Source organism: Salvelinus namaycush, unplaced genomic scaffold, assembly GCF_016432855.1.
Source record: "Salvelinus namaycush isolate Seneca unplaced genomic scaffold, SaNama_1.0 Scaffold77, whole genome shotgun sequence".
NCBI lineage: Eukaryota > Metazoa > Chordata > Actinopteri > Salmoniformes > Salmonidae > Salvelinus > Salvelinus namaycush.
In genome coordinates, this window is record NW_024061497.1 from 1 (window position 1) to 144,179 (window position 144,179).

A 144,179-nucleotide genomic window follows, 5' to 3' on the forward strand; every position below is an offset into this window, starting at 1 on the left:
CTCCTCCACCTTCTCTACCTCCACCTCCTCCTCCTCCTCCACCTCCTCTACCTCCCTTACCTCCACCTCCTCTACCTCCCTTACCTCCACCTCCTCTACCTCCCTTACCTCCACCTCCTCTACCTCCCTTACCTCCTCCACCTCCTCTACCTCCCTTACCTCCACCTCCTCCTCCACCTCCTCCTCCTCCACCTCCTCCTCCACCTCCTCCACCTCCTCTTCCTCCTCCTCCTCCTCCACCTCCTCTTCCTCCACCTCCTCTTCCTCCACCTCCTCCTCCTCCACCTCCTTCTCCCCCACTGTTGTCCTTTCTATTCTCTGTTTGTATTGTTTCATCTCTCTATCTCCCTAGGAACCCCAGACCACAGTGATCCACAACCCAATAGATGGGAACAAGGTATAGCACTGACAGAGTGTGTGTGTGTGTGTGTGTGTGTGTGTGTGTGTGGATTTCTTTTTGTGTATACATGTATATACTTTATATTAAATGTATGTATTTCTGTCCTTGAGCTGTTCTGGTCTATTGATGTTCTGTATTAATTCATGTTCTGTGTGGAAACAGATAATGGTCCTAATAAACCCCAGGAAGAGTAGCTGCTGCTTTAGAAACAGATAATGATCCTAATAAACCCCAGGAAGAGTAGCTGCTGCTATAGAAACAGATAATGATCCTAATAAACCCCAGGAAGAGTAGCTGCTGCTTTAGAAACAGATAATGGTCCTAATAAACACCAGGAGAGTAGCTGCTGCTTTAGAAACGGATAATGGGGATCCTAATAAACCCCAGGAAGAGTAGCTGCTGCTATACAAACAGATAATGATCCTAATAAACCCCAGGAAGAGTAGCTGCTGCTTTAGAAACAGATAATGATCCTAATAAACCCCAGGAAGAGTAGCTGCTGCTTTAGAAACAGATAATGGTCCTATTAAACCCCAGGAAGAGTAGCTGCTGCTATAGAAACAGATAATGATCCTAATAAACCCCAGGAAGAGTAGCTGCTGCTTTAGAAACAGATAATGATCCTAATAAACCCCAGGAAGAGTAGCTGCTGCTATAGAAACAGATAATGGTCCTAATAAACCCCAGGAAGAGTAGCTGCTGCTTTAGAAACAGATAATGGTCCTAATAAACCCCAGGAAGAGTAGCTGCTGCTATAGAAACAGATAATGATCCTAATAAACCCCAGGAAGAGTAGCTGCTGCTATAGAAACAGATAATGATCCTAATAAACCCCAGGGAGAGTAGCTTCTGCTGTAGAAACAGATAATGGTCCTAATAAACCCCAGGAAGAGTAGCTGCTGCTTTAGAAACAGATAATGATCCTAATAAACACCAGGGAGAGTAGCTGCTGCTGTAGAAACAGATAATGGTCCTAATAAACCCCAGGAAGAGTAGCTGCTGCTATAGAAACAGATAATGATCCTAATAAACCCCAGGAAGAGTAGCTGCTGCTTTAGAAACAGATAATGATCCTAATAAACCCCAGGAAGAGTAGCTGCTGCTTTAGAAACAGATAATGGTCCTATTAAACCCCAGGAAGAGTAGCTGCTGCTATAGAAACAGATAATGATCCTAATAAACCCCAGGAAGAGTAGCTGCTGCTTTAGAAACAGATAATGATCCTAATAAACCCCAGGAAGAGTAGCTGCTTCTTTAGAAACAGATACTGATCCTAATAAACCCCAGGAAGAGTAGCTGCTGCTATAGAAACAGATAATGATCCTAATAAACCCCAGGAAGAGTAGCTGCTGCTTTAGAAACAGATAATGGTCCTAATAAACACCAGGAGAGTAGCTGCTGCTTTAGAAACGGATAATGGGGATCCTAATAAACCCCAGGAAGAGTAGCTGCTGCTATACAAACAGATAATGATCCTAATAAACCCCAGGAAGAGTAGCTGCTGCTTTAGAAACAGATAATGATCCTAATAAACCCCAGGAAGAGTAGCTGCTGCTTTAGAAACAGATAATGGTCCTATTAAACCCCAGGAAGAGTAGCTGCTGCTATAGAAATAGATAATGATCGTAATAAACCCCAGGAAGAGTAGCTGCTGCTTTAGAAACAGATAATGATCCCAATAAACCCCAGGAAGAGTAGCTGTTGCTATAGAAACAGATAATGGTCCTAATAAACCCCAGGAAGAGTAGCTGCTGCTTTAGAAACAGATAATGGTCCTAATAAACCCCAGGAAGAGTAGCTGCTGCTATAGAAACAGATAATGGTCCTAATAAACCCCAGGAAGAGTAGCTGCTGCTTTAGAAACAGATAATGATCCTAATAAACCCCAGGGAGAGTAGCTTCTGCTGTAGAAACAGATAATGGTCCTAATAAACCCCAGGAAGAGTAGCTGCTGCTTTAGAAACAGATAATGATCCTAATAAACACCAGGGAGAGTAGCTGCTGCTGTAGAAACAGATAATGGTCCTAATAAACCCCAGGAAGAGTAGCTGCTGCTATAGAAACAGATAATGATCCTAATAAACCCCAGGAAGAGTAGCTGCTGCTTTAGAAACAGATAATGATCCTAATAAACCCCAGGAAGAGTAGCTGCTGCTTTAGAAACAGATAATGGTCCTAATAAACCCCAGGAAGAGTAGCTGCTGCTATAGAAACAGATAATGATCCTAATAAACCCCAGGAAGAGTAGCTGCTGCTTTAGAAACAGATAATGATCCTAATAAACCCCAGGAAGAGTAGCTGCTGCTATAGAAACAGATAATGGTCCTAATAAACCCCAGGAAGAGTAGCTGCTGCTTTAGAAACAGATAATGGTCCTAATAAACCCCAGGAAGAGTAGCTGCTGCTATAGAAACAGATAATGGTCCTAATAAACCCCAGGAAGAGTAGCTGCTGCTATAGCAACAGATAATGATCCTAATAAACCCCAGGAAGAGAAGCTGCTGCTGTAGAAACAGATAATGGTCCTAATAAACCCCAGGAAGAGTAGCTGCTGCTTTAGAAACAGATAATGATCCTAATAAACACCAGGGAGAGTAGCTGCTGCTGTAGAAACAGATAATGGTCCTAATAAACCCCAGGAAGAGTAGCTGCTTCTTTAGAAACAGATAATGGTCCTAATAAACCCCAGGGAGAGTAGCTGCTGCTGTAGAAACAGATAATGGTCCTAATAAACCCCAGGGAGAGTAGCTGCTGCTGTAGAAACAGATAATGGTCCTAATAAACCCCAGGAAGAGTAGCTGCTGCTTTAGAAACAGATAATGATCCTAATAAACCCCAGGAAGAGTAGCTGCTGCTTTAGAAACAGATAATGGTCCCAATAAACCCCAGGAAGAGTAGCTGCTGCTTTAGAAACAGATAATGGTCCTAATAAACCCCAGGGAGAGTAGCTGCTGCTATAGAAACAGATAATGATCCTAATAAACCCCAGGAAGAGTAGCTGCTGCTGTAGAAACAGATAATGGTCCTAATAAACTACCATTACACACTGAGTGTACAAAACATTAAGAACACCTGCTCTTTCCATGACATAGACTGACCTGGTGAATCCAGGTGAAAGCTATGATCCATTGAGGTTGTCACTTTTTAAATCCACTTCAATCAGTGTAGAGGAAGGGGAGGAGACAGGTTAAAGAAGGATTTTTAAGCCTTGAGACAATTGAGACATGGATTGTGTGTGTGCCATTGAGGATGAATGGGCAAGACAAATGGGGTATGGTAGTAGGTGCCAGGCGCACCGGTTTGTGTGTCAAGAACTGCAACGCTGCTGGGTTTTTCCACGCTCAACAGTTTCCCGTGTGTATCAAGAATGGTCCACCCCCCAAAGGATATCCAGCCAACTTGACACAACTGTGCATTTGAGTCAACATGGGCCAGCATCCCTGTGGAATGCTTTCGACACCTTGTAGAGTCCATTCCCCGACGAATTGAGGATGTTCTGAGGACAAAAGGGGGTGCAACTCAATATCAGGAAGGTGTTCCTAATGTTTTGTACACTCAGTGTATATCGTTCATTTAAAGGTTAAAAAAAAAAATATGTAGAAATTGCAGATTGCCCCTTTAAAAAGGTAGATAGTTGACAAAACACGATCTGATTTAAGTATTAGGCAGCGTTTACACAGGTAGCCCAAATCTGATCCTCAGTGTACACCAGGCTATATATCAAGATATATGTTCTTTCCCCCAGGAGTCTATAGAGAGCACCAACACCACCATCGAGGACGAGGATGTCAAAGGTAGAGACACTTGTCTGTCGCCCTCTCTCTCTCTTCGTCTTTCTGTCTCTATCTTTGTCTGTCTGTCGCCCTCTCTCTCTCTTCGTCTTTCTGTCTCTATCTTTGTCTGTCTGTCGCCTGTCTCTCTCTCTCTTCGTCTTTCTGTCTCTCTCTCTCTTTGTCTGTCTGTCGCCCTCTCTCTCTCTCTTTGTCTTTCTGTCTCTCTCTCCTTCCATCTGTCTCTCTCTCTCTTTATCTGTCTGTCGTCATCTCTCTCTCTTTGTCTTTCTGTCTCTCTCTCCTTCCATCTGTCTTTCCACCTCTCCTTTCACTCTGCCTTCAGCTACTTTCTCCTCTTCCTCCTCCTCCTCTTCTTCATCCCGATGATTGAGACTCCATATACGTGATGTATTGATGTATTTATTATTAAACACACTTATCTGTTATCTTCTCTTTATTATTTATTATTAAACACGTTATATTTTCTTTCTGTGAATGGAATTGTTTTCTACATTTGAAATTCATGTTGACCCCCCCCCCCCACACACACACCTGCCCTCTCTGCCAGTCCTCTGTTTGGGGAACTTGGTGGGTAGTGTGTGGATCTCTATGGGTCGTTCCACCCAGTCCTCTGAGCCCAGGCAGACTCCCTCCTCTTCAGGACAGAGTAAGTCCCCTGGCTATGTCCCCCTCTGTCCCCCAGTCAGTTTCCTCCTGGATCTCTCCTCAACGACTCTGGAGAAACCTGTCCCCCTGTCCACTGTCTCCTGTGTCTCCCCTAAACCAATCTGGAGAAACCTATCCCCTGTCCAGTGTCTCCTGGGTCTCCCCTCAACCACTCTGGAGAAACCGGTCCCCTGTCTCTTGGGTCTCTCCTCAACCACTCTGGGGAAGCCTGTCTCCGGGTCCACTGTCTCCTGGTTCTCCTCAACAACTCTGGAGAAACCTGTCCACTGTCTCCTCAGTCCCTCCTTAAACTCTGGAGAAACCTGTCCACTGTCTCCTGGGTCTCCCCTAAACCAATCTGGAGAAGCCTGTCCACTGTCTCCTGGGTCTCCCCTCAACCACTCTGGAGAAGCCTGTCCACTGTCTCCTGGGTCTTTCCTCAACCACTCTGGAGAAACCTGTCCACTGTCGCCTGGGTCTCTCCTCAACCACTCTGGAGAAACCTGTCCACTGTCTCCTGGGTCTCTCCTCAATCACTCTGGAGAAATCTGTGTCCTGTCCACTCTCTCCTGCGTCTCCCCTCAACCACTCTGGAGAAATCTGTGTCCTGTCCACTCTCTCCTGGGTCTCCCCTCAACCACTCTGGAGAAACCTGTCCACTGTCTCCTAGGTCTCTCCTCAACCACTCTGGAGAAACATGTCCATTATCTCCTGGGTCTCTCCTCAACCACTCTGGAGAAACCTGTCCACTGCCTCTCCTCAATCACTCTGGAGAAACGTTGTCCACTATCTCCTGTGTCTCTCCTCAACCACTCTGGAGAAACCTGTGTCCTGTCCACTGCCTCTCCTCAACCACTCTGGAGAAACCTGTCCCCTGTCCACTGCCTCTCCTCAACCACTCTGGAGAAACCTGTCCCCTATTTCTCCTCAACCACTCTGGAGAAATCTGTCCACTGTCTCCTGGGTCTCCCCTCAACCACGCTGGAGAAATCTGTCCCCTGTGTCTCTCCTCAACCACTCTGGAGAATTCTGTCCCCTGTCCACTGTCTACTGGGTGTCCCTTCTACTCCCTCCTCATCAGGCCAGAGTAAGTCTCCTCTTGTTGAGGTGGAGATCATGGCTATATCCCCACCCCTACCTCCTTGGGGGGAGAAACCATGCCTCTACCTCCCGTCCCTCTCTTCAGCCACTCTGGAGAAACCTGTCTCCTGTCCCTCTGTCTCCTGTCCCCCTGTCTCTGTCCCCCTGTCTCTGTCCCCCTGTCTCCTGTCCCCCTGTCTCTGTCCCCCTGTCTCTGTCCCCCTGTCTCTGTCCCCCTGTCTCCTGTCCCCCTGTCTCCTGTCCCCCTGTCTCTGTCCCCCTGTCTCTGTCCCCCTGTCTCTGTCCCCCTGTCTCCTGTCCCCCTGTCTCCTGTCCCCCTGTCTCTGTCCCCCTGTCTCTGTCCCCCTGTCTCTGTCCCCCTGTCTCTGTCCCCCTGTCTCCTGTCCCCCTGTCTGCTTGTACCCCTGTCTCTGTCCCTCTTTCTCCTTGTCCCTTGAGAAGATAAACCATAAACACACACAATATTTCTGGCTAAGTGATTGAGTCAAAGGCCACATTTCCAGGCTGAATACATTACAGACACCTGCCAGATCTCACCACACCTGGGTAGATATTTAACATATCAGCCACATCACATGATATAGTAATCTGATCTATTAACATATCAGCTAACCACATCACATGATCTAGTAATCTGATCTATTAACATATCAGCTAACCACATCACATGATCTAGTAATCTGATACCCAACTGCAGTGTTGATGACGTGGCCCGCAACCATTGGTTGATGCAATGCAACGTCTGCAATGTAGTCAGCCTGGAACACGACCATAGACATGTTTGTTAAGCAGATGACAAATGGTTTTGTTTCCACTAACCCCCATCCCAGCCTGCACTAGCACCAGTAAACAAGTGGTTTTGTTTTCACTAACCCCCATCCCAGCCTGCACTAGCACCAGTAAACAAGTGGTTTTGTTTTCACTAACCCCCATCCCAGCCTGCACTAACACCAGTAAACAAGTGGTTTTGTTTCCACTAACCCCCATCCCAGCCTGCACTAGCACCAGTAAACAAGTGGTTTTGTTTCCACTAACCCCCATCCCAGCCTGCACTAACACCAGTAAACAAGTGGTTTTGTTGTCAATAACCCCCATCCCAGCCTGCACTAACACCAGTAAACAAGTGGTTTTGTTGTCAATAACCCCCCCATCCCAGAATGCACTAACACCAGTAAACAAGTGGTTTTGTTTTCACTAACCCCCCCATCCCAGCCTGCACTAACACCAGTAAACAAGTGGTTTTGTTTTCACTAACCCCCAATCCCAGCCTGCACTAACACCAGTAAACAAGTGGTTTAGTTTCCACTAACCCCCATCCCAGCCTGCACTAGCACCAGTAAACAAGTGGTTTTGTTTCCACTAACCCCCATCCCAGCTTGCACTAGCACCAGTAAACAAGTGGTTTTGTTTCCACTAACCCCCATCCCAGCTTGCACTAGCACCAGTAAACAAGTGGTTTTGTTTCCACTAACCCCCAATCCCAGCCTGCACTAGCACCAGTAAACAAGTGGTTTTGTTGTCACTAACCCCCATCCCAGCCTGCACTAACACCAGTAAACAAGTGGTTTTGTTTCCACTAACCCCCATCCCAGCCTGCACTAGCACCAGTAAACAAGTGGTTTTGTTTCCACTAACCCCCATCCCAGCCTGCACTAGCACCAGTAAACAAGTGGTTTTGTTTCCACTAACCCCCATCCCAGCCTGCACTAGCACCAGTAAACAAATGGTTTTGTTTCCACTAACCCCCATCCCAGCCTGCACTAGCACCAGTAAACAAATGGTTTTGTTTCCACTAACCCCCATCCCAGCCTGCACTAGCACCAGTAAACAAATGGTTTTGTTGTCACTAACCCCCATCCCAGCCTGCACTAACACCAGTAAACAAGTGGTTTTGTTTCCACTAACCCCCATCCCAGCCTGCACTAGCACCAGTAAACAAGTGGTTTTGTTTCCACTAACCCCCATCCCAGCCTGCACTAGCACCAGTAAACAAGTGGTTTTGTTTCCACTAACCCCCATCCCAGCCTGCACTAGCACCAGTAAACAAATGGTTTTGTTTCCACTAACCCCCATCCCAGCCTGCACTAACACCAGTAAACAAGTGGTTTTGTTTCCACTAACCCCCATCCCAGCCTGCACTAGCACCAGTAAACAAATGGTTTTGTTTCCACTAACCCCCATCCCAGCCTGCACTAACACCAGTAAACAAATGGTTTTGTTTCCACTAACCCCCATCCCAGCCTGCACTAACACCAGTAAACAAATGGTTTTGTTTCCACTAACCCCCATCCCAGCCTGCACTAGCACCAGTAAACAAGTGGTTTTGTTTCCACTAACCCCCATCCCAGCCTGCACTAACACCAGTAAACAAGTGGTTTTGTTTTCACTAACCCCCATCCCAGCCTGCACTAACACCAGTAAACAAGTGGTTTTGTTTCCACTAACCCCCATCCCAGCCTGCACTAACACCAGTAAACAAGTGGTTTTGTTTTCACTAACCCCCCCATCCCAGAATGCACTAACACCAGTAAACAAGTGGTTTTGTTTTCACTAACCCCCCCATCCCAGCCTGCACTAGCACCAGTAAACAAGTGGTTTTGTTTTCACTAACCCCCATCCCAGCCTGCACTAGCACCAGTAAACAAGTGGTTTTGTTTTCACTAACCCCCATCCCAGCCTGCACTAGCACCAGTAAACAAGTGGTTTTGTTTTCACTAACCCCCATCCCAGCCTGCACTAACACCAGTAAACAAGTGGTTTTGTTTTCACTAACCCCCATCCCAGCCTGCACTAACACCAGTAAACAAGTGGTTTTGTTTTCACTAACCCCCATCCCAGCCTGCACTAGCACCAGTAAACAAATGGTTTTGTTTCCACTAACCCCCATCCCAGCCTGCACTAGCACCAGTAAACAAGTGGTTTTGTTTTCACTAACCCCCATCCCAGCTTGCACTAGCACCAGTAAACAAGTGGTTTTGTTTTCACTAACCCCCCCATCCCAGCCTGCACTTGCACCAGTAAACAAGTGGTTTTGTTTCCACTAACCCCCATCCCAGCTTGCACTAGCACCAGTAAACAAGTGGTTTTGTTTCCACTAACCCCCAATCCCAGCCTGCACTAGCACCAGTAAACAAGTGGTTTTGTTTTCACTAACCCCCATCCCAGCTTGCACTAGCACCAGTAAACAAGTGGTTTTGTTTTCACTAACCCCCCCATCCCAGCCTGCACTTGCACCAGTAAACAAGTGGTTTTGTTTCCACTAACCCCCATCCCAGCTTGCACTAGCACCAGTAAACAAGTGGTTTTGTTTCCACTAACCCCCAATCCCAGCCTGCACTAGCACCAGTAAACAAGTGGTTTTGTTGTCACTAACCCCCATCCCAGTCTGCACTAACACCAGTAAACAAGTGGTTTTGTTTTCACTAACCCCCAATCCCAGCCTGCACTAACACCAGTAAACAAGTGGTTTTGTTTTCACTAACCCCCAATCCCAGCCTGCACTAACACCAGTAAACAAGTGGTTTTGTTTTCACTAACCCCCATCCCAGCCTGCACTAACACCAGTAAACAAGTGGTTTTGTTGTCAATAACCCCCATCCCAGCCTGCACTAGCACCAGTAAAGGTAACTCAGTTCAAACCAGGGTTTGGGGTCAATTACATTTAAAATTCCAGTCAATTCAGAAAGTTAAACCAAATTCCACTTCCATATTTTCCTAATTGAATATAATTGGAATTTTAGGTCCTGAATGAACTTGAATGGAATTGACCCCAACCCCAGGTCAAATTCCCATACTAATACCTTTTCTCCCAAATGGCACCCTATTCCCTACTAGTAGTAGGGTACTATCACTAATAGGGTTCCAGCGCCCACTGGGTTCTGGTCTAAAGTAGCCCACTGTATAGGGTGCCAAGGCCCACTGGGTTCTGGTCTAAAGTAGCCCACTGTATAGGGAATAGGTTCCACTGGGTTCTGGTCTAAAGTAGTCCACTGAATAGGGAATAGGTTCCATTGGGTTCTGGTCTAAAGTAGCCCACTGAATAGGGAATAGGTTCCATTGGGTTCTGGTCTAAAGTAGTCCACTGAATAGGGAATAGGTTCCATTGGGTTCTGGTCTAAAGTAGTCCACTGAATAGGGAATAGGTTCCATTGGGTTCTGGTCTAAAGTAGTCCACTGAATAGGGAATAGGTTCCATTGGGTTCTGGTCTAAAGTAGCCCACTGAATAGGGAATAGGTTCCATTGGGTTCTGGTCTAAAGTAGTCCACTGAATAGGGAATAGGTTCCATTGGGTTCTGGTCTAAAGTAGCCCACTGAATAGGGTTCCAGGGCCCATTGGGTTCTGGTCTAAAGTAGTCCACTGTGTTGGAACAGAACCAGCAGCTATGATTTAATGTATGTACGATTGGGTTATGTTGGACTAATGTTGACCTGAGGTTGTGGTGATGTTGTGGTGATGTTGTGTTTGTTTGTTTCCAGCTCGGAAGCAGGAAATTATCAAAGTCACAGAGCAGCTGATCGAATCCATCAACAACGGAGACTTCGAGGCCTACGCGTGAGTCCTGCTCTGTCTGTGTGTGTTTAGGGCTAGGACGTGTGTGTGTGTGTGTGTGTGTGTGTTTAGGGCTAGGACGTGTGTGTGTGTGTGTGTGTGTGTGTGTGTGTGTGTGTGTGTGTGTGTGTGTGTGTGTGTGTGTGTGTGTGTGTGTGTGTGTGTGTGTGTGTGTGTGTGAGGTGTGTGTGTGTGTTTAGGGCTAGGACGTGTGTGTGTGTGTGTGTGTGTGTGTGTTACTCTAGTTCTTTGGGATTGTTGTGCCACCACAATGCAGCTGACTGAGCTACTACAAATCACCTTGATGATCATACAGCACAGGTGTCAAACTCATTCCACGGGGGGCCGAGTGTCTGCGGGTTTTCGCTCCTCCCTTGTACTTGATTGATGAATTAACATCACTAATTAGTTAGGAACTCCCCACACCTGGTTGTCTAGGGCTTTATTGAAAGGAAAAACCAAAAACCTGCAGACACTAGGCCCTCCGTGGAATGAGTTTGACACCCCTGTCATACAGTAACAATTTACCCACACCTCTATTATTGTGTTACTATGGTTACTAGTAGTTCACTATATAGGGAATAGGGCTCTGGTTTAAAGTAGTTCTGTCACGTTCCTGACCTGTTCTCTGTTAGTTTTTGTATGTGTTAGTTGGTCAGGACGTGAGTTTGGGTGGGCAGTCTATGTTTTCTGTTTCTATGTTGGTTTAATGGGTACCTGATATGGTTCTCAATTAGAGGCAGGTGGTTTTCATCTCCTCTGATTGAGAATCATATTAAGGTAGGTGGTGTCACATTGTTTGTTTGTGGGTGGTTGTCTCCTGTGTCTGTGTCTGTCTATGTTGCACCATACGGGACTGTTTTGGTTTGTTTGTTCATTTTGTTCGTTCGGTTTTTATGTAGTCATTTCCCTGTTCAGTTAATTCAAGTATAGTTCGTTTTTTGTCTTCGTTGTTTTGTCGTGTCTAAATAAATATAATGTCTAAGTATCACGCTGCGTCTTGGTTCAATCCATGCTCCTCCTCTTCGGATGAAGAGGAAGAGGAGAACCGTTACAAGTTCACTATGTAGGGAATAGGGTGCCATATGGGACTCAGTCTGTGTTTCCAACAGGAAGATCTGTGATCCTGGTCTGACGTCGTTTGAACCAGAAGCTCTGGGGAACCTGGTAGAGGGACATGACTTCCATCGCTTCTACTTCGACAACGGTAACACATTCATCAGTCAAATCATTTAGAAGACACAGTTATTGATTAGGTGAGGTATTGATTAGTAGAGGTATTGATCAACTATTCGTTCGTAGAGGTTTTGATTAGTATTGGTATGGGTTAGTAGAGGTATTGATTAGCTATTAATTAGTAGAGTTATTGATTAGTATAAGTATTGATTTGTAAAGGTATTGATTAGCTATTGATTAGTAGTTATTGATTAGTAGAGGTATTGATTAGTATATGTATTGATTAGCTATTGATTAGAGTTATTGATTCGTATAGGTTTTGATTAGTAGAGGTATTGATTAGTATAGGTATTGATTAGTATAGTTATTGATTAGTATAGGTATTGATCAGCTATGGATTAGTAGATGCATTAATTAGTATAATTTATGAAAAAGGTATTGATTAGTAGTTATTGATTAGCTATTGATGAATAGTTCTGTCTGTTTGTGTCTGTTACTGAGAACTACAACTCCCACTAGCTAACTAAGGCACGTCTCCCTCTCCCTCCTCTCCTTCCAGCCCTGTCTAAAGGTAACAAGTGTGTCTGTTACTGAGAACTACAACTCCCACTAGCTAACTAATGTCTCTCCCTCCTCTCCTTCCAGCCCTGTCTAAAGGTAACAGGTGTGTCTGTTACTGAGAACTACAACTCCCACTAGCTAACTAATGTCTCTCCCTCTCCTTCCAGCCCTGTCTAAAGGTAACAGGTGTGTCTGTTACTGAGAACTACAACTCCCACTAGCTAACTAATGTCTCTCCCTCCTCTCCTCCCAGCCCTGTCTAAAGGTAACAGGTGTGTCTGTTACTGAAAACTACAACTCCCACTAGCTAACTAATGTCTCTCCCTCCTCTCCTCCCAGCCCTGTCTAAAGGTAACAGGTGTGTCTGTTACTGAGAACTACAACTCCCACTAGCTAACTAATGTCTCTCCCTCCTCTCCTCCCAGCCCTGTCTAAAGATAACAGGTGTGTCTGTTACTGAGAACTACAACTCCCACTAGCTAACTAATGTCTCTCCCTCCTCTCCTCCCAGCCCTGTCTAAAGGTAACAGGCCGGTGCACACCATCCTCCTCAACCCTCACGTCCATCTGATAGGTAGGAAACCCGCCATTTCTAATTATTATGACAATAATATGATAATATATGCTATTTAGCTTTAATCAAAAGCAACATACAATAATGTGTGCATACATTTTCCATATGGGTGGCCCTGGGATTTGAACCCACTATCCTGGTATTGCAAGCACCATGCTTTACCAACTGAACATTATGTTGATTTTTCTGGGCTGTTATGTTTTATCTAATCTAGTTTCTGGTTGGTATTCAAATATCAATTCCAGTCAGAAAGTAGACCAGATTCAAATATACACTGTGTGTACATATCAATTCCAGTCAGAAAGTAAACCAGATTCAAATATACACTGTGTGTACATATCAATTCCAGTCAGGAAGTAGACCAGATTCAAATATACACTGTGTGTACATATCAATTCCAGTCAGGAAGTAGACCAGATTCAAATATACACTGTGTGTACATATCAATTCCAGTCAGGAAGTAGACCAGATTCAAATATACACTGTGTGTACATATCAATTCCAGTCAGGAAGTAAACCAGATTCAAATATACACTGTGTGTACATATCAATTCCAGTCAGGAAGTAAACCAGATTCAAATATACACTGTGTGTACATATCAATTCCAGTCAGGAAGTAGACCAGATTCAAATTTCCCATTCCAAATTCTCCTGAAGCATTGAAGTGAATATTGGAAAGGGAATTCCAGTGTACTTCCTGAATTGAACCAAGATGGACGCCAACCCCCCTGGTACTTATGTACAATGTGTCTATGATGTTGACGTGAAACAAGGAAAGGGTGAACTAATGAGAAGGTCTATCTAGCGGAGAACGCTGCGTGCATCGCCTACATCCGCCTGAGTCAGTACATGGACGCGGGGGGGATGCCTCGCACCATGCAGTCTGAGGAGACCCGCGTCTGGCATCGCAGAGACGGAAAGTGGCAGAACATTCACTTCCACCGCTCCGGCTCGCCCAGCGTACCATCCCAGTAAGAAACATACATTAATCAATGAATTAATGTATTAATTATAGTGATTATAAATAAACCAATTTCAGAACATTCACTCCAGTGTAGACTACCTTCTCACTCTGTAGTGTCCAGTGTAGACTACCTTCCACCACTCTGTAGTGTCCAGTGTAGACTACCTTCCACCAGTCTGTAGTGTCCAGTGTAGACTACCTTCCACCACTCTGTAGTGTCCAGTGTAGACTACCTTCCCAGTCTGTAGTGTCCACTACCTTCCCAGTCTGTAGTGTCCAGTGTAGACTGCCATCCCAATCTGTAGTGTCCAGTGTCGACTACCTTCCCACTCTGTAGTGTCCAGTGTAGACTACCTTCCACCAGTCTGTAGTGTCCAGTGTAGACTACCTTCCCAGTCTGTAGTGTCCAGTGTAGACTACCTTCCCAGTCTGTAGTGTCCAGTGTAGACTACCTTCCCAGTCTGTAGTGTCCAGTGTAGACTACCTTCCCAGTCTGTAGTGTCCAATGTAGACTACCTTCCCAGTCTGTAGTGCCCAGTGTAGACTACCTTCCCAGTCTGTAGTGTCCAGTGTAGACTACCTTCCCAGTCTGTAGTGTCCAGTGTAGACTACCTTCCCAGTCTGTAGTGTCCAGTGTAGACTGCCTTCCCAGAAAGTTGTCTAGTGGTGCAATAACTAATCTCCACCACAGGAGGGCGCCATGTACACGCTTACCATGCTACTGTAATGGTTAGTGTACTCTTTCCTCATCCTGGTACTGGGGACATTGTAGTTGTTGCCCTAGCATTAACACACCTGATTTAACTAATCAACTCATCAAGCCTTTGATTATTTGATCCAGGTGTGTAGTGTTACGGTAACAACTACAATGTTCACCTCTTGGGGTTCCCAGGACCAGGATGAAAGACACACTGGGTTAGAGTCAACTCTACCGGCGGACCCTGACTACACAGATATTGCTCTGTTTCTGGGTTGAATCTCATTTCCTTTTCCTGTGTCTCTGTGTGTGTGTGTCTGTGTCTCTGTCTGTGTGTGTATTTTTACAGTTAATGGAATATCAAGCTTCAGTCTAAACTCCCAAGACAGACAACAATCAACTAGCCAATCCATGGTCACCATCTAACCCCTGACACCTCTGTATGGACATGACATCACACAGGAAAAGGAAATCAACCCTAAAGGTCGTCAGTCATCCTAACCACCTACTGCGTCCCTAATGGCACCCTATTCCCTACATAGGGCCCAGGGGTCTCTGGTCTAAAGTAGTGCACTACATAGGGAATAGGGTTCCGTTTGGGACTCATCCCCCCCTAGAGCGACCTGCAGCAGACCGTGGCCGTTATCCACCGGTTGCATATTACCTGACATTTGGTTATCTGGTTTTTAAACTGTTTTTTGGGTGCATTTTAAATGTATAGAGATGCTTAAAAAATCTACTGCTGTCAACTCCTCCCATTTTAAACTTGTATTTGTACGTGTGTTTTACGTGTTGCAATACGAAATATTTAAAGATCAGAATGTTTAAAATCGAGCTTGCTTTTGTTCTGGTGAAATGTGTATATATATATATTATATCTTGTGATTGTTGATTAAATAAAATAAACATTAAATTGCTATTCTTGCTTTATCATAGGAGTTTTAAGAAAATTCGTAATAATTCTGGATGTAAGTTTATGTTTGCGTTGAGCTAGTTGCTTATGTTTTATTGAGCTAGGTGCTAATGTTTGGTTGATCTAGGTGCTAATGTTTGGTTGAGCTAGTTGCTAATGTTTTATTGAGCTAGGTGCTAATGTTTGGTTGAGCTAGGTGCTAATGTTTGGTTGAGCTAGGTGCTAATGTTTGGTTGAGCTAGGTGCTAATGTTTGGTTGAGCTAGGTGCTAATGTTTGGTTGAGCTAGGTGCTAATGTTTGGTTGAGCTAGGTGCTAATGTTTGGTTGAGCTAGGTGCTTGGTTGAGCTAGGTGCTAATGTTTGGTTGAGCTAGGTGCTAATGTTTGGTTGAGCTAGGTGCTAATGTTTGGTTGAGCTAGGTGCTAATGTTTGGTTGAGCTCGTTGCTAATGTTTGGTTGAGCTAGGTGCTAATGTTTGGTTGAGCTAGGTGCTAATGTTTGGTTGAGCTAGGTGCTAATGTTTGGTTGAGCTAGGTGCTAATGTTTGGTTGAGCTAGGTGCTAATGTTTGGTTGAGCTAGGTGCTAATGTTTGGTTGAGCTAGGTGCTAATGTTTGGTTGAGCTAGGTGCTTGGTTGAGCTAGGTGCTAATGTTTGGTTGAGCTAGGTGCTAATGTTTGGTTGAGCTAGGTGCTAATGTTTGGTTGAGCTAGGTGCTAATGTTTGGTTGAGCTAGGTGCTAATGTTTGGTTGAGCTAGGTGCTAATGTTTGGTTGAGCTAGGTGCTAATGTTTGGTTGAGCTAGGTGCTAATGTTTGGTTGAGCTAGGTGCTAATGTTTGGTTGAGCTAGGTGCTAATGTTTGGTTGAGCTAGGTGCTAATGTTTGGTTGAGCTAGGTGCTAACGTTTGGTTGAGCTAGGTGCTAACGTTTGGTTGAGATAGGTGCTAACGTTTTATTGAGCTAGGTGCTAATGTTTGGTTGAGCTAGGTGCTAATGTTTGGTTGAGCTAGGTGCTAATGTTTGGTTGAGCTAGGTGCTAATGTTTGGTTGAGCTAGGTGCTAATGTTTGGTTGAGCTAGGTGCTAATGTTTGGTTGAGCTAGGTGCTAATGTTTGGTTGAGCTAGGTGCTAATGTTTGGTTGAGCTAGGTGCTAATGTTTGGTTGAGCTAGGTGCTAATGTTTGGTTGAGCTAGGTGCTAATGTTTGGTTGAGCTAGGTGCTAATGTTTGGTTGAGCTAGGTGCTAATGTTTGGTTGAGCTAGGTGCTAATGTTTGGTTGAGCTAGGTGCTAATGTTTGGTTGAGCTAGGTGCTAATGTTTGGTTGAGCTAGGTGCTAATGTTTGGTTGAGCTAGGTGCTAATGTTTGGTTGAGCTAGGTGCTAATGTTTGGTTGAGCTAGGTGCTAATGTTTGGTTGAGCTAGGTGCTAATGTTTGGTTGAGCTAGGTGCTAATGTTTGGTTGAGCTAGGTGCTAATGTTTGGTTGAGCTAGGTGCTAATGTTGGTTGAGCTAGGTGCTAATGTTTGGTTGAGCTAGGTGCTAATGTTTGGTTGAGCTAGGTGCTAATGTTTGGTTGAGCTAGGTGCTAATGTTTGGTTGAGCTAGGTGCTAATGTTTGGTTGAGCTAGGTGCTAATGTTTGGTTGAGCTAGGTGCTAATGTTTGGTTGAGCTAGTTGCTAATGTTTTATTGAGCTAGGTGCTAATGTTTGGTTGAACTAGGTGCTAATGTTTGGTTGAGATAGGTGCTAACGTTTTATTGAGCTAGGTGCTAATGTTTTATTGAGCTAGGTGCTAATGTTTGGTTGAGCTAGGTGCTAATGTTTGGTTGAGCTAGGTGCTAATGTTTGGTTGAGCTAGGTGCTAATGTTTGGTTGAGCTAGGTGCTAATGTTTGGTTGAGCTAGGTGCTAATGTTTGGTTGAGCTAGGTGCTAATGTTTGGTTGAGATAGGTGCTAACGTTTTATTGAGCTAGGTGCTAATGTTTTATTGAGCTAGGTGCTAATGTTTGGTTGAGCTAGGTGCTAATGTTTGGTTGAGCTAGGTGCTAATGTTTGGTTGAGCTAGGTGCTAATGTTTGAGTAATTGGGTTTGGACATTATGTACTCCTTATTTAACTAATAGGATTGCAAAGGAAATCCAGAGTTCCAGAATCAGGAGGAAACAAGCAGGAGTTCCGGAACCCTCCAACCAGGATTCCTGGAAAACCTGGACATTTTGGGAACGTTACCAGAATTTTGCAACTCAACACCCAACCCTGGTCTAAAGTAGTAAACTATGAAGGGAATAGGGCCCTGGTCTAAAGTAGTACACTATGAAGGGAATAGGGCCCTGGTCTGAAGTAGTGCACTATATAGGGAATAGGGCTCTGGTCTAAAGTAGTTCACTATGAAGGTAATAGGGCCCTGGTCTAAAGTAGTTCACTATGAAGGGAATAGGGCTCTGGTCTAAAGTAGTGCACTATATAGGGAATAGGGCCCTGGTCTAAAGTAGTGCACTATGAAGGGAATAGGGCTCTGGTCTAAGGTAGTACACTATGAAGGGAATAGGACCCTGGTCTAAAGTAGTACACTATGAAGGGAATAGGGCTCTGGTCTAAAGTAATACACTATGAAGGGAATAGGGCCCTGGTCTATAGTAGTACACTATATAGGGAATAGGGCCCTGGTCTAAAGTAGTACACTATCAAGGGAATAGGGCTCTGGTCACTAGTAGTTCACTATATAGGGAATAGGGCTCTGGTCTAAAGTAGTGCACTATATAGGGAATAGGGCCCTGGTCTAAAATAGTTCACTATCAAGGGAAATAGGGCCCTGGTCTATAGTAGTACACTATCAAGGGAATAGGGCTCTGGTCTAAAGTAGTTCACTATATAGGGAATAGGGTGGCATAGGGCCCTGGTCTATAGTAGTACACTATATAGGGAATAGGGCCCTGATCTAAAGTAGTACACTATCAAGGGAATAGGGCCCTGGTCTATAGTAGTACACTATCAAGGGAATAGGGCTCTGGTCTAAAGTAGTACACTATCAAGGGAATAGGGCCCTGGTCTAAAGTAGTACACTATGAAGGGAATAGGGCCCTGGTCTATAGTAGTACACTATCAAGGGAATAGGGCTCTGGTCTATAGTAGTGCACTATATAGGGAATAGGGCTCTGGTCTAAAGTAGTGCACCATATAGGGAATAGGGCTCAGGTCACTAGTAGTTCACCATATAGGGAATAGGGCTCTGGTCTAAAGTAGTGCACTATATAGGGAGCTAGTTGGGATGCGACCAGTGAGATGTGTTTGTTTGCCTTAATAACAGAAGGCCTCATTGACCAGTCTCATTAACCCTAACCCTCATTATGCCATTATGAGAAATAAAGACAACATTGGTAGGTATGCATGGGGGGTGCGGGGTTATGATTATATAACAATAATGAGAATATCTTGTTTATGTTTGTTGATAATGTTATTGAACATCGGTCCTGTCTGTCCTTCCTGTTGTCTTCTACCAGTCCTCCTGTCTGTCCTTCCTGTTGTCTTCTACCAGTCCTCCTGGCTGTCCTTCCTGTTGTCTTCAACCAGTCCTCCTGGCTGTCCTTCCTGTTGTCTTCAACCAGTCCTCATGTCTGTCCTTCCTGTTCTCTTCAACCAGTTTCATTTGCCCCGTTTATAGTTGGTTCTAACATGCGTCCAACATTCTGATTGTGCCCACATTCAGACATGCAGGTCTACACATGGTATTAAAATGTGTATCTTATTCGTCCCCTGTGTTTGCATTGTGACCAGATGTTCCCTCCCCGTAGGCTATTTATTTGACAGATATTCTTTCAAAATAACATATTATTTATTATTTTTAAGGTGTACACAATAAAGACACATTGTCGTCAGACAGGCATTGTGATCAGATCTTCCTGGTAGTCAGACAGACATTGTGATCAGATAGCTGTAAGTATAGACAGATGTGGACAGAGAAACCATTTTTAATCATCATTATCCCTCTAAAGTCATTGACAGGTGGCACCATTGACATATGGCATCAATATGTGTCTTAATTAACACACACACACACACACACACTGACACACGGCACACACAGTTGGAGAGGCTGGAGACGCGATCTGTCGGTGATCACTAGACTACAGACAGGAGGAGGGAGGATCTGTCAGTAATCACTAGACTACAGACAGGAGGATCTGTCAGTAATCACTACTCCATTGACTTGTTGGAAAGGTGGCATCCTATGACGGTGCCAACGTTGAAAGTCACTGAGCTCTTCAGTAAGGCCATTCTACTGCCAATGTTTGTCTATGGAGATTGCATGGCTGTGTGCTCGACTTTATACACCTGTCAGCAACGGGTGTGGCTGCAGTAGCCGAATCCACTCATTTGAAGGGGTGTCCACATACTTTTTGTACATATAGTGTAGGTGACCCTTTCACCTTGAGAAACACAATGAGGTGTGCAGCGTTGTAGGATCCAAATGATGGCCTACGTCCTACCACACCGTCTCCAGAGATAGCTGCACACATGGAGATGTTCCCCCCCCTCGTTGTAATAGTAACAGTAATGCAGTATATAGTGCTGTACCTGAACATATTCAGCCTGCAGTTGTTTCACCCGGTCGTTGTTTAACTCAAAAGGCACCAGGTAAATGTGTTTCATAGAAACCTGGTGCCTATGTAATTTACTGTAAATTGACATTACAATATGTAATTTACTGTAAATGTAATGTAATGGTAAAGCATAGTTCATATCCTCTGCTAAGGCTCGGGAACCTGTCGATCCGGCTGAGGAGTGAGAGCCTGATGAGCCGGCTGAGACCTCCCCCGATTGCCTAGGGTGAGGCACGGGAACCTGTTCACCCAGCTTTCGGCATGGGAGCCTACAAACCGGCTGAGGCCTCCCAGGTAGCTCCGGCTCCAACACCCGGACCCGACATCACCCCCAACACAAAAACAAACAAAAAACCCTCCCTGATGCTTCCCTTTGTTCAGTGTGTTTCTGCTCCTGTTTCATGACGGTGCGATGTTGGTGTTTCTTGTTCATTTATTTATTAAAATGTATTCACTCCCTGAACTTACTTCCTGACTTTCAGCGTACATCCTTACAATCCTGCTCCATGGTGAAAGAAATTGCAAGTGTTCACACACCCCCTTTTATTTTGTATCTATTTTAGGGGGTAGATCAGCTTTAATATTGCAGATAGAATTGTAGCTTCCATCAATGTAATTGTCTGCATAATTTCCAATCTCCCATATATATATTTTTTTATTTTTTATGTAAAAATATATAAATTTTCCTTTATTATTGTCCCCTAACCCTACCACACCTCCCCTAATTGGAGTAAACTAATGGACAACAGTACCTAGGCCTCTACTTCCTGCTTATACATACTATATACATTTTACAGACATGTATTTTACATTAGTTATCTATTGTTTGTTTTTAGTACCATCCTTCAGCTCCCCTCAACCCCTCCCATCTATCTCTGAAGACCAGTCCCATCCTTCAGCTCCCCTCAACCCCTCCCATCTATCTCTGAAGACCAGTCCCATCCTTCAGCTCCCCTCAACCCCTCCCATCTATCTCTGAAGACCAGTCCCATCCTTCAGCTCCCCTCAACCCCTCCCATCTATCTCTGAAGACCCATCCCATCCTTCAGCTCCCCTCAACCCCTCCCATCTATCTCTGAAGACCAGTCCCATCCTTCAGCTCCCCTCAACCTCTCCAATCTATCTCTGAAGACCAGTCCCATCCTTCAGCTCCCATCAACCCCTCCCATCTATCTCTGAAGACCAGTCCCATCCTTCAGCTCCCCTCAACCCCTCCCATCTATCTCTGAAGACCAGTCCCATCCTTCAGCTCCCCTCAACCCCTCCCATCTATCTGAACTGTCATGGAATCGGTACATCGACAATCTCTTCCCAACTAGTTTGCAATCTACATGACACAGCTATAAGGTTTTTGGTCATTAAATGAAACTGGTATACTTTTTTAGTTATCACAATGTTCTTTAACCTATTTTGGTCTTTAATGCCGACAGACAAGTTCATAACTTTCCCCCCTTCTACTTGCCTCTTCTATTTTTCCAGAATTCTGCAATTAGTTGGTAGTAATTTTGGGTAGATCAGACATTTCCATATATTTATTTTAGCTGCATGTGTGACATAACTCCACCAGTGCTATTTATGATATATTTTACAAAGATTATACCGTTGTAAAAAAAAATTTTTTTTGATCAATTAGTATATTTGAGTTTAACCAAAATATTTATTGTAATATTGGTTCTGTCTTTTCTTGTGGATTAAAATGAAATTACAAACAACTTTCTATGGCTTTTTTTTTTTAAATAGCAGTTTTGGGGGGAGATTATTTAATTTTCAAATAACCAAAAGTGAGAGGTTGTAATCTGAATAAAGGGGAAAAGGCCATTCTTGAACATGGGGTGAGACATTCTTACTAATCTGCTAGAGAACCAGTTCGGATTTAAGAATTTTTTTTTTTGTATGACTGAAGCCTTTAATGAGAGGTCTAATGCTTTAATATTTAATAATTTCTGCCCTCTGAATTCATATTCATTATATGAATAGGCCCGTTTAATTTTGTCTGGCTTGCCATTCCAAATAAAATTGAATATTATTTGCTCATATGATTTAAAAAACAAGCAAATTGTGGTTCCCACTATGTGAAATCAGTTAGCAATAACAAGTAGTCATTCTGTATGGTTATCATGTATCATACATGTCATTTAGATGTTTATACTTTACAAACACACATTTTGTTTCTGTAGTTCTCAAAATCCATATATAGTAGACATAAATCTATAGGTTTACCAAACAGTTAAGTGGTTAACCATTAAGCGCAGTTGAATTAAGTGATGGTCAAATGTATTAAAACAGAATGAGAAGAGAATCATATGAAACGTGTTGTGAGCGTTGCTTTGTGAAAGACAATGACTTTATATGAAAGGTATTTCTAGATTAAACTGATTAGGTTTTGGTGAAAAAGTTACTGTGTGATTTTGTGTCTTGTACTTTAGTCAATTGAAAATGTGCTGAAAGTAATAAAAACAGCCTTTTGATGATCTGTTGAGTTTAGTACTAAAGAGTTGTGAAATGTTACCACATCTGTTGAGTTTCACCACATACTTGTGAAAATAGTACCAAAGCGGTAAGAAAACTAAATATACAAGGTTTTTAGGATGTGGTTTTATGGTATTTACTGTGTTTCAAATCATATTTAAAAAAGCTTTCTGAAATGTTACTGTTTCATCCACAAGTTACCAAGTTACCAAGTGGTGCCTGGAGAAGTAGGTATATTCTCTAATTTTACAAACGACCTGCGAAGGAAAGGAGCCCGGGGTGAAAAGTTCTGTTTTCCGATAGTTTTGTGTGGGTTTTCCTATAGTTCCTATAGTTTTGTGTGGGTTTTCATATAGTTCCTATAGTTTTGTGTGGGTTTTCATATAGTTCCTATAGTTTTGTGTGGGTTTTCATATAGTTCTTATAATTTTGTGTGGGTTTTCATATAGTTCCTATCATTTTGTGTGGGTTTTCCTATAGTTCCTATAATTTTGTGTGGGTTTTCCTATAGTTCCTATAGTTTTGTGTGGGTTTTCATATAGTTCCTATAGTTTTGTGTGGGTTTTCATATAGTTCCTATAGTTTTGTGTGGGTTTTCATATAGTTCCTATAGTTTTGTGTGGGTTTTCCTATAGTTCCTATAGTTTTGTGTGGGTTTTCATATAGTTCCTATAGTTTTGTGTGGGTTTTCCTATAGTTCCTATATTTTTGTATGGGTTTTCCAACATCTTTTGGGGGCGGTTTCACTCTCAAATTACACTTTGTTTTTATAAAAAAAAACTACCAAAATTGGATGATCTAAGTCCTTAACAATGCTTACACCACATCAGGAGAACGTTTTTTAGGGAAAAATCAACAACAAAAAATATTTTTGTGAGGGTGTAGTTGCCCTTCAATGAAATGAATCTCCTCGCAAGAGAGTTTTTGGATAGCAGTGTTTCTGTAGACTACAATGTGTGACGGCAGAGTTTGCTAAACAAATGCCCTCCCGATTGATACATCATCATATCATTCTGCCAGGTAGGCAAACTTTGCAGTCAACATTTAATTTAGAAGGTTTTTGGGGAAAGCCTTTTGGAAACGTTAATTCAACCAGTTGAGAGCTGCAGGCAGTAGGTGGTGGAATCAGTGGCGATTCTAGCATGGCAATCCTGGTGGTGCAAACAACCCATTTTTTTTTATGCCTGCTAGCGAAGCCACTACACAAGTCTAAACAATACATTAAATGCACTATAACGGTGACAAACGCTGCCCACAAACGTTTAGGGTCTAAATAAAGCTGTCCTGACAGTGGATCTTACGTCTGACTTGTTTAAATATATATGGGTTCTACTGACTCCTTGTGGATTTGTGTAAGTCGGTTAAGAACCGCATTCTCCTTCGATAATGATGAATGTCAACATGAGTTTTGATCTTTGAACCATACACAAACATTATTACATTTATATTCAGTAAATTCATAATGTTTGTTCTTATATAATTAAACACTTAGCTCTAAGTATGAGCAAGTGTAAACAAACGAGCTGCGACGAGGTAGGCCTATTCATTCAGCGCTTTCAAAATGGACAGCAACAGAAATTCAGATAGATATTACCAGAGAGACCCAGACTCAGCGGTTAGCCTACCATCTGAAGTATGTTATTATGTAATTTTATGTTGTCTAAAAAGGAAGGACAATACAATCACGAGGATCCACTTTTATAGACAATAAACACACGCACAGACAGCACATTGAGCAAACAAAACAGCCTTCACAATATGAACTGGAATTACATTGGTCTATTAATGAACTTTCTGTTGAAAACAAATATCTGAATGGGAAGAGACTGTCACTGGTAACCATGGTTACAAGGAGGGTATACTATAATATAATATTGGAGAAAATTGAGAAAATCACCTGAGATAATTATAACACACAAAGTGTGAGAAAAACAATTAAATGCATCATTCTTACATTGCCTAAAATGATGAATAAGACACTAATGAGATAGACCTCCACTATAACAATGTAGATGTACAGTTTATGGAATATATGACGATAAACGGTTGAGGAAAACCCTCATTAACTTTTCCCAACTTTACGTAAATCACCAGCGGTGACCGCTGGGCGATGACCAATCATATCGAGTGGTTCCCGTGACGATGACCAATCATATCGAGTGGTTCCCGTGACGATGACCAATCATATCGAGTGGTTCCCGTGACGATGACCAATCATATCGAGTGGTTCCCATGACGAATCTGACGCGATGGGACCTACGGCTGGAGACTTTCTCCAGCAAAGATGGCTGACAGAAATACTAGGACGGAAGCAAATGTAATTAATGATAAAGTCACAACGATTCATGCTAGAAATGTACAGTTGAGAGGAATGTGTTAGCTAGATAGTGTAGAGACAAACGATTAGGCATTTTTTTGTTGTCATAAAGTTACTTACGAAATTCGCTATTCAGCAAGATAGCTGACTAGCTAACATTAGCCAGCTAGCTGACTAGCTTTATTGGTGTTGTGACATGAGTATGAAATTGTAATTCTGGTTGTTTAATGTTTTAGGGACTCCTGAAACAACCAGCAAACCAGACTGACGTCTTGTGAAACAGTGGATGTAAATAATCTAGCTAGCTAAAGCATTTACTACAAATTGAATGTACAATTTTGTAAGCTTGCCTTGCTGATATTTGCAATGCAGATGAAGTAACGTAGCTAGCTATTTTCTTGCTTATTGTGCAGTGCAGTGGAAGATAGAAATACATGTTTGCCTATAAATTAGATCTGTGTATGGACCCTAAAACGTTGGTATACATATTAGTTCAGAACCTAGCTATGATCCTCCGCTATCATAGCCAGCTGTATCAACTTCAAAACAGTCTGAATGACATTAATGAAGCCTATGGATTGAGTAGAATATATAATAACTTTGTGCCAAGGATGCAAGTCGTATATACATGTAGTTATTGAGATCCCACATTGTAGCCTGTACATTTAGTATATTAACTGATCATGTACTCTACCCTGGTAAATAAAGGTGCAGTTCAGGTATGAATGTCTTTGAGGTTATTTTTCAGTCATATCCAACACCAGGAGTATCAAATTACAGTCTTTGAATGATGCCGTGTCTGCAGGTATTAGAATTATATACTTCAACAGTGTTTACCAATCTTGGTCCTGGGACATCAATGGTTACACATTGTAACTATGCAATAGACTAGAAACCTGATTTAACTAGTTAAAGATTGATTTGTAATTCATATATACAGAAATAGAATTTAAAAAAAACAGTACACTACAATTCCTATACATCATGTAAATACTCTAAAACCAGTTCATCTCAATATCTAATTTCCTTCATCGGCATTGATCTGATAAACACAGGATAGTATTTCATCAAATGAGGGACTTAATGTCAACCAGTAGAGAATGTGAAACGCTTTATTGAAATAAGTTCATTATACAAGTGTTATAAATATTGTAATATTATAAATACAAGTTCAATCTGTACTTCAATGCACATCTGGTGTGCATTATAACAACAAAGGAAGGAGGTGGCGAGAGAGAGGTGTAGAAGACAGACAGGTAAAGAGGTAAGAAAAGAGGAGCAGCGTATGATTAATGAATCACAGTGCTACCCTAATATTATCTCAGGTCATCACAATGACATAATTGTGTCTAATGGTGTCTCCTAACCAGCCTTGGGCTCCTAGTCGGCCTGACGGTTATCTTAAGAGCGGGTGAGGTGGCGATGACGGGACTGAGTGTTGGCATCCTCTCTCACATCAAAACATACCTGTTTATTCCATGAGTAACTCTGTGTTGTTGTTTGTGTCGCACTGCTTTGCTTTAACTTGGCCAGGACGCAGTTGTAAATGAGAGCGTGTTCTCAACTGGCCTACCTGGTTAAATAAAGGTGAAAAAAACTAATTAAATTCCTGCATATGGAGAGACTGAATAAAAATAAATTAAAAATAAACAAGGCTTAAACTAACAGTCTCAGTCATCATAATCATCAAGAGGTGAAATGCAAAACTGACCTGGGATCATTAACTCTGGGACTACTACATCTCTATTTCAATGTAAAGTATCTCTTGAATAATACTTCCTGTTGACCTGACCAAGTGACCTCTCACCTCTGATCATGCTGTGTCCTCCATGTAGCCAGTTCAGATGCAGGAGGGGTTCACCGACAGAGCTGATATAACCTAGAGGATTTAGGGAGAAGGGGAGAGAGGGATGAAGTGAAGGAGAGACTTATTGAGAAAATAAGGTAGTTAAAGAGACAGTGTTCAACAGGAATCTGTGTGTGTGTAACGGATGTGAAATGGCTAGCTAGTTAGCGGTGGTGCGCGCTAATAGCCTTTCAATCGGTGACGTCACTTGCTCTGAGACCTTGAAGTAGTGGTTTCCCCTTGCTCTGCAAGAGCCGGGGCTTTTGTGGAGCGATGGGTAACGATGCTTCGTGGGTGACTGTTGTTGATTTGTGCAGAGGGTCCCTGGTTCGCGGCGAGGGGACGGACTAAAGTTAAACTTTTACATGTGGCCTCACCTGGTGTCCACACCACACTAAGTGGCTGCAGAGTACTTTATGCTGAAAAACATGAACGGACACACAAGGACAAACAATATAGCGTAGTTATAGAAATAATACGTGTCTTACTATTCTCCATGTTTGGCCCTCTTGCCTATTCTTTGAAGGTGGAAGGAGCCAGTTATACACCGGAGCCTGCTTACTGCACAACACAATCCATCAATCAGATTGATACAATGTGTGACGGAAGAGTTTGCTAAACAAATGCCCTCCCGATTGATACATCATCATATCATTCTGCCAGGTAGGCAAACTTTGCAGTCAACATTTAATTTAGAAGGTTTTTGGGGAAAGCTTTTAAAAACGTTAATTCAACCAGTATAGGGTGGCTAATTGTTCTAATTTTTTTCAATATGGGTGATTTAAAATAGCCTGTTTTGTTTTTGCACAGACATCACACCCTTACCTAAACAGCACCCTCACCTGAGAAGTAGATATCAAAACGGAGAGAAACTGGGCATTTTATATTTTATTTTTATTTGCCAAGTCAGTTAACAAATTTTTATTCACAATGATGGCCTATCAAAAGGCAAAAGGCCTCCTGCGGGGGCGGGATTAAAATAAATTAAATAAAAATAGGACAAAACACACATCACGACAAGAGACAACAACACTACATAAAGAGACCTAAGACAACATGGCAGCAACACATGACAACACAGCATGGTAGCAACTCAACATGACAACACAGCATGGTAGCAACTCAACATGACAACATGGTAGTAACAATATGGCAGCAGCACAGGGTAAACATTATTGGACCCAGACAACAGACAACAGCACAAAAGTCAAGAAGGTAGAGACAACAATACATCACGCAAAGCAGCCACAACTGTCAGAATGAGTATCCATGATTGAGTCTTTGAATGAAGAGATAAAACTGATATAACTGCAGTTGACATAGCTAAGTAAATGGAAGAATACTCTTATTGCAATGTGAATGGCTCTTAAGAGCCTTTGGTTGTGCATAGTGTAGTCTATGGTGTTGCCAGGGAACAGCACCCTCAAAAAAGTATGTGGTGAAGAAATCCCGCACACAGATCCCCCTTCTGGTCCTCGTGTCCATCCTCATGACGTTATGCAGGACACAGGTAGCCTTCACTCACCTGAATTCCTCCAGGAGGCAGTCCCAGATGACCCTGGTCACCCAACCTTGCAGTGCCCTACATGTTAACTGCAGGCAATCGTTTTGAAGGAATCTTCAGTTATAAGGTATCCGTAGGAATTTGGAAGATAATGTCAATATCAAACTTTTACATCACCAGTTCATTGTAGATTACTAACGTATATAATATCCCTTAAAACAAATCATGATAACATTGGATTGATAGATGTGCATGTGTAGCATGTGACAATAACAGGATCACATCAAGGATAACATTACAAATTAATATATAAATACCACTTGAAGCCTGAGGAGTTGATCATTTGTGTCAGCTGTGCAGTGCTAAGGCAACAACGTGCACCCCTTTGAGTCCCCTTCCACAGCTCTCTGTATCTGAGGACAGAAAACCTCAAAAGAAACAGACTTCATTATAGTCCAATTACACCACACTGAATATTATGTTACTATTATCTCCGTCCTCACTTCTAGGGACTGGAACTACACAAGTACCTGCCCTATCCAGAATATCCTACTGTCTCACTTTGACAGTCCTTTCACCCTCCTCCATGACTGTTAGCTAGCTACCTACAAATGCATTTGGAGTTTGTTTTTTTACAGGGATAACTACATCAAGATAGCTAGCTAATATGATGTTAGGTAGCTGGTGACATTTAATTCACTTAGCTAGCCATCTATACAGTTGGCCAGATAGGTAACTAGCTAGCTCATTTCAGTTAGCCTGCACTGTAGCTAACGTTAGTTAGCTAATAATACATTTTTTCATAAAAATAAAAACATTTTTAGACATGTATTGACTTACTTGAATAGGTTCTCCGCCATGTGGACGATTGGAAACAGGGCAGCAAACTGTGTTGTCACAAGAGCGTTTTACTATTGTAATGACCTGACTAGATCACAAAGGAACAATTGTCCAGACAAAGGCCTGAGTTCCCGGTTTCCCAACTCCACAGGCTACTGTTTGGCTGTAGCCCACGACAAATAAATGAAAGATACTCGTATAAAACAACCCGTGACCTTCTCTTGTGAAAAGAGAGAGACCAATGTCAAAAACGTGTCCTTAAACTTGCAACGTAATGACACCGTAATGCATACATTTTAAATTACATTATGGGTGCTAAACATACAAATAAAAAAATATATACCAAAACATTTTCCTTAAAGTATAATTTTTTGAGATTACAAATGATACTGTCCCCATTACAACAACACAAATACTTAAATACATGCAATTTTGTCCTTGAAACATTTAATTGAAATACTGTAGAATTCTATTCATTCATATGAAGGACTGTTCCTACTGTGGAGTGACAATATGACCGATTGGTGGCTTCAAATCCTCTCAAAGGTCAATACATAGCATCAACTATCCAAGGTTTATAGCATTGGAGTTACCTAATAAGTTAAAAGTGAAAGTAAAAAGTACATATGTTGCTGCCATTTTGAAACAACTGCGCCATGAAGGTAACATTTTTGTTTTAATTTAAGATAGCAAATATTGTGGTTTATCACAGGTTTAGAGACCAATTGTTTTACATGAGCATTTTACATGAACAGGTTTACTTCTATGGACGTGTTTTAAGGACGTCGTAACGTTGGAAACAAAAGTCTGGGCGAGGCCGTGGGCTGCGGACTATATCGAATCAAGATAGTTATGTAAAGTTGTGTAAAGGCTATCATATTCTTAAAGTTATGACATTGAATATAGCTTGTAACTCACAACAGCAGCAGGCATCTAACAAGTCTACATTTCGGTAAACCGCTGTAGCCGAGTTTAGGCTACCATCTAATCTGCGGATGGGATGCCAGCGCATGGTTTTAGAAATAAACAGCTATAAACGATATAGATTTCATACAATGTTAATTATTAACTTCCCTTTGGTATGTGAAATAATGTCATGTTTGATCTTTGGTATCCTTTAGTCATGTATCCTATAGATTCTTTGTTTTTGTTTTTTGTCCCACTGAATTACATTTAGGAAGCCACATCCGAACGTCAGCAACATCGTAGGATTCCTGCTATTTTATATTATTTTATTTAAATCGCTGTTTTTCCACAATAGGTCAACAATCTGTCTTTCTGTGAAATATGCTGAGCAACAATAAACTGCCTTTGACTTTCATCCGCCGTCATTTCTGAGAAGGAGCGGATGGAAATCTCCTGACGGCTATGAGGAGAGTGAAGTAAATATGAACAAAGACAGGTAAATTACCCTGTCATTAGGTTTATCTGTATTTTATTGGTTTATTCATAATCTCAAAAGCAAATGTTGATGATATGTGTCCAATTCAAATGCAACTACGGGCTGTTGTTAATAATAAATAATAATTAGAAAAAAGCGCGAGGTGTGACACAGCTGGGGTGTATTCACTAGGAAGGAAACGGGAAGAGATTTACATGAATTTGTCCAGTGAGAAACTGTGGTTTTCGTTGCAAAACGTTTTTCTACGGTGTGTTCTAATTAATACACTCCTGGCAGGTGCCGTTTTAGCACACCTGCTGGTGATTACTAAAACACTGCCCCAATCAGTAGCCAAACGTTGCCTATAGAAATGCCACCAGTGGCATAGAGTCGACGCTATTCCACATGCTTATTGCGTTCCAAAACGTTGCGTCTTGCTGAACGCGCCCCAGTAATGTTTTTTTATACACGGAAGTATAAGTGAAATATATCTACACTCGAGCTAACGAGAGGGACCTACCTGTATTTTACCAATAGAAACTCTCGTTTTCGTTACAAAACGTTGTTCTGTTGCTACTGTGTGCACTTATGAATACACCCCTTTTCAGTGTCGTTGATGCGCAGCGAGCTCAGCCCGTGACTGGATGAGTTCAGACTAGAAAATTGCCTCAACTGTCGGGTCCTTTATTTTTGAAAAGTTAGCTAAGCTAGCCAACACATTTCATACATTTTGTCAACTTATTTTGTTCAGAAAAAAGATTCTGTATGTATACATCTACCTGGTTTAAGGGTTGTAGTAGGGTCAATATACTACCAGAGAGGTTGGTAATAGGTACAGTATATATGTACCTGGTTTATGGGTTGTAGTAGGGTCAATATACTATCAGACAGGTTGGTAGTAGGTACAGTATATATCTACCTGGTTTATGGGTTGTAGTAGGGTCAATATACTACCAGACAGGTTGGTAGTAGGTATATATCTACCTGGTTTATGGGTTGTAGTAGGGTCGATATACTGCCAGACAGGTTGGTAGTAGGTATATATCTACCTGGTTTATGGGTTGTAGTAGGGTCAATATACTGCCAGACAGGTTGGTAGTAGGTATATATCTACCTGGTTGACAGGTTGGTAATATGTCGAATGGCAATGGAAGAGTTGGTTAGATTATTCATTTAAGTTTATTTGAACAGGGACAATGTACAACAAAAACACAAGTCTCAATTCCACTTGAGAAATTATGGTTTGTAGCCTACCAGATTTAGCTAGCAGCTATTTCCATCTGCAGTCCCCAGGCAGGGGAACAACCAAGGCTGGTCCTACAGGGCTGGTCCTACAAGGCTGGTCCTACAGGGCTGTTCCTACAGGGCTGGTCCTATAGGGCTGGTCCTACAGGGCTGGTCCTACAGGGCTGGTCCTACAGGGCTGGTCCTACAAGGCTGGTCCTACAGGGCTGGTCCTACAGGGCTGGTCCTACAGGGCTGGTCCTACAGGGCTGGTCCTACAGGGCTGGTCCTACAAGGCTGGTCCTACAGGGCTGGTCCTACAGGGCTGGTCCTACAGGGCTGGTCCTACAGGGCTGGTCCTACAGGGCTGGTCCTACAGGGCTGGTCCTATAGGGCTGGTCCTACAGGGCTGGTCCTACAGGGCTGGTCCTACAGGGCTGTTCCTACAGGGCTGGTCCTACAGGGCTGGTCCTACAGGGCTGTTCCTACAGGGCTGGTCCTACAGGGCTGGTCATACAAGGCTGGTCCTACAGGGCTACATGCGCCGAATACAACAGTGAAATGCTTACTTACAAGCCCTTAACCAACAATGCCGGTTTAAGAAAATACCAACAACAAAAAAAGTAAGAGATAAGAAAAACAAATGATTAAAGAGCAGCAGTAAAAAACAATAGCGGGGAAAAATACAGGGGGTACTGAGTCAATGTGGAGGCTATATACAGGGTGTACCGGTACAGAGTCAATGTGGAGGCTATATACAGGGGGTACCGGTACAGAGTCAATGTGGAGGCTATATACAGGGGGTACCGGTACAGAGTCAATGTGGAGGCTATATACAGGGGGTACCGGTACAGAGTCAATGTGGAGGCTATATACAGGGGGTACCGGTACAGAGTCAATGTGGAGGCTATATACAGGGGGTACCGGTACAGAGTCAATGTGGAGGCTATATACAGGGGGTACCGGTACAGAGTCAATGTGGAGACTATATACAGGGGGTACCGGTACAGAGTCAATGTGGAGACTATATACAGGGGGTACCTGTACAGAGTCAATGTGGAGGCTATATACAGGGGGTACTGGTACAGAGTCAATGTGGAGACTATATACAGGGGGTACCGGTACAGAGTCAATGTGGAGACTATATACAGGGGGTACCTGTACAGAGTCACTGTGGAGGCTATATACAGGGGGTACCGGTACATTTACATTTAAGTCATTTAGCAGACGCTTTTATCCAGAGCGACTTACAAATTGGTGCATTCACCTTATGATATCCAGTGGAACAACCACTTTACAATTGTGCATCTAACTCTTTTAAGGGGGGGGGGGGGTTAGAAGAATTACTTTATCCTATCCTAGGTATTCCTTAAAGAGGTGGGGTTTCAGGTGTCTCCGGAAGGTGGTGATTGACTCCGCTGACCTGGCGTCGTGAGGGAGTTTGTTCCACCATTGGGGTGCCAGAGCAGCGAACAGTTTTGACTGGGCTGAGCGGGAACTGTACTTCCTCAGAGGTAGGGAGGCGAGCAGGCCAGAGGTGGATGAACGCAGTGCCCTTGTTTGGGTGTAGGGCCTGATCAGAGCCTGAAGGTACGGAGGTGCCGTTCCCCTCACAGCTCCGTAGGCAAGCACCATGGTCTTGTAGCGGATGCGAGCTTCAACTGGAAGCCAGTGGAGAGAGCGGAGGAGCGGGGTGACGTGAGAGAACTTGGGAAGGTTGAACACCAGACGGGCTGCGGCGTTCTGGATTAGTTGTAGGGGTTTAATGGCACAAGCAGGGAGCCCAGCCAACAGCGAGTTGCAGTAATCCAGACGGGAGATGACAAGTGCCTGGATTAGGACCTGCGCCGCTTCCTGTGTGAGGCAGGGTCGTACTCTGCGAATGTTGTAGAGCATGAACCTACAGGAACGGGTCACCGCCTTGATGTTAGTTGAGAACGACAGGGTGTTTTCCAGAATCACGCCAAGGTTCTTAGCCCTCTGGGAGGAGGACACAATGGAGTTGTCAACCGTGATGGCGAGATCATGGAACGGGCAGTCCTTCCCCGGGAGGAAGAGCAGCTCCGTCTTGCCGAGGTTCAGCTTGAGATGGTGATCCGTCATCCACACTGATATGTCTGCCAGACATGCAGAGATGCGATTCGCCACCTGGTTATCAGAAGGGGGAAAGGAGAAGATTAATTGTGTGTCGTCTGCATAGCAATGATAGGAGAGACCATGTGAGGATATGACAGAGCCAAGTGACTTGGTGTATAGCGAGAATAGGAGAGGGCCTAGAACAGAGCCCTGGGGGACACCAGTGGTGAGAGCACGTGGTGCGGAGACAGATTCTCGCCACGCCACCTGGTAGGAGCGACCTGTCAGGTAGGACGCAATCCAAGCGTGGGCCGCGCCGGAGATGCCCAACTCGGAGAGGGTGGAGAGGAGGATCTGATGGTTCACAGTATCAAAGGCAGCCGATAGGTCTAGAAGGATGAGAGCAGAGGAGAGAGAGTTAGCTTTAGCAGTGCGTAGCGCCTCCGTGACACAGAGAAGAGCAGTCTCAGTTGAATGACTAGTCTTGAAACCTGACTGATTTGGATCAAGAAGGTCATTCTGAGAGAGATAGCAGGAGAGCTGGCCAAGGACGGCACGTTCAAGAGTTTTGGAGAGAAAAGAAAGAAGGGATACTGGTCTGTAGTTGTTGACATCGGAGGGATCGAGTGTAGGTTTTTTCAGAAGGGGTGCAACTCTCGCTCTCTTGAAGACGGAAGGGACGTAGCCAGCGGTCAAGGATGAGTTGATGAGCGAGGTGAGGTAAGGGAGAAGGTCTCCGGAAATGGTCTGGAGAAGAGAGGAGGGGATAGGGTCAAGCGGGCAGGTTGTTGGGCGGCCGGCCGTCACAAGACGCGAGATTTCATCTGGAGAGAGAGGGGAGAAAGAGGTCAAAGCACAGGGTAGGGCAGTGTGAGCAGAACCAGCGGTGTCGTTTGACTTAGCAAACGAGGATCGGATGTCGTCGACCTTCTTTTCAAAATGGTTGACGAAGTCATCCGCAGAGAGGGAGGAGGGGGGGGAGGGGGAGGAGGATTCAGGAGGGAGGAGAAGGTGGCAAAGAGCTTCCTAGGGTTAGAGGCAGATGCTTGGAATTTAGAGTGGTAGAAAGTGGCTTTAGCAGCAGAGACAGAAGAGGAGAATGTAGAGAGGAGGGAGTGAAAGGATGCCAGGTCCGCAGGGAGGCGAGTTTTCCTCCATTTCCGCTCGGCTGCCCGGAGCCCTGTCCCGGTACAGAGTCAATGTGGAGACTATATACAGGGGGTACCGGTACAGAGTCAATGTGGAGACTATATACAGGGGGTACCTGTACAGAGTCAATGTGGAGGCTATATACAGGGGGTACTGGTACAGAGTCAATGTGGAGACTATATACAGGGGGTACCTGTACAGAGTCACTGTGGAGGCTATATACAGGGGGTACCGGTAAAGAGTCAATGTGGAGACTATATACAGTGGGTACCTGTACAGAGTCACTGTGGAGGCTATATACAGGGGGTACCGGTACAGAGTCAATGTGGAGACTATATACAGGGGGTACCGGTACATAGTCGGAATAGACCTATAATACTAGTGATGTGGACTGGAATAGGTCTATATTACTTGTGATATGTACTGGAATAGGAATATATTACTAGTGATGTGGACTGGAATAGGACTATATTACTAGTGATATGGACTGGTATAGGACCATATTACTAGTGATGTGGACTGGAATGGGACTATATTACTAGTGATATGGACTGGTATAGGACTATATTACTCTTGATATGTACTGGAATAGGACTATATTACTCGTGATGTGGACTGGAATGGGACTATATTACTATTGATGTGGATTGGAATAGGACTATATTACTAGTGATATGGACTTGAATAGTTCTATATTACTAGTGATATGGACTGGTATAGGACCATATTACTAGTGATGTGGACTGGAATAGGACTATATTACTCGTGATGTGGACTGGAATGGGACTATATTACTATTGATATGGACCGGAATCGGACTATATTACTAGTGATGTGGACTGGAATAGGACTATAAAACTAGTGATGTGGACTGGAATAGGACTATATTACTAGTGATGTGGACTGGAATAGGACTATAAAACTAGTGATGTGGACTGGAATAGACCTATTTTACTAGTGATATGGACTGGAAGAGGACTATAAGACTAGTGATGTGGACTGGAATAGGACTATATTACTCGTGATGTGGACTGGAATAGGACTATATTACTAGCGATGTGGACTGGAATAGGACTATATTACTAGTGATGTGGACTGGAATAGGACTATATTACTAGCGATGTGGACTGGAATAGGACTATATTACTAGTGATGTGGACTGGAATAGGCCCATATTACTAGTGATGTGGACTGGAATAGGACTATATTACTCGTGATGTGGACTGGAATAGGACTATATTACTAGTGATTTGGACTGGAAGAGGCCTATATTACTAGTGATGTGGACTGGAATAGGACTATATTACTAGTGATGTGGACTGGAATAGGCCCATATTACTAGTGATGTGGACTGGAATAGACCTATTTTACTAGTGATATGGACTGGAAGAGGACTATAAGACTAGTGATGTGGACTGGAAGAGGCTGATATTACTCGTGATGTGGACTGGAATAGGACTATATTACTCGTGATGTGGACTGGAATAGGACTATATTACTAGTGATATGGACTGGAATAGACCTATTTTACTAGTGATATGGACTGGAAGAGGACTATAAGACTAGTGATGTGGACTGGAATAGGCCTATATCATATCTAACTGTTATTGGTTGGTCTACAGACCTATCATATCTAACTGTTATTGGTTGGTCTACAGACCTATCATATCTAACTGTTATTGGTTGGTCTACAGACCTATCATATCTAACTGTTATTGGTTGGTCTACAGACCTATCATATCTAACTGTTATTGGTTGGTCTACAGACCTATCATATCTAACTGTTATTGGTCGGTCTACAGACCTATCATCTCTAACTGTTATTAGTAGGTCTACAGACCTATGTCCTACTGGTTATACTGTGTAAAGTTATTTACTAGAATGATTTTAATATTTACCTGAACACTCTTCTCTGTGTCTGAAAGGTCTTTGGGAGCAGTGTCTCCTGCTCCAAGCCAACTCTCCTTGAGAAGTGACCACTCCATGGATCGACCAATCACATCTACAAATGGAGATCTCAGGTTTGTACAGTGACCACTCCGTGGATATACATTGCCTTCGGAAAGTATTCAGATCCCTTGACTTTTTCGACATTTTGTTCTGTTACAGCCTTATTCTAAAATGCATTTAAAATAAAGAATCTCAGGAATCTACACATAATACCCCATAATGACAAAGCGAAAACAGGTTTTCAGAAATGTTAGCAAATTTACCTTATTTACGTAAGTATTCAGACCCTTTGCTATGAGACTCAAAATTGAGCATCCTGTTTCCATTGATCATCCGTGAGATGCTTCTACAACTTGATTGGAGTCCACCTTTGGTCAATTCAATTGATTGGACATGATTTGGAAAGGCACACACCTGTCTATATAAGGTCCCACAGTCGACAGTGCATGTGGCCTCCATCATTCTGAAATGGCAAAAGTTTGGAACCACCAATACTCTTCCAAGAGCTGGCTGCACGGCCAAACTGAGCAATCGGGAGAAAGGGGCTTTGTCAGGGAGGTGAGCAAGAACCCGATGGTCACTCTGACAAAGCTCTAGAGTTCCTCTGTGGAGATGGGAGAACCTTCCAGAAGGACAACCAACCATCTCTGCAGCACACCAAGGCCTTTATGGTAGTGGCCAGACAGAAGCCAATCCTCAGTAAAAGGACATGACAGCCAGCTTGGATTTTGCCAAAAGTCACCTAAAGAGAAACAAGATTCTCTGGTCTGATGAAACCAAGATTGAACTCTTTGGCCTGAATGCCAAGTGTCACATCTGGAGGAAACCTGGCACCATCCCTACTGTGAAGCATGGTGGTGGCAGCATCATGCTGTGGGGATGTTTTTCAGCGGCAGGGACTGGGAGACTAGTCAGGATCGAGGCAAACCTGAACAGAGAAAATAACAGTGAGATCCTTAATGAAAACCTGCTCCAGAGCGCTCAGGACCTCAGACTGGGGTGAAGGTTCACCTTCCAACAGGACAATGACCCTAAGCACACAGCCAAGACAACGTAGGATTGGCCTTGGGACAAGTCTCTGAATGTCCTTGAGTGGCCCAGCCAGAGCCTGGAGTTGAACCCGATCCAACATCTCTGGAGAGACCTGAAAATAGCTGTGCAGCAACGCTCCTCATCCAACGTGACAGAGCTTGAGAGGATCACCAGAGAAAAATGGGAGAAACTCCTCAAATACAGGTGTGCCAAGCTTGTAGCGTCATACCCAAGAAGACTCTGTAATGCTGTAGTCACTGCCAAAGGTGCTTCAACAAAGTACTGAGTAAAGGGTCTGAATACTTAAGTAAATGTGATATTTCAGTTTTATTACATTTTTTACAAATGAGCAAAAATGTCTAAACCGTTTTTGATTTGTCATTATGGGGTATTGTGTGTAGATTGATGAGGGGGAAAACTATGTCATCCATTTTAGAATAAGGCTGTAAGGTAACAAAATGTGGAAAAAGTCAAGGGGTCTGAATACTTTCCGAAGGCACTGTACCTATCACGTAATAAAATATAGATCTCAGGTACGTAGTGACCTCTCCATGGACCCACCTATCACATTTACAGATGGAGATCGCAGGTACGTAGTGACCTCTCCATGGACCCACCTATCACATTTACAGATGGAGATCGCAGGTACGTAGTGACCTCTCCATGGACCCACCTATCACATTTACAGATGGAGATCGCAGGTACGTAGTGACCTCTCCATGGACCCACCTATCACATTTACAAATGGAGATCGCAGGTTTGTGTGTGTTATTCTATCTGTTCAAATGTATTATTGATTGAGTTCAGTAAGTTGTGCTCTAGCGTTATGATAGAAAATACTGTTACTGTACAGTATTATAATTTTGGTTATACTGTACATTTTCCATAACTGACTGACTGAGAAATATACTTCAGTTATTGATTCAGATGTACATATAATTCTGTCTTTGTTTAAATCCTCCTTTCCACAGTGGTAATCAGGAGAGGGTGGTGTCTCCGTGTCTGTCCATGAAGAGTGATTCGTCCATGGACAGGCCCATTATGTTTGGAAAAGGTGCCAGGTAAGTGAAGAACCTGACATAGAAATAACAGCCAATCACCTGATAGAAGATGAGTGTTCTACAAACAATGATGAATAAGTAATTGTGGTTCAAAATGAAAGAAAGAACAGCATTTATCATTCATAAACAAAACCCTCCTTGATGTTTCCACAGTGGTAATCAGGAGAGGGTGGGGTCTCCGTGTCTGTCCATGAAGAGTGATTGGTCCATGGACAGGCCCATTATGTTTGGAAAAGGTGCCAGGTAAGTGAAGAACAGAAGCTTTCTCATGTAAACACTGGTATAGTGCTGGAGGTAATGAATGTGAGGTTTAAAGGGGCAATCTGTGATTGCTACATCGATTATTTTACTTTTAAGTTAATGATATACATAGCCATTGACTGTTGAAGAATATAACTTATAAATATCTCATGAGCTCAGTTCAACTGTCGTACTCCATCAGAACCCAAAATATAAGCTTGTTTTACTCCAATGTTTGTAAACAACTGAATCGTCAACAAACAATGTATAGCTTCATAACATGGTTAAAACTTTCATTGTGATGTCATAGATGGCCAGTCCTGGCATCCATAGCCCCATCCATGAATTTGAGTGGTCACTTTTCTCAAACCCCATCCCAAAATTGTTTGCCCAAAAATGTGGCGGGTGTCCGCTTTCTTGTTGTTTGAACTGCAGATTGTCCCTTTAAAAAGTGTTGGAATTCCCCTGATTTTAAAGAGGTGAGATCCTGTTGTCACGCACTGACCTTAGATATCTGTTTTCTTTGTATTTTGGTTAGGTCAGGGTGTGACGAGGGTGGGTATGCTAGTTTTTGTATGTCTAGGGGTTTTGTAGGTCTAGGTAATATGTATGTCTATGGTGGCATGAATTGGTTCCCAATCAGAGGCATCTGTTTATCGTTGTCTCTGATTGGGGATCATATTTAGGTTGCCATTTTCCCTTTTGTGTTTGTGGGTTCTTGTTCTATGTTTAGTTGCCTGTCTGCACTATTCATATTAGCTTCACGGTTCATTTTGTTAGTTTGTTCAGTGTTCATTCTTATAATAAAGAAGAATGTAACTACACCACGCTGCACCTTGGTCTCCTCCTTACAACGATCGTGACACCTGTGAGTCTATCAGTCCAGGGCCGTATCCACAAAGCATCTCAGAAAAGGTCCTAGGAATCCTGTTAAAATCTGTTTTAAGACAAGAAAAACTCCCAGCTGAGAGTAGGTTTTTAGAGGATGTTAAGACACAGCTCAGAATATGTTTTAGGATGTTAAGACACTGCTCAGAGTAGGTTTTAGGATGTTAAGACACTGCTCGGAGTAGGTTTTAGGATGTTAAGACACTGCTCCGAGTAGGTTTTAGGATGACGTTAAGACACAGCTCAGAATAGGTTTTAGGATGACGTTAAGACACTGCTCAGAGTAGTTTTTAGGATGATGTTATGACACAGCTCAGAGTAGGTTTTAGGATGTTAAGACACTGCTCAGAGTAGGTTTTAGGATGTTAAGACACTGCTCTGAGTAGGTTTTTGGATGACGTTAAGACACTGCTCTGAGTAGGTTTTAGGATGTTAAGACACTGCTCAGACAATCTCAGAGCCAGAAGTTAAATGAACTCCTAAAAGTTTCTCAGCTGATAATCAGGACAGTTTGAGGTACTGCAAAGGAAAGATTGTGATGACGCTCATTGACTGGTTATTCCCCATCATTTGCATCAATCACGATGAGGCATCGCCAACTGTGAACTCTACAGCTTCAGACAACCACAGTGAATGTGACTGGACATCAAATGTTGTTTGATTTCATTTTCACCTGACACGATCACTTTGCCTACTCTTAATTATTGTCTAATATGTTTCCATGCGTAACCTTTTTTTTAACCAATTCTGATAGTTGTTAAAAGCGGAATTTTGACAATATTACCGTTATGTCACTCCCGTTTAGCAACTCTCAATTGCTTTGGTACAGTAGGCATCAAGTCACTTGCCGATTTTAATATTGAGTACAACATTTGAAAGGTCTATCATTTTCATCAAACACAATCAAAGTTAACATAAATATGCCTTCATTTGCCTAATGTAGACATATTTGTTAACATTGCGATGTTGCACTCCAAATGGATAACTTGAAGTCACATGATGTAGGTAATTCAATAATCCAAGGAAAAAGGTGTTTATTTATCAGCCTAGTGGTTATGAGTATTTAGGCATATCATATGAAATATGCATCATGTGAAATCATTGTCAAATAGAAATAACAAAATATTTATGTTTCTGTCCATTTAGAAACATAAATATTTTGATATTTCTAAATGGACAGAAACACAAAACAAACATGAAAGATGGATAGTTATTAAATTCTACAAATTCACACACTGACAAAACATCCCTTGATGTTTCCACAGTGGTAATCAGGAGAGGGTGGGGTCTCCGTGTCTGTCCATGAAGAGTGATTCGTCCATGGACAGGCCCATTATGTTTGGAAAAGGTGCCAGGTAAGTGAAGAACCTGACATAGAAATAACAGCCAATCACCTGATAGAAGATGAGTGTTCTACAAACAATGATGAATAAGTAATTGTGGTTCAAAATGAAAGAAAGAACAGCATTTATCATTCATAAACAAAACCCTCCTTGATGTTTCCACAGTGGTAAACAGGAGAGGGTGGTGTCTCCGTGTCTGTCCATGAAGAGTGATTGGTCCATGGACAGGCCCATTATGTTTGGAAAAGGTGCCAGGTAAGTAAAGAACAGAAGCTTTCTCATGTAGACACTGATATGGTGCTGGAGGTAATGAATGTGAGGTTTAAAAGGGCAATCTGTGATTGCTACATCGATTATTTTACTTTTAAGTTAATGATATACATAGCCATTGACTATTGAAGAATATAACTTATAAATGTCTCATGAGCTCAGTTCAACTGTCGTACTCCATCAGAACCCAAATTATAAGCTTGTTTTACTCCAATGTTTGTAAACAACTGAATCGTCAACAAACAATGTATAGCTTCATGACATGGTTAAAACTTTCATTGGGATGTCATAGATGGCCAGTCCTGGCATCCATAGCCCCATCCATGAATTTGAGAGTGCTCACTTTTCTCCAACCCCATCCCAAAATTGTTTGCCCAAAAATGTGGTGGGTGTTCGCTTTCTTGTTGTTTCAACTGCAGATTGTCCCTTTAGTGTTGGAATTCCCCTGATTTTAAAGAGGTGAGATCCTGTTGTCACGCTCTGACCTTAGATATCTGTTTTCTTTGTATTTTGGTTAGGTCAGGGTGTGACGAGGGTGGGTATGCTAGTTTTTGTATTGTCTAGGGTTTTTGTAGGTCTAGGTAATATGTATGTCTATGGTGGCATGAATTGGTTCCCAATCAGAGGCAGCTGTTTATCGTTGTCTCTGATTGGGGATCATATTTAGGTTGCCATTTTCCCTTTTGTGTTTGTGGGTTCTTGTTCTATGTTTAGTTGCCTGTCTGCACTATTCATATTAGCTTCACGGTTCATTTTGTTAGTTTGTTCAGTGTTCATTCTTATAATAAAGAAGAATGTACGCATACCACGCTGCACCTTGGTCTCCTCCTTACAACGATCGTGACACCTGTGAGTCTATCAGTCCAGGGCCGTATCCACAAAGCATCTCAGAAAAGGTCCTAGGAATCCTGTTAAAACCTGTTCTAAGACAAGAAAATCTCCCAGCTGAGAGTAGGTTTTTGGATGACGTTAAGACACTGCTCTGAGTAGGTTTTTGGATGACGTTAAGACACTGCTCTGAGTAGGTTTTTGGATGACGTTAAGCTGTTGAGGATGGGGGCGCTGTTGTGGCTATTTATGCTAATCGTGTAATTTTTTGAAACGGCTTCCCACAAAGTTCTTGATCGTACAATATGCATATTATTATTATTATTGGATAGAAAACAGTCTATAGTTTCTATAGGAGTTGAAATTTTGTCTCTAAGTGGAACAGAGCCCATTCTACAGCAATTTCCCTGACATGGAGTCAGATTTCAAAAATTTTGGCCACTGTTCTGGAGTCAGTTAAAAGGGCACTGTTATTGCTATGACTATACGGACACTGCTTACGTCTTCCCCTGGATGTCTTTACGTGATGACGATTTGAATGGGGTCGATTGCGCGTTCACAGGCACTACAAATTAAAAAACCCTGAGGCTAGTCACTCTTTTGGAGCTGCGTCATGCGCCTAGAGGACACCGACCCGCACCTGTTCCAAGCATTAGTGGAGGGAGTAATATTACTCTGGTCATGTTTCTACTCGTTATGGGAGTTAAAAACATCATAAGGTAGTTAATTTAAAGCGTTTTATAGCAATTTATATCCGTTTAGTGCGATTTTGGGACATTTATTTCTGAAACGCTGTGAATTGCTGGGCACGCTTCCAGTTCATCCCGAACGCAGTTGGCATTTCCACATGGCAAGAGGACAGCTTTCCACCAAAAGACGATTGGACCCAAGAAAGGATCCTTTGCCCAAGATACCGATGGAAGAACAGCTCAAAGTAGGACATTTTTATTATGATAAATCGTGTTTCTGTCGAAAAATGTTAGTGGCTTCGGACGCCATGTTTTTTGACGTAGCTTCGCTTGGCGCAAGCTGTATTGAAAAGTAAGGATAATTAAAAAAATGTAATTCCGCGATTGTATTAAGAATTAAATTGTCTATCAATCCCTGTCCACCCTATATTTTTTAGTCACGTTTATGAGTATTTATGTATAAGAGTAGATCACTGTCTAAGTGGCGCACAGACTTTTTCTGACCAGCTGAGCTACATTTCACATTGTCTAACCATGATTTTGGTGGCTAAATATAAACATTTTCGATCAAACTCTATATGGATTGTGTAATATGATGTTACAGGAGTGTCATCTGAAGAATTCTGAGAAGGTTAGTGAAAAAATTTATATATTTTGGCGATGTTGACGTTATCGCTCACTTTGGCTAGAATCAATGCTGGGCTGCTATGTGCTATGTGCTATGCTAATATAACGATTTATTGTGTTTTCGCTGTAAGACACTTAGAAAATCTGAAATATTGTCTGTATTCACAGGATCTGTGTCTTTCGATTCGTGTATGCTGTGTATTTTTACGAAATGTTTGATGATTAGTAAGTAGGTAAACACGTTGCTCTAAGTAGTTTTTCTATTCCATTTGTGACGGTGGGTGCAATTGTAACCTATGCCATCTACCTGAAATATGCACTTTTTTCTAACAAAACCTATCCCATACCATAAATATGTTATCAGACTGTCATCTGATGAGTTTTTTTATTGGTTAGGGGCTATAAATATCTTAGTTTAGCCGAATTGGTGATAGCTACTGGTGTTGGTGGACAAATAAAAGATGGTGGATTATGCTAATGTATTTTTAGGTAATAGATGTACATCTTTACATATTGTGTCTTCCCTGTAAAACATTTTAAAAATCGGACATGTTGACTGGATTCACAAGATCTGTGTCTTTCATTAGCTGTATTGGACTTTAATGTGTGAAAGTTAAATATTTAAAAAAAATATTGTTTTTGAATTTCGCGGCACTGGTTTTTCAGTGGGGGTGGGGGGGGAGTGCCGCTAGCGCCACTCTCATCCTAGAGAGGTTAAGACACTGCTCTGAGTAGGTTTTTGGATGACGTTAAGACACTGCTCAGAGTAGGTTTTAGGATGTTAACCCGTCTAGCCCCGGGGTTCCGCTAGCGGAACTCCTCCCACATTCCACTGAAAAGGCAGAGTGCGAAATTCAAAAAATATTTTTTAGAAATATTTAACTTTCACACATTAACAGGTCCAATACAGCAAATGAAAGATAACCATCTTGTGAATCCAGTCAACATGTCCGATTTTTAAAATGTTTTACAGCGAAAACACCACGTATATTTATGTTAGCTCACCACCAAATACAAAAAAGCACAGACATTTCTTTCACAGCACAGGTAGCTTGCACAAAACCAACCAAACTAACCAAGAACCAACCAAACTAACCAAGAAACAACTTCATCAGATGACAGTCTTATAACATGTTACACAATAAATCTATGTTTTGTTCGGAAAATGTGCATATTTGAGGTATAAATCATAGTTTTACATTGCAGCTACCATCATAGCTACCATCCCAAATAGCACTGAAGCAGCCAGAGTAATTATAGAGACCAACGTGAAATACCTAAATACTCATCATAAAACATTTATGAAAAATACATGGTGTACAGCAAATGAAAGACAAACATCTTGTGAATCCAGCTAATATTTCAGATTTTTTAAGTGTTTTACAGCGAAAACACAATATAGCATTATATTAGCTTACTACAATAGCCAACCACACAACAGCATTGATTCAAGGCAACAGTAGCGATAGCGACAAAACCAGCAAAAGATATTAATTATTTCACTAACCTTCATAAACTTCATCAGATGACAGTCCTATAACATCATATTACACAATACATATATGGTTTGTTTGAAAATGTGCATATTTAGAGCTGAAATCTGTGGTTATACATTGAAAACGTAGCAACTATTTTCCAGAATCTCCGGATATATTTCTGACACTCACCTATTCTGACCAAATAACTAATCATAAACTTTACTAAAAAATACATGTTGTACAGGAAATGATAGATACACTAGTTCTTAATGCAATCGCCGTGTTAGAATTCTAAAAATAACTTTAGTACGACATACAGCTTACGTTATAGCGAGAGAGCGCCCAAAATCTGGGCGAAAACTAATAGTAAACATTTTCGACAGAAATACGAAATAACATCATAAATGGGTCCTACTTTTGGTGAGCTTCCATCAGAATCTTGTACAAGGGGTTCTTTGTCCAGAATAATCATTGTTTGGATTTAGAATGTCCTCTTCGTCTGTTGATTTAGCAACCAAAACTTGCCAAGTGGCGCGAAGCTGTCCATCGTCACCAAACGCAGAGAACGGAACACGCCAAAACTCCCGAAAAAATTTCAATAATCTGATAAAACTATATTGAAAAAACATACTTTACGATGATATTATCACATTTATCAAATAAAATCAAAGCCGTAGATATTAGCCGTCTATAAGGAAAGCTTTTCAGAAGCCAAAGCTGATGTCCTTCCCGCGTCTTCCTGAACAAAGGAAATTGGGGTCATGTCATTCCAAGACCTCTCTTTTGACCATAGATATAGCTAGACTCCCCATTTCACCTCTCACTGCCTATTGACATCTAGTGGAAGGTGTATGAAGTGCATGTATAGTCATAAATTTCAAGCAAATTGATAGGGAGGCCCTGGAACAGAGCCTCGATTTCAGATTTTTCACTTTCTGACAGGAAGTTTGCTGCAAAATGAGTTCTGTTTTACTCACAGATATAATTCAAACGGTTTTTGAAACTTGAGAGTGTTTTCTATCCAATAGTAATAATAATATGCATATTGTACGAGCAAGAATAGAGTACGAGGCCGTTTAAATTGGGCACGATTTTTGCCCAAAGTGAAAATAGCGCCCTCTATCCTCAACAGGTTTTAAGACACTGCTCCGAGTAGGTTTTAGGATGTTAAGACACTGCTCAGAGTAGGTTTTAGGATGTTAAGACACTGCTCAGAGTAGGTTTTAGGATGTTAAGACACTGCTCAGAGTAGGTTTTAGGATGTTAAGACACTGCTCAGAGTAGGTTTTAGGATGATGTTAAGACACTGCTCAGAGTAGGTTTTAGGATGTTAAGACACTGCTCAGAGTAGGTTTTTGGATGACGTTAAGACACTGCTCTGAGTAGGTTTTTGGATGACGTTAAGACACTGCTCTGAGTAGGTTTTTGGATGACGTTAAGACACTGCTCTGAGTAGGTTTTAGGATGTTAAGACACTGCTCAGAGTAAATTTTAGGATGTTAAGACACTGCTCAGACATTCTCAGAGCCAGGTGTAAAATGAACTCCTAAAAGTTTCTCAGCTGATAATCAGGATAGTTTGAGGTACTGCAAAGGAAAGATTGTGATGATGCTCATTGACTTTGGTTATTCCCCATCATTTGCATCAATCACGATGAGGCATCGCCAGCGGTGAACTCTACAGCTTCAGACAACCACAGTGAATGTGACTGGACATCAAATGTTGTTTGATTTCATTTTCACCTGACACGATCACTTTGCCTACTCTTAATTATTGTCTAATATGTTTCCATGCGTAACCTTTTTTTTAACCAATTCTGATAGTTGTTAAAAGCGGAATTTTGACAATATTACCGTTATGTCACTCCCGTTTAGCAACTCTCAATTGCTTTGGTACAGTAGGCATCAAGTCACTTGCCGATTTTAATATTGAGTACAACATTTGAAAGGTCTATCATTTTCATCAAACACAATCAAAGTTAACATAAATATGCCTTCATTTGCCTAATGCAGACATATTTTTTAACATTGCGATGTTGCACTCCAAATGGATAACTTGAAGTCACATGATGTAGGTAATTCAATAATCCAAGGAAAAAGGTGTTTATTTATCAGCCTAGTGGTTATGAGTATTTAGGCATATCATATGAAATAGGCATCATGTGAAATCATTGTCAAATAGAAATAACAAAATATTTATGTTTCTGTCCATTTAGAAACATAAATATTTTGATATTTCTAAATGGACAGAAACACAAAACAAACATGAAAGATGGATAGTTATTAAATTCTGCAAATTCACACACTGACAACACCCCCCTTGATGTTTCCACAGTGTAAAACAGGAGAGGGTGGGGTCTCCGTGTCTGTCCATGAAGAGTGATTGGTCCATGGACAGGCCCATTATGTTTGGAAAAGATGCCAGGTAAGTGAAAAACAGTTTCCACATTCCTGTAAATCTAGTAGGTTAGATCCTGTATAATAGTCTTTAAAACAGTTTCCACATTCCTGTACATCTTGTAGGTTAGCTCCTGTATAATAGTCTTTAAAACAGCTTCCCCATTCCTGTACATCGTGTAGGTTAGCTCCTGTATAATAGTCTTTAAAACAGTTTCCCCATTCCTGTACATCTTGTAGGTTAGCTCCTGTATAATAGTCTTTAAAACAGCTTCCACATTCCTGTACATCTTGTAGGTTAGCCCCTGTATAATAGTCTTTAAAACAGTTTCCCCATTCCTGTACATCTTGTAGGTTAGCTCCTGTATAATAGTCTTTAAAACAGCTTCCACATTCCTGTACATCGTGTAGGTTAGCTCCTGTATAATAGTCTTTAAAACAGCTTCCACATTCCTGTACATCTTGTAGGTTAGCCCCTGTATAATAGTCTTTAAAACAGTTTCCACATTCCTGTACATCTTGTAGGTTAGCCCCTGTATAATAGTCTTTAAAACAGCTTCCACATTCCTGTACATCTAGTAGGTTAGCTCCTGTATAATAGTCTTTAAAACAGCTTCCACATTCCTGTACATCTAGTAGGTTAGCTCCTGTATAATAGTCTTTAAAACAGCTTCCACATTCCTGTACATCTAGTAGGTTAGCTCCTGTATAATAGTCTTTAAAACAGTTTCCCCATTCCTGTACATCTTGTAGGTTAGCTCCTGTATAATAGTCTTTAAAACAGTTTCCCCATTCCTGTACATCGTGTAGGTTAGCTCCTGTATAATAGTCTTTAAAACAGCTTCCCCATTCCTGTACATCTTGTAGGTTAGCCCCTGTATAATAGTCTTTAAAACAGTTTCCACATTCCTGTAAATCTAGTAGGTTAGCTCCTGTATAATAGTCTTTAAAACAGCTTCCCCATTCCTGTACATCTTGTAGGTTAGCTCCTGTATAATAGTCTTTAAAACAGCTTCCCCATTCCTGTACATCTTGTAGGTTAGCTCCTGTATAATAGTCTTTAAAACAGCTTCCCCATTCCTGTACATCTTGTAGGTTAGCTCCTGTATAATAGTCTTTAAAACAGTTTCCCCATTCCTGTACATCTTGTAGGTTAGCTCCTGTATAATAGTCTTTAAAACAGTTTCCACATTCCTGTACATCTTGTAGGTTAGCCCCTGTATAATAGTCTTTAAAACAGTTTCCCCATTCCTGTACATCTTGTAGGTTAGCTCCTGTATAATAGTCTTTAAAACAGCTTCCCCATTCCTGTACATCTTGTAGGTTAGCTCCTGTATAATAGTCTTTAAAACAGTTTCCCCATTCCTGTACATCTTGTAGGTTAGCTCCTGTATAATAGTCTTTAAAACAGTTTCCACATTCCTGTACATCTTGTAGGTTAGCCCCTGTATAATAGTCTTTAAAACAGTTTCCCCATTCCTGTACATCTTGTAGGTTAGCTCCTGTATAATAGTCTTTAAAACAGTTTCCACATTCCTGTACATCTTGTAGGTTAGCCCCTGTATAATAGTCTTTAAAACAGTTTCTACATTCCTGTACATCTTGTAGGTTAGCCCCTGTATAATAGTCTTTAAAACAGTTTCCCCATTCCTGTAAATCTTGTAGGTTAGATCCTGTATTATAGTCTTTAAAACAGCTGCCACATTCCTGTAAATCTTGTAGGTTAGCCCCTGTATATTCAGTCCTTAAAACAGCTTCTACATTCCTGTACATCTTGTAGGTTAGCTCCTGTATAATAGTCTTTAAAACAGTTTCCACATTCCTGTACATCTTGTAGGTTAGCCCCTGTATAATAGTCTTTAAAACAGCTTCCCCATTCCTGTACATCTAGTAGGTTAGCTCCTGTATAATAGTCTTTAAAACAGCTTCCCCATTCCTGTACATCTAGTAGGTTAGCTCCTGTATAATAGTGAGTCCATAAAACAGCTTCTACATTCCTGTACATCTTGTAGGTTAGCTCCTGTATAATAGTCTTTAAAACAGCTTCTACATTCCTGTACATCTTGTAGGTTAGCTCCTGTATAATAGTCTTTAAAACAGCTTCCCCATTCCTGTACATCTTGTAGGTTAGCCCCTGTATAATAGTCTTTAAAACAGCTTCTACATTCCTGTACATCTTGTAGGTTAGCTCCTGTATTATAGTCTTTAAAACAGCTTCCCCATTCCTGTACATCTAGTAGGTTAGCTCCTGTATAATAGTCTTTAAAACAGCTTCCCCATTCCTGTACATCTTGTAGGTTAGCTCCTGTATAATAGTCTTTAAAACAGCTTCCCCATTCCTGTACATCTAGTAGGTTAGCTCCTGTATAATAGTCTTTAAAACAGCTTCTACATTCCTGTACATCTTGTAGGTTAGCTCCTGTATAATAGTCTTTAAAACAGCTTCTACATTCCTGTACATCTTGTAAGTTAGCTCCTGTATAATAGTCTTTAAAACAGCTTCTACATTCCTGTACATCTTGTAAGTTAGCTCCTGTATAATAGTCTTTAAAACAGCTTCTACATTCCTGTACATCTTGTAGGTTAGCTCCTGTATAATAGTCTTTAAAACAGCTTCCCCATTCCTGTACATCTAGTAGGTTAGCTCCTGTATAATAGTCTTTAAAACAGCTTCCCCATTCCTGTACATCTAGTAGGTTAGCTCCTGTATAATAGTGAGTCCATAAAACAGCTTCTACATTCCTGTACATCTTGTAGGTTAGCTCCTGTATAATAGTCTTTAAAACAGCTTCTACATTCCTGTACATCTTGTAGGTTAGCTCCTGTATAATAGTCTTTAAAACAGCTTCTACATTCCTGTACATCTTGTAAGTTAGCTCCTGTATAATAGTCTTTAAAACAGCTTCTACATTCCTGTACATCTTGTAAGTTAGCTCCTGTATAATAGTCTTTAAAACAGCTTCCCCATTCCTGTACATCTTGTAGGTTAGCTCCTGTATAATAGTCTTTAAAACAGCTTCCACATTCCTGTACATCTTGTAGGTTAGCTCCTGTATTATAGTCTTTAAAACAGTTTCCACATTCCTGTACATCTTGTAGGTTAGCTCCTGTATAATAGTCTTTAAAACAGCTTCCACATTCCTGTACATCTTGTAGGTTAGCTCCTGTATTATAGTCTTTAAAACAGTTTCCACATTCCTGTAAATCTAGTAGGTTAGATCCTGTATAATAGTCTTTAAAACAGTTTCCACATTCCTGTACATCTTGTAGGTTAGCTCCTGTATAATAGTCTTTAAAACAGTTTCCACATTCCTGTACATCTTGTAGGTTAGCTCCTGTATAATAGTCTTTAAAACAGCTTCTACATTCCTGTACATCTTGTAAGTTAGCTCCTGTATAATAGTCTTTAAAACAGCTTCTACATTCCTGTACATCTTGTAAGTTAGCTCCTGTATAATAGTCTTTAAAACAGCTTCTACATTCCTGTACATCTTGTAGGTTAGCTCCTGTATAATAGTCTTTAAAACAGCTTCTACATTCCTGTACATCTTGTAGGTTAGCTCCTGTATAATAGTCTTTAAAACAGCTTCTACATTCCTGTACATCTTGTAGGTTAGCTCCTGTATAATAGTCTTTAAAACAGTTTCCACATTCCTGTACATCTTGTAGGTTAGCCCCTGTATAATAGTCTTTAAAACAGCAACCACATTCCTGTAAATCTTGTAGGTTAGCTCCTGTATAATAGTCTTTAAAACAGCTTCCCCATTCCTGTACATCTTGTAGGTTAGCTCCTGTATAATAGTCTTTAAAACAGCTTCCACATTCCTGTACATCTTGTAGGTTAGCCCCTGTATAATAGTCTTTAAAACAGTTTCCACATTCCTGTACATCTTGTAGGTTAGCTCCTGTATAATAGTCTTTAAAACAGTTTCCACATTCCTGTACATCTTGTAGGTTAGCTCCTGTATAATAGCGAGTCCATAAAACAGCTTCCACATTCCTGTAAATCTTGTAGGTTAGCTCCTGTATAATGGTCTTTAAAACAGCTTCTACATTCCTGTACATCTTGTAGGTTAGCTCCTGTATAATAGTCTTTAAAACAGTTTCCACATTCCTGTACATCTTGTAGGTTAGCCCCTGTATAATAGTCTTTAAAACAGCAACCACATTTCTCTACCACTTTGTGTACAGTGAGCTGACAGCCAGTCTACTGACAGAGGACCACTTCAGATGTTCAGTGTGTACAGAGGTTCTCAAAGAGCCAGTCTCCATCCCCTGTGGACACAGTTACTGCAGACAGTGCATTGAGACCCACTGGAACCAGCCTGACCAGACAGGAGACTACGACTGCCCCCAGTGCAGAAAGAGATTCAGAACACGTCCTGACCTCCTCACTAACTCAGCCTTGGAGAAGGTGATTGAGAAACTCCACCAGGCAGGGTTCAAGGTCCCTGCTCTTCCCAAGCACTGCTACGCTGGACCTGGAGATGTGGCCTGTGATCTCTGCACTGAGAAACAGCTCAAAGCTGTGAAGTCCTGTCTGACCTGCACTGCCTCCTACTGTGAGAGTCATGTAAGACATCACTACACCGTAGCAGCTCTGCAGAGACACACCCTGGTGGAGGTGTCTGGAAACCTGGAGCAGAAACTGTGCCAGCTGCACCACAGAGCTCTGGAGGTCTTCTGTAAGACAGACCAGGTTTCTGTTTGTCTGCTGTGTGCCTTGCAGGACCACAGAAACCATGATGTCATAAAGAATGAGAGAGACACTGAAGAGGTGGGTGTGTCTATAGTCTGGACTAGTGTGTGGTAGATACTGTAGAGGTGGGTGTGTCTATAGTCTGGACTAGTGTGTGGTAGATACTGAAGAGGTGGGTGTGTCTATAGTCTGGACTAGTGTGTGGTAGATACTGTAGAGGTGGGTGTGTCTATAGTCTGGACTAGTGTGTGGTAGATAGTGTAGAGGTGGGTGTGTCTATAGTCTGGACTAGTGTGTGGTAGATAGTGTAGAGGTGGGTGTGTCTATAGTCTGGACTAGTGTGTGGTAGATACTGAAGAGGTGGGTGTGTCTATAGTCTGGACTAGTGTGTGGTAGATACTGAAGAGGTGGGTGTGACTATAGTCTGGACCAGTGTGTGGTAGATACTGAAGAGGTGGGTGTGTCTAGTTTCTTCTTGCCACCAGGTCATTGGTCAGTATATTAAACATTGTAAGGCAGTGGGTTAAGAAGTGGGATGTTTCAGTTGTACATTTGATTCCCTTTTAGTTAAATGTGCCTTTTTGCCTTTCAGTAAGTCTTAGTTTAATATAATACTTATGTGTTGGCTGTAATTGTCTATCAAGGAAAACACCACAACTCAGGAGGAACAGATTGCCTCCAGGCTGGAAGCTAGACTCCAGAGAGAGATCATGATTCTACAACATAATACAGAGGAGCTTCCTGCTGACAACTCTGAACAGGTACCATTTACTGTCAATACTTTACCTTCTGGAATACAGTACTGGTAGTTACTTTAACAATACTTTACCTTCTGGAATACAGTACTGGTAGCTACCTTAACAATACTTTACCTTCTAGACAGGCAGTACTGGTAGCTACCTTAACAATACTTTACCTTCTAGACAGTACTGGTAGCTACCTTAACAATACTTTACCTTCTAGACAGACAGTACTGGTAGCTACCTTAACAATACTTTACCTTCTAGACAGTACTGGTAGCTACCTTAACAATACTTTACCTTCTAGACAGACAGTACTGGTAGCTACCTTAACAATACTTTACCTTCTAGACAGTACTGGTAGCTACCTTAACAATACTTTACCTTCTAGACAGTACTGGTAGCTACCTTAACAATACTTTACCTTCTAGACAGACAGTACTGGTAGCTACCTTAACAATACTTTACCTTCTAGACCGTACTGGTAGCTACCTTAACAATACTTTACCTTCTAGACAGACAGTGCTGGTAGCTACCTTAACAATACTTTACCTTCTAGACAGACAGTACTGGTAGCTACCTTAACAATACTTTACTTTCTAGACAGACAGTACTGGTAGCTACCTTAACAATACTTTACCTTCTAGACAGTACTGGTAGCTACCTTAACAATACTTTACCTTCTAGACAGACAGTACTGGTAGCTACCTTAACAATACTTTACCTTCTAGACAGACAGTACTGGTAGCTACCTTAACAATACTACCTTAACAATACTTTACCTTCTAGACTGTACTGGTAGCTACCTTAACAATACTTTACCTTCTAGACAGACAGTACTGGTAGCTACCTTAACAATACTTTACCTTCTAGACAGACAGTTCTGGTAGCTACCTTAACAATACTTTACCTTCTAGACAGTACTGGTAGTTACCTTAACAATACTTTGCCTTCTAGACAGTACTGGTAGCTACCTTAACAGATGAAACTAATAACCAGGATAGATGTATATTTATATATATAAGCATCTTAAAAACTATTTTTTTGCCTGTTGTAACAGGTAGCACTGCTACTTTGATACACTTTCCTCCTAACTTTCCTGTCAACTCTCAACTATCTCCGTCTGTTCTTACCAGTTTAACAACACTTTTCTGTATTTTATTGAACTGGTATCTCCCACTATCCTTTGTTGAGTAACTTCAAGTGATGACATGTGTTCCTCAGAACGTCAAGAACGCTAACATTGAGCTGAACAATCCTGCCAAGCATTTCTGCAGAGGCCTGACTGAAGGTGAGTTATATTACTGCTGCTGACCTTTAATGACCTGTACTACAACATAAGGCTGTTCTTACCAAAGGTGAGTTATATTACTGCTGCTGAATGTCTACCTTTAATGACCTGTACTACAACATGTTATGATGTGTTTCCTGTGATTGTCAGACTGGACAGCAGACAGTGTTGTGGTGGCTGCCCTCGGTCGTCCTTTAGATCTCGGGATGCTGTATGACTGCCGCAATGACTCATTTTGTTCAGGTACCCATGTGCGTTTTCCAGTTTTAAAGACTTCAAAGTGTTGTGGATGTAGTTATTGTTTTGCTCAGGTATGTGTGTAGAGTGCATAGTTTAAAGACAGCTGTTTTATCTAATGTTTAAAAGCATGGCCTGCGTCAGCGCTGGGCTAGCAAAGGTATCCATTTTGTTGAGTGCTGGACTTTATAGTTTGTCTTGTGAGTAGTTCATATTGTGAAATATGTATTATCATATATTGGGAAGTTCTGCAGGGAATGTAATATCGTTTTATCTCCTTAGATGTCAGTCTTTGGGATAACAGTACAATAGCTTCCATGCAGCTGTCCCTCCCTCGGCCTCTCACAGAGGTGAAGTGTATTGAAGGAGACTCCTTACAGGACAGATTCAGGGCTCTGGATGTGACCACTCCTCTCAGAGCCAGTGTCCTGTCTGGACTGGTGGAGGTTGGTGGTGCTGCTGGATACCTGAAACATCCTGTTCAGTCCACACTGCAGGACCGGGTCACTCTACAGTACAGAACCACTACCAGACTGGACATGCTCAGTCACAACGTGCTTCAGGAGGAGACAGACAGAACACAGCTAAAGGCAACTCATGTGGTCATGGCTGTTCTCTATGGAGCTCAAGCATTCTTTATCTTTGACAGCAAACACATCAGCAGACAACACAGTGGTGCAGGAGAGGCAGATATGCACAGTGTTGTGAAGAAGATGATGCCCACCTTCAGTGCAGATCAGATCTTTTCCAGCTTGAGTGACACTGAGAAACTGAACAGTTCGTTGTATCAGTGTACTCTCTACAGTGATGTAGACCATATCAATGGCTCCATGACGTGTGACAGAGCTCTGCAAGTCTATGAAACTCTCCCGAAGCACCTTGGACAGCAAGGAGAGAAAGCAGTGCCTCTGTACGCATGGCTCTATCCTCTGAAGAATCTGGACAATTCAGTTGAAATCACGCTCCGATATTTCACAAAGGCAGAGGGTGTGCTGGACCATCTGAGGCAGGTCACCATGAGATGCCAGGAGATGACAGACGTCACCAATGGTTGTGTGATGAAATGGTTTCCTGATCTGAAGTATAAACTGTCTAGATTATCAGAGCTTCTGCAGAAGTACCAGTCTGAGTTTAAGAGAGAGCTGGCCATGGCAGTAAAGGCCATGAGAGAGAGTGAAGGGGTGGATGAAAACAGACTGAGAGACATTCTCCAGAACCATGACCAGTCTCCGTTCTGTCTTCAGTCTATACAGCTGTGGCTAAACAACAAGGCAGCAGAGGTGAAGGCTCTGAATGTCTGTAAAACAAGAAACATCCCCATAATGAAATCCCAGGAAGAGCTGGGCGGTGTCCTCAGATCCTCAAAGGACAGGCTGCTGTGTTTCACTCTGACCTCCCTGGAGGATGAAGATCCATTCCTCTCTACTTTGAAGCATTACATACACTCTGTCCAAGAGAACACCATGAACCAATCTGATCTCACTGGACAGCAGGAGACACAGCAACCATTCAAACCTCCAGATTTAACTCAGAAAATACAGTCTGCCCTTCGCTTGTTCATCAAATCCTATGAAGACAGCAGAGATGGAGAGAACATCAAGTTCATAGCAGCAGTTATACCAGATATCAGTGTTCCTGGATCCTCCATTCGTCTGTATCAACAAGGCAGTCTCATCACCACCAACTTCCAGCTGGGATTAAAACCTGATACATTCCAGGTAGCAGAGGTAAAACAGAGCTGTGTCCTCCTGAAGTTTCCAAGGTCAACCATCAGAAGACCTGAGAGGTACAGAGTAGAGTACAGAGTCATGACTACTGGTGTTAGCAAGGTTAGCAAACGGCCATGGAATGTAGTAGACACCCTGGCTCCTGCAGAAACCTGTCTGGTGCCACGTTTGAAACCGTTCGCACTGTACCAGATCAGGTACTCTGTTATAGAACACTCTGGTATGAGTGACTTCAGCAAGGTCATCGAGGTCATGACCCTGAGATCCCCACCTGAACAGCTGTTTGTGAGCCGGCTGCTGAACAAAACAAAGGAAACCGTCGAAGTGACTTGGCTCCAGCCTGAGTCTGAAGACGGTGCCTCTGTACTCCACTACAAAGTAGACTATAAAGAGGCAGGACTGGAGGGCTGGTCTACCATGGTAACAGAGGGACCTGAATGTAAATGCATCATAACTCCAAACCGCAGTACCTGCTACAGAGTCAGAGTGTCAGCTGTCTATGGAGAAGGAGACACCAGTGAAACCACCAGAGAGACAGATGTCCCAGTCAATGGTAAGCTACATCAAGTCAATCTAACTTGATATGCATGTTAATAACATTTTAATTCATAACTTTTGAACAAAAGTCTATCTATGATAAATATTTGGTCCAATTCTCACTACAACGTTTGGGAACCTCTGCCACATAGTCCAAACTAGAGGTCAACTGATTATGATTTTTCAACACCGATACCGATACCGATTATTGGAGGACCAAAAAAGCCGATACCGATTAATCGGACGATTTTTTATTTTATTTATTTGTAATAATGACAATTACAACAATACTGAATGAACACTTATTTTAACTTAATATAATACATCAATAAAATCAATTTAGCCTCAAATAAATAATGAAACATGTTCAATTTGGTTTAAATAATGGAAAAACAAAGTGTTGGAGAAGAAAGTAAAAGTGCAATATGTGCCATGTAAGAAAGCTAACGTTTAAGTTCCTTGCTCAGAACATATTAAAGCTGGTGGTTCCTTTTAACATGAGTCTTCAATATTCCCAGGTAAGAAGTTTTAGGTTGTAGTTATTATAGGAATTATAGGACTATTTCCCTCTATACCATTTGTATTTCATTAAACTTTGACTATTGGATGTTCTTATAGGCACTTTAGTATTGCCAGTGTAACAGTATAGCTTCCGTCCCTCTCCTCGCTCCTCCCTGGGCTCGAACCAGCAACACAACGACAACAGCCACCCTCGAAGCAGCGTTACCCATGCAGAGCAAGGGGAACAACCACTCCAAGGCTCAGAGCGAGTGACATTTGAAACGCTATTAGCGTGCACTAACTAGCTAGCCATTTCACTTCGGTTACACCAGCCTCATCTCGGGAGTTGATAGGCTTGAAGTCATAAACAGCGCAATGCTTGACGCACAACGAAGAGCTGCTGGCAAAACACACGAGAGTGCTGTTTGAATGAATGTGCGCGCCTGCTTCTGCCTACCACCGCTCAGTCAGATACTTAGATACTTGTATGCTTGTATGCTCAGTCAGATTATATGCAACGCAGGACACGCTAGATAATATCTAGTAATATCATCAACCATGTGTAGTTAACTAGTGATTATGATTGATTGATTGTTTTTTATAAGATAAGTTTAATGCTAGCTAGCAACTTACCTTGGCTTACTACTTTCGCGTAACAGGCAGTCTCCTTGTGGAGTGCAACGAGAGGCAGGTGGTTAGAGCGTTGAACTAGTTAACTGTAAGGTTGCAAGATTGAATCCCCCGAGCTGACAACGTGAAAATCTGTCGTTCCTGTCACGCCCTGGTCTTAGTATTATTTGTTTTATTTATTATTTTAGTTAGGTCAGGGTGTGACATGGGTTATGTGTGTATTTTGGGGTATTATATGGTAGAGCGGGGTGTTGGTTGTAGTGTATGGGTTTGTGTTGAGTGTATGTATCTAGCTGTGTCTATGGGTGTGTGTAGTTTTCTAGGAAAGTCTATGGTGGCCTGAATGGGTTCTCAATTAGAGACAGCTGGTTTCTGTTGTCTCTAATTGGGAACCATATTTAAGGCTGCCATAGGCTTTTAGCTGTTGTGGGTCATTGTATATGTATATGTCGACGTAAGTAGTTTGTGTGTGCACTTGCGTTTTAGGTTTCACGATCGTTTGTTGTTTGGTTAGTGTGTTAAGTGTTACGTGTTCATCTTCGTCGTTATAATTAAAGAAGATGTATTCAAGTCATGTTGCGCCTTGGTCCTCTCTTTCACGTCAACACGATCGTGACAGTTCCGCCCCTGAACAAGGCAGTTAACCCACCGCTCCTAGGCCGTCATTGAAAATAAGAATGTGTTCTTAACTGACTTGCCTAGTTAAATAAAGGTGTAAAAAAAAATATATATATAAGAAAATCGTCAAAATCAGTGTCCAAAAGTACCGATTTCCGATTGTCATGAAAACTTGAAATCGGCCCTAATTAGTCGGCCATTCCGATTAATCGGTCGACCTCTAGTCCAAACCCATTGTTAGTTTTTGTTGTAGAAGACATTTTGCAGTAGCCTAGGTTAAGAGCGTTGGACCAGTGAGCATTGGACCAGTAACCGAAAGGTTGCGAGTTCGAATCCCCGAGCTGATAAGGTGAAAAATGTGTCAATGTAATTAGCCCTTATTGCTCCTGTAAGTCGCTCTGGATAAGAGCGTCTGCTATGACTAAATGTATCTTTATACTGTATGCTTTATTATGTAAGCATTAACAATAGGACAAACTGTGCGTGGCCAGGGAAATACCGCACCTCAGTGGTGTGAAGTGTGATAATGCGCTTCTAAAATGGATCACACATTTCTGAGGGTGAAAATTCCCTCTGAAAACTAGTATTTTCCGCTAAAAAAACATTATTAATATATTAATATAACATCATTACTGGTGTTACATAGAGACATGTCTATCATTGAAACTTTCTACATACTGTAGTGATTTTTGTAACGACTCTCGTCGTTGGTTGAAGGAGAGGAGGACCAAATCGCAGCGTGGTATGTATCCATATTTATTTGAATACTTTTTTAAGACGAACAAAACAATAAACAAAACCCAACGACGCTACAGTCCTGAACTTGAGAATATATAAAACACAAATAACGCACGAAACAGGAACAATCACCCACAAACAAACAGTGAGAACAGCCTACCTTAATATGGTTCCCAATCAGAGACAACGTAAAACACCTGCCTCTGATTGAGAACCATATCAGGCCAATTAGACAACCCTAAACCAATGAAACACATAACATAGAATATACCCACCCAGCTCACGTCCTGACCAACTAAAAAAAGACTAAACAAAGGAAATAAGGTCAGGAACGTGACAATTTTATTCTACAATTTACTTTGCAGTCTGGTATTTAGACCTCTCAGAGAGAAAGGCCTCCCTCCTCCTAGAAGTGCTGAAACTCCAACCAGAGAAGAAACCAGTTGAGCTGAAGGGCTGGTCAAATGAAGAGAGTGAAGTGAGGAGTTTCCTTCAGTGTCTGTCCTACATCTCACAGCTGAGGTGAGTTGGATCAGTACATTTCAGGGATTGTAGTTGTCTGTCCCTGTATTTCCCTTTAGAGAGGATGCTTGTAGCTTTCTGCAGTCATTGTCTTTTTTAAGACATTGTCATATGAATCTTCAAATGTTATTGAATCTGGTAACATTTATACTCAGATTCCCTGAAATAACAAATGTTGCATTACCAAATGTTACCTAGATATTGTGAATTTTTCCATATACATTTATACGCAGAATATCTAATCTATAAAACCAAATGCATATTATGGAACTTTCTCTGTGACAGTGAGGTGTTAGGTTCTTATTTCTCAGAGTAAATAACTCACGGACACTAGAGAAGCTTTAACCAGGTTTAATTCTTCCATAATTCTTCTTCTATATTCATAGCACTGACGACATCAAGTTTGTGATTCTACAAACTAGTTGGATGCATTTTGCTGTTTGTTTTGGTTGTTTCAGATTATTTTGTGCCCAATAGAAAATGAATGGTAAATAATGTATTGTGTCATTTTGGAGTCACTTTTATAGTAAATAAGAATAGAATATGTTTCTGAACACTTCTACATGAATGTGGACGCTACCATGGTTACAGATAACCATGATCCTGAATGAATCCTGAATAATGATCGTGAATTTTTTTCAAAACATGTTTCTCAGGATATTAGTGTTTTATTTTTCATTAATCTTTAACTTTGACATTTTGATATTACAGTCAAAACATGTTTCTGTATTAGTGATATTAGTCTTTTTTTACTTTGACATTTCAGAGTATTTTGAATAGATTCAATCCATTTGAATTCCACACAATAACATGTCTAAAAGTCTCAGGGGATTGAATACTAATGGAGGACACTGTATGTACAAAAAGTGCTGTAATTTCTAAACAGTTCACCTGATTTGGATGAAAATACCTTCAGATTAAAGCTGACAGTCTGACCTTTAACCTCATAGTCATTGTATCATTTAGATACTTCTGGAGTACAGAGACAAAACAACAAGACATGTGTCTCTGTCCCAATACTTCTGGACTACAGTGTCTCCTAAATGTCTGATTTGATGTCCTCCATGTTTTGCTGTTTCAGCTGTGATGATGACAGGTTCTTCCAGACTGTGTGTGAATCCATCCCTGTGAGGTCCAGAGAAGAGGACCAGCAGTTGGCCTCTCTCCTCCAGGCCTTGGGCTCCACCCTGTCACTGGGAGGAGAGTTACCCAGGAAAACCTGCAGGTCTGTGGGGAGAGTCCTGGGTCTCTGTGCCTCCAGAGTGGACCTCACTCTCACCCCCAGCAAGATCTCTCTCAAAGGAGCCGCACTTCTTTTGAGACATGAGTCAAAGCTCCACAAGCTCAGGTATGTTCAGTAAGACAGCTTTTACAGGTCTATTGAATAGTTGATTTTCCTTACTGATCATTTTATCTGACAAGACTTCTCTGTTTCAAGTGACTTGAGTTTTGTCTTTTCATTCCAGGCTGAGTGTGGGTATGGCAGTGAAACTGTCCAGACTGGTTAGGAGGACAGGGAGAGGTTCTACTCCACTGACTGTCCCAGAACTCTCCCTGGTCCTAAAGAGCAGCCAGCCACCAGAGAGAGTGTTATCCAGGGCTCTGAGTAGTGTGGCGTCCCTGCTGAGACTCTGGAGGGTTCAGTGTCTGGACCTGACTGATTTCCAGATCCAGGGTCACTCTCTCATCACACTGCTGTGTCACCAGGGACCTCTCTCTCTCAGGTCAGTCTGAAGCTGATGTATTTTAAAAGTAGAAATAGTAACGTCATTCATGTGTTTTTCTTCATATTTCTGACTGCCTGTTTGTTCCTACCTCCTAGACTGAACTCAGACACTCTGCAGCATCTGACTGTAGTTTTGTATGAAGCTCAGGACAAGGACTTGACTCAGTGGTTCCTGGAGAAGGTTGGTGGAGACCTGACCTCCTGCAGGCTGGACTGGGAAGTGCTTCTCTCTCTGCTGCAGCATTCAACCCACAACATCACTGTGGACCTCAGGAAGAACAGGCTTCTAGAGAAGAACATCTCAGATCTTCTCCCCTTTCTGGGAAGGGTTACTCTCAAGAGGTGGGAGAACTTCTTTCTCTGATCAGACTTTCTAGAAATAATAAAATAACTATTTGTATCCAGTGACATGTTGTTCTGAGTTATCCTCTGTAATATCATTAGGTTTTTATTCAAGAGGTGGGAGATCTTTATTAAATATTTATAGACTTTAATTATTAATGTCCTATCCAGCCAGTTGTTGCTCTGTGAGTTATCCTTTATAAAACCTTGACATAACCACAACAATCCATTCTCCATGTTTGTTCAGGTCCAGTTCCAGCTTTGTAAAGTCCTCCATCAGACACATCTATGACAGTAGAGACAGTGACTGTGTGTCCAGTTTGTTGAGGTCTTCAGACCATTGGATCAACCTGAACAGCAGAGAGCTGGACAGAGTGGACTGTACTGCTCTGTGTTTTACCCTGCAGCACAGCCACCAAGTCAAAGTCAACCTGCTGTGGACCTCCATACCACCGGGGGAGATAGAGAGCATCCTGCCTCTTCTGGAGAGAGTCTCCCAACTCAGGTTTAGTTGGCACTCTTTGACCCTGCTAGAATGGATAGAACTATGAGGCTTTCCACTTCCTGACTGATGTAACCTCTAACCCTAACCTTAGTTTAATGTACTAACCTTAACCTCGGCTAGGGTTGGAATTGAAGGGGAACGCCTGGGAGTGGACCTGATAAACAGAGTTGTAGTGTGTTTATCAGTGTTTCAATGTGTGATGGTGTGTAAATAAGTCTCTCTCTCTCTCTGTCTCTCTCTCTCTCTCTTCTCTCTTTATCTCTCTTCTCTCTCTGTAGTGTTGACAGGATGTTACTGTTGAGTTTCCTCCAGTGCTGTGCTATCTCTCAGATCCAGCAGGGGGCACCATCATCACCACCAACAGCAGTATGGCTGCTCAGGTCTCTGCACAACATGCTGGACTTCTCCTGCTCCTCCTCTGTGGACCTGTCAGCTCAGGACCAGGAGAAGGCTCTGTGTCTGACCACTGACCACTGCAGGGCCATCAACTCTGTTCTGAAGCAGAACCAACACAGCACCCAGCTGGTCCAGAACCAGGTCCAACTCATCCTAAGAGACTGTGAGGTGGAGGACAGAGCACTGAGGGAGCTGCTTCCCATCCTGCATATCGTCAAGCTGAGGTTAGACACACAAAGACAAACATTTGACCAACTAGTTTATCAGTAGGAGTTAAACCTACTCTGTGTCATGATGTTGTCTCTGCTTCTTGTCCTCTCAGCCCCAGCAAAGCTCTGCTACTTCAGCTGCTGGACCTTGTGTGTGAGGGGATTGAAGAGGGGCTGCTGAGGCACGCAGAGTCCCTGTGCAGATCCCTGGATGGGGAGCTGGACCTCAGTGAGACCAGGCTGGACCGGAAAGCCTGTGGATCTCTGGCCCTGGTTCTGGAACACTCAGAGGGTCTGTCAGAACTGGACCTCAGCCACTGTCAACTCACAGACCACCACCTACAGCCCCTGATCACACACCTGCATAAAGTACAAGTCCTGGAGTGAGTGGCTTTCATTGTGTGTGTGTGTGTGTGTGTGTGTGTGTGTGTGTGTGTGTGTGTGTGTGTGTGTGTGTGTGTGTGTGTGTGTGTGTGACGTGTGTGTGTGACGTGTGTGTGTGACGTGTGTGTGTGACGTGTTTAACTATACTTTTGGGGACCAGAAGAGACAAACAAAAATTTGACCAACTGGGGACATTTTGTTGGTCCCCACAAGGTCAAATGCTATTTCAAGAGAGTTTAGGGTTAAGGTTAGAATTAGTGTTAGGTTTAGGGTTAGGAGCTAGGGTTAGGTTTAGGGTTAGGATCTAGGGTTAGGTTTAGGGTTAGGTTTAGGGTTAGGTTTAGGGTTAGGTTTTTATTTAAGGTACGGGTTAGGGTTTGAATTGTATGTCCCCACAAGGTTATGTGTACAAGACTGTGTATGTCACTACATGATAAATGTCTGATCTCTCTCTCTCTCTCTCTCTCTCTCTCTCTCTCTCTCTCTCTCTCTCTCTCTCTCTCTCTCTCTCTCTCTCTCTCTCTCTCTCTCTCTCTCTCTCTCTCTCTCTCTCTCTCTGTCTCTCTGTCTCTCTCTCGTAGCCTTAGTCACAATGACATCACTGATGCTCTGACTGACAAAATACTCCAACTGGTCTCTACCAACACTTCAATACACACCGTACGGTAAGGGTGTGTGTGACAGTGAGCAGAGCATGTGTGTGTGAGATCATATGGGTGTGTCTGTTGCTGGGGGCAACTGTTGGAGGATGGAGATGTGTTGTCTAATAATGTAATAATGTATCATGTTCTATAGACTCTTCAACAACAGAATCCAGGACAGAAGACCCTTCCTGACAGACAAGAGGTTTAACATCTGGTGAAACAACATCAGGTCTTAGTCCAGGAAGAGAAGGCTGAATCCAGGACAGAAGACCCTTCCTGACAGACAAGAGGTTTAACATCTGGTGAAACAACATCAGGTCTTAGTCCAGGAAGAGAAGGCTGAATCCAGGACAGAAGACCCTTCCTGACAGACAAGATAATGTTGTATAATAACACTATAATGTGGAACATAAACTGATGGAACATTTAATACAAAAGACACACAACAAACTGGTTGTTCCAGCTGGAACAGTCCGATCATTTATAAACTATAGTCAACAGACTCATTAAAGAGATTCTCTGCTACTTTTTGTTTACTTTTTAGCCAGTAGTGCTGATAGTAACACTCACAAGCCAAAAGTGGTCCCCGAAAATGTTGTACTACATCACATATGTTCACCACGTCATTGCTCTCTCTCTCTGCTGTGGCCCGCCCTGCAACCTCATTGGATAACCCTGGGCTGGCTTCTTGCTAGCTGTCACTCAAATACGAGGGGCTGAAGCTCATTAGATAGAACTCTAATTGCCCATGTGGAGGGAAATGGAGGGAAAATGGCGCGGCACAGTTTCAACAAATTGTCGTTTTCCATCTTGGGATTTTTGTGTCTTTTTGAGGTAAGACAGTGATTATGTATGAATTAGCTACATATTGAAACATCCAGCCCAAAGTGTGAGATTAAAAATAAAGAAAACATGTTCTTATTGGCTAAAGTACCGGAGCATGTCTTAAAGGTCCTTGTACCTCCATTTGTTGTAAATATTAGAGGTAAATATGTATTCCATTTGATCTAACTGTAGCCTATGACATTTGTTTTGTGCATATAATTGTGATAATGTAGCAATAATGTAGTGATTATGTCACTTTAATAACTCTAACTCATGTACATATTATCTCAATTACCTCAAATAACCTCCTCATTGACTCTGTACCGTAACACCCTGTATATAGCCTCCACATTGACTCTGTACCGTAATACCCTGTATATAGCCTCCACATTGACTCTGTACCGGTACCCCCTGTATATAGCCTCCACATTGACTCTGTACCGTAATACCCTGTATATAGCCTCCACATTGACTCTGTACCGTAATACCCTGTATATAGCCTCCACATTGACTCTGTACCGGTACCCCCTGTATATAGCCTCCACATTGACTCTGTACCGTAATACCCTGTATATAGCCTCCACATTGACTCTGTACCGTAATACCCTGTATATAGCCTCCACATTGACTCTGTACCGTAATACCCTGTATATAGCCTCCACATTGACTCTGTATCGGTAACCCCTGTATTTTGCCTCGCTATTGTTATTTACTGCTGCTCTTTAATCATTTGTTTTCTTATCTCTTACTTTTATGGGGGTGTTTTCTTAAAACTGCATTGTTGGTTAAGTGCTTGTAAGTTCTACACCTGTTGTGTTCAGCATTTCACTGTAAGGTCTACAACACCTGTTGTATTCAGCATTTCATTGTAAGGTCTACTACACCTGTTGTATTCATCATTTCATTGTAAGGTCTACTACACCTGTTGTATTCAGCATTTCACTGTAAGGTCTACTACACCTGTTGTATTCAGCATTTCACTGTAAGGTCTACTACACCTGTTGTATTCAGCATTTCACAGTAAGGTCTACTACACCTGTTGTATTCAGCATTTCACTGTAAGTTCTACACCTGTTGTATTCAGCATTTCACTGTAAGGTCTACACCTGTTGTATTCAGCATTTCACTGTAAGGTCTACTACACCTGTTGTATTCAGCATTTCACTGTGAGGTCTACACCTGTTGTATTCAGCATTTCACTGTAAGGTCTACACCTGTTATATTCAGCATTTCACTGTAAGGTCTACTACACCTGTTGTATTCAGCATTTCACTGTAAGGTCTACACCTGTTGTATTCAGCATTTCACTGTATGTTCTACACCTGTTGTGTTCAGCATTTCACTGTAAGTTCTACACCTGTTGTGTTCAGCATTTCACTGTATGTTCCTCACCTGTTGTGTTCATGTGACTAATAAAGTTTGATGTGATTATCAGTTGATGATGTCTTTCTTTCCTTTTGTTTCCATAACAACCATCTAGGGACAGGTGTTGGAAATGAGTTTAGGCTAGAAACACTATAGTGTATCTGAAGATTGTTTAATATGTTGATGTGTTGGTCCTTGTCTCTATCCAAATAAAACAAAACAAAAACGTTTTAAGTCTTTCTTTTCTGATATCAAAACAGATAAACCTCCCAAAAGTTTACTTTTTTTGACCGTGTAAATCATTTATGAATATTTAGTATTTGTGTTTTTAATAAATGAACCATGAGACACATGATTGATGTTTGTTACTGTGTTTTCTCTGAAGGTTGAAATCATTACTAGTAAAACATCACTTTCAGGTTATTGCTGGTATGAAAGCGATCCCACCCCAAGTGTGTATCTTTTCATGACGATGTAAAAGTTGTTAGTTGAAGACATCTCCCTCTGACAGGCCGATCTCGGGAAAGCCGGACCCGCCCATTTACCAGGATGCACCATATTAGGTCAATGACGTCGTACGGAATCTCCTTTTGGAACGTTCCATTTCTTGGAAACATAGAAGTTCTAACTTGTTGTCTTTACTGAAAAATACCAGTTAAATTACATATTCAAATAAATCAAACTTTATTTGCCACATGCGCCGAATACAACAAGTGTAGACTACCGTGAAATGCTTACTTACAATCCCTTAACCAACAGTGCAGTTCAAGAAGAAGAAAATATTTACCAAGTAGACTAAAATAAAAAGTAAAACGATAACAACAACGAGGCTATATACAGGGGGTACCGGTACCGAGTCAGTGTGGAGGTTATATACAGGGGGCACCGGTACAGAGTCAATGTGGAGGCTATATACAGGGGGGTACCGGTACAGAGTCAATGTGGAGGCTATATACAGGGGGTACCGCTACCAAGTCAGTGTAGAGGCTATATACAGAGGGTACCGGTACCGAGTCAGTGTGGAGGCTATATACAGGGGGTACCGGTACCGAGTCAGTGTAGAGGCTATATACAGGGGGTACCGCTACAGAGTCAGTGTAGAGGCTATATACAGGGGGTACCGGTACCAAGTCAGTGTAGAGGCTATATACAGAGGGTACCGGTACCGAGTCAGTGTGGAGGCTATATACAGGGGGTACCGGTACCGAGTCAGTGTAGAGGCTATATACAGGGGGTACCGGTACAGAGTCAGTGTAGAGGCTATATACAGGGGGTACCGGTACAGAGTCAGTGTAGAGGTTATATACAGGGGGCACCGCTACAGAGTCAGTGTAGAGGCTATATACAGGGGGTACCGGTACAGAGTCAGTGTAGAGGCTATATACAGGGGGTACCGGTACAGAGTCAGTGTTGAGGCTATATACAGGGTGTTACGGTACAGAGTCAATGTGGAGGCTATATACAGGGTGTTACGGTACAGAGTCAATGTGGAGGCTATATACAGGGGGTACCGGTACAGAGTCAGTGTCGAGGCTATATACAGGAGGTACCGGTACAGAGTCAGTGTAGAGGCTATATACAGGGGGTACCGGTACAGAGTCAGCGTGGAGGCTATATACAGGGGGTACCGCTACAGAGTCAGTGTAGAGGCTATATACAGGGGGTACCGGTACAGAGTCAGTGTAGAGGCTATATACAGGGGGTACCGGTACAGAGTCAGTGTTGAGGCTATATACAGGGTGTTACGGTACAGAGTCAATGTGGAGGCTATATACAGGGTGTTACGGTACAGAGTCAATGTGGAGGCTATATACAGGGGGTACCGGTACAGAGTCAGTGTCGAGGCTATATACAGGAGGTACCGGTACAGAGTCAGTGTCGAGGCTATATACAGGGGGTACCGGTACAGAGTCAGCGTGGAGGCTATATACAGGGGGTACCGGTACCAAGTCAGTGTAGAGGCTATATACAGGGGGTACCGCTACAGAGTCAGTGTAGAGGCTATATACAGGGGGTACCGGTACCAAGTCAGTGTAGAGGCTATATACAGAGGGTACCGGTACCGAGTCAGTGTGGAGGCTATATACAGGGGGTACCGGTACCGAGTCAGTGTAGAGGCTATATACAGGGGGTACCGGTACAGAGTCAGTGTAGAGGCTATATACAGGGGGTACCGGTACAGAGTCAGTGTAGAGGTTATATACAGGGGGCACCGCTACAGAGTCAGTGTAGAGGCTATATACAGGGGGTACCGGTACAGAGTCAATGTGGAGGCTATATACAGGGGGTACCGGTACAGAGTCAATGTGGAAGCTATATATAGGGGGTACCGCTACAGAGTCAGTGTAGAGGCTATTTACAGGGGGCACCGGTACAGAGTCAGTGTAGAGGCTATATACAGGGGGTACCGGTACAGAGTCAGTGTTGAGGCTATATACAGGGTGTTACGGTACAGAGTCAATGTGGAGGCTATATACAGGGTGTTACGGTACAGAGTCAATGTGGAGGCTATATAAAGGGGGTACCGGTACAGAGTCAGTGTAGAGGCTATATACAGGGGGTACCGGTACAGAGTCAGTGTAGAGGCTATATACAGGGGGTACCGCTACAGAGTCAGTGTAGAGGCTAAATACAGGGGGGTACCGGTACCGAGTCTGTGTAGAGGCTATATACAGGGGGCACCGGTACCGAGTCAGTGTGGAGGCTATATACAGGGAGCACCGGTACCGAGTCTGTGTAGAGGCTATATACAGGGGGTACCGGTACAGAGTCAGTGTAGAGGCTATATACAGGGGGTACCGGTACCGAGTCTGTGTAGAGGCTATATACAGGGGGCACCGGTACCGAGTCAGTGTGGAGACTATATACAGGGGGCACCGGTACTGAGTCAGTGTGGAGGCTGTATACAGGGGGTACTGGTACCGAGTCAGTGTGGAGGCTATATACAGGGGGCACCGCTACAGAGTCAGTGTAGAGGTTATATACAGGGGGTACCGGTACAGAGTCAGTGTAGAGGCTATATACAGGGGGTACCGGTACAAAGTCAGTGTAGAGGCTATATACAGGGGGTACCGGTACCGAGTCAGTGTAGAGGCTATATACAGGGGGTACCGGTAACGAGTCTGTGTAGAGGCTATATACAGGGGGTACCGGTACCGAGTCAGTGTGGAGGCTTTATACAGGGGGCACCGCTACAGAGTCAGTGTAGAGGCTATATACAGGGGGTACCGGTAACGAGTCTGTGTAGAGGCTTTATACAGGGGGTACCGGTACCGAGTCAGTGTAGAGGCTATATACAGGGGGTACCGGTAACGAGTCTGTGTAGAGGCTATATACAGGGGGTTCCGCTACAGAGTCAGTGTGGAGGCTATATACAGGGGGTACCGGTACAAAGTCAGTGTAGAGGCTATATACAGGGGGTACCGCTACAGAGTCAGTGTAGAGGCTATATACAGGGGGTACCGGTACAGAGTCAACGTGGAGGCTATATACAGGGGGTACCGGTACAGAGTCAATGTGGAGGCTATATACAGGGGGTACCACTACAGAGTCAGTGTAGAGGCTATATACAGGGGGTACCGGTACAGAGTCAATGTGGAGGCTATATACAGGGGGTATCGGTACAGAGTCAGTGTAGAGGTTATATACAGGGGGCACCGCTACAGAGTCAGTGTAGAGGCTATATACAGGGGCTACCGGTACAGAGTCAGTGTAGAGGCTATATACAGGGGGTACCGGTACAGAGTCAGCGTGGAGGCTATATACAGGGGGTACCGCTACAGAGTCAGTGTAGAGGCTATATACAGGGGGTACCGGTACCGAGTCAGTGTGGAGGCTATATACAGGGGGTACTGGTACTGAGTCAGTGTGGAGGCTATATACAGGGGGTACTGGTACTGAGTCAGTGTGGAGGCTATATACAGGGGGTACTGGTACTGAGTCAGTGTGGAGGCTATATACAGGGGGTACTGGTACTGAGTCAGTGTGGAGGCTATATACAAGTGGTACCGGTACAGAGTCAATGTGGAGGCTATATACAGGGGGCAACGGTACCGAGTCAGTGTGCAGGCGTACAGGCTAGTGGAGGTAACCATGTCTTAGCCTGGTAGTGTAATAACCATGTCTTAGCCTGGTAGTGTAATAACCATGTCTTAGCCTGGTAGTGTAATAACCATGTCTTAGCCTGGTAGTGTAATAACCATGTCTTAGCCTGGTAGTGTAATAACCATGTCGTAGCCTGATAGTGTAATAACCATGTCGTAACCTGATAGTGTAATAACCATGTCGTAGCCTGGTAGTGTAATAACCATGTCGTAACCTGGTAGTGTAATAACCATGTCGTAGCCTGATAGTGTAATAACCATGTCGTAGCCTGATAGTGTAATAACCATGTCGTAACCTGATAGTGTTATAACCATGTCGTAACCTGATAGTGTAATAACCATGTCGTAGCCTGATAGTGTAATAACCATGTCGTAACCTGATAGTGTAATAACCATGTCGTAACCTGATAGTGTAATAACCATGTCGTAACCTGATAGTGTAATAACCATGTCGTAGCCTGATAGTGTAATAACCGTGTCGTAGCCTGATAGTGTAATAACTGTGTCGTAGCCTTATAGTGTAATAACCGTGTCGTAGCCTGATAGTGTAATAACCATGTCGTAGCCTGATAGTGTAATAACCATGTCGTAGCCTGATAGTGTAATAACCATGTCGTAGCCTGATAGTGTAATAACCATGTCGTAGCCTGGTAGTGTAATAACCATGTCGTAGCCTGATAGTGTAATAACCATGTCGTAGCCTGATAGTGTAATAACCATGTCGTAGCCTGATAGTGTAATAACCATGTCGTAGCCTGATAGTGTAATAACCATGTCGTAGAATGATAGTGTAATAAACATGTCGTAGCCTGATAGTGTAATAACCATGTCGTAGTCTGATAGTGTAATAACCATGTCGTAGCCTGGTAGTGTAATAACCATGTCGTAGCCTGATAGTGTAATAACCATGTCGTAGCCTGATAGTGTAATAACCATGTCGTAGCCTGATAGTGTAATAACCATGTCGTAGCCTGATAGTGTAATAACCATGTCGTAGAATGATAGTGTAATAACCATGTCGTAACCTGATAGTGTAATAACCATGTTGTAGCCTGATAGTGTAATAACCATGTCGTAACCTGATAATGTAATAACCATGTCGTAACCTGATAGTGTAATAACCATGTCGTAACCTGATAGTGTAATAACCATGTCGTAGCCTGATAGTGTAGGGCAGGCTAACTGCAATAAAGAGAGACTGTATTCAGCTAAAACTGATCATTCAGACTTTATATACTAGAATGTGTTATAATAGTGCATGACGGGTCCTTCTAGAACAGACTTGATGTTAAACTGCTGAAGCTCCTAAGTTAAAGCATCAGACTCAGACTGCAACAGACCACTGACTGCTCACTGCTGTAGTTCATTCATTCAGCAAGCAGCCTGGAAACTCCAGAGACAAGTTCCGCATCATAGTTTACACGTCATTAAGATTATAACTCCTATAGCTTTTAATAGACCGACCAACCGGCTTCATTCATAATGCATGATTGAAATGATAATCATTGCCCGGGACTAAACTAGCTGGGGAATGTTCTCTGAGCAGGACCCAACGTTTTGGAACGTTCAGATGTCATGAACAAACATGCCTCTCTGACATTTAGAATAGTGATTCAGTTCGGGTCTATATCAGGTAATTATATCTGTAACATTCGACAACGTTTGAACGTTGCTCTGAGGTGTATTCATTAGGAACCAAACGAACAGAAACCGTCCGAAACAGGGAGGGACTAACCTGAACTTGTCCAGTGAGAAACACTCGTTTTTGTTGCAAAACGTTTTGCAACGATTTGCACGATTGAATACACCCCTGGAAAGTATGAGACAGCGTTCCAGCTGGTGGTTACTACAACAAACCACTTTCAGGAGCCAAACGCTGTCGAATGATGCCGATAGAAATGACAAGAATAGAGCGGGCGTGATTTCTTATTCTAAATGTCAGAGATATGTTTGTCCTACGTCGTGTATTTCTATCTGAACATTGAAAAATGTTGCGTCTTGCTGAACCGCCCCAATAATGTTTTTATACACGGAGATATAAGTGAAAGTAAAATAGGTATAGCTACACACAAGGCCACTGCAGCAGAGACAGATTTCAGAGACACGAGGTAAGGGTTTTCAAACAATTTATCATAATAACCGGTTAAATGAAGGTTAGGCCCTACTTGTTACATTTTAGCTGGTCTAGACTAAACTTCATAAAGAGGTTGAGAAATTGAGAGTCAGACGAATTGTTAAAGGATCTGCAGTCCATAAATCTGTCTAGTAGATTTAGTTGTCTATAGGACGTATACAAACTAGTTTTATTTGTTTCCTTATATCCTAAATAATATAATTTCAGGTTGTATTGTCATCCGCTGATCCACGTTAGGATGAATCCTGCTAGTCTCCACTCAGGCGGAGAGAGAAAGACGATTAAACGATAAGTTAGGCAACAATCTGCAATATAACTGTGGCCATTTCATTGAACGATTCTTGAAGAATAGAATTTAGAAATACCTCATCTGTGCGCAGTATAGCCCTATATAGGACGCAGCGCATTGGCGGCCTTGGTGGCTACAATGCGGGGCCGGAAAATAACAGGTGACATTCTTTAGTGGGGGTAGCCTACTTGTTTCCCGGAAACCCTGTTACTGAAGGCATTTGTATCTATAATCCGTTGTCCGTCGGACCGGATTGTGTGTGGATATCTTTAGAAAATACTGTATAGAAACCATCTGAACCGAACTTTTCTCCAAGCCGGCACCTATAACTTGGCTGTATTAGGCTACGAGGAAGCGCGTCTTGCGCGCTGTCTACCACAGCCAAGGTGCCGGTTTGGAGAAACGTTCGGTTCAGACTGTTTCTATAGGTCTACAGATATCCACACATGATTGAATCCTGACCGACGGACAAGGAGTTACGGATTATCGATATTCAATAACAGGATTTTCGGAAACAAGTAGCCTACCCGCCTACAAAATGTTGTCAGTAATTTTCGAGGCTCCGCATTTTAGCCACCGAGGACGCCAATGCGTGCATGCGCAGAATCCTATATAGGGGTAACCATAGAAACAAGAATGAATGGAAAATCTTCTCCATTCAAGTCAATGACGTCATAATGGGTGGAATGGCGGCCATTTTGAGTGTACCCATGGTTCAGAATGTACAGGTTAAGACAAGAGGATTATAATATCCCTTAACTCTTTGCGCTACTATATTTTTTTTATATAATCAATGCTTATCTTATAAAATTCCACATGGAAATATCACTCTGTCTGGCTCTTCCCATCTTCAATCTCATCAGCTAACTATTCAGCTGTGTATGAATAAGATGTATCTTATATGCTAACATTAGCTATTAGGGTAGATGGTTGTCTTCAACCTGTCCAGCTAGCGATGTCAGCTATGTATGAATAAGTTGTATCTTATATGCTAAAGTTAGCTAGCAGGCTAGATGGTTGTCTTCAACCCATCTTCAACCTGATCAGCTAGCTGTGTATGAATAAGTTGTATCTTATATGCTAACGTTAGCTAGCAGGCTAGATTGTTGACTTTTTCTGACATTCTCTTATGATCTGCTTCTGACCGCTTACCTTCTGCCAAAGCTGCTACGTAGCTACAACTCTTGAGCTGGTCCCATGGTTGAATCAGAGCGGTAGAACCTCCTTGGGTTCTGTTCTGTTTTTTTCTTGTCTGAGTATCCTCGTTTCACTGCCAAAATAAAATGAAAGCATCTAGTGTTCAGCAAAATAACACAATGTCAAATTGGGCTCCCGAGTGCCGCAGCGGTCTAAGGCACTGCATCTCAGTGCAAGAGGCGACACTGCAGGCCCTGGTTCGAATCCAGGCTGCATCACATCCGGCAGTGATTGTATCCGCCATAGGGCGGCGCACAATTGGCCCGAGTTTGGCCGGGGTAGGCTCTCATTGTAAATAAGAATTTGTTTTCCTAACTGACTTGCCTAGTTAAATAAAGGTAAAAAGAAAAAATACAGGTAGCCTTAACATCCAATCACAATAACTGTTACTTTCTAGAAACAAAGAACTTTCTTCTGACACTCGTCAGTCTATTCTTGTTATGAGAAATGAGAAATTGCCGAGAAACTGAAGATCTTGTACAACGCTGTATACTACTCCCTTATCAGAACAGCACAAACTGGTTCTAACCAGAATAGAAAGAGGAGTGGGAGGCCCCGGTGCACAACTTAGCAAGAGGACAAGCACATTAGAGTGTCTACTTTGAGAAACAGACGCCTCACAAGACCTCAACTGGCAGCTTCATTAAATAGTACCCGCAAAACACCAGTCTCAACGTCAACAGTCAAGAGGCGACTCCGGGATGCTGGCCTTCTAGGTAGAGTTGCAAAGAAAAAGCCATATCTCAGACTGGCCAATAAAAATAAAATATTAAGATGGGCAAAAGAACACAGACACTGGACAGAGGAAGATTGGAAAAAAGTGTTATGGACAGGCTAATCTATGTTTGAGGTGTTCGGATCATAAAGAAGAACATTCATGAGATGCAGAAAAAATGAAAAGATGCTGGAGGAGTGCTTGATGCCATCTGTCAAGCATGGTGGAGGCGATGTGATGGTCTGGGGGTGCGTTGGTGGTGGTAAAGGGGAGATTTGTACAGGGTTAAAGGGATCTTGAAAAAGGAAGGCTATCAACCCATTTTGCAACGCCATGCCATACCCTGTGGACGGTGCTGAATTGGAGCCAATTTCCTCCTACAACAGAACAATGACCAAAAGCACAGCTCCAAACCATGCAATAACTATTTAGGGAAGAAGCAGTCACCTGGTATTCTGTCTATAATGGAGTGGCCAGCACAGTCACCGGATCTCAACCCTATTGAGCTGTTGTGGGAGCAGCTTGACAGTATGGTACGTAAGAAGTAACCCTCAAGCCAATCCAACTTGTAGGAGGTGCTTCAGGAATCATGGGGTGAAATCTCTTCAGTTACCTCAACAAATTGACAGCTAGAATGCCAAAGGTCTGCATGGCTGTAATTGCTGCAAATGAGGATTATTTGACAAAAGCAAAGTTTGAAGGACACAATTATTATTTCAGTTGAAAATCATTTTTTATAACCTTGTCAACATCTTGACTATATTTCCTATTCATTTTTCAACTCATTTCATGTATGTTTTCATGGAAAACAAGTACATTTCTAAGTGACCCCAAACTTTTGAACGGTAGTGTATATTGGGAGTAATGCCTTTCCTCAGTGTGTTTATATGTGCAAAAGTAAAATAAAATCTTGGTCGAACAAGAGTCGTCTATTCTTTCCGAAATTTTCAAAAGTGTATTTTTCTATATAGTGTCTAACTCTTCTGTCTGTGTCAGCAGGAAGTGTCTAAACTCTTCTGTCTGTGTCAACAGGAAGTGTCTAAACTCTTCTGTCTGTGTCAGCAGGAAGTGTCTAAACTCTTCTGTCTGTGTCAGCAGGAAGTGTCTAAACTCTTCTGTCTGTGTCAACAGGAAGTGTCTAAACTCTTCTGTCTGTGTCAGCAGGAAGTGTCTAAACTCTTCTGTCTGTGTCAACAGGAAGTGTCTATCTCACAACTTGATGAAACCTTCTTGCGCAGACATTTAGAAACGAAACATGCCAATTAAAAAAATAAGCCACAGGAGTTTTTTGAGCGAGAATTACGCAGACTTTCGAGTAGTAAGACAGGTATAAAAGCATCAGATACCATTAATAAGAAGGGGCTAGAAGCGTCTTATGTGGTGAGCTACCGAGTGGCTAGGACAGGCAAGCCCCATACTATTGTGGAGGACTTAATTCTTCCTGCTAACGCGGATATGTCTGGGACAACGCTGGGGGAAAATGCCCAAAAACATATACAGACAATGCCTTCATCAAACAACACTGTTTCACGATGCATCAGTGACATGGCAGGAGATGTCTTGAAACTATTACTGCTTCGCGTACAAGCCAGTGAATTCTATGCATTACAGCTGGATGAGTCAACAGACATGGCGGGCCTGACACAGCTCCTGGTATATGTCTGTTATGTTCATGGGGAGGGGGGGGGGGGGGGTCAATTAAGGAAGACATCGTCTTCCCAAAACCAGGACAACAGGAGAAGATATTTTAAAAGTACTGGACAGCTTTGTGACATCAAATGGACTTTGGTGGTCAAGATGTGTTGGTGTCTATACTGATGCCGCTAAAGCCATGACAGGGAGACATAGTGGAGTGGTAACGCGTGTGCAAGCAGTTGTTTCCGAATACACTTGGGTACACTGCAGCATCCACCCAGAGGCTCTTGCTGCCAAAGGAATGCTTGACAGATTGAAAGATGTTTTGGACTCTAGAGTGAAAATAGTTAACTTTGTTAAAGCAAGGCCCCTGAACTCTTGTGTATTTTTTGCATTAATATCAGGAATCAAGGTAAGACCCAAGTGCAGACTGTGTTGAAGTAACAATGTTTATTGTACAACAGGGGCAGGCAAACGACAGGTCAAGGCAGGCAGTGGGTGGATAATCCAGAGGTGGGGCAACGGTACAGGACGGCAGGCAGGCTCAGGGTCAGGCAGAGTGGTCAGGCGGGTGGGTACAGGGTCAGGACAGGCAAGAGTCAAAAACCAGGAGGAGGAGAAAAAGAGAGACTGGGGAAAACCAGGAGCTGGTTGGCTTGAACAAACAAGACGAACTGCCACAGACAGACAGAAAACACAGGTATAAATACCAGGGGATAATGGGGAAGATGGGCGACACCTGGAGGGGGTGGAGACAAGTACAAGGACAGGTGAAACAGATCAGGGTGTGACAATTATAAAATGATATGGGGAGCGACCATGTAATGCTTTTACAACATACATACTGTAAGTGCGCTGGTAATCGAGAGGCAAAGTATCGACACGTTTTTTTTATTGAGAGACGAGCTTAAAGTTTTCTTTACTGACCATAATTTTCACTTGTCTGACCACTTGTATGATGACGAGTTTCTCACACGACTGGTCTATCTGGGTGATGTTTTTTCTCGCCTGAATGATCTGAATCTAGGATTACGGGGGCTCTCGGCAACTATATTCAATGTTCGAGACAAAATTGAGGCTATGATTAAGAAGTTGGAGATCTTCTCTGTCTGCATTAACAAGGACAACACACAGGTCTTTCCATCATTGTATGATTTTTTGTGTGCAAATGAACTCAAGCTTACTGACGTTGTCAAATGTGATATAGCGAAGCACCTGAGTGAGCTGGGTGCGCAATTACACAGGTACTTTCCCGAAACGGACGACACAAACAACTGATTCATTTTCTCTTTCATTCCCTGCCTCCAGTCAACTTACTGACTTCGGCCTCTTAAAATAATCAATCTACAATCAATGTCCACTGTAGATGCACTATCCTCAACCTGGATGAGTAATTAGTATCAATTAGTATATTAGCATAATATTATAACATTAAATAAAAAGTATAATGTTAATATAACACAGTAATGTATTATATTAATTATGTAATGTTAGTATATTCATATAATTTAATATAATAGCATACTATGTAAAACTAGTATAATATTAATATATTAATTATATAATGTTAGTATATTCATATCATTTAATATAATAGTATACTATATAAAACGAGTATAATATTAATATATTAATTATATAATGCTAGTATATTAATATAATTTAATATAATAGTATACTATATAAAACTAGTATAATATTAATTCCAATTGGACAATACAGCAGTTCAAGAAATACACAACCAACATTTATCATTTTTGTTTTGTTTTGTTTTCATTAAATCCTTGTGCAAGAAAAATGGTCTCCATTGGTGGTTAGTCTCCAGTTTGTTAAAACCTCTACCGCTTCTCCCTCCCGGATCCGGGATCCTCCTCACCAAAAAAGCCGACTAGCATAGCCTAGCCTAGCGCCACAGGGATATCATATAATATAATTTCATGAAATCACAAGTCCAATACAGCAAATGAAAGATAAACATCTTGTGAATCCAGCCATCATTTCCGATTTTTTAAATGTTTTACAGCGAAAACACTATGTATTTATATTAGCTAACCACAATAGCCAAACACACAACTGCATGTTTTCACCATGTTTCCACCGCATAGGTAGCTTTCACAAAACCCAGAAATAGAGATAAAATTAATCACTAACCTTGAACAACTTCATCAGATGACAGTCTTATAACATCATGTTATACAATACATTTATGTTTTGTACGAAAATGTCGCTTATTTGAGGTATAAATCATAGTTTTACATTGCGCCACCATCACAAATAGCACCAAAGCAGCCAGAATAATTACAGAGAGCAACGTGAAATACATAAATACTCATCATAAAACATTTATGAAATATACACGGTGTACAGAAAGAGAAACATCTTGTGAATCCAGCCAATATTTCCGATTTTTTAAGTGTTTTACAGCGAAAACACAATATAGAATTATATTAGCTTACCACAATAGCCAAACACACAAAAACATTTATTCACCGCCAACATTGCTTTCGCAAAAACCAGCAATAGATATAAAATGAATCACTAACCTTTGGACAACTTCATCAGATGACAGTCTTATAATATCATGTTATACAATACATTTATGTTTTGTTCGAAAATGTGCATATTTAGAGCTGCAAATCGTGGTTATACATTGTGAATACATAGCAACAATTCAGCAGAATGTCTGGAGATATTTTGGACACTCACCTAATCTAACCAAAGAACTCATCATAAACTTTACTAAAAAATACTTGTTGTACAGCAAATGAAAGATACACTGGTTCTTAATGCAACCGCTGTGTTAGATTTTTAAAAATAACTTTAGTAGAACATACAGCATGCAATATTGTGAGACAGCGCTCACATATTCTCCGCCTTGTTGGAGCCAACATTTACCACAAAAATACGAAATAACATCATAAATATTCTCCTACTTTTGCTGATCTTCCATCAGAATGTTGTGCAAGGAGTCCTAGGTCCAGAATAAATCGTTGTTTGGTTTTAGAATGTCCATTTCTTCTGTCGAATTAGCAACCTTGGCTAGCCATGTCGAGCTCACGTGTCCTTCATCTCTTGGCGCATTGAACGAAAAATTCCAAAATTCCCAATAAACGTCGACTAAACTGGTCAAACTGGGTTGAAAATCCATCTTTATGATGTTATTATCATATGTATCAAATAAAATCAGAGCCGGAGCAATTCGCCGTGTATACCGAACGCTTTTCAGAAGACAATGTGAGGTTTCCCCTGCGCACCGTCGAAAACTGACAAAATACCGGACCTGCCACTCCAAAAGCTCTTATTCGGCCTCACATCAAGCTAGACACCCCATTCAACCTTCTACTGCCTGTTGACATCTAGTGGAAGGCGTATGAAGTGCATACAGATCCATAAATAAAAGCCAGTTGAATAGGCAGGCCCTGACACAGAGCCTCGTTTTCAGATGTTTCACTTCCTGTATGGAAGTTTGCTGCCAAATGAGTCCTGCTTTACTCACAGATATAATTCAAACAGTTTTAGAAACTTCAGAGTGTTTTCTATCCAATAGTAATAATAATATGCATTTTGTATGATCTAGAACAGAGTACGAGGCCGTTTAATTTGGGCACGATTTTTTCCAAAGTGAAAACAGCGCCCCCCTATTAAGAAGAAGGTAATGCTAAGTACTAACTTGTCAGTAATCAGAACCATTCATGCAGAATGATGAGTTCAACGTTTCTAAAGTTGCTGTATCACGTCAACCTTTTTGTAATGTCCCGACCCATCCAGGCTGTGATTGGTCGGTTCACGAAAAGTGACATTGATGAGCGCTTGTTTCAACAAAATGCACCCGATATAACTAAATAGCCAGACCCAAACATTGCTTATCTTATCCCTATTGTCTTCTGTCTTACCGCTTCAGCTGCATAACCCTTGACTAACAGTTGAACTGGTATCGCTGCTCTCTCTGCTCTCTCTCCTCTCTGCTGCCAGTGCCTTCAGGCTCCCTATGCTGAGATGATTGACTGGTAACTGCGCCAAATTAATCATTTGTTATTTTAAAACATTTGGCTGCATCAGCCTCAAGGGACTTCAACCTCTTCTCTCTCCTCTGCTCCACTTCACTCTTTATCCAAATGTCACCACTTAACAGAGATGGGAAAGGGGCGGGGCCAGGTAAAGTTAGAATGGACTAGACCCAAAGTAATTGGCTGGGAGAGAGAGGCTGACAGATGTAATACCCAACCACAGTGGCAGTGGGCCGGCAGCCCACTCGCCTGGGCCAGTCAGACATAGAGCACTTGGTTGTTTTTATTTATGTGGGGGCTGGGGTTATTTATATATTTTGCGTTGCATCGGCCCCAATTGTCAAGCGGCCCACTGGGAACACCCGGTGCTCCAGATGGCCAGTCCGTCATTGGCTCAGAGTATCCTGCCTTGGCAAATTGCGCTGTTAAGACACTGATGCCCTTTGCAACCACGTACCTATGTGAGAGTGGATTATTGGCCCTCACTAGCATGAAAACTAAATACAGGCACAGACTGTGTGTGGAAAATAATTTAAGACTGAGACTCTCTCCAATACAACCCAACATTGTAGAGTTATGTGCATCCTTTCAAGCACACCCTTCTCATTAACCTGTGGTGAGTTATTCACCAATTTTTTTATATGTAAGTTGGTTAAATAAAGAGCAAAATTATTGATTATTATTATATTATTATTTGTGCCCTGGTCCAATAAGAGCTCTTTGTCACTTCCCACGAGCCAGGTTGTGACAAAAACATTAATTCTTATGTTTTAGTAAATGTATCGTATAGTGTGTGTGTGGCAGGCTTACAATGATGGCAAAAAAACACAGTTTGAGAGTGCGCTGACCCTGGTGCTAGAGGGGGTACAGCTGGAGGTTGAATGTTTGAAGGGGTACAGGATTAACTTCTTGTCAATAGGGGGAGCTGTTAGCACTATGTTTTCTTGATGTTCCCAAATTAAACTGCCTCGTACTCAATTCTTGCTCGTACAATATGCATATTATTATTACTATTGGATAGAAAACACTCTCTAGTTTCTAAAACCGTTTGAATTATGTCTGTGCGTGAAACAGAACTGGACTTAGAGCAATTTCCCTATGTGGAGTTGAGAATGCAGATTTTTCCAACCTGTTCTCAGACCTGTGTATAACTCTGCCTGTCTTCTATTGGTTGAGATGCACTGCATACGCCTTCAGCGAATAGAGGGCCTTGAAATGGAGTCTCTAGGCAGATCCGAAAGTCTATAAATTGATTGGAATCGAAGTGTCCTCCTTTGATTCTTCGCGCTGACGCAGTGAGGACCTTGGCATGTCGTTTTAGAAGCTCCTGTTTTAGCTCCTAGGTATATCCGGCTCTGTTTTTATTCGATATAGGCTTTAAAGACATCATCATCTTGTTATTTTAAACCGAGTTATATCAGTTTATGTCAGTATATTGCGATTTTCGGGTATTTCATTTTCTGGCGTTGTAGGAAGTTGGGTATCTCTCTCTCGCATGCTATTGTTTACTGCTAATTGCAACGTGGAAGATGACTTTCTCCAACCCAGCAACGATTATTTTGGACAAAGGACACCTATCCCAAGATTCTGATGGGAGGTCATCAAAAAGTAAGAACTATTTATGCTGATAATTCATTGTTCTGTTGAAAAAAGTCAAATGCATAAGACGCCATTACTTGCAGTGTAGCCTTGCTTTATCGCACCCTGTATTGCGCAGTAACATTAATTTTAAAAATGTAATTCAGCGATTGCATTAAGAACTAATTTGTCTTTCAATTGCTGTCCAACCTGTATTTTTTTAGTCAAGTTTATGAATAGTTTTCGATAAGAATAGGTGCCTTTCCAAGATGGCGCCGGACAGATTGCTTGAGGATTTGGACACTATTCTCATTGTATAAGCACGATTTGTGCTGCTAAATATGCACATTTTCGAACAAACTCTATATGCATTGTGTAATATGATGTTACAGGACTGTCATCTGAAGAATTCTGAGAAGGTTAGTGAAAAAATTAATATATTTTGGTGGTTTATACGTTATCGCTATTTTTGCCTTGAATCACTGCTGGGGTGATGTTTGCTATTGTGGTAAGCTAATATAACGCTATATTGTGTTTTCGCTGTAAAACACTTAGAAAATCTGAAATATTGGCTGGATTCACACGATCTGTGTCTTTCATCTGCTGTACGCTGTGTATTTTTAAGAAATGTTTTATGATGAGTAATTAGCTAATACACAATGGTCTCTGTAGTTATTCTAGTCGCTTTGGTGAGAGTTGTGATGGTGGCTGCAATGGTAAACTCTGATTTATACCTGAAATATGCACATTTTTCTAACAAAACATATGCTATACAATAAATATTTTATCAGACTGTCATCTGATGAGGTTGTTTCTTGGTTAGTGGCTATTTATATCTTTATTTGGTCGAATTTGTGATAGCTACTGATGGAATAAAAAAAATGGTGGAGTAAAGAAGTGGTGTCTTTTGCTAACGTGGTTAGCTAATAGATTTACATATTGTGTCTTCCCTGTAAAACATTTAAAAAATCAGAAATGATGGCTTGATTCACAAGATGTGTATCTTTCATTTGGTGTCTTGGACTTGTGATTTCATGAACATTTTATTATATGATATCCCTGTGGCTTTAGGCTAGGCTATGCTAGTCAGCTTTTTTGATGGGGGGGCTCCCGGATCCGGGTTTGTGAGGCGTTAGAGGTTAATAACAAGTTTTGGAACCACTGATCTATCTAATCAGGTCTTTATGACCTCACAGAGAGACACATGGAATGGTAACCACTGTCACAGAGGAACTCATCAGAGAAAACAGTGAACAGACTGATGGTGTTAATCTCAGTGCACTGCTGAGGGAGGTGATTCATGTAAAATAAAAAAGCTGTTGAAACCATGGTCTCTGCCATTAAAGTGGTGGCCCATGAAGAAATGTCACTGAGCTGTTTGGTAAAAGTGGGAAAGGAAGGACTTACCATTCCTATAGGTCAAATAGCTGAGGTGAAATGTAGAATCAGAGCCTGGCCGGAGGGAGGAACAATGATGGATCAAGAAATCCACATCTCCATATTCATCCCCGGTGGTCTGAGTGCGCAAGAAGGACAGCAGCCTGCGGTTATGTAGAGAGCTGAATCGCGAGACCATCCCTGACCGTCATCTGTTTCCACGGATATCAGACCTGCTGGAGGATACACATGGTTCTTGAAACTCACCTAAGGCAGTGCTTACCATCAAGGATTCGTGGATGAAAGCCAAGCCACCGCATTCAGCACCCCCTGGGGGCTATATGAGTGGATCCGTATCCCATTTGGATTGACCAACGCCCCATCCGCTTTCCAGAGGTGTATGGAAGGAGTTCTAGAGGGCATATCTGGACGATGTTCTCTGTTATTCCAAGACGTTCAGTGATGTGGAAGACCAGAGAAGAAGAAGCCGGATGAGGAAGCACGGTATCAAACTGCGGCCGGAAAGGTGTGAAGTCCTCAGACGACAAGTGAGGAAGCAGAAAAAATAGGATGTTCCATGGGTGGCTGCGCTGCAAGTCAACTCTAGAGAGGGTGGTGTGTCACCTGAAAGCCATCACACCAGGGAGATCAAGGCTGCACAGCACATGCAATAAAATGCTAATTAATTACTTAAAAATCATACAATGTGATTTTCTGGATTTTTGTTTTAGATTCCGTCTCTCACAGTTGAAGAGTACCTATGATAAAAAGTACAGACCTCTACATGCTTTGTAAGTAGGAAAACCTGCAAAATCGTCAGTGTTTCAAATACTTGTTCTCCCCCCTGTATATCATATGTGTGATATGAGTAGTATTTTAATATCCTACTCAAGGAGAGGTACTGTTACTGATATGCATGGAAGAGATCATGTACAACAACATTCAGGTAACCTTAGTGCAGTTAACTTAACAGAATCAGTTCAACTGTCATCCATCTTTGATCTGACCCCATCAGAACCCATAATATACTCTTGTTTTACTCCATTGTCATAGATACAGTCACATGTAGTTGGTGTATGTTCATTTACATGGGATAAAACGTTTCATTTAATAAATAAACCTAATCATTACTTGACTGTTCTACTGTTGACTGACTATGTACTGTCTTCTTCCAGAGATCCTACGTGTTGAAACATACCAGTGATGCTGCAGAAATAACCTGAGACATGGCTTCTACAAGACAATCTGCTTTAGAGTACATTACAAATGGAAGGTTACGTCTCGTTGGAAGGCTCCAGAATCTGCCCCTCATTGTGGAAAACCTGTTCCAGCGCAAGGTTCTTCACGAGGAGGAAGTCAGTAAAATTCAAGCTGAAGTTGACCGTTTTGACCAAACCAGAAAAATACTGGACTGGGTCTCAGCCAAAGGAGAGGCTGCATGCTACGAGTTACTGATGATTCTCGACATCACAAGGAAGAGGACCTTAGGCGACGCTGACTTACAGCAATGGATCAGCTGCTTCCCCTTCGAGGAAGACCCAGAGATGACAGACTACCTTGTTGGTAAGTGATTGTATAGTATCCTATTAGTATACACTATATACAGTTGAAGTCGGATGTTTACTTACACCTTAGCCAAATACATTTAAACTGAGTTTTTCACAATTCCTGACATTTAATCCTAGTAAAAATTCCCTGTCTTAGGTCAGTTAGGATCACCACTTTATTTTAAGAATGTGAAATGTCAGAATAATAGTAGAGAGAATGATTTATTTCAGCTTTTATTTCTTTCATCACATTCCCAGTGGGTCAGAAGTTTACATACACTGAATTAGTATTTGGTAGCATTGCCTTTAAATTGTTTAACTTGGGTCAAACGTTTCGGGTAGCCTTCCACAATCTTCCCACAATAAGTTGGATGAATTATGGCCCATTCCTCCTGACAGAGCTGGTGTAACTGAGTCAGGTTTATAGGCCTCCTTGCTCACACAGAGGTTTTCAGTTCTGCCCACAAATGTTCTATAGGATTGAGGTCAGGGCTTTGTGATGGCCACTCCAATACCTTGACTTTGTTGCCCTTAAGCCATATTACCACAACTTTGGAAGTATTCTTGGGGTCATTGTCAATTTGGAAGACATTTTGCGACCAAGCTTTAACTTCCTGACTGATGCCTTGAGATGTTGCTTCAATATATCCACATAATTGTCCTTCCTCAGGTAGCCATATATTTTGTGATGTGCACCAGTCCCTCCTGCAGCAAAGCACCCCCATAACATGACGCTGCCACCCCCGTGCTTCACGGTTGGGATGGTGTCTTCGGCTTGCAAGCCTCCCTATTTTTCCTCCAAACATAACGATGGTCATTATGGTCAAACAGTTCTATTTTTGTTTAATCAGACCAGAGGACATTTCTCCAAAAAGTTTGATCTTTATCCCCATATGCAGTTGCAAACCGTAGTCTGGCTTTTTATGGCGGTTTTTGGAGCAGTGGCTTCTTCCTTGCTGAGCGGCCTTTCAGGTTACGTCGATATAGGACTCATTTTACTGTGGATATAGATACTTTTGTACCTGTTTCCTCCAGCATCTTCACAAGGTCCTTTGCTGTTGTTCTGGGATTGATTTGCACTTTTCCGCGACAAAGTTTGTTAATCTCTAGGAGACAGAATGCGTCTCCTTCCTGAGCAATATGACGGCTGCGTGGTCCCATGGTGTTTATACTTGCGTACTGTTGTTTGTACAGATGAACGTGGTACCTTCAGACGTTTGGAAATTGCTCCCAAGGATGAAGCAGACTTGTGGAGGTCTACAATTTCTTTTCTGAGGTCTTGGCTGATTTCTTTTGATTTTCCCATGATATCAAGCAATGAGTTTGAAGGTAGGCCTTGAAATACATTCACAGGTACACCTCCAATTGACTCAAATGATGTCAATTAGCCTATCAGAAGCTTCTAAAGCCATGTCATCATATTCTGAAAATTTCCAAGCTGTTTAAAGGCACAGTGTCACGTTCCTGACCTGTTTTATGTTATTTTTGTATGTGTTTAGTTGGTCAGGGCGTGAGTTGGGGTGGGCATTCTATGTTTTGTGTTTCTATGTTTAGGTGGTTGGTAATTAGCCTTATATGGTTCTCAATCAGGTGTTTGACTTTTCCTCTGATTGAGAATCATATATAGGTTGGCTGTTCACAGTGTTTGTTTGTGGGTGATTGTCTTCCGTGTGTGTGTCTGCGCACCACACGGGACTGTTTCGGTTTGTTTGTTTGTTCGTTCGTTTTGTTGTAGTCTGTACCTGTTCATGCGTTCTTTGTGTTTCATGTAAGTTCTCAGAGTTCAGGTCTGTCTACATTTTCGTTTTGTTATTTTGTAATCATTTCAAGTGTTCTTCGTGTTTCGTCTTCATCTGTAAATAAAGCATTATGTATTCACAACCCGCTGCATTTTTGGTCCTCCGATCCTTCTCTCCTCTCCTCGTCCGAGGAGGAGGAAGATCCAGACACCCGTTACACACAGTCAACTTAGTGTATGTAAACTTCTGACCCACTGGAATTGTGATACAATTAATTATAAGTGAAATAATATGTCTGTAAACAATTTTAGGAAACATGACTTGCGTCATGCACAAAGTAGATGTCCTAACCGACTTGCCAAAAATATAGTTTGTTAACAAGAAATTTGTGGAGTGGTTGAAAAACGAGTTTTAATGACTCCAACCTAAGTGTATGTAAACTTCCGACTTCAACTGTAGTATACAATTGGCTGGGCTGAAAATAGCAGACATGTTGAAATTTGTCTTTCAAATATTATTTTAGGTCTGGTTAATTTAGCTTACTGTGCGACTCAGTGAACAGGGTTTGTACTTTTGGCACTATTCATTTGGTTCCATGCTGCTGGGGAAGCTATTTTAAGTGCACATTGAAGGGGGTTAATGTACCTTTTTAGATTGTTCATCAAAAACAAGGACGACCAATGTCCATTTCATGAAGTAAAAAACCTTTAATATGATGGCATGTTCAATAGAGATTGTGTTATTGTCCTCCTTGATGAAGGCTATGCTGAAACGTGTCAGAGTCTTTATAGATATTGTTCTATTGAACATGCCCATCATAATAAAGGCATTTTAACTTTGTTTTTACTGCCCCTCGGTCCTTCTTGTTTTTGATGACCATTTATCCCCAAAAGATCCCCTTCAATCTATGAAGATCTACCAGTGTATCCTTGTAGCTTTCTATCCTGATTTTCTCTCGTCCTTTAGATTGGCTTTTATTTGTTGGCACAGTGCATTTACTCTCTCTTCCCTTAATACCCTTATTTAGGTTCAAAACCCTGTCACCGATATCAGACACAGCTGAAATGTGAAGCACGGAGGATTACAGAAGCACGGAGGATCACAGAGGGTGCATGGAAACAAAGCTGTAGTCTCCCACCAGAGAGATGTAGAAATGAGGGGACTTTCTCTTACACCCCTCTTGTGTTAGATACACATGTGGATTCATCTGACTCTAAAATTAAAATGAAGAATAAAAGATGCAAGAAAGTTCGCCCTAAAAAGCTAAAGAGCTTCATCCCCATGGCCAAACAGGAAACATCCCCAGCTGACCTGCTAAAAACACATGAGAAAAAAATCCTCCTGGTTGGAAAACCTGGAATTGGAAAAACAACAGTCGCCCATCAAATGTTGAACATCTGGGCAGAGAAAGATCACAGAGAACTAGATTACCTGTTTTATTTTGACGTGAGAGACATTTCACACAGAAAACCAATGAACCTGGAGGACCTTCTCTTTAACATGTACAGTGAGCCAAAAGAAAGCAAAGAAGAAGTGTTACAGGATATTAAGAAGAACTCTGAAAACGTTGTCATCATATTTGATGGAATCACAGACCTCTCCTATCTATCGGTAGTAAAGAACCTTGTGGAGAAACTCCTCCCGGATGCAAAGATTGTGACCACATGCAGACCAGATCAATCTGAAGACTTCCTGACAGACTGGCCCGTAGACTGGTTCAGAGTGGAGGTCAAAGGGTTCAGTGATGAATCCATCAGGACTTACTTAACACAGATGCTGAGTGCTGAGCCTGACTCCTTGAGCAGTGTGTTAAACAACCTAGAGTTGTTCAGTCTGTGCCATGTCCCAATGTACGCACTGATGGTGGTTGCCTGCATTTATTTCCCTACCTCAGAGGCTCCTAAACAGACATGCACTATAACTGAAATGTACAGCAACATCCTCCGTCACTGCATCCAAAAACACAGTGCCAAACGATGTAAGGATACCGACAAGTGTCTCAAAGAAAACAAAGAGAAAATATTGTCTTTGGCAGAAATTGCTTTTGATGCAACAAATGAAAAAAACATGAACTTGACAACACTGAGTTGTGAAGAAAGCAGTGTCCATTTTGCGTTCTTGGGGGCACTTATGGTTAAGGTTGCACCCACAGCGTCAGACACCTACTCTGCATTTCTCCACTACACAATGCAGGAGTTCTTTGGTGCCCTTTGGCTCTTACAGAATCCAGACAAAATCAGAGAGGTTCTAGAGAAGTGCCAGACTGAAGAATGGAAACACACAAAACACTTGATTCCTTTCCTGTGTGGCCTTCTGAATGAGAGGAATATTAGATTGGTTAACAGTCTAGTTCCAGCTCAACAGATCAAGAAGACGTCAGAATGGTTCTTCAAGGAAGTGGTGAACACATTTCTTCCATCTCAAACAAACCAAGATCATGCAGAAGGTGGTGCTCCTGAGTTTGAGATAGATCTTCTGTTTTTGTGTCAGTGCTTGTATGAATATCAGTCTACTGATGCCTGTCAGCTTCTCCTGGACAAACTGGACTATCATCTAGACCTGAGTGGAGAACATCTTGATCCTCACCAGTGCTGTGCAGTCTCTTATGTGACCAGTCAGTCTGCAGAGAGAAATGTTGGCTTGGACCTGAATGGCTGCACTGTGTCAGACCAAGGAGTAAGGCTGATACTGGGCTCTCTGAAGAACGTCAGACATCTTGGGTAATATTTGTGTTATCTAATTCACCAGTTTATTTCAAATTAATCAGCCAAAGAAAGAGAAATGGGGATGAAGCAACCCATCTTTAAAAAAATATATCTTATATTCTCTTCCATTCAGATACTGAGTTATAAACACTTCTGTGTCATGCTACTTTTAAATAATTAGTATAATCTAATTTATAATCTATTATTTAAAGTGATTCATCTGACCCCTCAATGCTGTGTCAACTCTGGACAACTTTGCTGAGCAGTGAGACAGAGATGGACTTCACCACTTTACTTGGTCTCTGTGGAAATGAGTTGCACCTTCCAGTCCAGGGTGAAAGACGAGTGTTTGAGAGAGCAGAAGAAGTGATGAAGCAGAGTCTAGAGAGGGTTTGTCTCTGTCTACACTGGGATCAGAGAACTGTTCTCAGTGAAGCTCTCAGCAAAACCATTTTAAAGTGTCTAACAAATATCAACAAGCTCAGGTGAGTGTTTCCACAGCCAATGTATATTTACTCAATGTCTTTGTGACTATTAATTTATTTAAGTCAATTGAGAACGTATTGTTCTTATTTCCAATGACAACCTATCAAAAGGCTAAGACGGACAAACAAGACATTACAGCAACACAACAAGATGGACACACATGACAACAGTATTCAGTCTGTAAAAGAGGCAGCAGTCACATTCTCCCTGCTTCTATCTGAACATAGACATTCTTGTGTTTTATGGGTCACAGGTTTACCCCTCTACAGCATCAGAGAGGATCCCCTGAAAGACTGGAGACAGAAGAGAAAGCAGTCCTACTAGATTTGTGTCTACAAGCAGCACTAGATCACAGAGAAACGGTCCAGAGAACTGTGAACACACTGCTGTCACTGTTCTCTGTGTATCAAACTGAGAGATATGACATCCTGCTGGATCTGTACTCTCATGTGAAGTACAATAGGAATCAAACAGCCAGGAGTATCCTTCCATCATTGAACCCGCTTTACCAGTCAGCTCCTACAGTCTGGTCAATAGACCTCTCAGAGAGAAAGGCCTCCCTCCTCCTAGAAGTGCTGAAACTCCAACCAGAGAAGAAACCAGTAGAGCTGAAGGACTGGTCAGATGAAGAGAGTGAAGTGAGGAGTTTCCTTCAGTGTCTGTCCTACATCTCACAGCTGAGGTGAGTTGGATCAGTACAGTTCAGGGATTGTAGTTGTCTGTCCCTGTAGTTCCCTTTAGAGAAGAAGTTTGTAGCTTCCTGCAGTAACTTAATAAACTAAACATAGACATACTGTTTAAAAAGATGGAATCTTACTTTGTGGTTAGGATTTTAAGGAACAATTGAAGTGGATGATGAGTTTAGAAAGATAGTCATTGTATTTTACCCACCATAATGTGACCACCAGAAATGCATATCATATCTCTCACATATTAATATATTCGTTGTTAAACTGTTCTTGCAGTTTTACTCCTCCACAGGATCAGAGAAGATCCCCTGAAGAGAGGAGAAAGAGAGAGAAGACATTCCTACTGAATCTGTGTCTTCAAGCAGCTCTCCATGAGAGAGGAACCATACAAACAACTGTAGAGAAAGTGTTGTCACTGTCTGAAGTATATCGCTTTCAGAAATGTGATTTCCTGCTGGATCTGTACTCACATGTGAAGGACTATGAGACTCAAACAGGCAGGAGTGTCCTTCCAGCATTACAGCCAGTTTACCAGTCAGCTCCTGCAGTCTGGTCCATAGACCTCTCAGAGAGAAAGGCCTCCCTCCTCCTAGAAGTGCTGAAACTCCAACCAGAGAAGAAACCAGTAGAGCTGAAGGGCTGGTCAGATGAAGAGAGTGAAGTGAGGAGTTTCCTTCAGTGTCTGCCCTACATCTCACAGCTGAGGTGAGTGAGTTTATCCAACAAGAGTCCATATGTCATTGAACTGGTGTAGATAGTATTTATGTTTTAAACTGTCTTTATCTCTTTAAAACATGCACATATGAAGATGCTGTAGAAACTCTAATTCAGTAGGTTTTGAAAATGAACAATATTCCAATTCATAGTTGTTTTGTTTTAAAAGATGGAGTCATATGGTGCTATTAGTTTTCAGTTCCCCAACCCTGTTACTCATATCAGTCCTCATCACTCACCTGCATATCATCTGTGTTTTAAACGCTTTGTTCAGATGTCTTCCACTGAAGGATAATATAGAGAGGAGAAAGAGAGAGAAGACATTCCTACTGAATCTGTGTCTTCAAGCAGCTCTCCATGAGAAAGGATCCATACAAACAACTGTAGAGAAAGTGTTGTCACTGTCTAAAGTATATCGCTTTCAGAAATGTGATTTCCTGCTGGATCTGTACTCACATGTGAAGGACTATGAGACTCAAACAGGCAGGAGTGTCTTTCCAGCATTACAGCCAGTTTACCAGTCAGCCAGTCCTGCAGTCTGGTCCATAGACCTCTCAGAGAGAAAGGCCTCCCTCCTCCTAGAAGTGCTGAAACTCCAACCAGAGAAGAAACCAGTAGAGCTGAAGGGCTGGTCAGATGAAGAGAGTGAAGTGAGGAGTTTCCTTCAGTGTCTGTCCTACATCTCACAGCTGAGGTGAGTCTGAACATGTGTGGTGGTTAGTGATCATGTGATGCTAGTGGTTATTATCTTGTAGAAACATTTGACATATAAAACTTCAAGTGTTGGTAAATCTTGTAGCTGTATTGTTAGAGAGGGGTAAAGGTAAAGATTTTGTTGGGGCACCAGGCAGGTATTAACCCTGCAGAAAGGAAAAGACTAGGATAGAGAGAGACCCACTACCACACACACACACACATCAGCAGAAGAGCCTGTCTAGAGTGTAGCCTGTTAGCCAGATAGCCAGTGGAGAGAAAAGATAAGACACACCATATAAAACACCCATCACAGCACAGGGGTAACCCCACCAATAATACCTCATACAATAATGATGGCAGAGCAATTTAACGGCAACTTCATAGAAACTATTTACGAGAAAGAACCCAGTCATCAACATTAGAGGATTTGCAGTAATCTGTATTTCCTCCCAGTGGAGGAGTGCAGAGGGTATGAATGGTGGGGGGTCATAGACAAACAAAGGCCTTAAAATGTACAAAATCTTCTGTCCCACAAGTCATTAGAACACATCAGTACAGTGTAACGGCTGTCTAATGCCTCCTCCTCGAATGAGGAGAAGGAGTAAGGGTTGGACCAAAACGCAGCGTTGTAAGATGACATACTGATTTATTTAAATAAAGACGAAACACGAAGAACACTTGAATTGATTACAAAATAACAAACGACGTAGACTGACCTGAACATAAGAACTTACATAAACACGAAGAACGCATGAAACAGGAACAGACTAGCCAAACGAACGAACAAACGAAACAGTCCCGTGTGGTGCGACATACACAGACACAGGAACAATCACCCACAAACAAACAGTGAAACCAGCCTACCTTAATCAATCAAGTTTATTTTATATAGCCCTTCGTACATCAGCTAATATCTCGAAGTGCTGTACAGAGACCCAGCCTAAAACCCCAAACAGCTAGAATGCAGGTGTAGAAGCACGGTGGCTAGGAAAAACTCCCTAGAAAGGCCAAAACCTAGGAAGAAACCTAGAGAGGAACCAGGCTATGAGGGGTGGCCAGTCCTCTTCTGGCTGTGCCGGGTGGAGATTATAACAGAACTATGCCAAGATGTTCAAAAATGTTCATAAGTGACAAGCATGGTCAAATAGTAATCATGAATAATTTTCAGTTGGCTTTTCATAGCCGATAATTAAGAGTTGAAAACAGCAGGTCTGGGACAGGTAGGGGTTCCGTAACCGCAGGCAGAACAGTTGAAACTGGAATAGCAGCAAGGCCAGGCGGACTGGGGACAGCAAGGAGTCATCATGCCCGGTAGTCCTGACGTATGGTCCTAGGGCTCAGGTTCTCAGAGAGAGAGAAAGAAAGAGAGAACGAGAGAATTAGAGAAAGCATACTTAAATTCACACAGGACACTGGATAAGACAGGAGAAGTACTCCAGGTATAACCAACTGACCCTAGCCCCCCGACACAAACTACTGCAGCATAAATACTGGAGGCTGAGACAGGAGCGGTCAGGAGACACTGTAATATGGTTCTCAATCAGAGGAAACGTCAAACACCTGCCTCTAATTGAGAACCATATCAGGCAACACATTTAACCCAACATAGAAACACATAACATAGAATGCCCACCCCAACTCACGCCCTGACCAACTAAACACATACAAAAACAATGGAAAACAGGTCAGGAACGTGACATACAGTTCAAATAACAAGACACAATAAACTGGCAAGAAACCTCCCTTTAACTAAAATGTCAACCCAAATACGTCTGACAGGACAATAATAGTCCACCGATGCTGAACCTCAAAGAGAAGAGCATTGAAACCAATAATAAAGTCTGCTGCAGTGTAAAGCACTGGAGAGATACGGGGGGAGAGAGAGAGAGAGAGAGAGACAGAGAGGGACGAGAGAGAGGAGGGAGAGAGAGAGAGGGAGAGGGAATATAAACCAAAGTTGTTTAGCATCACCACTATCAAACTGCCCCCCAGAGAGTCTCCTTTCTGACTGCTGATGCAAAGTGGCAGCACACGGTGAAGGCTCCGTATAAAACTACACATGTTGGTGAATCTGGGAACATTTATCAGCCCATTTCCTGACATAACTAATGTTGCATTACTAAATGTCACAGATAAATCATGTGAATGTCTCTAAAATTAAACACTTTAACATATAACCAAAGCACATTATGTAAATGTATAACTACTTCATATATCTTTAACTATGACTGGTTTCATGTGTTCATCCATGTCTGAATCAGCTGTTACTGTCCTTGTTGCAGTTTCTGTCCACGGAGGTCTGATCCCTCAAAGCGGATCAAGTTCCTGGTGGATCTCCTGTCTCAAGCAGCAGAGTGGGAGGAGCAGACAGGAGAGAAGACACTGAAGCTGGTATCATCAGTGTGGACTTACAGCACCTTTCCTTTTCCAAATGGAGACAATTCTGAACAGAGTGATTTCCTGCTGGATCTGTACTCACATGTGAAGGACTATGAGACTCAAACAGGCAGGAGTGTCCTTCCAGCATTACAGCCAGTTTACCAGTCAGCCAGTCCTGCAGTCTGGTCCATAGACCTCTCAGAGAGAAAGGCCTCCCTCCTCCTAGAAGTGCTGAAACTCCAACCAGAGAAGAAACCAGTAGAGCTGAAGGGCTGGTCAGATGAAGAGAGTGAAGTGAGGAGTTTCCTTCAGTGTCTGCCCTACATCTCACAGCTGAGGTGAGTGAGTTTATCCAACAAGAGTCCATATGTCATTGAACTGGTGTAGATAGTATTTATGTTTTAAACTGTCTTTATCTTTTTAATACATGCACATGTGAAGATGCTGTAGAAACTCTAATTTAGAAGGAATTGAAATTGAACAATATTCCAATTCATAGTTGTATTGTTTTAAAAGATGGAGTCATGTGGTGCTATTAGTTTTCAGTTCCCCAACCCTGTTACTCATATCAGTCCTCATCACTCACCTGTATATCATCTGTGTTTTAAACTGTTTGTTCAGATTTCCTCTACTGAAGGATAATATAGAGAGGAGAAAGAGAGAGAAGACATTCCTACTGAATCTGTGTCTTCAAGCAGCTCTCCATGAGAGAGGAACCATACAAACAACTGTAGAGAAAATGTTGTCACTGTCTAAAGTATATCGCTTTCAGAAATGTGATTTCCTGCTGGATCTGTACTCACATGTGAAGGACTATGAGACTCAAACAGGCAGGAGTGTCCTTCCAGCATCACAGCCAGTTTACCTGTCATCTCCTGCAGTCTGGTCCATATACCTCTCAGAGAGAAAGGCCTCCCTCCTCCTAGAAGTGCTGAAACTCCAACCAGAGAAGAAACCAGTAGAGCTGAAGGGCTGTTCAGATGAAGAGAGTGAAGTGAGGAGTTTCCTTCAGTGTCTGTCCTACATCTCACAGCTGAGGTGAGTCTGAACATGTGTGGTGGTTAGTGATCATGTGATGCTAGTGGTTATTATCTTGTAGAAACATTTGACATTTTAAACTTCAATTGTTGGTAAATCTTGTAGCGAGAGAGAGAGAGAGAGAGAGAGAGAGAGAGAGAGAGAGAGAGAGAGAGAGAGAGAGAGAGAGAGAGAGAGAGAGAGAGAGAGAGAGAGAGAGAGAGAGAGAGAGAGAGAGAGAGAGAGAGAGAGAGAGAGAGAGAGAGAGAGAGAGACGCTACCACCCTGCTACCACGGAACGACTTCCATACAGCGGGTAAACGCAAGTATTTCCCGTGACTGTGCCTCAAAACCAAATGTTTTCCTGGCCCACCACTTCACCCTGGACTTGAACAGCCTCTATGACCAGGTCCACCTCTACAAGGCAGAAGTGCCCACCTTTGCCCGGACTCTAAAGGACATCGCTCTCAAACGTATCCCCAACACTTCACACAGGAGCAACAGATCAATAGACACCCCTCCCAGACCAGCGAGACACCCTCCCAGACCTGCAGGCCCGCCCCCCCCCCCCCCTGGACCTACACATAGAGGACCCACGCCAAGAGGACTTACATCCAGACCACAGCACCACCAGCCACATCCACACCCTCACCCCAACCAATCAACACCCTCCCAAGTCAACCATGCCCACACCCCATTGAGGCCCCCTCAGATCAGACCTATGCCCCTCCTGCCCACCCCATGCACCCCACCCCTGCAAAGAGGGCCTCAACATGGAAGTCACACATACGCCCAGGCAGTGAGCGGGCAAACAGGCCCAACCCCCACTCGTATACTAGCCCAAGCCAATGGCATGTACCAGATGCTCAGCGGGCTCTGCTCACTGAGCATCATTTGTGGCCTGCTGAAGGTCATTTTGCAGGGCTCTGGCAGTGCACCTCCTTGCACAAAGGCGGAGGTAGCGGTCCTGCTGCTGGGTTGTTGCCCTCCTACGGCCTCCTCCACGTCTCCTGATGTACTGGCCTGTCTCCTGGTAGCGCCTCCTTGCTCTGGACACTACGCTGACAGATACAGCAAACCTTTTTGCCACAGCTCGCATTGATGTGCCATCCTGGATGAACTGCACTACCTGAGCCACTTGTGTGGGTTGTAGACTCCGTCTCATGCTACCACTAGAGTGAGAGCACCGCCAGCATTCAAAAGTGACCAAAACATCAGCCAGGAAGCATAGGAACTGAGAAGTGGTCTGTGGTCACCACCTGCAGAATCACTCCTTTTTTGGGGGTGTCTTGCTAATTGCCTATAATTTCCACCTTTTGTCTATGCCATTTGCACAACAGCATGTGAAATTTATTGTCAATCAGTGTTGCTTCCTAAGTGGACAGTTTGATTTCACAGAAGTGTGATTGACTTGGAGTTACATTGTGTTGTTTAAGTGTTCCCTTTATTTTTTGGAGCAGTGTATATCAACAAATTGGCGAGGGCACTAGAACAGTCTGCAGGACCCGGCCTCGCCCTACTAGAATCTGAAGTCAAACGTCTACTGTTTGCTGATGATCTGGTGCTTCTGTCACCAACCAAGGACGGCCTACAGCAGCACCTAGATATTCTGCATAGATTCTGACAGACCTGGGTCCTGACAGACCTGGGCCCTGACAGTAAATCTCAGTAAGACCAAAATAATGATGTTCCAAAAAAGGTCCAGTCGCCAGGACCACAAATACAAATTCCATCTAGACACCGTTGCCCTAGAGCACACAAAAAAACTATACATACCTCGTCCTAAACATCAGCGCCACAGGTAACTTCCACAAAGCTGTGAACGATCTGAAAGACAAGGCTTGCAAGAATGGCATTCTATACCATCAAAAGGAACATAAAATTTAACATACCAATTAGGATCTGGCTAAAAATACTTTAATCAGTTATAGAACCCATTGCCCTTTATGGTTGTGAGATCTGGGGTCCGCTCACCAACCAATAATTCACAAAATAGGACAAATACCATATTGAGACACTGCATGCAGAATTCTGCAAAATATCCTCCCTGTACAACGTAAAACACCAAATAATACATGCAGAACAGAATTAGGCCGATTCCCGCTAATTATCAAAATCCAGAAAAGAGACGTTAAAATCTACAACCACCTAAAAGGAAGCGATTCCCAAACCTTCCACAACGAAGCCATAACCGGCAGAGAGATTAACCTGGAGAAGAGTCCCCTAAGCAAGCTGGTCCTGGGGCTCTGTTCACAAACACACTCCACAGAGCCCCAGGACAGCAACACAATTAGACCCAACCAAATCATGAGAAAACAAAAAGATAATTATTTGACACATTGGAACGAATTAACCAAAAACTGAGCAAACTAGAATGCTATTTGACCCTAAACAGAGAGTACACAGTGGCAGAATGCCTGACCACTGTGACTGACCCAAACTTAAGGAAAGCTTTGACTATTGTTGTGTCTTTGGCATCATTAAAACTGAAGACTTTTAGTTTTTATCAAAGATTCTCTGTAATTAGCATTTCGTGATTAACTAATCAGGCAAATGTAATTAACTAGGATGTCGGGGCACCAAGGAAAATATTCAGATTTACAAAGTTATAATTTTCCTAATATAACTTAACAGATATTTTCATATCTGATAAATAGTCTTCTGAATTAATTATTTATTCATTTTACCTCACGTTAGTCTCATTCCAAACGTCGTAAATTGTTGGTTATCTGCACGAACCCAGTCTTCACTATGAGTCATCCATACATCAATTTTCTTAAATAATTTATTTATTAACTAACTAAACCATCACAGAAGTGCACACACAAACAAACAAAGTAAATATGGTTACAAGAAATGATAGGGGAATGTGCCCTAGTGGGCAAAACCGGCATGGCGGCTTGATGTACAAAAGGGAAGTGGGGGTCGACTGAGATAAGACAACACACAGTTGATAATTATAACAATTAATCCTTTGCACATGAACGCTCAATCATTCGGGAATAATTGCAATCATTCAATATATATATTTACACTCAGTGTGTCGTCGGGATCTCTGCTGAAAAGTTTGTTTCTTTTGTAGAATTGTCCGTCTCTCTCTCTGTTGTGGTGAGAATGGATAATTCAGAGTGACATTCATTCATGTCGCTATGGATAGATGTTTCGGCGGTAGTCGTTCTTCGCGTTCAATGAATTTCTAGTTGCAGACTAGTAATTAATATCAAAGACTTGTTCTTATTCTGTTGGTATCAATAGTCTAAGAGTTTAACCACGTGGTATGGTTAAAAGATTCAGCAGTCTGGTCTCAAACCTTGGCCCTCTCGTTATCGAGGTAAGCTGGTCTGCAACCTTTGTCGTAATGGAGAGAAACATGGTCTGTTAAGGAATTCTCAAGGTGGGGTTTTATTCAGAATTGCAGAAAAGGGCCTGTCCCAGGATGCCCGACCCTAACTGGGCTCATGGGCGGTCCTCTGATTTAGTTAAACTCAAAAGGGAATTGGAGTTCCCTTCATTAAAAAGTCCAAAATCACATTACACAATTTTACAAACAGTATCATCCTCACTCATTCATCTTATACAACAATTAGATGTAAACCTCATATCTGAGGCTATTATATAAACAGTGTTATGGTAATGTAGCCGCACCGTCTCCCATGAGCTTCACCAAGTTGTACCAACCGGACCAGTTCGCAGCTGGATTCTTCACCGATCTTTTATACCTTCTCCGGAACATAACTGTTGTTCGGACCTCAAGTTCTGTGAGGTGGAAGAAATTCCTTTGTTCTCTATGAAAATTCACTCTGTCTCTATACTGTGGCCATGAGGAGATCATCTCCAGGAATCTACGACCTCTCTGACCACAGCAGCCTAGTTGTAGGAGACAGAGAGAGGGGGATGATACTCGCTGTACCCAAAGAGGGCAAAGTCATGACACTATGTACAGACTCTTTGAGCATAGCCTTGCTATTGAGAAAGGCCACCGTAGGCAGACCTGGCTCTCAAGAGAAGACAGGCTATGTGCACACTGCCCACGAAATGAGGTGGAAACTGAGCTGCACTTCCTATCCTCCTGCCCAATGTATGACCATATTAGAGACACATATTTCCCTCAGATTACAGAGATCCACAAAGATTTCGAAAACAAACCCGATTTTGATAAACTCCCACATCTACTGGGTGAAATACCACAGTCTGCCATCACTGCAGCAAGATTTGTGACCTGTTGCCACGAGAAAAGGGCAACCAGTGAAGAACAAACACCATTCTAAACACAACCCATATTTATGCTTATTTATTTTCTCTTTTGTACTTCTTAAGTCTAGGGGGCACTATTTTCACGTCCGGATGAAAAGTGTGCCCAAAGTAAACTGCCTGCTACTCAGGCCCAGAAGCTAGTATATGCGTATAATTGGTAGATTTGGATAGAAAACACTCGAAAGTTTCTAAAACTGTTAACATTATGTCTGTGAGTATAACATAAATTAATTGGCAGGCGAAGCCCCGAGGACAAACCACCCAGGCAAAAAAAATGTTTAGGTCACTCTCTTTTCAATTTCTATGTGGATCTAGATTTCTAAGGCACTTGCTTGCAGTTCCTAAGAGGTTAACTATTTGTACATTGTTACAACACTGCATATATACATAATATGACATTTGTAATGTCTTAATTCTGTGTAATGTAATGAGTGTAATGTAATGTTTACTGTTAATTTTTGTTTATTTCACTTTTGTATATTGTCTACCTCACTTGCTTTGGCAATGTGAGGTAGACAATGCAATCTGTTTCCCATGACAATAACGCCCCTTGAATTGAATTGAATTGAGAGAGAGAGAGAGAGGGAATAAAAAGAGAGGGAATAAAAATAATGAATAGAGAGGGAAGAGAGGAGAGAGGAGAGCGAGAGGGAAGAGGGAAAAGTAACAAGAGATCTGCAGCATCACCACTATCAAACTGCCCCCCAGAGAGTCTCCTTTCTGACTGCTGATGCAAAGTGGCAGCACACGGTGAAGGCTCCGTATAAAACTACACATGTTGGTGAATCTGGGATCATTTATCAGCCCATTTCCTGACATAACTAATGTTACATTACTAAATGTCACAGATAAATCATGTGAATGTCTCTACAATTAAATACTTTTACATATAACCAAAGCACATTATGTAAATGTATAACTACTTCATATATCTTTAACTATGACTGGTTTCATGTGTTCATCCATGTCTGAATCAGCTGTTACTGTCCTTGTTGCAGTTTCTGTCCACGGAGGTCTGATCCCTCAAAGCAGATCAAGTTCCTGGTGGATCTCCTGTCTCAAGCAGCAGAGTGGGAGGAGCAGACAGGAGAGAAGACACTGAAGCTGGTATCATCAGTGTGTACTTACAGCACCTTTCCTTTTCCCAATGGAGACAATTCTAAACAGAGTGATTTCCTGCTGGATCTGTACTCACATGTGAAGGACTATGAGATTCAAACAGGCAGGAGTTTCCTTCCAGCATTACAGACAGTTTACCAGTCAGCTCCTGCAGTCTGGTCCATAGACCTCTCAGAGAGAAAGGCCTCCCTCCTCCTAGAAGTGCTGAAACTCCAACCAGAGAAGAAACCAGTAGAGCTGAAGGGCTGGTATGATGAAGAGAGAGAAGTGAGGAGTTTCCTTCAGTGTCTGTCCTACATCTCACAGCTGAGGTGAGTTGGATCAGTACAGTTCAGGGATTGTAGTTGTCTGTCCCTGTATTTCCCTTTAGAGAGGAAGTTTGTAGCTTTCTGCAGTAACTTAATAAACTAAACATGAACCTACTGTTTAAAAAGATGCAATCTTACTTTGTGGTCAGGATTATACGGAACAATTTAAGTGGATGATGAGTTTAGAAAGATAGTCATTGTATTTTACCCACCATAATGTCACCATCAGAAATGCATATCATATCTCTCACATATTCATCTATTTGTTGTTAAATTGTCCTTGCAGTTTTACTCCTCCACAGGATCAGACAAGATCCCCTGAAGAGAGGAGAAAGAGAGAGAAGACATTCCTACTGAATCTGTGTCTTCAAGCAGCTCTCCATGAGAGAATAACCATACAAACAACTGTAGAGAAACTGTCACTGTCTGAAGTATATTGCTATCAGAAATGTGATTTCCTGCTGGATCTTTACTCACATGTGAAGGACTATGAGACTCAAAAAGGCAGGAGTGTCCTTCCAGCATTACAGCCAGTTTACCAGTCAGCTCCTGCAGTCTGGTCCATAGACCTCAGAAAGAGAAAGGCCTCCCTCCTTCTAGAAGTGCTGAATCTCCAACCAGAGAAGAAACCAGTAGAGCTGAAGGGCTGGTCAGATGAAGAGAGTGAAGTGAGGAGTTTCCTTCAGTGTCTGTCCTACATCTCACAGCTGAGGTGAGTCTGAACATGTGTGGTGGTTAGTGATTATGTGATGCTAGTGGTTATTATCTTGTAGAAACATTTGACATTTAAAACTACACATGTTGGTGAATCTGGTAACACTTATCAGCCCATCTCCTGACGTAACAAATGTTGCATCACTAAATGTCACACATAGATAATGTGAACGTCTCTATAAAAAATACTTTAACATATAAGCAAAGCACATTATGTAAATGTATAACTACTTCCTATATATAGTTATTACTGGTTTCATGTGTTCATCCATGTCTGAATCAGCTGTTACTGTCCTTGTTGCAGTTTCTGTCCACGGAGGTCTGATCCCTCAAAGCAGATCAAGTTCCTGGTGGATCTCCTGTCTCAAGCAGCAGAGTGGGAGGAGCAGACAGGAGAGAAGACACTGAAGCTGGTATCATCAGTGTGTACTTACAGCACCTTTCCTTTTCCCAATGGAGACACTTCTAAACAGAGTGATTTCCTGCTGGATCTGTGCTCACATGTGAAGGACTATGAGACTCAAACAGGCAGGAGTGTCCTTCCAGCATTACAGACAGTTTACCAGTCAGCTCCTGCAGTCTGGTCCATAGACCTCTCAGAGAGAAAGGCCTCCCTCCTCCTAGAAATGCTGAAACTCCAACCAGAGAAGAAACCAGTAGAGCTGAAGGGCTGGTCAGATGAAGAGAGTGAAGTGAGGAGTTTCCTTCAGTGTCTGCCCTACATCTCACAGCTGAGGTGAGTCTGAACATGTGTGGTGGTTAGTGATCATGTGATGCTAGTGGTTATTATCTTGTAGAAACATTTGACATATGAAACTTCAAGTGTTGGTAAATCTTGTAGCGGTATTGTTAGAGAGGGGTAAGGTAAAGATTTTGTTGGGGCAGCCAGGCAGGTAATAACCCTGCAGAAAGGAAAAGAGTAGGATAGAGAGAGACCCACTACCAGACACACACACATCAGCAGAAGAGACTGTCTAGAGTGTAGCCTGTTAGCCAGATAGCCAGTGGAGAGAAAAGATAAGACACACCATATAAAACACCCATCACAGCACAGTGGTAACCCCACCAATAATACCTCATACAATAATGATGGCAGAGCAATTTAACGGCAACTTCATAGAAACAATTTACAAGAAAGAACCCAGTCATCAACATGAGAGGATTTGCAGTAATCTGTATTACCTCCCAGTGGAGGAGTGCAGAGGGTATGAATGGTGGGGGGTCATAGACAAACAAAGGCCTTAAAATGTCCACAATCTTCTGGGCCACATGTCATTAGTACCACATCAATACAGTTCAAATAACAAGACACAATAAACTGGCAAGAAACCTCCCTTTAACTAAAATGTCAACCCAAATACGTCTGACAGGACAATAATAGTCCACCGATGCTGAACCTCAAAGGGAAGAGCATTGAAAACAATAATAAAGTCTGCTGCAGTGTAAAGCACTGGAGAGATACGGGGGGAGAGAGAGAGAGGGACGAGAGAGAGAGATAGAGGAGGGAGAGAGAGAGAGAGAGAGGGAAGAGAAAAGTGAAAGAGCGATAGGGAAGAGACAGAGGGAAGAGACAGAGGGAAGAGAGAGAGTGAGTGGGAAGAGAAAGAGAGAGAGGGGAGAGAAAGAGAGAGAGAAGAAAGAGGGAATAGAGAGAGTAAGAGTGGAGAGAGGGAAGATAAACCAGAGTTGTTTAGCATCACCACTATCAATCTTCCCCCCAGAGAGTCTCCTTTCTGACTGCTGATACAAAGTGGCAGCACACGGTGAAGGCTCCGTATAAATCTACACATGTTGGTGAATCTGGGAACATTTATCAGCCCATTTCCTGGCATAACTAATGTTACATTACTAAATGTCACAGATAAATCATGTGAATGTCTCTAAAATTAAATACTTTAACATATAACCAAATCACATTATGTAAATGTATAACTACTTCATATATGTTTAACTATGACTGGTTTCATGTGTTCATCCATGTCTGAATCAGCTGTTACTGTCCTTGTTGCAGTTTCTGTCCACGGAGGTCTGATCCCTCAAAGCAGATCAAGTTCCTGGTGGATCTCCTGTCTCAAGCAGCAGAGTGGGAGGAGCAGACAGGAGAGAAGACACTGAAGCTGGTATCATCAGTGTGGACTTACAGCACCTTTCCTTTTCCCAATGGAGACACTTCTAAACAGAGTGATTTCCTGCTGGATCTGTACTCACATTTGAAGGACTATGAGACTCGAACAGGCAGGAGTGTCCTTCCAGCATTACAGCCAGTTTACCAGTCAGCCAGTCCTGCAGTCTGGTCCATCGGCCTCTCAGAGAGAAAGGCCTCCCTCCTCCTAGAGGTGCTGAAACTCCAAACAGAGAAGAAACCAGTACAGCTGAAGGGCTGGTCAGATGAAGAGAGTGAAGTGAGGAGTTTCCTTCAGTGTCTGCCCTATATCTCACAGCTGAGGTGAGTCTGAACATGTGTGATGCTAGTGATTACTGTCTTGTTGTCACGTTCGTCGTAACATTTAAGAGAGGAGGACCAAGGCACAGCGTGAAATGAATACATATTTAATAAACGAAGACGAAGAACACTTGACAAACTATGCAAAACAACAAACGAACGTGAAGCTATATAACAAATAGTGCTGACACTAAACACTACACATAGACAATCACCCACGAACTACCTAATGAATATGGCTGCCTAAATATGGTTCCCAATCAGAGACAATGATAGACAGCTGTCTCTAATTGAGAACCAATCTAGGCAACCATAGACATACATACACCTAGACTGAACACTGCCCCGTAAACATACAAAAAACCCTAGACAATACAAAACACATACATCCCCCATGTCACACCCTGACCTAACTAAAATAATTAAGAAAACAAAGATAACTAAGGCCAGGGTGTGACACTTGTAGAAACATGGTAACATTTATATTCAGATTTTCTGACATAACAGATGTTGACATACCAAATGTTACCCAGATATTGTGAAAGTGTTTGAGGTTAAAGACTTATACAAAACAAAAGCATATAATGTAAATGTATAACTGCTTCATACAGTCAGGTCTATAAATATTTAGACGTTGACCAAGTTAGTATTATTTTAGCTGTCTACCATATTGGAGTTGAGGGACCAAAAGGGACCAAAAGTAATTGGACAATTGGCTGCTCAGCTGTTCCTTGGCCAGGTGTTTGTTATTCCCTCATTAGTTAATTTACAAGGAAGCAGATAAAAGGTCTGGAGTTGATTTCAAGTGTGGCATTTGCATTTGTGTTGCTGTTAACCCTCAATATGAAGTCCAGAGAGCTGTCACTGCCAGTGAAGCAAGCCATCATTAGGCTGAAAAATCAAAACCAACCAGTAAATCAGAGAGCTAAGAAAAGCATTAGGTGTGGCCAAATCAACTATTTGGTACATTCTTAAAAATAAATAACACACCGGTGAGCTCAGGAACATCAGGAACACCAAAAGGCCTAGAAGACCACGGAAAACAACTGTGGTGGATGACAGAAGAATTCCTTCCCTGGTGAAGAAAACCCTTTTTCACAACAGTAGGCCAGATCAAGAACACCCTCCAGGGGGTAGGCATATCTATGTCAAAGTCAACAATCAAGAGAAGACTTCACCAGAGTAAATACAGAGGGTTTACCACAAGATGTAAACCATTGGTAAGCCTCAAAAACAGGAAGACCAGATTAGAGTTTGCCAAAAAAACAGTTCTGGAACAACATCCTGTGGACAGATGAGACAAAGATCAACTTGTACCAGAATGATGGGAAGAGAAGAGTATGGAGAAAGGAAGGAACTGCTGCTCATGATCCGAAGCACCTCATCTGTGAAGCATGGTGGAGGTAGTATATGGCTACCAATGGAACTGGTATTTATTGGGCTATGTTATCTGCTCAGATTCAGCCAAATGCTTCAAAACTCATTGGACGGCGCTTCACAGCGCCGACAATGACCCGAAGCATACTGCCAAAGCAACCCAATACTTTTTAAAGGCAAAGAAGTGGAATGTTCTGCAATGGCCAAGTTAATCACCTGACCTGAATCCAATTGAGCATCTGTTTTACTTGCTGAAGGCAAAACTGACGGCAAAACGCACCAAGAACAAGCAAGAACTGAAGACAGCTGCAGTAAAGGCCTGGCAGAGCATCACCAGGGATGAAACCCAGCATCTGGTGATGTCTATTGGTTACAGACTTTAAAAGTCCTTCTGCTCAGGATTCACAAACCTGTCACCTATTTTTGTTCTTAAAAACATGACAATACATTTGAATGCTTTTACTGTGAATTTAGTTTCCCATCTATTCATAATACATGATTTCCTTGCTTTACTTGGTCCACTTGAATGAGTCTGGTTGCTGAGAAAGTGGGAACGAACCTCTTCTCCACAGTTTTAACCACCAAACTCCACTTCTCTCCCACCTAAGCTCCCTTCAAGTTTAACCAACTGTTACAACTCACAATTTAATTTAGGATTATGTTAGTTTGTCCAATTACTCTTGATCCCCTAAAATTGCGGGGCCTATGTATAAAAATAGGTAGGTATGAAAATGGTTGTAATTCCTACATGGTTCATACAATAATTTTGACAAAACCCTCAAATTAAAGATGAAAGTCTACACTTGAAAGCACATCTAGATTTGCTTCCTTTCCGATCCATTGTGGCAGAGACAGAATGATGCACATTCTGTCAGTGTCCAAATGCTTATGGACCTAACGGTGTACAGGTGTACAGGGATGTAAACTGGTGAGGCCCAAAAAGGTGACACTTTTTGTTGCACTGAAACATGTAATAAATCCCTGCTAGGGGGAAATGCAGGTTTTAACTAATTAAGTAACACAGAACATGATCTACACGATCAGTCTCTGTGTGTCCAATATAAAGTGGTTCAATCAAACTCACAGCTAAAAAATTTAAAGAAAGCAATCCAATGTTATTTGTTGCCTAGATTTTATTGCAAATGACACTCAAGTCTTGAGAAAAAAACTATCACTAATATTGCAGTTACCATGACAGCCTTTATAATAGAACGCTTGTTACCATGACAGCCTTTATAATAGAACGCTTGTTACCATGACAGCCTTTATAATAGAACGCTTGTTACCCTGACAGCCTTTATAATAGAACGCTTGTTACCATGACAGCCGTGTTACCATGGCAGCATTTATAATAGAACGCTTGTTACCTTGACAGCCTTTATAATAGAACACGTGTTACCATGACAGCCTTTATAATAGATTGCTTGTTACCATGACAGCCTTTATAATAGACTGCTTGTTACCATGACAGCCTTCTTACCATGACAGCCTTTATAATAGAACGCTTGTTACCTTGACAGCCTTTATAATAGAACACTTGTTGCCATGACAGTGTTTATAATAGAACGCTTGTTACCATGACAGCCTTTATAAAAGAATGCTTGTTACCATGACAGCCTTCTTACCATGACAGCCTTTATAATATAACGCATGTTACCACACACATATATATATTGCACTTGTGGAAAAAATACATCTTAAAGTAGAATATAATGAAACAAACAGGCATTCTATTTTTGCTCTATTATCGTGGCCACTATAGTAGACATCGATCAGGTGCACAAGGCTACATGTCTGCAAAAATAATGTTCACTGAGTAAAAAATGTAATAATCCCCCCTCACTCACAAGTGTAACTGTCAAGTTCAACACTACAAAAGCTATACTGCATATTATTACATTGTACACTTTCTACCTGTGGACATCTGTTCTACAATGTGCCAGCAGAGCAGGATACCCTTTGTTGGCATAATTGATCTCTTTCAAGCAGAGAACTCATCTGGCATATACCCCTTTTAATCCACTGTATTGAAAGAGGGAAAGTGGGTGGTGTTCCTTTCACCTCTATAGTGGCATCCAGCTCCAGCTACACTTGATCCCTGAACCCACTTGTTTAATAACAAGCAACGCCTTATTTTCACCTAATTCTCTCATTCTGAAAATTAACCACATACTGTAGAAGGAAAACATTAGTTCACAGATAGTTAGTTTGTTAACTAGTTAACATTTCACACAGATTCCCAGGGTCCAGTAAGCAACTAACTTAACGCGCTATAACTTGAGGAACGGCAAGGAGTCGAATACCAGTTAATACTATAACGAATTGGTTAGGTTACTGACGTTAGCTCATCTGACGTTGTAACGTTAGCTAGCTAGCTATCTGACTTTGTTAGCCAGCTAATTTTCAAACAATAAACTCAATTATCTGATCAGTTAAGTTGGCTAACAGAGACATTTGAGCCAGCTACTATAGCAATATACTTAGCAACGCTAACAATAACGTTACTTTTTCCATCACACTTTCTCTCTCACCTCAAACTTTCCAAATGCCAGTTGTTTTTAGGTTACAGGTACTCTCCTCACCCCGGTCTCCGTGGCAAATGCCAGTTGTTTTTCGGTTACAGGTACTCTCCTCACCCCGGTCTCTGTGGTCAGGCTTATCACCTACCTCTCCGTTACCGTTCAGGGCGACGCGCTGCTGTAAATTAACCGCCCAAATGCCTTTCCACTCTCCCGCTCTTTCCAGAGCACGCGCTGATGCTGTAACTAGCACATTGGCTCTTCTCTCTTCAGTCTCGTGCTGCGTTCTGTTGTTATGGGAACGATTGGCTGAGCCTTGGATACAGACAGTATTGTGCTGCGTTCTGTTGTTATGGGAACGATTGGCTGAGCCTTGGATACAGACGGTATTGTGCTGCGTTCTGTTGTTATGGGAACGATTGGCTGAGCCTTGGATACAGACGGTATTGTGCTGCGTTCTGTTGTTATGGGAACGATTTGCTGAGCCTTGGATACAGTCAGTATTGTGCTGCGTTCTGTTGTTATGGGAACGATTGGCTGAGCCTTGGATACAGACAATATTGTGCTGCGTTCTGTTGTTATGGGAACGATTGGCTGAGCCTTGGATACAGACAGTATTGTGCTGCGTTCTGTTGTTATGGGAACGATTGGCTGAGCCTTGGATACAGACAGTATTGTGCTGCGTTCTGTTGTTATGGGAACGATTGACTGAGCCTTGGATACAGACAGTATTGTGCTGCGTTCTGTTGTCATGTGAACGATTGGCTGAGCCTTGGATACAGACAGTATTGTGCTGCGTTCTGTTGTTATGGGAACGATTGGCTGAGCCTTGGATACAGTCAGTATTGTGCTGCGTTCTGTTGTTATGGGAACGATTGGCTGAGCCTTGGATACAGACCAATATTGTGCTGCGTTCTGTTGTTATGGGAACGATTGGCTGAGCCTTGGATACAGACAGTATTGTGCTGCGTTCTGTTGTTATGGGAACGATTGGCTGAGCCTTGGATACAGACAGTATTGTGCTGCGTTCTGTTGTTATGGGAACGATTGGCTGAGCCTTGGATACAGACAGTATTGTGCTGCGTTCTGTTGTTATGGGAACGATTGGCTGAGCCTTGGATACAGACAGTATTGTGCTGCGTTCTGTTGTTATGGGAACGATTGGCTGAGCCTTGGATACAGACAGTATTGTGCTGCGTTCTGTTGTTATGGGAACGATTGGCTGAGCCTTGGATACGGACAGTATTGCTCCAAACGCACATCACTCGTTCGCTTACAGCCAGTAGTGATCCAAACCCCTCCCCCACCAAATTTCGCCGAAAGGCGACTAGTTTGCATCCCTGTGTATCTTTAACTATGACTGGTTTCATGTGTTCATCCATGTCTGAATCAGCTGTTACTGTCCTTGTTGCAGTTTCTATCCACAGAGGTCTGATCCCTCAAAGCAGATCAAGTTCCTGGTGGATCTCCTGTCTCAAGCAGCAGAGTGGGAGGAGCAGACAGGAGAGAAGACACTGAAGCTGGTATCATCAGTGTGTACTTACAGCACCTTTCCTTTTCTCAACGGAGACAAATCTAAACAGAGTGATTTCCTGCTGGATCTGTACTCACATGTGAAGGACTATGAGACTCAAACAGGCAGGAGTGTCCTTCCAGCATTACAGACAGTTTACCAGTCAGCTCCTGCAGTCTGGTCCATAGACCTCTCAGAGAGAAAGGCCTCCCTCCTCCTAGAAGTGCTGAAACTCCAACCAGAGAAGAAACCAGTAGAACTGAAGGGCTGGTCAGATGAAGAGAGTGAAGTGAGGAGTTTCCTTCAGTGTCTGCCCTACATCTCACAGCTGAGGTGAGTGAGTTTATCCAACAAGAGTCCATATGTCATTGAACTGGTGTAGATAGTATTTATGTTTTAAACTGTCTTTATCTTTTTAATACATGCACATGTGAAGATGCTGTAGAAACTCTAATTTAGAAGGAATTGAAATTGAACAATATTCCAATTGATAGTTGTATTGTTTTAAAAGATGGAGTCATATGGTGCTATTAGTTTTCAGTTCCCCAACCCTGTTACTCATATCAGTCCTCATCACTCACCTGTATATCATCTGTGTTTTAAACTGTTTGTTCAGATTTCCTCTACTGAAGGATAATATAGAGAGGAGAAAGAGAGAGAAGACATTCCTACTGAATCTGTGTCTTCAAGCAGCTCTCCATGAGAGAGGAACCATACAAACAACTGTAGAGAAAGTGTTGTCACTGTCTGAAGTATATCGCTTTCAGAAATGTGATTTCCTGCTGGATCTGTGCTCACATGTGAAGGACTATGAGACTCAAACAGGCAGGAGTGTCCTTCCAGCATTACAGCCAGTTTACCAGTCAGCTCCTGCAGTCTGGTCCATAGACCTCTCAGAGAGAAAGGCCTCCCTCCTCCTAGAAATGCTGAAACTCCAACCAGAGAAGAAACCAGTAGAGCTGAAGGGCTGGTCAGATGAAGAGAGTGAAGTGAGGAGTTTCCTTCAGTGTCTGTCCTACATCTCACAGCTGAGGTGAGTCTGAACATGTGTGGTGGTTAGTGATTATGTGATGCTAGTGGTTATTATCTTGTAGAAACATTTGACATATGAAACTTCAAGTGTTGGTAAATCTTGTAGCGGTATTGTTAGAGAGGGGTGAAGGTAAAGATTTTGTTGGGGCGCCAGGCAGGTATTAACCCTGCAGAAAGGAAAAGAGTAGGATAGAGAGAGACCCACTACCAGACACACACACATCAGCAGAAGAGACTGTCTAGAGTGTAGCCTGTTAGCCAGATAGCCAGTGGAGAGAATAGATAAGACACACCATATAAAACACCCATCACAGCACAGGGGTAACCCCACCAATAATACCTCATACAATAATGATGGCAGAGCAATTTAACGGCAACTTCATAGAAACAATTTACAAGAAAGAACCCAGTCATCAACATGAGAGGATTTGCAGTAATCTGTATTACCTCCCAGTGGAGGAGTGCAGAGGGTATGAATGGTGGGGGGTCATAGACAAACAAAGGCCTTAAAATGTCCAAAATCTTCTGTCCCACATGGCATTAGTACCACATCAATACAGTTCAAATAACAAGACACAATAAACTGGCAAGAAACCTCCCTTTAACTAAAATGTCAACCCAAATACGTCTGGCAGGACAATAATAGTCCACCGATGCTGAACCTCAAAGGGAAGAGCATTGAAAACAATAATAAAGTCTGCTGCAGTGTAAAGCACTGGAGAGATACGGGGGGAGAGAGTGGGACGAGAGAGAGAGAGAGGGGCATGAGAGAGGGACGAGAGGGACGAGAGAGAGAGAGAGGGACGAGAGAGAGAGAGGGGCATGAGAGAGGGACGAGAGGGACGAGAGAGAGAGAGAGGGACGAGAGAGAGAGAGAGAGAGAGGGACGAGAGAGAGGGAGAGGGGCATGAGAGAGGGACGAGAGAGAGAGAGAGGGACGAGAGAGAGAGGGACGTGAGAGAGAGGGAAGAGAGAGAGAGTGAAGAGAGAGAGAGAGAGGGAAGAGAGAGAGAGGGAAGAGAGAGAGAGAGCGAGGGAAGAGAGAGAGAGAGGGACGAGAGAGAGAGAGGGACGAGAGAGAGAGAGAGGGAAGAGAGAGAGAGAGAGGGACGAGAGAGAGGGACGAGAGAGAGGGACGAGAGAGAGAGACGAGAGGGACAAGAAAGAGAGGGAGAGGGACGAGAGAGAGAGAGAGGGACGAGAGAGAGAGGGACGCGAGAGAGGGGGACGAGAGAGAGAGGGAAGAGAGAGAGAGAAGGAAGAGAGAGAGAGAGGGAAGAGAGAGAGAGAGGGAAGAGAGAGAGAGAGAGGGACGAGAGAGAGAGGGACCAGAGAGAGAGGGACGAGAGGGACGAGAGAGAGAGGGACGAGAGAGAAGGACGAGAGAGAGAGGGATGAGAGAGAGGGATAGAGAGAGAGGGACGAGAGAGAGAGGGATTAGAGAGAGTGATAGAGAGAGAGGGACGAGAGAGAGAGAGGTGGATGAGAGAGGGACGAGAGAGAGAGAGAGAGAGAGAGAGAGGGAAGAGAGAGAGAGAGGGAAGAGAGAGAGAGGAAGAGAGAGAGAGGGAAGAGAGAGAGAGAGGGAAGAGAGAGAGAGAAGGAACAGAAACAAGAGGGAGGGAAGAGAAAGAAGAGGGAGGGAGGAGAGGGAAGAGAGGAGAGAAAGAGAGAGAGGGGGGAAGAGAAATAGAGATGGGGAAGAGAGGATGAGAAAGGGAAGAGAGAAAGAGAGAGTGGTAAGAGGGAGAGAGGGAAGAGAAAGAGAGAGTGGTAAGAGAGGGAGAGGGAAGAGAAAGAGAGAGTGGTAAGAGAGAGAGAGAGAGAGGGAAGAACAAGAGAGAGTAGTAAGAGAGAGAAAGGGAAGAGAGAAAGAGAGAGTGGTGAGAGAGGGAGAGGGAAGAGAAAGAGAGAGTGGTAAGAGAGAGAGAGGGAAGAGGGAAATTAACCAGAGCTGTTCAGCATCACCACTATCAAACTGCCCCGCAGAGAGTCTCCTTTCTGACTGCTGATGCAAAGTGGCAGCACACGGTGAAGGCTCCGTATAAAACTACACATGTTGGTGAATCTGGGAACATTTATCAGCCCATTTCCTGACATAACTAATGTTGCATTACTAAATGTCACACAAAAAAATGTGAATGTCCCTAAAATGAAATACTTTAACATATAACCAAAGCACATTTTGTAAATGTATAACTACTTCATATATCTTTAACTATGACTGGTTTCATGTGTTCATCCATGTCTGAATCAGCTGTAACTGTCCTTGTTGCAGTTTCTGTCCATGGTGGCCTGATCCCTCAAAGCGGATCAAGTTCCTGGTGGATCTCCTGTCTCAAGCAGCAGAGTGGGAGGAGCAGACAGGAGAGAAGACACTGAAGCTGGTATCATCAGTGTGTACTTACAGCACCTTTCCCTTCTGTGATGATGATGATGATGATGATGATGATGGTGACATTAATAAGAAATATCAATGTAATTTCCTGCTGGATCTGTACTCACATGTGAAGGACTATGAGACTCAAACAGGCAGGAGTGTCCTTCCAGCATTACAGCCAGTTTACCAGTCAGCCAGTCCTGCAGTCTGGCCCATAGACCTCTCAGAGAGAAATGCCTCCCTCCTCCTAGAAGTGCTGAAACTCCAACCAGAGAAGAAACCAGTAAAGCTGAAGGGCTGGTCAGATGAAGAGAGTGAAGTGAGGAGTTTCCTTCAGTGTCTGTCCTACATCTCACAGCTGAGGTGAGTCTGAACATGTGTGGTGGTTAGTGATTATATGATGCTAGTGGTTATTATCTTGTAGAAACATTTGACATATAAAACTTCAAGTGTTGGTAAATCTTGTAGCGGTATTGTTAGAGAGGGGTGAAGGTAAAGATTTTGTTGGGGCGCCAGGCAGGTATTAACCCTGCAGAAAGGAAAAGAGTAGGATACAGAGAGACCCACTACCAGACACACACACATCAGCAGAAGAGACTGTCTAGAGTGTAGCCTGTTAGCCAGATAGCCAGTGGAGAGAAAAGATAAGACACACCATATAAAACACCCATCACAGCACAGGGGTAACCCCACCAATAATACCTCATACAATAATGATGGCAGAGCAATTTAACGGCAACTTCATAGAAACAATTTACAAGAAAGAACCCAGTCATCAACATGAGAGGATTTGCAGTAATCTGTATTACCTCCCAGTGGAGGAGTGCAGAGGGTATGAATGGTGGGGGGTCATAGACAAACAAAGGCCTTAAAATGTCCACAATCTTCTGGGCCACATGTCATTAGTACCACATCAACACAGTTCAAATAACAAGACACAATAAACTGGCAAGCAACCTCCCTTTAACTAAAATGTCAACCCAAATACGTCTGGCAGGACAATAATAGTCCAGCCACGCTGAACCTCAAAGGGAAGAGCATTGAAAACAATAATAAAGTCTGCTGCAGTATAAAGCACTGGAGAGAGAGAGGGGGGAGAGAGGGGAGAGAGAGGAGGTAGAAGGGGAGAGGGAGATGGGGGAGAGAGAGGTAGAGGGAGGGGAGAGGGGGGAAGAGAGAGGGGAGAGGAGGGAGAGAGAGAGAGGGACGAGAGAGAGAGGAGGGAGAGGAGGGACGAGAGAGAGAGGAGGGAGAGGAGGGAGAGAGAGAGAGGGACGAGAGAGAGAGGAGGGAGAGAGAGAGAGGGACGAGAGAGAGAGGAGGGAGAGGAGGGAGAGAGAGAGAGGGACGAGAGAGAGAGTGAGAGGGGAGAGAGGGACGAGAGAGAGAGGAGGGAGAGAGAGGAGGGAGAGAGAGAGAGAGAGAGAGGAGGGAGAGAAGAGAGGGATGAGAGAGGGACGGGAGAGAGAGAGAGAGAGGGACGAGAGACAGAGGGACGAGAGAGACAGAGGGACGAGAGAGACAGAGGGACGAGAGAGAGAGAGGGACGAGAGAGAGAGAGGGACGAGAGAGAGAGAGGGACGAGAGAGAGAGAGGGACGAGAGAGAGAGAGGGAGAGAGAGAGAGAGGGGAGAGAGAGAGAGAGAGAGAGGGACGAGAGAGAGAGAAGAGAGAGAAGAGAGGGATGAGAGAGGGACGGGAGAGAGAGAGAGGGACGGGAGAGAGAGAGAGAGAGGGACGAGAGAGAGAGAGAGGGACGAGAGAGAGAGAGAAGAGAGGGATGAGAGAGGGACGGGAGAGAGAGAGAGAGAGGGACGAGAGACAGAGGGACGAGAGAGACAGAGGGACGAGAGAGAGAGAGGGACGAGAGAGAGAGAGGGACGAGAGAGAGAGAGGGACGAGAGAGAGAGAGAGGGGAGAGAGAGAGAGAGAGGGGAGAGAGAGAGAGAGAGGGGAGAGAGAGAGAGAGAGGGACGAGAGAGAGAGGGACGAGAGAGAGAGAGGGACGAGAGAGAGAGAGGGACGAGAGAGACAGAGGGACGAGAGAGAGAGAGGGACGAGAGAGAGAGAGGGACGAGAGAGACAGAGGGACGAGAGAGACAGAGGGACGAGAGAGACAGAGGGACGAGAGAGACAGAGGGACGAGAGAGAGAGAAGAGAAAAGTGAAAGAGCGATAGGGAAGAGAAAGAGAGAGGAGAGAAAAGGAAGAGATTAGGGGAGAGAGGGAAGAGAGAGAGAGAGGGATGAGGGAAAATTAATTAGATTTCCTGACATAACTAATGTTGCATCACTAAATGTCACACATAAATCATGTGAATGTCTCTAAAATTAAATACTTTAACATATAACCAAATCACATTATGTAAATGTATAACTACTTCATATATCTTTAACTATGACTGGTTTCATGTGTTCATCCATGTCTGAATCAGCTGTTACTGTCCTTGTTGCAGTTTCTGTCCACGGAGGTCTGATCCCTCAAAGCAGATCAAGTTCCTGGTGGATCTCCTGTCTCAAGCAGCAGAGTGGGAGGAGCAGACAGGAGAGAAGACACTGAAGCTGGTATCATCAGTGTGTACTTACAGCACCTTCCCCTTCTGTGATGATGATGATGATGATGGTGACAATAATACGGAATATCAATGTAATTTCCTGCTGGATCTGTACTCACATTTGAAGGACTATGAGACTCAAACAGGCAGGAGTTTCCTTCCAGCATTACAGCCAGTTTACCAGTCAACTCCTGTAGTCTGGTCCATAGACCTCTCAGAGAGAAAGGCCTCCCTCCTCCTAGAAGTGCTGAAACTCCAACCAGAGAAGAAACCAGTAGAGCTGTGGGGCTGGTCAGATGAAGAGAGTGAAGTGAGGAGTTTCCTTCAGTGTCTGCCCTACATCTCACAGCTGAGGTGAGTTGGATCAGTACATTTCAGGGATTGTAGTTGTCTGTCCCTGTATTTCCCTTTAGAGAGGATGCTTGTAGCTTTCTGCAGTCATTGTCTTTTTAAGACATTGTCATATGAATCTTCAAATGTTATTGAATCTGGTAACATTTATACTCAGATTCCCTGAAATAACAAATGTTGCCCAGAATTGTGAATCCATATACACATATACTCAGAATACCTCATCTAGAGAGGTCTTGTAACAATAAACCTGAATGTTTATATTCAGAATAGCTAATCTACAAAACCAAATGTCATGTATATTTTGTAACTTTCTCTGTTACATGGTGTTATATGTCCAGGCAGATATTCATCTACAGTGAGGTAGAAGTATTGGGACAGTGATGCATTTTGTTTTGTTTCTCTATTCCAGCACTTTGGATTTGAAATGATACAATCACTAGGAGGTTAAAGTGCCAGTTTAATTTTTTATTCACTTATGTGTATTAACTTCTTATGGCTGCAAGGGGCAGTATTGAGTAGCCTGATAAAATGTGTCCATTTCAAAAGGCCTCGTACTCAATTCTTGCTCGTACAATATGCATATTATTATTACTATTGGATAGAAAACACTCTCTAGTTTCTAAAACCGTTTGAATTATTTCTCTGAGTGAAACAGAACTCATTCTGCAGCACTTTTCCTGACCCGGAAGTTCAAAGTCTGAAATCGATGCTCTCTTCCTCTTCCTGCCTATAAATGGGCACAAAAGCTATTAATAAACATGCACGTCATACACCTTCCTCTGGGTGTCAAGAAGGCTGTGAGAGAAGAAATGAGGTGATTATCTCGATCTGGGATGGAATAAATCCTCTTGGAATGACGTGTACCCCATTTCCGGTACTCTGAAGAACGCGATTTGGACAGTGGGGTTGCCTTTTGTTTTGCTGACGTTATAGGCGACTATTATTTCCGGCTTCGATTTTATTTGATACATGTCACCATATCATCGTAAAGTATGTTTTTTCAATATAGTTTCATCAGATTATTGAATTTTTTTCGGGAGTTTTGCCGTGTTCCGTTCTCTTCCGTTTGTTTACATGGAGAGATCCGTGCAACCCGGCTAGCGCGCTTGCTAAATGGAGAGAGAAAGTTGCCATTCTGAATCCAAACAACGACTCATCTGGACAAAGGACACCTTGTTCAACATTCTGATGAAAGATCAGCAAAAGTAAGACCCATTTTAAGATGTTGTTTCATATATCTGTCGTAGTCGCCGGCGCCCAATTGTTTCTGGCTATTGTGCTAAGCTAATATAATGCTACATTTTGTTTTCGCTGTAAAACACTTAATAAATCGGAAATATTGTCTGGCATCACAAGATGCCTGTCTTTCATTTGCTGTACACTTTGTATTTTTCAGAAATGTTTTATGATGAGTAATTAGGTATTTGACGTTGGTGTCTGTAAATATTATGGCTGCTTTCGGTGCAATTTCTGAATGTAGCTGCAATGTAAACTATGATTTATACCTGAAATATGCACATTTTTCGAAAAAACATATGCTATACAATAAATATGTTATCAGACTGTCATCTGATGAGGTTGTTTCTTGGTTAGTGGCTATTTATATCTTTATTTGGACGAATTTGTGATAGCTACTGATGGAGTCAAAAACTGATGGAGTAATAAAAGTGGAGTCGTTTGCTAACGTGGTTAGCTAATAGATTTACATATTTTGTCTTCCCTGTAAAACATTTTAAAAATCGGACATGTTGGCTGGATTCACGAGATGTGTACCTTTCATATGCTGTATTGGACTTGTTAATGTGTGAAAGTTAAATATTTAAAAAAAATATCTTTTGAATTTCGCGCCCTGCACTTGAAGTGGCTGTTGTCATAAATGTACCGACGTCGGGCTTGCACGCCAAACAGGTTATTGTAGTCAAAAGTTTAGTATTTGGTCCCATATTTCTAGAATGCAATGACTACATCAAGCTTGTGATTCTACAAACTTTTTGCTGTTTGTTTTGGTTGTTTCAGATTATTTTGTGCCCAATAGAAATGAAAAAATAATAATAATAAATAATGTATTGTTTCATTTTGGAGTCACTTTTATTTTAAATAATAATATAATATGTTTCTAAACATTTCTACATGAATGTGGACGCTACCATGGTTACAAATAATCCTGAATAATGATCGTGAATTTTTTTCAAAATATGTTTCTCAGGATATTAATGTTTCATACTTCAAATGTTAGAATGTTTATTTCACTTTGAGGCAGGTGTTTCTGTATTTAGTGGTGAAGAGTTATGAAATCAATATGTTTTATTTTCTTTAACTTTAATGTTATTAAAATAATGTCTGTGAGTATAACAGAACTGATTTGGCAGGCGAAAACCTGAGGAAAAATCCATCCATGAAATGCTTTTATTTTGAAATGGCTGTTTTTCCATTGAAAGCCTATCCACCATACAAAGACTTATGACCCAGTTCACGGTCTCTATGGCTTCCACTACATGTGGCCAGTCTTTAGGCATTGTTTCAGGCTTTTACTCTGAAAAATGAGGGAGAAAACATCACTTTCAATGAGAGGACAGTGGAAATTTCCAGACATGAGTCCTGATCGTGAGAGCCTTTCTTGTTTTTCCTATTGATATTATGTATATTTATACAAAAACTACCTGAGGATTGATTATAAAAAGCGTTTGACATGTTTCTACAAACTTTTATGGTACTTCTTTGATTTTTCGTCTGCCTGCTGTGACCGCGCTTTGTTCCAATGGATTACTGAACAAATTGCGCTAACAAACAGAGGTTTTTGGATATAAAGAGTGACTTTATCGAACAAAACAAACATTTATTGCGTAACTGGGAGTCTTGTGAGTGCAACCATATGAAGATCATCAAAGGTAAGTGATACATTTTAACGCTATTTATGACTTTTGTTACTCCTCTTCTTGGCTGGTTACTATTTGTAATGATTTGTCTGCTGGGCACTGTTCTCAGATAATCGCATGGTATGCTTTCGCCGTAAAGCCTTTTTTGAATTCCTGTATGTATTAAAAAGTCCTATAATAACTGGATAGTTCACCTGATATGGATGAAAATACCCTCGGATTAAAGCTGACCTTTAACCTCATAGTCATTGTATAATTTCAAAATGCTGGATTACAAAGCCAAAACAACAAACCATGTGTCCCTGTCCCAATACTTCTTGACGTCACTGTCTCCTAAATGTCTGATTTGATGTCCCCCATCTTTTGTTGTTTCAGCTGTGATGATGACAGGTTCTTCCAGACTGTGTGTGAATCCATCCCTGTGAGGTCCAGAGAAGAGGACCAGCAGTTGGCCTCTCTTCTCCAGGCCTTGGGCTCCACCCTGTCACTGGGAGGAGAGTTACCCAGGAAAACCTGCAGGTCTGTGGGGAGAGTCCTGGGTCTCTGTGCCTCCAGAGTGGACCTTACTCTCACCCCCAGCAAGATCTCTCTCAAAGGAGCCTTACTTCTTTTGAGACATGAGTCAAAGCTCCACAAGCTCAGGTATGTTCAGTAAGACAGCTTTTACAGGTCTATTGAATAGTTGATTTTCCTACTAGAGCATTTATCTGACAAGACTTCTCTGTTGATTTCTCTAGTGACTTGAGTTTTGTCTTTTCATTCCAGGCTGAGTGTGGGTATGGCAGTGAAACTGTCCAGACTGGTTAGGAGGACAGGGAGAGGTGCTACTCCACTGACTGTCCCAGAACTCTCCCTGGTCCTAAAGAGCAGCCATCTACCAGAGAGAGTGTTATCCAGGGCTCTGAGTAGTGTGGCGTCCCTGCTGAGACTCTGGAGGGTTCAGTGTCTGGACCTGACTGACTTCTGGATCCAGGGTCACTCTCTCATCACACTGCTGTGTCACCAGGGACCTCTCTCTCTCAGGTCAGTCTGAAGCTGATGTATTTTAAAAGTAGAAATAGTAACTTCATTCATGTGTTTTTCATATTTCTGACTGCCTGTATGTTCCAACCTCCTAGACTGAACTCAGACACTCTGCAGCAGCTGACTGTAGTTGTGTATGAAGCTCAGGACAAGGACTTGACTCAGTTGTTCCTGGAGAAGGTTGGTGGAGACCTGACCTCCTGCAGGCTGGACTGGGAAGTGCTTCTCTCTCTGCTGCAGCTTTCAACCCACAACATCACTGTGGACCTCAGGAAGAACCGGCTTCTAGAGAAGAACATCTCAGATCTTCTCCCCTTTCTGGGAAGGGTTACTCTCAAGAGGTGGGAGAACTTCTTTCTCTGTTCAGACTTTCTAGAAATAATAAAATAACTATTTGTATCCAGTGACTAGTTGTTCTGAGTTTTCCTCTGTATTATCATTAGGGTTTTATTCAATAGGTGGGAGATCTTTATTCAATATTTATAGACTTTAATTATTCATGTCCTATCCAGACGGTTGTTGCTATGTGAGTTATCCTTTATAAAACCTTGACATAACCACAACAATCCATTCTCCATGTTTGTTCAGATCCAGTTCCAGCTTTGTAAAGTCCTCCATCAGACACATCTATGACAGTAGAGACAGTGACTGTGTGTCCAGTTTGTTGAGGTCTTCAGACCATTGGATCAACCTGAACAGCAGAGAGCTGGACAGAGTGGACTGTACTGCTCTGTGTTTTACCCTGCAGCACAGCCACCAAGTCAAAGTCAACCTGCTGTGGACCTCCATACCACCGGGGGAGATAGAGAGCATCCTGCCTCTTCTGGACAGAGTCTCCCAACTCAGGTTTAGTTGGCACTCTTTGACCCTGCTAGAATGGATAGAACTATGAGGCTTTCCACTTCCTGACTGATTTAACCTCTAACCCTATCCTTAGTGTAATGTACTAACCTTAACCTCAGCTTGGGGTGGAATTGAAGGGGAACGCCTGGGAGTTGACCTGATAAACAGAGTTGTAGTGTGTTTATCAGTGTTTTAATGTGTGATGGTGTGTAAATAAGTCTGTCTCTCTCTCTGTCTCGCTGTCTCTCTCTGTCGCTCACTCGCTCGCTCTCTGTCTCTCTGTCTCTGTCGCTCACTCTCTGTCTCTCGCTCTCTGTCTCTCTCTCTGTCTCTCTCTGTAGTGTTGACAGGAAGTTACTGCTGAGTTTCCTCCAGTGCTGTGCTGCCTCTAAGATCCAGCAGGGGGCACCACCACCACCAACAGCAGAATGGCTGCTCAGGTCTCTGCACTACAGGCTGGACTTCTCCTGCTCCTCCTCTGTGGACCTGTCAGCTCAGGACCAGGAGAAGGCTCTGTGTCTGACCACTGACCACTGCAGGGCCATCAACTCTGTTCTGAAGCAGAGCCAACACAGCACCCAGCTGGTCCAGAACCAGGTCCAGCTCATCCTAAGAGACTGTGAGGTGGAGGACAGAGCACTGAGGGAGCTGCTTCCCATCCTGCATATCGTCAAGCTGAGGTTAGACACACAAAGACAAAACATTTGACCAACTAGTTTATCAGTAGGAGTTAGACCTACTCTGTGTCATAATGTTGTCTCTGCTTCTTGTCCTCTCAGTTCCAGCAAAGCTCTGCTACTTCAGCTGCTGGACCTTGTGTCTGAGGGGATTGAAGAGGGGCTGCTGAGGCACACAGGGTCCCTGTGCAGAGCCCTGGATGGGGAGCTGGACCTCAGTGAGACCAGGCTGGATCAGAAGGCCTGTGGATCTCTGGCCCTGGTTCTGGAACACTCAGAGGGTCTGTCAAAACTGGACCTCAGCCACTGTCAACTCACAGACCACCACCTACAGGCCCTGATCACAAACCTGCATAAAGTACAAGTCCTGGAGTGAGTGGCTTTCAGTGTGTGTGTGTGTGTGTGTGTGTGTGTGTGTGTGTGTGTGTGTGTGTGTGTGTGTGTGTGTGTGTGTGTGTGTGTGTGTGTGAGACTAGATGACAAATGTCGCTCTCTCTCTCGTAGCCTGAGTCACAATGACATCACTGATGCTCTGACTGACAGAATACTCCAACTGGTCTCTACCAACACTTCAATACACACCGTACGGTAAGGGTGTGTGTGATGGTGAGCAGAGCATGTGTGTGTGAGATCATATGGGTGTGTCTGTTGCTGAGGGCAACAGTTGGAGGATGGAGATGTGTTGTCTAATGATGTAATAATGATTAATAATTATCATGTTCTATAGACTCTTCAACAACAGAATCCAGGACAGAAGACCCTTCCTGACAGACAAGAGGTTTGAGATCTGGTGAAACAACATCAGGTCTTAGTCCAGGAAGAGAAGGCTGAATCCAGGACAGAAGACCCTTCCTGACAGACAAGAGGTTTGAGATCTGGTGAAACAACATCAGGTCTTAGTCCAGGAAGAGAAGGCTGAATCCAGGACAGAAGACCCTTCCTGACAGACAAGAGGTTTGACATCTGGTGAAACAACATCAGGTCTTAGTCCAGGAAGAGAAGGCTGAATCCAGGACAGAAGACCCTTCCTGACAGACAAGAGGTTTAACATCTGGTGAAACAACATCAGGTCTTAGTCCAGGAAGAGAAGGCTGAATCCAGGACAGACGACCCTTCCTGACAGACAAGATAATGTTGTATAATAACACTATAATGTGTCAATGTAGAAGGCTGGTTTGACATCTGGTGACGATAATGTTGTATAATGTGGAACATAAACTGATGGAACATTTTAATACAAAAGACTGGTTGTTACAGCTGGAACAGTCCAATCATGTTTAATCTGCTGTGTTATCAACAGAACCGGTTGTTACAGCTGGAACAGTCCAATCATGTTTAATCTGCTGTGTTATCAACAGAACCGGTTGTTACAGCTGGAACAGTCCGATCATGTTTAATCTGCTGTGTTATCAACAGAACCGGTTGTTACAGCTGGAACAGTCCAATCATGTTTAATCTGCTGTGTTATCAACAGAACCGGTTGTTACAGCTGGAACAGTCCAATCATGTTTAATCTGCTGTGTTATCAACAGAACCGGTTGTTACAGATGGAACAGTCCGATCATGTTTAATCTGCTGTGTTATCAACAGAACCGGTTGTTACAGCTGGAACAGTCCAATCATGTTTAATCTGCTGTGTTATCAACAGAACCGGTTGTTACAGCTGGAACAGTCCAATCATGTTTAATCTGCTGTGTTATCAACAGAACCGGTTGTTACAGCTGGAACAGTCCGATCATGTTTAATCTGCTGTGTTATCAACAGAACCGGTTGTTACAGCTGGAACAGTCCAATCATGTTTAATCTGCTGTGTTATCAACAGAACCGGTTGTTACAGCTGGAACAGTCCAATCATGTTTAATCTGCTTTGTTATCAACAGAACCGGTTGTTACAGCTGGAACAGTCCGATCATGTTTAATCTGCTGTGTTATCAACAGAACCGGTTGTTACAGCTGGAACAGTCCGATCATGTTTAATCTGCTGTGTTATCAACAGAACCGGTTGTTACAGCTGGAACAGTCCGATCATGTTTAATCTGCTGTGTTATCAACAGAACCGGTTGTTACAGCTGGAACAGTCCGATCATGTTTAATCTGCTGTGTTATCAACAGAACCGGTTGTTACAGCTGGAACAGTCCGATCATGTTTAATCTGCTGTGTTATCAACAGAACCGGTTGTTACAGCTGGAACAGTCCGATCTTGTTTAATCTGCTGTGTTATCAACAGAACCGGTTGTTACAGCTGGAACAGTCCGATCTTGTTTAATCTGCTGTGTTATCAACAGAACCGGTTGTTACAGCTGGAACAGTCCAATCATGTTTAATCTGCTGTGTTATCAACAGAACCGGTTGTTACAGCTGGAACAGTCCAATCATGTTTAATCTGCTGTGTTATCAACAGAACCGGTTGTTACAGATGGAACAGTCCGATCATGTTTAATCTGCTGTGTTATCAACAGAACCGGTTGTTACAGCTGGAACAGTCCGATCATGTTTAATCTGCTGTGTTATCAACAGAACTGGTTGTTACAGCTGGAACAGTCCAATCATGTTTAATCTGCTGTGTTATCAACAGAACCGGTTGTTACAGCTGGAACAGTCCGATCATGTTTAATCTGCTGTGTTATCAACAGAACCGGTTGTTACAGCTGGAACAGTCCGATCATGTTTAATCTGCTGTGTTATCAACAGAACTGGTTGTTACAGCTGGAACAGTCCAATCATGTTTAATCTGCTGTGTTATCAACAGAACCGGTCATGTATAAACTATAGTCAACAGACTCATTAAAGAGATTCTCTGCTACTTTTTGTGTACGTTTTAGCCAGTAGTGCTGATAGTAACACTCACAAGACAAAAGTGATCCCCGAAAATGTTCTACTACATCACATACAGTAGGGAGAACAAGTATTTGAAACACTGACGATTTTGCAGGTTTTCCTACTTACAAAGCATGTAGAGGTCTGTAATTTTTTTCATAGGTACACTTCAACTGTGAGAGACGGAATCTAAAACAAAAATCCAGAAAATCACATTGTATGATTTTTAAGTAATTAATTAGCATTTTATTGCATGACATAAGTATTTGATACATCAGAAAAGCAGAAGTTAATATTTGGTACAGAAACCTTTGTTTGCAATTACAGAGATCATACGTTTCCTGTAGTTCCTGACCATGTTTGCACACACTGCAGCAGGGATTTTGGCCCACTCCTCCAAACAGACCTTATCCAGATCCTTCAGGTTTCGGGGCTGTCGCTGGGCAATATGGACTTTCAGCTCCCTCCAAAGACTTTCTATTGGGTTCAGGTTTGGAGACTGGCTCGGCCAGTCTTGGTCTATTTCTAAAATAAAACAAAACAACAACGTTTTAAGTCTTTCTTTTCTGATATCAAAAACAGAAAAACCTCCCAAAAGTTTACTTTTTCTGACCGTGTAAATCATTTATGAATATTTAGTATTTGTGTTTTTAATAAATGAACCATGAGACACATGATTGATGTGTGTTACTGTGTTTTCTCTGAAGGTTGAACTCATTACTAGTAAAACATCACTTTCAGGTTATTGCTGGTATGAAAGTGATCAAACCCCAAGTGTGTTTCTTTTCATGCCGATGTAAAAGTTGTTAGTTGAAGACGTCTCCCTCTGACAGGCCGATCTCGGGAAAGCCGAACCCGCCCATTTATCAGGAAGCACCATATTAGGTCAATGATGTCGACGGAATCTCCTTTTGGAACGTTCCATTTCTTGGAAACTTAGAAGTTCTAACTTGTTGTCTTTACCGATAAATGCCAGTTAAATTGCATATTCAAATAAATTAAACTTTATTTGTCACATGCGCCGAATACAACAAGTGTAGACTTTACGGTGAAATGCTTACTTACAAGCCCTTAACCAACAGTGCAGTTCAAGAAGAAGAAAATATTTCCCAAATAGGCTAAAATAAAAAGTAACAATAAAAAGTAAAACGATAACAACAACGAGGCTATTTACAGGGGGTACCGCTACAGAGTCAGTGTAGAGGCTATATACAGGGGGTACCGGTACCGAGTCAGTCTGGAGGCTATATACAGGGGATACTGGTAACGAGTCAGTGTGGAGGCTATATACCGGTGGTACCGGTACCGAGTCAGTGTGGAGGCTATATACAGGGGGTACCGCTACAGAGTCAGTGTAGAGGCTATATACAGGGGGTACCGGTACAGAGTCAGTGTAGAGGCTATATACAGGGGGTACCGGTACAGAGTCAGTGTAGAGGCTATATACAGAGGGTACCGGTACAGAGTCAGTGTAGAGGCTATATACAGGGGGTACCGGTACAGAGTCAGTGTAGAGGCTATATACAGGGGGTACCGGTACAGAGTCAGTGTAGAGGCTATATACAGGGGGTACCGCTACAGAGTCAGTGTAGAGGCTATATACAGGGGGTACCGCTACAGAGTCAGTGGAGAGGCTATATAAAGGGGGTACTGGTACAGAGTCAGTGTGGAGGCTATATACAGGGGGTACCGGTACAGAGTCAGTGTAGAGGCAATATACAGGGGGTACCACTACAGAGTCAGTGTAGAGGCTATATACAGGGGGTACCGCTACAGAGTCAGTGTGGAGGCTATATACAGGGTGTATCGGTACAGAGTCAGTGTAGAGGCTATATACAGGGGGTACCGCTACAGAGTCAGTGTAGAGGCTATATACAGGGGGTACTGGTACCGAGTCAGTGTGGAGGCTATATACAGGGGGTACCGCTACAGAATCAGTGTAGAGGCTATATACAGGGGGTACCGGTACCGAGTCAGTGTAGAGGCTATATACAGGGGGTACCGCTACAGAGTCAGTGTAGAGGCTATATACAGGGGGTACCGGTACAGAGTCAGTGTGGAGGCTATATACAGGGGGTACCGGTACAGAGTCAATGTGGAGGCTATATACAGGGGGTACAGCTATAGAGTCAGTATAGAGGCTATATACAGGGGGTACCGCTACAGAGTCAGTGTGGAGGCTATATACAGGGGGTACCGGTACAGAGTCAGTGTAGAGGCTATATACAGGGGGTACCGGTACAGAGTCAATGTGGAGGCTATATACAGGGGGTACCGGTACCGAGTCAGTGTAGAGGCTATATACAGGGGGTACCGCTACAGAGTCAGTGTGGAGACTATATACAGGGGGTACCGGTACAGAGTCAGTGTAGAGGCTATATACAGGGGGTACCGGTACAGAGTCAATGTGGAGGCTATATACAGGGGGTACCGCTACAGAGTCAGTGTAGAGGCTATATACAGGGGGTACCGCTACAGAGTCAATGTGGAGGCTATATACAGGGATCACCGGTACCGAGTCAATGTGGAGGCTATATAAAGGGGGTACCGGTACAGAGTCAGTGTAGAGGCTATATACAGGGGGTACCGCTACAGAGTCAGTGTAGAGGCTATATACAGGGGGTACCGCTACAGAGTCAGTGGAGAGGCTATATACAGGGGGTACTGGTACAGAGTCAGTGTGGAGGCTATATACAGGGGGTACCGGTACAGAGTCAGTGTAGAGGAAATATACAGGGGGTACCACTACAGAGTCAGTGTAGAGGCTATATACAGGGGGTACCGCTACAGAGTCAGTGTGGAGGCTATATACAGGGGGTATCGGTACAGAGTCAGTGTAGAGGCTATATACAGGGGGTACTGCTACAGAGTCAGTGTAGAGGCTATATACAGGGGGTACCGGTAACGAGTCAGTGTGGAGGCTATATACAGGGGGTACCGCTACAGAGTCAGTGTAGAGGCTATATACAGGGGGTACCGGTACCGAGTCAGTGTAGAGGCTATATACAGGGGGTACCGCTACAGAGTCAGTGTAGAGGCTATATACAGGGGGTACCGGTACAGAGTCAGTGTGGAGGCTATATACAGGGGGTACCGCTACAGAGTCAGTGTGGAGGCTATATACAGGGGGTACCGGTACCGAGTCAGTGTAGAGGCTATATACAGGGGGTACCGCTACAGAGTCAGTGTAGAGGCTATATACAGGGGGTACCGGTACAGAGTCAGTGTGGAGGCTATATACAGGGGGTACCGCTACAGAGTCAGTGTGGAGACTATATACAGGGGGTACCGGTACCGAGTCAGTGTAGAGGCTATATACAGGGGGTACCGCTACAGAGTCAGTGTGGAGACTATATACAGGGGGTACCGGTACAGAGTCAGTGTAGAGGCTATATACAGGGGGTACCGGTACAGAGTCAATGTGGAGGCTATATACAGGGGGTACCGCTACAGAGTCAGTGTAGAGGCTATATACAGGGGGTACCGCTACAGAGTCAATGTGGAGGCTATATACAGGGATCACCGGTACCGAGTCAATGTGGAGGCTATATAAAGGGGGTACCGGTACAGAGTCAGTGTAGAGGCTATATACAGGGGGTACCGCTACAGAGTCAGTGTAGAGGCTATATACAGGGGGTACCGCTACAGAGTCAGTGGAGAGGCTATATACAGGGGGTACTGGTACAGAGTCAGTGTGGAGGCTATATACAGGGGGTACCGGTACAGAGTCAGTGTAGAGGAAATATACAGGGGGTACCACTACAGAGTCAGTGTAGAGGCTATATACAGGGGGTACCGCTACAGAGTCAGTGTGGAGGCTATATACAGGGGGTATCGGTACAGAGTCAGTGTAGAGGCTATATACAGGGGGTACTGCTACAGAGTCAGTGTAGAGGCTATATACAGGGGGTACCGGTAACGAGTCAGTGTGGAGGCTATATACAGGGGGTACCGCTACAGAGTCAGTGTAGAGGCTATATACAGGGGGTACCGGTACCGAGTCAGTGTAGAGGCTATATACAGGGGGTACCGCTACAGAGTCAGTGTAGAGGCTATATACAGGGGGTACCGGTACAGAGTCAGTGTGGAGGCTATATACAGGGGGTACCGGTACAGAGTCAATGTGGAGGCTATATACAGGGGGTACCGCTACAGAGTCAGTGTAGAGGCTATATACAGGGGGTACCGCTACAGAGTCAGTGGAGAGGCTATATACAGGGGGTACTGGTACAGAGTCAGTGTGGAGGCCATATACAGGGGGTACCGGTACAGAGTCAGTGTAGAGGAAATATACAGGGGGTACCACTACAGAGTCAGTGTAGAGGCTATATACAGGGGGTACCGCTACAGAGTCAGTGTGGAGGCTATATACAGGGGGTATCGGTACAGAGTCAGTGTAGAGGCTATATACAGGGGGTACCGCTACAGAGTCAGTGTAGAGGCTATATACAGGGGGTACCGGTAACGAGTCAGTGTGGAGGCTATATACAGGGGGTACCGCTACAGAGTCAGTGTAGAGGCTATATACAGGGGGTACCGGTACCGAGTCAGTGTAGAGGCTATATACAGGGGGTACCGCTACAGAGTCAGTGTAGAGGCTATATACAGGGGGTACCGGTACCGAGTCAGTGTGGAGGCTATATACAGGGGGTACCGCTACAGAATCAGTGTAGAGGCTATATACAGGGGGTACCGGTACCGAGTCAGTGTAGAGGCTATATACAGGGGGTACCGCTACAGAGTCAGTGTAGAGGCTATATACAGGGGGTACCGCTACAGAGTCAGTGTGGAGACTATATACAGGGGGTACCGGTACAGAGTCAGTGTAGAGGCTATATACAGGGGGTACCGCTACAGAGTCAATGTGGAGGCTATATACAGGGGGTACCGCTACAGAGTCAGTGTGGAGACTATATACAGGGGGTACCGCTACAGAGTCAGTGTAGAGGCTATATACAGGGGGTACCGGTACAGAGTCAGTGTAGAGGCTATATACAGGGGGTACCGCTACAGAGTCAATGTGGAGGCTATATACAGGGGGTACCGCTACAGAGTCAGTGTGGAGACTATATACAGGGGGTACCGCTACAGAGTCAGTGTAGAGGCTATATACAGGGGGTACCGCTACAGAGTCAATGTGGAGGCTATATACAGGGATCACCGGTACCGAGTCAATGTGGAGGCTATATAAAGGGGGTACCGGTACAGAGTCAGTGTAGAGGCTATATACAGGGGGTACCGCTACAGAGTCAGTGTAGAGGCTATATACAGGGGGTACCGCTACAGAGTCAGTGGAGAGGCTATATACAGGGGGTACTGGTACAGAGTCAGTGTGGAGGCTATATACAGGGGGTACCGGTACAGAGTCAGTGTAGAGGAAATATACAGGGGGTACCACTACAGAGTCAGTGTAGAGGCTATATACAGGGGGTACCGCTACAGAGTCAGTGTGGAGGCTATATACAGGGGGTATCGGTACAGAGTCAGTGTAGAGGCTATATACAGGGGGTACCGCTACAGAGTCAGTGTAGAGGCTATATACAGGGGGTACCGGTAACGAGTCAGTGTGGAGGCTATATACAGGGGGTACCGCTACAGAGTCAGTGTAGAGGCTATATACAGGGGGTACCGGTACCGAGTCAGTGTAGAGGCTATATACAGGGGGTACCGCTACAGAGTCAGTGTAGAGGCTATATACAGGGGGTACCGGTACAGAGTCAGTGTGGAGGCTATATACAGGGGGTACCGGTACAGAGTCAATGTGGAGGCTATATACAGGGGGTACAGCTATAGAGTCAGTGTAGAGGCTATATACAGGGGGTACCGCTACAGAGTCAGTGTGGAGACTATATACAGGGGGTACCGGTACAGAGTCAATGTGGAGGCTATATAAAGGGGGTACCGGTACAGAGTCAGTGTAGAGGCTATATACAGGGGGTACCGCTACAGAGTCAGTGTAGAGGCTATATACAGGGGGTACCGTTATAGAGTCAGTGTAGAGGCTATATACAGGGGGTACCGGTACCGAGTCAGTGTAGAGGCTAGATCAGGGGGTACCGCTACAGAGTCAGTGTAGAGGCTATATACAGGGGGTACCACTATAGAGTCAGTGTAGAGGCTATATACAGGGGGTACCGTTATAGAGTCAGGGTAGAGGCTATATACAGGGGGTACCGGTACCGAGTCAGTGTGGAGGCTATATACAGGGGGTACTGGTACTGAGTCAGTGTGGAGGCTATATACAGGGGGTACCACTATAGAGTCAGTGTAGAGGCTATATACAGTGGGTACCTCTACTGAGTCAGTGTAGAGGCTATATACAGGGGGCACCGGTACCGAGTCAGTGTGCAGGCTATATTCAGGGGGCACCGGTACCGAGTCAGTGTGGAGGCTATATACAGGGGGTACCGGTACAGAGTCAATGTGCAGTGTGGAGGCTATATACAGGGGGTACAGGCTAGTGGAGGTAATATATAGCCACGTAATAACCATGTCGTAACCTGATAGTGTAATAACCATGTCGTAATCTGTCGTAGCCTGATAGTGTAATAACCACGTCGTAACCTGATAGTGTATTAACCATGTCGTAGCCTGGTAGTGTAATAACCATGTCGTAACCTGGTAGTGTAATAACCATGTCGTAACCTGATAGTGTAATAACCATGTCGTAACCTGATAGTGTAATAACCATGTCGTAGCCTGATAGTGTAATAACCATGTCGTAACCTGATAGTGTAATAACCATGTCGTAGCCTGATAGTGTAATAACCATGTCGTAACCTGATAGTGTAATAACCATGTCGTAACCTGATAGTGTAATAACCATGTCGTAACCTGATAGTGTAATAACCATGTCGTAGCCTGGTAGTGTAATAACCATGTCGTAGCCTGGTAGTGTAATAACCATGTCGTAGCCTGATAGTGTAATAACCATGTCGTAGTCTGATAGTGTAATAACCATGTCGTAACCTGATAGTGTAATAACCATGTCGTAACCTGATAGTGTAATAACCATGTCGTAGCCTGATAGTGTAATAACCATGTCGTAGCCTGATAGTGTAATAACCATGTCGTAGCCTGATAGTGTAATAACCATGTCGTAACCTGGTAGTGTAATAACCATGTCGTAACCTGATAGTGTAATAACCATGTCGTAACCTGATAGTGTAATAACCATGTCGTAACCTGATAGTGTAATAACCATGTCGTAACCTGGTAGTGTAATAACCATGTCGTAGCCTGATAGTGTAATAACCATGTCGTAGCCTGATAGTGTAATAACCATGTCGTAACCTGATAGTGTAATAACCATGTCGTAACCTGATAGTGTAATAACCATGTCGTAGCCTGATAGTGTAATAACCATGTCGTAACCTGATAGTGTAATAACCATGTCGTAGCCTGATAGTGTAATAAACATGTCGTAGCCTGATAGTGTAATAACCATGTCGTAGCCTGATAGTGTAATAACCATGTCGTAACCTGATAGTGTAATAACCATGTCGTAGCCTGATAGTGTAATAACCATGTCGTAATCTCATAGTTTACACGTCATTAAGATTATAACTCCTATAGCTTTTAATAGACCGACCGACCGGCTTCATTCATAATGCATGAATGTAATGGTAGTCATTGCCCGGGACTAAACTAACTGGGACATGTTCACTGAACAGGACCCAACGTTTTGGAACGTTCAGATGTTATGAACAAACATGCCTCTCTGACATTAAGAATAGTAAATCAGGTCGGCTCTATATCTGCTAATTCTATCGACAACGTTTGGCAACAGAACGTTGCCCTGAGGTGTATTCATTAGGAACCAAACGGAAACAAACCGTCAGAAACAGGGAGGGACTAACCTGAACTTGTCAAGAAAGAAACGCTCGTTCTTGTTGCAAAATTTTTTTCTACGATCTGCACTATTGAATACACCCCTGGAAAGTATGAGACGGCTTAGCTGCTGGTGACTACTACAACAAAACCATTCTCAGTAGCCAAAAATAGTCGAATGTTGCCATTAAAAATGGCAAGAATAGAGCTAATGTGATTCCTTATTCTAAATGTCATGAATAGACGTGATTCCTTATTCTAAATGTCATGAATAGACGTGATTCCTTATTCTAAATGTCATGAATAGATGTGATTCCTTATTCTAAATGTCATGAATAGATGTGATTCCTTATTCTAAATGTCATGAATAGACGTGATTCCTTATTCTAAATGTCATGAATAGACGTGATTCCTTATTCTAAATGTCATGAATAGACGTGATTCCTTATTCTAAATGTCATGAATAGACGTGATTCCTTATTCTAAATGTCATGAATAGATGTGATTTCTTATTCTAAATGTCTGAGGCATGTTTGTCCTACATAGTGTTTTTTATATCTGTTCAAAAACGTTGCGTCTTGCTGAACCGCCCCCAATAATGTTTTTATACACGGAAGTATAAGTGAAAGTAAAATAGGTATAGCGACACACAAGGTCACTGTAGCAGCAGACAACTAGTAGATTTAGTTGTCTAAAGGAAATGACAACACATTTACAGTCTAGTTTGATTTGTTTCCTAATATCCTTTCAGGTTGTATTACTATCATCCAGTGATCCACATAACATGAGGATGAACCCTGCTATTCTCCACTCAGGCTGCGGAGAGAGAAAGACGATTAAACGATAAGGTAGGCAACAATCTGCAATATAACTGTTCAATGGCTATTTCATTTTACGATTCTTGAAGAATATAATTTATAAAGACCTCATCTGTGCCCAGTATAGCCCTATATTGGACGCTGCGCATGGGCGTCCTACATTAGGTGGCTACAATGCGAAGCCCGGAAAATAACAGGTGAATTCTTTAGGGGGGGTAGCCTACTTGTTTCCGAAAACCCTGTTACTGAAGGCATATGTGTCTATAATCCCTTGTCTGTCGGACCGGATTGTGTGTGGATATCTTTAGAAAATACTTTATAGAATGCGTCTGAACCGAACTTTTCTCCAAACCGGCACCTATAACTTGGCTGTATTAGAATATGAGGAAGCGTGTCTTGAGCGCTGTCTACCACAGCCAACGTGCCGGTTTGGAGAAACGTTCGGTTCAGACTGTTTCTATAGGTCTACAGATATCCACATATGATAGAACCCTGACCGACGGACAAGGAGTTACGGATTATCGATATTCAATAACAGGATTTTAGGAAACAAGTAGCCTACCCGCCTACACAATGTTGCCAGTTATTTTCCAGGCTTCACATTGTAGCCACCAAGGACGCCAATGCGCGCATGCGCAGCGGCCTATTATAGTGGTAAACAGAAATAAGAATGAATAGAAGATTGAATGAATAGAAGGGTATTTTACTCCATTATAAGGAATTCTTATCACGTTACAAGATCCCTGTAACACCTACAGATTGTGTACTAGTTTTATATGCCATTCCCTCAGAGGGGTTGTTTTATTATCCAGAAACATGTCAAACCCTGATCCTCAGATCATACCTACGATTAACCCTGTTGACTCATCAGTAGGAAAGATTCGTTTTTCTTTAGTCCATTCAACATCAATAGAGCAATAGGAGCCTTGTTTCAACAGGATGTGATATCTATTCCTTACATACATTGGAATGGTTTAATTGATAATATCTGTTGGGAAAAAGTTTGGATGTTGCCTCACACATACCTACTTATTAACACAATTAAGGACGTTTCTTCTTCAATTATTCATAAATATTATCCTGCCAACCACGATATGAAGAAGTAAAAAACACCATAACTTCAAGTTGTACCTTTTGTAATGACCAGCCAGAAACAGTGTTGCATCTTTTTGGGGATTGTGTTCATGTGAGGAATCTGATACAAGACATCAGTAGGTTTATAATGGAACACATTTATGAAGATCTTACACTATAATGGAGAGATGTGCTCCTTAGATTCTTTACTTAGGATAGAAACAGGTTGAAACAATTTTATGCAATTCATTTCATTATTCTTTTGGCCAAATTTCATATTTACAAATGCACACTACTGGTCAAAAGTTTTAGATTCTTGAAATAGTCACCCTTTGCCTTGAATACAGCTTTGCACACTCTTGACATTCTCCAAACCAGCTTCACCTGGAATGCTTTTCCAAAAGTCTTGAAGGAGTTCCCACATATGCTGATCACTTGTTGGCTGCTTTTCCTTCACTCTGCGGTCAAACTTATCCCAAACCATCTCAATTGGGTTGATATCGGGGGGTTTTGTAGGCCAGGTCGTCTGATGCAGCACTCCATCACTCTCCTTCTTGGAAAAATAGCCCTTACACAGGCTGGAAGTGTGTTGGGTCATTGTCCTGTTGGAAAAAAATAAGAAAGTCTCACTAGGCACAAACCAGATGGGATGGTGTATCGCTGCAGCACCCTCACCACCCTTTCTTCCTGTGGCTATGGTGGCTAGGACTATAAGACTATATGGTAGCTAGGACTATACTGGATGTTAAACTGCTGAAGCTTCTAAGTTAAAGCATCAGACTCAGACTGCAACAGACCACTGACTGCTCTCTGCTGTAGTTCATTCATTCAGCAAGCAGCCTGGAAACTCCAGAGACAAATTCCGCATCATAGTTTACACGTCATTATACCTTCTATAGCTTTTAATTAATAGACCGACCGACCGGCTTCATTCATAATGCATGAATGTAATGATAGTCATTGCCCGGGACTAAACTAACTGGGGAATGTTTGCTGAACAGGACCCAACGTTTTGGAACGTTCAGATGTTATGAACAAACATGCCTCTCTGACATTAAGATTAGTGATTCAGTTCGGCTCTTTATCTGCTAATTCTATCTGTAACATTCGACAGCGTTTGGCGAATGAACGTTGCCGTGAGGTGTATTTATTAGTAACCAAACAAACACAAACCGTCCGAAACAGGGAGGGACTAACCTGAACTTGTCCAGTGAGAAACACTCGTTTTTGTTGCAAAACGTTTTGCTACGATCTGCACGATTGAATATACCCATGGAAAGTATGAGACAGCGTTCCTGCTGGTGGTTACTACAACAAACCACTTTCAGGAGCCAAACGCTGTCGAATGTTGCCGATAGAAATGTCATGAATAGATGTGATTCCTTCTTCTAAATATCCGAGGCGTGTTTGTCCTACATAGTGTTTTTTATATCTGTTCAAAAACGTTGCGTCTTGCTGAACCGCCCCCAATAATGTTTTTATACACGGAAGTATAAGTGAAAGTAAAATAGGTATAGCGACACACAAGGTCACTGCAGCAGCAGACAACTAGTAGATTTAATGATTCTATGATTTTCTCCCCATTAATTCCCTCTGGTTTATCCGCTGGACAGATTGCTGTACGGCAGGCTCCGGTATCACAAAGGAATTTCATTTTCTTTCCCATTACTGTTAATGTTAAATATGGTGTCTGTTCATGTTGCAATGCTAAATCAATGGTTACCAATTCAAACACTTCACAACTAGGATCGATGGTTTCTTCTGTCTCCTCTATAAAAAATAAAGATATATATATAAAGAAAGGGTACCAGTCGTGTACCAGTTCACCACTGGCCTGAAATAATCTACTGCAAGCCTAGCAGTTTCTCCCCTCCCTGGGTGGGGAGACCTCCTTCCTGTTATCAGTTTCACAGTAGTCACAAGTTGTCTGTCACAAGCTGTCTGTTAACAGTTCCTGTTTTCCTATGCACAATCATGCAAGAATTCTAGTCTTATGATTCAAATACATTTCACTCCATTATACAGTGACAGGGTGGAATACTGTTAGTTATTGCCTTGACATTAATTTGAACGTATAAATAATTTAGTCATTAAACATATAAATCATGTGAATTTATTCACAACACCGAAACAGGGAGGCAATGTTTTGCTACGGTGTTGAATACACCCTAGTAGTGTATAATGCAGTCTAGTGTATTTGGTTGGCTGGCCCATATAGTAGTGTATAATGGCCCATATAGTAGTGTATAATGCAGTCTAGTGTATTTGGTTGGCTGGCCCATATAGTAGTGTATAATGTGGTCTAGTGTTTTGGTTGGCTGGCCCATATATTAGTGTATAATGTGGTCTAGTGTTTTGGTTGGCTGGCCCATATAGTAGTGTATAATGGCCCATATAGTAGTGTATAATGGTCCATATAGTAGTGTATAATGGCCCATATAGTAGTGTATAATGGCCCATATAGTAGTGTATAATGGCCCATATAGTAGTGTATAATGTGTTCTAGTGTATTTGGTTGACTGACCCATATATTAGTTTATAATGGCCCATATAGTAGTGATTAATGGCCCATATAGTAGTGTATAATGGCCCATAAACTAGTGTATAATGGCCCATATAGCAGTGTATAATGGCTCATATAGTAGTGTATAATGGCCCAAATAGTAGTGTATAATGCGGTCTAGTGTATTTGGTTGGCTGGCCCATATAGTAGTTTATAATGGCCCATATAGTAGTGTATAATGGCCCATATAGTAGTGTATAATGGCCCATATAGTAGTGTATAATGGCCCATATAGTAGTGTATAATGGCCCATATAGTAGTGTATACTGGCCCATATAGTAGTGTATAATGTGGTCTAGTGTATTTGGTTGACTGGTCCATATAGTAGTGTATAATGGCCCATATAGTAGTGATTAATGGCCCATATAGTAGTGTATAATGGCCCATATACTAGTGTATAATGGCCCATATAGCAGTGTATAATGGCCCATACAGTAGTTTATAAAGGCCCATATAGTAGTGTATAATGGCCCATATAGTAGTGTATAATGGCCCATATAGTAGTGTATAATGGCCCATATAGTAGTGTATAATGGCCCATATAGTAGTGTATAATGGCCCATATAGCAGTGTATAATGGCCCATATAGTAGTGTATAATGTACTATATAGTAGTGTATTTGGTTAGCTGGCTGTCAGGTCTAAACTATAATCAGAGGTTGTAAGGCTCTGAGTTTCTATCTAAGAAGAATAGTTTAGCCCCATCATAGACACTAAACCCAGCGAACGGTTTGTAAGCGTTTATTCAGAGAGCTCTGAAAATCATTCAATGCACATAGCTTTTTATACCTCACATTTGGTTTTACAACCCATTTTATAAATGCCCCTCCTCTTCTCTAACTCTGTCACAATGTTCTACTTTGATAGCTCCTTTTGTCTAACAGGGTATATCTATAATTCTGCTTCGTGTCTGCAGCTGACAACTCAATACAGGAAACCTCTGTGGTTTCGAAGCACCTGGCTTACTTCTCTTCTCGGAACTCAGTCTCGCCTAATCTGCTGAGAAATAGATCAACTTGTTTTCTTCAAACCCACACAGACACGTTCCATCTTAACCTACATGTTCTTTTATGCATTCAATATTTCTCTAACCTACTGTTAAACACACTTACAAATGCTAACTGTTCTCTTCTATTATTCAACATTAACTCAATAAATGAATCCTATTTACAATTTTACACTACTATATGGGCCCATATAGTAGTGTATAATGTGGTCTAGTGTATTTGGTTGACTGGCCCATATAGTAGTGATTAATGGCCCATATAGTAGTGTATAATGGCCCATATAGTAGTGTATAATGGCCAATATAGTAGTGTATAATGGGCCATATAGTAGTGTATAATGGCCCAAATAGTAGTGTATAATGGCCCATATAGTAGTGTATAATGGCCCATATAGTAGTGTATAATATCCCATATAGTAGTGTATAATGGCCCATATAGTAGTGTATAATGGCCCATATAGCAGTGTATAATGGCCCATATAGAAGTGAATAATGGCCCATATAGTAGTGTATAATGGCCCATATAGCAGTGTATAATGGCCCATATAGTAGTGTGTAATGTGGTCTAGTGTATTTGGTTGGCTGGTCCATATAGTAGTGTATAATGGCCCATATAGTAGTGTATAATGGCCCATATATTAGTGTAAAATGGCCCATATAGCAGTGTATAATGGCCAATATAGTAGTGTATAATGGCCCATATAGTAGTGTATAATGTGGTCTAGTGTATTTGGTTGGCTGTTTCATATAGTAGTGTATAATGGCCCATATCTAGGTGTATAATGGCCCATATATTAGTGTAAAATGGCCCATATAGCAGTGTATAATATCCCATATAGTAGTGTATAATGGCCCATATAGTAGTGTATAATGGCCCATATAGTAGTGTATAATGGCCCATATAGCAGTGTATAATGGCCAATATAGTAGTGTATAATATCCCATATAGTAGTGTATAATATCCCATATAGTAGTGTATAATGGCCCATATAGCAGTGTGTAATGGCCCATATAGTAGTGTATAATGGCCCATATAGTAGTGTATAATGGCCCATATAGCAGTGTATAATGGCCCATATAGTAGTGTATAATGTGGTCTAGTGTATTCTGTTGGCTGGTCCATATAGTAGTGTATAATGGCCCATATAGTAGTGTATAATGGCCCATATAGTAGTGTAAAATGGCCCATATAGCAGTGTATAATGGCCCATATAGTAGTGTATAATGGCCCATATAGTAGTGTATAATGTGGTCTAGTGTATTTGGTTGGCTGTTTCATATAGTAGTGTATAATGGCCCATATCTAGGTGTATAATGGCCCATATATTAGTGTAAAATGGCCCGTATAGCAGTGTATAATATCCCATATGGTAGTGTATAATGGCCCATATAGTAGTGTATAATGGCCCATATATTAGTGTAAAATGGCCCATATAGCAGTGTATAATATCCCATATGGTAGTGTATAATGGCCCATATAGTAGTGTATAATATCCCATATAGTAGTGTATAATGGCCCATATAGTAGTGTATAATGGCCCATATAGTAGTGTATAATGGCCCATATAGAAGTGAATAATGGCCCATATAGTAGTGTATAGTGGCCCATATAGTAGTGTAACATGGCCCATATAGTAGTGTATAATGTGGTCTAGTGTATTTGGTTGGCTGTTTCATATAGTAGTGTATAATGGCCCATATAGTGGTGTATAATGGCCCATATAGTAGTGTATAATGTCCCATATAGCAGTGTATAATGGCCCATATAGTAGTGTATAATGGCCCATGTAGTAGTGTATAATGTCCCATATAGTAGTGTATAATGGCCCATATAGTAGTGTATAATGGCCCATATAGCAGTGTATAATTGCCCATATAGTAGTGTATAATGTGGTCTAGTGTATTTGGTTGGCTGGTCCATATAGTAGTGTATAATGGCCCATATAGCAGTGTATAATGGCCCATATAGTAGTGTATAATGTGGTCTAGTGTATTTGGTTGGCTGGTCCATATAGTAGTGTATAATGGCCCATATAGTAGTGTATAATGGCCCATATATTAGTGTAAAATGGCCCATATAGCAGTGTATAATGGCCAATATAGTAGTGTATAATGGCCCATATAGTAGTGTATAATGGCCCATATAGTAGTGTATAATGGCCCATATAGTAGTGTATAATGGCCCATATAGTAGTGTATAATATCCCATATAGTAGTGTATAATGGCCCATATAGTAGTGTATAATGGCCCATCTAGCAGTGTATAATGGCCCATATAGAAGTGAATAATGGCCCATATAGTAGTGTATAATGGCCCATATAGCAGTGTATAATGGCCCATATAGTAGTGTATAATGTGGTCTAGTGTATTTGGTTGGCTGGTCCATATAGTAGTGTATAATTGCCCATATAGTAGTGTATAATGGCTCATATGTTAGTGTAAAATGGCCCATATCGCAGTGTATAATGGCCAATATAGTAGTGTATAATGGCCCATATAGTAGTGTATAATGGCCCATATAGTAGTGTATAATGGCCAATATAGTAGTGTATAATGGCCCATATAGTAGTGTATAATGGCCCATATAGTAGTGTATAATGGCCCATATAGTAGTGTATAATGGCCCATATAGTAGTGTATAATGGCCCATATAGTAGTGTATAATGGCCCATATAGTAGTGTATAATGTGGTCTAGTGTATTTGGTTGGCTGTTTCATATAGTAGTGTATAATGGCCCATATAGTGGTGTATAATGGCCCATATAGTAGTGTATAATGTCCCATATAGCAGTGTATAATGGCCCATATAGTAGTGTATAATGGCCCATGTAGTAGTGTATAATGGCCCATATAGTAGTGTATAATGGCCCATATAGTAGTGTATAATGGCCCATATAGTAGTGTATAATAGCCCATATAGTAGTGTATAATGGCCCATATAGCAGTGTATAATGGCCCATATAGCAGTGTATAATGGCCCATCTAGTAGTGTATAATGGCCCATATTGTAGTGTTTTAATGGCCCATATAGTAGTGTATAATGGCCCATATAGTAGCGTATAATGGCCCATCTAGTAGTGTATAATGGCCCATATAGCAGTGTATAATGGCCCATATAGCAGTGTATAATGGCCCATCTAGTAGTGTATAATAGCCCATATAGTAGTGTATAATGGCCCATATAGCAGTGTATAATGGCCCATATAGTAGTGTATAATGGCCCATATAGCAGTGTATAATGGCCCATATTGTAGTGTTTTAATAGCCCATATAGTAGTGTATAATGGCCCATATAGTAGCGTATAATGGCCCATCTAGTAGTGTATAATGGCCCATATAGCAGTGTATAATGGCCCATATAGTAGTGTATAATATCCCATATAGTAGTGTATAATGGCCCATATAGTAGTGTATAATGGCCCATAAAGTAGTGTATAATGGCCCATATAGAAGTGAATAATGGCCCATATAGTAGTGTATAGTGGCCCATATAGTAGTGTAACATGGCCCATATAGTAGTGTATAATGTGGTCTAGTGTATTTGGTTGGCTGTTTCATATAGTAGTGTATAATGGCCCAAATAGTGGTGTATAATGGCCCATATAGTAGTGTATAATGTCCCTTATAGCAGTGTATAATGGCCCATATAGTAGTGTATAATGTCCCATATAGCAGTGTATAATGGCCCATATAGTAGTGTATAATGGCCCATGTAGTAGTGTATAATGGCCCATATAGTAGTGTATAATGGCCCATATAGTAGTGTATAATGTGGTCTAGTGTATTTGGTTGGCTGGTCCATATAGTAGTGTATAATGGCCCATATAGCAGTGTATAATGGCCCATATAGTAGTGTATAATGTGGTCTAGTGTATTTGGTTGGCTGGTCCATATAGTAGTGTATAATGGCCCATATATTAGTGTATAATGGCCCATATATTAGTGTAAAATGGCCCATATAGCAGTGTATAATGGCCAATATAGTAGTGTATAATGGCCCATATAGTAGTGTATAATGGCCCATATAGCAGTGTATAATGGCCCATATAGTAGTGTATAATGGCCCATATAGTAGTGTATAATATCCCATATAGTAGTGTATAATGGCCCATCTAGTAGTGTATAATGTGGTCTAGTGTATTTGGTTGGCTGTTTCATATAGTAGTGTATAATGGCCCATATAGTAGTGTATAATGGCCCATATAGTAGTGTATAATGTCCCATATAGCAGTGTATAATGGCCCATATAGTAGTGTATAATGGCCCATATAGTAGCGTATAATGGCCCATCTAGTAGTGTATAATGGCCCATATAGCAGTGTATAATGGCCTAGGGTACATCTATAATTCTTCTTCATGTCTGCAGCTGACAACTCAATACAGGAAACCTCTGTGGTTTCGAAGCACCTGGCTTACTTCTCTTCTCGGAACTCAGTCTCGCCTAATCTTCTGAGAAATAGATCAACTTGTTTTCTTCAAACCCACACAGACATGTTCCATCTTAACCTAACGGTAGACCTACAATAGACCTACTTAACGGTAGACTTACAATCCGCAGTATTTACAACTGTTGAATGGCAACTGATTTTTAGAATAGAAAACCCTCATGAGCGCAGTTACCGACACCTGTCATTACAGGGCTGACCACTCTCACCCATTGGCGGTGAGACACGCCTGACACCTGTCATAACAGAGCTGACAAGTCTCACCCATTGGAGGTGAGACACGCCCGACACCTGTCAAAACAGAGCTGACAACTCTCACCCATTGGAGGTGAGACACGCATTTGACCCTCTAATCATGACACAACTCTTATATTTCACCCAAATACTTTCTTAGTCTCCAAAGTAATAACCATGTCGTAACCTGATAGTGTAATAACCATGTCGTAACCTGATAGTGTAATAACCATGTCGTAGCCTGATAGTGTAATAACCATGTCGTAGCCTGATAGTGTAATAACCATGTCGTAACCTGATAGTGTAATAACCATGTCGTAACCTGATAGTGTAATAACCATGTCGTAGCCTGATAGTGTAATAACCATGTCGTAACCTGATAGTGTAATAACCATGTCGTAGCCTGATAGTGTAATAACCATGTCGTAGCCTGATAGTGTAATAACCATGTCGTAACCTGATAGTGTAATAACCATGTCGTAACCTGATAGTGTAATAACCATGTCGTAGCCTGATAGTGTAATAACCATGTCGTAACCTGATAGTGTAATAACCATGTCGTAGCCTGATAGTGTAATAACCATGTCGTAGCCTGATAGTGTAATAACCATGTCGTAGCCTGATAGTGTAATAACCATGTCGTAATCTGATAGTGTAATAACCATGTCGTAACCTGATAGTGTAATAACCATGTCGTAGCCTGATAGTGTAATAACCATGTCGTAACCTGATAGTGTAATAACCATGTCGTAGCCTGGTAGTGTAATAACCATGTCGTAACCTGATAGTGTAATAACCATGTCGTAGCCTGGTAGTGTAATAACCATGTCGTAACCTGATAGTGTAATAACCATGTCGTAACCTGATAGTGTAATAACCATGTCGTAACCTGATAGTGTAATAACCATGTCGTAGCCTGATAGTGTAATAACCATGTCGTAACCTGATAGTGTAATAACCATGTCGTAACCTGATAGTGTAATAACCATGTCGTAGCCTGATAGTGTAATAACCATGTCATAACCTGATAGTGTAATAACCATGTCGTAGCCTGGTAGTGTAATAACCATGTCGTAGCCTGATAGTGTAATAACCATGTCGTAGCCTGATAGTGTAATAACCATGTCATAGTCTGATCGTGTAATGCCCATGTCGTAGCCTGATAGTGTAATAACCATGTCGTAGCCTGATAGTGTAATAACCATGTCGTAGCCTGATAGTGTAATAACCATGTCGTAGCCTGGTAGTGTAATAACCATGTCGTAACCTGGTAGTGTAATAACCATGTCGTAACCTGATAGTGTAATAACCATGTCGTAGCCTGATAGTGCAGGGCAGGCTAACTGCAATAAAGAGAGACTGTATTCAGCTAAAACTGATCATTCAGACTTTATATACTAGAACGTGTTATAATAGTGCATGAAGTGTCCTTCTAGAACAGACTGGATGTTAAACTGCTGAAGCTTCTAAGTTAAAGCATCAGACTCAGACTGCAACAGACCACTGACTGCTCACTGCTGTAGTTCATTCATTCAGCAAGCAGCCTGGAAACTCCAGAGACAAGTTCTGCATCATAGTTAACACGTCATTACATTACATTTACATTTATGTCATTTAGCAGACGCTCTTATCCAGAGCAACTTACAAGTTGGAGATTATAACTCCTGTAGCTTTTAGTAGACCGACCGACCGGCTTCATTCATGATGCATGATTGAAATGATAGTCATTGCCCGGGACTAAACTAACTGGGGAATGTTTGCTGAACAGGACACAACGTTTTGGAACGTTCAGATGTTATGAACAAACATGCCTCTCTGACATTAAGATTAGTGATTCAGTTCGGCTCTTTATCTGCTAATTCTATCTGTAACATTCGACAGCGTTTGGCGAATGAACGTTGCCGTGAGGTGTATTTATTAGTAACCAAACAAACACAAACCGTCCGAAACAGGGAGGGACTAACCTGAACTTGTCCAGTGAGAAACACTCGTTTTTGTTGCAAAACGTTTTGCTACGATCTGCACGATTGAATACCCCCATGGAAAGTATGAGACAGCGTTCCTGCTGGTGGTTACGACAACAAACCACTTTCAGGAGCCAAACGCTGTCGAATGTTGCCGATAGAAATGTCATGAATAGATGTGATTCCTTCTTCTAAATATCCGAGGCATGTTT

The 144,179-nt window shown here is 42.4% G+C and overlaps 6 protein-coding genes across 7 annotated transcripts; all 6 read left to right on the top strand.

Moving 5' to 3' along the window:
• Nucleotides 1-352: 352 nt before the first annotated feature.
• LOC120042755 (calcium/calmodulin-dependent protein kinase type II delta 1 chain-like) lies at nt 353-13,776 on the top strand (the record flags this gene model as incomplete). Its single annotated transcript, XM_038987555.1, has 6 exons — nt 353-397; nt 4,146-4,194; nt 10,418-10,493; nt 11,603-11,697; nt 12,739-12,801; nt 13,607-13,776. Coding segments are annotated over 6 exons (498 nt in total), but the record flags the coding sequence as incomplete, so codon positions are not given.
• Nucleotides 13,777-47,468: 33,692 nt separating this feature from the next.
• Nucleotides 47,469-52,737, top strand: LOC120042765 (E3 ubiquitin/ISG15 ligase TRIM25-like). Its single transcript, XM_038987566.1, has 2 exons — nt 47,469-47,615; nt 51,779-52,737. The coding sequence occupies exons 1-2, from the start codon at nt 47,563-47,565 to the stop codon at nt 52,398-52,400; spliced, it is 675 nt and encodes a 224-aa protein (XP_038843494.1). The 5' UTR covers nt 47,469-47,562; the 3' UTR covers nt 52,401-52,737.
• On the top strand, nt 52,642-55,993 carry LOC120042756 (stonustoxin subunit beta-like; the record flags this gene model as incomplete). Its single annotated transcript, XM_038987556.1, has 5 exons — nt 52,642-52,646; nt 52,931-53,047; nt 54,251-54,317; nt 54,468-54,560; nt 54,837-55,993. Coding segments are annotated over exons 2-5 (1,368 nt in total), but the record flags the coding sequence as incomplete, so codon positions are not given.
• Nucleotides 55,994-56,004: 11 nt separating this feature from the next.
• Nucleotides 56,005-64,938, top strand: LOC120042761. 2 transcript variants are annotated; one of them, XM_038987562.1, is made up of 11 exons: nt 56,005-56,834; nt 59,671-59,827; nt 60,909-61,175; nt 61,294-61,551; nt 61,650-61,895; nt 62,143-62,400; nt 62,679-63,020; nt 63,119-63,388; nt 63,971-64,054; nt 64,185-64,247; nt 64,336-64,938. In XM_038987562.1, exons 1-11 carry the CDS (start codon nt 56,018-56,020, stop codon nt 64,337-64,339), a joined length of 2,766 nt encoding a protein of 921 aa, XP_038843490.1. In that variant the 5' UTR covers nt 56,005-56,017; the 3' UTR covers nt 64,340-64,938. The 2 variants fall into 2 exon arrangements, with proteins under 2 accessions (XP_038843490.1, XP_038843491.1); XM_038987563.1 differs by having other exon boundaries at nt 62,149-62,400; nt 64,185-64,938.
• A 26,294-nt stretch (nt 64,939-91,232) lies between these two features.
• Nucleotides 91,233-100,918, top strand: LOC120042757. Its single transcript, XM_038987558.1, has 4 exons — nt 91,233-91,237; nt 91,413-91,832; nt 94,117-94,551; nt 100,483-100,918. Exons 1-4 carry the CDS (start codon nt 91,233-91,235, stop codon nt 100,916-100,918), a joined length of 1,296 nt encoding a protein of 431 aa, XP_038843486.1.
• A 9,452-nt stretch (nt 100,919-110,370) lies between these two features.
• LOC120042762 lies at nt 110,371-122,341 on the top strand. The gene is made up of 10 exons (XM_038987564.1): nt 110,371-110,510; nt 112,788-113,252; nt 119,048-119,314; nt 119,438-119,695; nt 119,791-120,036; nt 120,290-120,541; nt 120,880-121,218; nt 121,318-121,587; nt 121,720-121,803; nt 121,943-122,341. The coding sequence occupies exons 1-10, from the start codon at nt 110,401-110,403 to the stop codon at nt 122,007-122,009; spliced, it is 2,358 nt and encodes a 785-aa protein (XP_038843492.1). The 5' UTR covers nt 110,371-110,400; the 3' UTR covers nt 122,010-122,341.
• The last annotated feature ends 21,838 nt before the right edge of the window (nt 122,342-144,179 follow it).

What these genes read in the sequence shown, in the direction of transcription:
- LOC120042765 (XM_038987566.1), top strand. Translation starts at nt 47,563, where the DNA reads ATGAAGAGTGATTGGTCCATGGACAGGCCCATTATGTTTGGAAAAGAT. An exon ending in ATGTTTGGAAAAGATGCCAG is followed by an intron (nt 47,616 to 51,778) that starts GTAAGTGAAAAA and finishes CTTTGTGTACAG; the next exon opens with TGAGCTGACAGCCAGTCTAC.
- LOC120042757 (XM_038987558.1), top strand. An exon ending in TCCTACATCTCACAGCTGAG is followed by an intron (nt 91,833 to 94,116) that starts GTGAGTCTGAAC and finishes TCCTTGTTGCAG; the next exon opens with TTTCTGTCCACGGAGGTCTG. An exon ending in CCCTACATCTCACAGCTGAG is followed by an intron (nt 94,552 to 100,482) that starts GTGAGTGAGTTT and finishes TCCTTGTTGCAG; the next exon opens with TTTCTGTCCACGGAGGTCTG.
- LOC120042761 (XM_038987562.1), top strand. Translation starts at nt 56,018, where the DNA reads ATGAACCAATCTGATCTCACTGGACAGCAGGAGACACAGCAACCATTC. An exon ending in TCAAAGCTCCACAAGCTCAG is followed by an intron (nt 61,176 to 61,293) that starts GTATGTTCAGTA and finishes TTTTCATTCCAG; the next exon opens with GCTGAGTGTGGGTATGGCAG. An exon ending in GGAAGGGTTACTCTCAAGAG is followed by an intron (nt 61,896 to 62,142) that starts GTGGGAGAACTT and finishes ATGTTTGTTCAG; the next exon opens with GTCCAGTTCCAGCTTTGTAA.
- LOC120042762 (XM_038987564.1), top strand. Translation starts at nt 110,401, where the DNA reads ATGCTGAAACTCCAACCAGAGAAGAAACCAGTAGAGCTGAAGGGCTGG. An exon ending in TCCTACATCTCACAGCTGAG is followed by an intron (nt 113,253 to 119,047) that starts GTGAGTCTGAAC and finishes TTGTTGTTTCAG; the next exon opens with CTGTGATGATGACAGGTTCT. An exon ending in CTGCATATCGTCAAGCTGAG is followed by an intron (nt 121,219 to 121,317) that starts GTTAGACACACA and finishes TTGTCCTCTCAG; the next exon opens with TTCCAGCAAAGCTCTGCTAC.